This window comes from Ranitomeya imitator, chromosome 1 (genome assembly GCF_032444005.1).
Source record: "Ranitomeya imitator isolate aRanImi1 chromosome 1, aRanImi1.pri, whole genome shotgun sequence".
In the NCBI taxonomy this organism is placed as follows: Eukaryota; Metazoa; Chordata; class Amphibia; order Anura; family Dendrobatidae; genus Ranitomeya; species Ranitomeya imitator.
In genome coordinates this window covers 1,052,606,991-1,052,751,169 of record NC_091282.1, presented here as the reverse complement: position 1 = coordinate 1,052,751,169, position 144,179 = coordinate 1,052,606,991, and the positions used below count along the sequence as shown (strand labels likewise).

At 44.6% G+C, this 144,179-nt stretch overlaps 1 protein-coding gene across 1 annotated transcript; it reads right to left on the bottom strand.

Moving 5' to 3' along the window:
- Window positions 1–33,332: 33,332 nt before the first annotated feature.
- GUCY1A1 (guanylate cyclase 1 soluble subunit alpha 1) lies at window positions 33,333–136,975 on the bottom strand. Its single transcript, XM_069744117.1, has 8 exons — window positions 136,517–136,975; window positions 106,149–106,216; window positions 100,140–100,243; window positions 94,281–94,987; window positions 46,843–47,334; window positions 39,566–39,709; window positions 37,921–38,075; window positions 33,333–36,387 (listed from the first exon to the last, which is right to left on the bottom strand). Exons 1-8 carry the CDS (start codon window positions 136,772–136,774, stop codon window positions 36,204–36,206), a joined length of 2,112 nt encoding a protein of 703 aa, XP_069600218.1. The 5' UTR covers window positions 136,775–136,975; the 3' UTR covers window positions 33,333–36,203.
- Window positions 136,976–144,179: the final 7,204 nt, after the last annotated feature.

Sequence of the window (144,179 nt, the reverse complement as noted above, 5' to 3'; positions counted from 1 at the left end):
CTGATATTAATAGCTTAGAAAGGGACCATGGATATTGCCCCCCAACTAAAATCAGCACTCAGCCGCCCCCGAAAAGACGCATCTGAAAGATGCACCAATTCCGGCACTTAGCCTCACTCTTCCCACTTGCCCTGTAGCGGTTGCAATTGGAGTAATAGTTTGGGGGTTAATGTCACCTTTGTATTGTAAAGTGACATCAAGCCTAAGACAATAAGACACCTATCCATTACTAATCCTATAGCTGTTACAGGTTAAATAAAGACAAAGCTAGAATAAAGTATTTTAATGAAATAAAACACTACACAGTTTCCCATCTTTATTATACAGCTAATCCATGCGACACCCACGATCTCCTGTAATTAAAAATAAAATAAAAAAAAATATATACCCATACCTGTCTGTCTCTGTGTCCCATGCAGTAATCCATGTCTGGGGGATATACAGTTTACAACCAGGACGGTGCTAAGAAGCGACCGCCCCAACTGTAAACTACATCGCATAATAACATCATAAATAAATCAAATAAGAAGAGACATAAAACAGAGAGGTATCAGGTAAATGTTGGCTGCGGGTATCCTAGCATGAAATTGTAGATAACAAGTAAAGTGCCAAGTGCTAATAATAACATGGGAAGCAATAGGGTGAAAAACAGAAGAGCTTGTTCATTCAATCAATAATGTCAGCATGCAAGTAGCAAGCTCTATATAAGTCAAAACTTAAATGTGTTTACCCATTGTGCATTTAAAGCCAGACCCACTCAGCTCTCATTTGTCCTGCACTCTCCACTGAGCGCTTATGTTGGGGTTTCCGTGTAAATTCTCCAAAACCATGATTCAGACAAAACCCTGGATGGAATCACTCACTTATGAGGCATATGGGGTCACTTTGGACTGGTCCCATAATTTTAGGCATCTTTTTAGCGCACATGTATGGGTGGCCACAGATCTGTGCAAGCCTAAAAAGATGGGAGCAGATGCCAAATGGAGTATGAAGTGTCTCCATCTGCCTTATGATGAGTGGTTCCGTTGGGGGTTTCGTCAGAATCACATGGGATTTACATGGAAACCCTGATGTACGTGCTCGGCATAGAACACAAGAATGTGGTCCTGCTTTATTCTGGATGCGTTAAAAAAATATAATGTACCCCAAAATGTTACCAGTAAAAGCCCTAATTTATCCCGCACAAAACCAGCCTCCACTCAGGTCCATCATTTGCCACTGGAACTATAGGGGGTTCACATGCTACTGCTAGAAAAGACTCTGGAAAAGCGACATGACTCCTGCCCCCTCAAATAAAATCCAGTCAATTCTGCTCTCCCAAATCCAAATCCCCCCTCCTTCTGAACCCCACTGTGCCTAAACCATGGTAAGAGACCACATGCTTGGAAATATTAGAATGGAGAGAAGACACTTAATTTATGGGTGCGTATCGCCGAAGCACAAGTTGGGCATAATGTGTGGGGGCGCTACAATATACGATGGCTCTACACTGTTTGTGGACACAATATATAGCACGCATAAACAAAAGGGAGGGCAGCATCATATAATAAGAGAGATCAACCTAAAGCATGTCAAAAACTATTTGTATGTGAAAAGAGAAAAGAAACATGCATGGATACAGAGACCACCATAAAAAATCAAAACATTTTTGATTGATTAAAAACATTTAAACCCCCCCACAAGTATTTCAAATGAATAAATAGTTTGGCACCCAATATAGAGCCTTTCTGGCATGTAGACCCATGGGGTAGTGGCATAAAATTACCCTGCACTCCTGGACGATAGCAAAACTATAATTTTATAGAACCAGTAGTATACACAATAATTCTTGTACAGGTAGCTTTACAAACTCTGGTCAACAATTGCAATTATAAGTAAGATGGCCTAATGCAAGATAGAGGATTGAAGCAAGACCACAACAAACGCAAAATGAAGATGTGATCAACAAAATATTAATGAACTCTATCTTACCCGCAGCACTGCGGATGCAATGCTGCAAGTGAACGACATGGCTGGATGCTCATAGAACAGGACTGAGGCTATAAAAGAGCAGAGGTCTGGTCAGACACGTGTACAGGCCGACGAGTGTCGCACACTCAAGGTGGCTTCTTCAGGGGCATATAATACGGCTCTGTTATACTAAATCTAAACTAAATCAAAGGATGATAAAAGACAGCTGTGAGGCTTACCAGCAGGGATCGACGTGAGACCCCAGTGCCCGTGACAGTTTGGCTGGAAGTATGTTGTTTACAAAGAGCACATCCGCCTCAGCATCACCGGTAAGGTGAATGCTGTGGAGTACTGCGCAAGCTCAACAGACCAATCGTTAAACATATAGTAAAATGTTACAAGGTTTTGCACATGCGCTGAAACCAGTCTCAGCACACTAAGAGGTTTGTAAGTCTAAAGGTACCACCAGAGGGCAAGGAACAAAGAGATGCCACAGTCCACGGCTATGTCTTTGATACAGGCAGGTTGTTAATGGTGGGTTTACAGGAGGAGAAACACAAAAAAATTGAGCTGTGATCTCAGCAATGAGCCTAGTGGTAAAAAGTACCTGTCTTTCAAAGCAAGGCAGATAGTTACTTAAGGGAATAAACACCTAATAAGTATACGCTCCCTGACAGAAGTTATGTCGCTTATCCATGTTATGTAAATAAAAGCTTATATCCTGGTGTTAAATTCATCCATTGGTTGTATAAATTATTCTTTTGAAAGCTGAAACCCTCCGAATTGTGGTTTAGGTTAAGAAAATAAATTAGCATCAATGCAGAAATATTGATCAGTTAATGGACACAGAATGGTCAGATTTTGGCAAGACAAAAGATTTGTCGCCCACAGAAAGTAATGTGATATTCAAACAAATAATTAACTTAAAATACAAATATATGTTGCAGAACATTGGTGAATGAAGTTGTGGTGCTATTAAAGTCATATTTAATATTTTGGGTGACTTCCATGAGCTTGAAGAACTGCATCCATGCGATTCAACAATGATTCATACAATTTATTAATGAAGTCATCAGGAATAGCAAATAATGCAAATAATTTATACAACCAATGGATGAATTTAACATCAGGTTATAAGCTTTTATTTACATAACATATTTATTTTTAAACATTCCAAAAGGGTTAATAAACTTCTTGAATGTGGTTTTGAGCACCTTGAGGGGTGTAGTTTTTAGAATGGTGTAACTTTTGGGTATTTTCTATCATATAGACCTCTCAAAGTAACTTCAAATGTGATGTGGTCCCTAAAAAAAAATGGTGTTGTAAAAATGAGAAATTGCTGGTTAAATTTTATCCCTTATAACTCCCTAATAAAAAAAAAGTTGGTTCCAAAATTGTGCTGATGTAAAGTAGACATGTGGGAAATGTTACATATTAAGTATTTTGTGTGACAAATCTGTGTGATTTAAGGGCATGAAAATTCAATGTTGGAAAATTGCAAAATATTCAAAATGTTTTCCAAATTTCCGTTATTTTCACACATAAACACAAGTTATATCAAATAAATTTTACCACTATCATGAAGTACAATATATCACGAGAAAATAATGTCAGAATCACCGGGATCCGTTGAAGCGTTCCAGAGTTATAACCTCATAAAGGAACAGTGGTCAGAAATGTAAAAATTGGCCCGGTCATTAAAGGGCCACTGTCACCCCACTCCAGCCGTTATAAACTAAAAGAGCCACCTTGTGCAGCAGTAATGCTGCATTCTAACAAGGTGGCTCTTTTAGTTTTGTGTTCATGTATTACTAAAATAAAGCGCTTTGAAACTTTTCAAAAATACCTATCTTTGTCCACGGAGGCGGGTCTGAAGCCTCCTCTGTGAAGCGCCCAACTGCCGTCACTCATCTCTTCTGGGGCAATGGTCGCCGCCCCCTGTGCACTGTTCTTCTTAAATCCAGCGCCTGCGCTGTACGTGCCTGCCTGGGGCAGGCGCAGTGAGAATTGGCAGTCATAGCGCAGATGCCGGGTTCCTGACGGCGCCTGTGCGGGCAGTGCGGCCACCCTGTTACTGAATCCCCACCCCGCACTGTGTTACGAGTTATGCACAGTGCGGGGCTGGGATTCTTGGGCAGATTCCTGCACAGACTGACGCTGGAAGGCAGGGAACCTGGGGGAGCGTCTGACAAGCGCAGTGCGCATGCCCAGGAATCCCAGCCCCGCACTGTGCATAATGCATAACACAGTGCGGGGCGGGGATTCAGTAACAGGGTGGCCGCACTGCCCGCACAGGCGCAATCAGGCACCCGGCATCTGAGCTATGATTGCCAATTCTCACTGCGCCTGCCCCAGGCAGGCACGCACAGCACAGGCGCCAGATTTAAGAAGAACAGTGCACAGGGGGCGGCGACCTTCGCCCCAGAAGAGATGAGCAACGGCAGTTGGGCGCTTCACAGAGGAGGCTTCAGACCCGCCTCCGTGGACAAAGATAGGTATTTTTGAAAAGTTTCAAAGCGCTTTATTTTAGTAATACATGAACACAAAACTAAAAGAGCCACCTTGTTAGAATGCAGCATTACTGCTGCACAAGGTGGCTCTTTTAGTTTATAACGGCTGGAGGGGGGTGACAGTGGCCCTTTAACATACAAACCACCCTCGGGGGTAAAGGGGTTAAGGAATGTAATAACAGGTTGTATTTTGGAGAATTCAGGAAGAAAAATATATTTCCACCACCAGGAGCAAAACAGTAATAATGCAGTGACATGACAAGAGTCTGCGTAAGGCCCTTTTCACACATCAGTTTTTTGCCATCAGTCACAATCCGTTGGATTGACGGATTGACAGATCCATCACAGATTGTAAAAAACTGATGCGACGGATCCGATTTTTGGACGGATCTGACTAGCGGATCTGGCTAATTGGATAGGAGCATGCTCAGTTAAAAAAAAACAGAATCCGTCGCCGTAATCCATCATTTCATGGATGCAGCGCCATAGGCTTTCATTCTAGCAAACGACAGACAGCGATGGATCCGTCGCTGTCCGTTTTTATGACGTACACAAAAAAACGTTACTTTGTCAGTTGTCTCCGGACTCGGACAAACAATTTTTGGCAGATCCGGCGAACAATGGATGAAATGTGAGGCCATCTGTCGCAATCTGTCGCTAATATAAGTCTATGAGAAAAAAACGGATCCGGCGGCATTAGTCGCCAGATCCGTTTTTTTTCAAAATTCGACATATTGCCACTGATGGCAAACTGATGTGTAAAAGGCGCCTAACTAATCATGTCCATGCTAAATAGTTGCAAATCAAATTTATATATGAGCTTGCCAAGATGATTGTCTATAAAATGATGGTAGACTCACAATCAAAGCAGAACTGGATAATGAGATATATCTAGATCATATATATCTATATGTACAGTGGCGGTACCTGGCTTTAAAAGCAGCAGAAGGCCAACGGCCGGACACTGCTGCTGTTTGACTGATCCGAGCGGCATCTGCCCCCCTGCCCCTCCGGCCCAGCCCGCCTCTGATCACAGCCTTTGTTTAAATGAAGACGTTTTGAGCTTTCCCATGTTATGCGTTCAACAGAAGGAAAATGATCATTTGAGAACCTGAGGTGGTGACTCAACAGTCGGGTTCTTCCGAACCTGTTTCAAAACCTAAAATATCCTGAACTTTGTGGCACAAAATTTTAAACAAGTGAAAAAATATTGAAATCCGACTGGTGCCTCGTCAGATTGCCCTTCATCACATGCAGGCTCCCATGTTTAAAAGTAAAGATATACTTTTTTTAGTGGATTGCCATTATGAATGTCGTTATTCAGACTTTTTTTTTACCATCTGTCCTCCATAGGCTCCTATGGTTAAAAAAAATATAGACACTATCTATAAGGGTTCGTGCATCACTCTCAGTACAGCGTGATGAATTGACTCATAGATTTACAGTTGAGCCTGTACACTGTTATATGCGTAATTCAGAACATATATATAAATAACATTCTTTGCAAATAATAGGTACTTTAAAGAGTGGACACTTTTGCATTTTAATGATTTAAAATCATTAAATTATGCTAAATGTACGTATATTAAAGAAAATATAGAAATTGTTACATATGGTATATACAGTGGTGGAAATAAGTATTTGATCCCATGCTGATTTTGTAATTTTGCCCACTGACAAAGACATGAACAGTCTATAATTTTAAGGATAGGTTAATTTTCACATTGAGAGATAGAATATCAAAAATAAAATGCAGAAAATCACATGTATAAATTATATAAATTTATTTGCATTTTGCAGAGAGAAAAAACCCTTGTTGGCAAGCACAGCAGTCAGATGTTTTTTTGTAGTTGATAATGAGGTTATTTGACCAAGAAGGAGAGTGATGAGGTGCTACGCCAGATGACCTGGCCTCCACAGTCACCAAACATGAACCCAATTGAGATGGTTTGGGGTGAGCTTGACCGCAGAGTGAAGGCAAAAGGGCCAACAAGTGCTAAGCATCTCTGGGAAGTCCTTCAAGATTGTTGGAAGACCATTTCCGGTGACTACCTCTTGAAGCTCATGAAGAGAATGCCAAGAGAGTGCAAAGCAGTCATCAAAGCAAAAGGTGGCTACTTTGAAGAACCTAGAACATAAGACATATTTTCAGTTGTTTCACACTTTGTGAAGTATATAATTCCACATGTGTTAATTCATAGTTTTGATGCCTTCAGTGTGAATGTACAATTTCCATAGTCATGAAAATACAGAAAAATCTTTAAATGAGAAGGTGTGTCCAAACTTTTGGTCTGTACTGTACATCATGTTCCAAATAATTATGCAAATTATATTTTTCTCAGATTTTCCTAAATGGTTGCTGCAAATGACAGTCAGTCTAATAAAAGTAATCACCCGTTAGAGTATACCCCGAATTTTATTGAAGAAACCTCCCAAAGATAACAGTATAATCTCCAAAATGAATCAAAACTCCAAATGCACTATTCCAAATTATTAGGCACAGTAGAATTTCTAAACATTTGATATGTTTTAAAGAACTGAAAATGCTCATTTGTGGAATTTGCAGCATTAGGAGGTCACATTCACTGAACAAAAAAGCTAATCTCGGTACTCGAGATTTCCCGAGCACACACGGGTTTTCTCCGAGTATTTGTAAGTACTCGGAGATTTAGTTTTCTGCACCGCAGGTGAATGATTTACATTTGTTAGCCATCTTGACTACATGTGGGGATTCCCTAGCAACCCGGCAACCCCCACATGTACTTATGCTGGCTAACTGGTGTAAATCATTCAGCTGCGGCGCTGAAAACTAAATCTACAAATACTTACAAATACTCGGAGGACACTCGAGTGTGCTCGGGAAATCTCGAGTACCGAGTATACTCGTTCATCACTAATAGGAACCCTTCTTTGATATCACCTTCACAATTCTTGCATCCATTGAACTTGTAAGTTTTTGGAGAGTTTTTGCTTGTATTTCTTTGCATGAAGTCAGAATAGCCTCCCAGAGCTGCTGTTTTGATGTGAACTGCCTCCCACCCTCATAGATCTTTTGCTTGATGATCCTCCAAAGGTTCTCTGTACAGTTGAGGTCAGGGGAAGATGGTGGCCACACCACGAGTTTATCTCCTTTTATGCCCATAGCAGCCAGTGACTCAGAGGTATTCTTTGCAGCATGAGATGGTGCATTGTCATGCATGAAGATGATTTTGCTCCTGAAGGCACGTTTCTGTTTTTTATACCATGGAAGAAAGTTGTCAATCAGAATCTCTATATACTTTGCAGAGGTCATTTTCACACCTTCAGGAACTTTAAAGGGCCCACCAGCTGTTTCTCCGTGATTCCGGACAAAAACATGACTCCTGCACTTCCTTGCTGATGTCGCAGCCTTGTTGGGACATGGTGGCCATCCACCAACTATCCAGTACTCCGTCCATCTGGATCATCCAGGGTTGCTCGACACTCATCAGTAAACAAGACTGTTTAGAAATTAGTCTTCATGTATGTCTGGGCCCACTGCAACCTTTTCTGCTTGTGAACACTGTTTAGGGGTGGCCAAATAGTAGTTTTATGCACCCCAGCAAGCCTTTGAAGGATCCTACACCTTGAGGTTCGAGGGGCTCCAGAGGCACCAGCAGCTTCAAATAACTGTTTGCTGCTTTATAATGGTATTTTGGCAGCTGCTCTCTTAATCCAATGAATTTGTCTGGCAGAAACCATCCTCATTAGGCCTTTCTCTGCATGAAGTCTGTCTGTGCTCTGTTTCAGTCACAAATCTCTTCACAGTATGATGACCACTCTTAAGTTTTCGTGGAATATCTAATGTTTTCATACCTTGTCCAAGGCATTGCACTTTTCAGCAGCAGAGAGATCCTTTTTATTTCCCATATTGCTTGAAATTTGTGCCCTGCTTAATAATGTGGAACATCATTTTTAAGTAGTTTTCCTTTAATTAGAATCACCTGGAAAACTAATTATTACGTGTTTAAGATAGATTTCAGTGATCCATTGAGCCCTGAGACACAATGCCATCCATGAGTTTATTTGAAAAACAAAACAATTAATGACAGTTAAATCCAATTTGCATAATTTGGAACATGGCGTAGTGGTGGATACCAGTCCTGCAGAACATATAAGAGAACACAGCACAGTTATACATGGTGACGTTCTTTCTGATGGAATCGTTCACTTTTCCCATCTATTCCATGTGGCCCAGACCGAAATGGCAACTTCTTCCAGCCATGACTCGGCTTCAGAGATTATAGCAAAGATATATATGAATTCTCACATTTCCTGCACTGTCCCCATCTATTCCCAGCCTGCACAAACCCCTCATCCTACTGATACCCCAATACTGAGCCGCTGCTGCCATATGTGACCCTATTACTGCACCTGCTGTGTGGTACAAAAGCATTGTTCCTCATATTGCTTCACATAGTAATGCCACCACTGTGCCCTTACATAGTAATATGTCTCCTATGTGCCCTCACAGTAGCCCCAAATTATTTACAGCCCCCACAATAGTCCCCACACTGTATAATGGCCCCCACAGTAGCTCCCGCATTGTATATACGCCCTTACACTGTATGATGGCCCGACACCAGCCTCCAAACTGTATAACTGCCCTTGCATTATCTCTCACGCTGTATAATGACCCCTGCATTATCTCTGACACTGTATAATGACCCCCACATTATCTCTCACGTTGTATAATGACCCCCGCAGTAGCTCCCATGCTGTATAATGTCCCCCACACTGTATAATCGAACCCGCAATATTTCCCATGACTTAGAACTTGGTCTCTGTCTGTGGGCTGCTACTTGTACAGCCCTGATATACTTAACAAAGAGCTAAATAGAAGAAAATAGAAACAGCTGGTAGGTGTGTATAGTGGCCAGCATATGGGTATATTCCCCTGAATGTGTCCAGGTAACCCTGAAAAAATACTCTTGTCTGGACAAGACCCCAAAGAGGAAAAAGTAAACATGGGAAGTAAAAGATGGGGAGGTAGAATATTACCAATCTAAAGAAGAAAGTACACCCCCTGGTTTGTCTACTCTCTTTTTCACTTCTCCCCCTTTGGGGTCTTGTCTAGACACACCCTACTTGTGGTTTTATTTTCTTCTGTCTGGCTATTTATCATGATGCATAAACTCATCCATAACTTTTTTAATAAAAGGCTTTATAATGGGGGTTTTGTGTTTACAACCTTGGATTTACTGATATGAGATCATATAGATATTAGACTGATAGTATCCTGACCCCGGCTATAGGACTGCATTACATTATATAAATATACAAGTGAATTGTGAACATTTTAAATGCCTGCTGTAAAACATCAGTTTCTCATGAATTAAGGTATGTACAGTCTACATTTCAGTACGAAAGATTTTCTCTTTTAGAAGTTACAGCAATTTTTCCTGGTAAAGTAGCGAGTGAATCACCCTGTAGAAACCTTATCCATGTGCATCTATAATACTTGGCAGCCACTCCTTCATGGATGATAGATATGTAAGTGGTTGGTAAGCTATAGGATATTTTTATATATAAATATCCTATAGCCAGAGTCAGGATCCTACCAGTCCAATGTCTGTATGGATCTCACATAAGTAAATCCAAGGTATATACATACTGACAAGACTGGTCATGGTCAGTAATGTGCACTGACAGATGTGACCCCAGCTGCAGGACCCCACAGATGAGGATATATGTTTCTCTCTCTCTCTCTCTATATATATATCTATAATATAACGCTGGGAGCGTCCGAAGCCTTTATAGACTGCGTAAGCGCAAGCACCGGCGCTGTCTGGGCCTCACAGAGTGACGCTCCCAGGAGATCGCGGTATGCGTAAACACTGAACGCACACCGCGATCTCCACCAGAGAGGCAGGGACCGCCAGGAGGGTAAGTATATTCACCTGTCCCCCGTTCCAGCGCTGCGTGCGGCTCCGTCTCCCGGGTCCTCTGCTGTGACGTTCCCAGTTCAAAGGGCGCGATGACGCGCTTAATGCGCGCCGGCGCCGCCCTCTGACTGAACAGTCACAGCCAGAGGAGCCGGAATATGGCGGCGCGCAGCGCTGGAACGGGACAGACAGGTGAGTATAGCAAGTGCTGGGGGCCTGAGCTAGCGGTGACTCCGGCACCTGACCCCCACAGCGCGCCGGTGTCCCCGCCTGCTCAGGCCCCCAGCACTCGGCGCCCAGCGACGATAGGTGAGTATGGTATTTTTTTTATATATATATGGCAGCAGCATACGGGGCATATATAATGGAGCATCTTATGGGGGGCATATAATACAATGGTGGCGCAGGATGGGAGCAGCACATGACAGAACGGGGGCGCAGGATGGGAGCAGCACATAACAGAACGGGCGCAGGATGGCAGCAGCACATGACAGAACGGGCGCAGGATGGCAGCAGCACATGACAGAACGGGGGCGCAGGATGGGAGCAGCACATGACAGAACGGGGGCGCAGGATAGGAGCAGCACATGACAGAACGGGGGCGCAGGATGGGAGCAGCACATGACAGAACTGGGGCGCAGGATGGGAGCAGCACATGACAGAACAGGGGCGCAGGATGGGAGCAGCACATGACAGAATGGGGGCGCAAGATGGGAGCAGCACATGACAGAACGGGGGCGCAGGATGGGAACAGCACATGACAGAACGGGCGCACGATGGCAGCAGCACATGACAAAATGGGCACAGGATGGGAGCAGAACATGACAGAACGAGGGCGCAGGATGGCAGCAGCACATGACAGAACGGGCGTAGGATGGGAGCAGCACATGACAGAACGGGGGCGCAGGATGGGAGCAGTACATGACAGAACGGGGGCACAGGATGGGAGCAGCACATGACAGAACGGGGGTGCAGGATGGCAGCAGCACATGACAGAACAGGGGCGCAGGATGGGAGCAGCACATGACAGAACGGGGGTGCAGGATGGCAGCAGCACATGACAGAACAGGGGCGCAGGATGGGAGCAGCACATGACAGGATGGGAGCAGCAAATGACAGAATGGAGGCGCAGGATGGGTGCAGAACATGTCAGAATGGAGATGCAGGATGGGTGCAGCACATGTCACAATGGGGGCGCAGGATGGGAGCAGCACATGACAGAATGGGGGTGCAGGATGGGTGCAACACATGACAGAATGGGGGCGCAAGATGGGTGCAACACATGGCAGGATGGGGGCGCAGGATGGGTGCAGCACATGACAGGATGGGGACGCAGGATGGAGCAGCACATGTCAGAATGGGGGTGCAGGATGGGAGCAGCACATGTCAGAATGGGGGTGCAGGATGGGTGCAGCACATGTCAGGATGGGGACGCAGGATGGAGCAGCTCATGACAGGATGGGGACGCAGGATGGAGCAGCACATACCAGGATGGAGACCATATACCAATATAGATGCTAGCCACCCAGGCGTAGAACAGGTTCAATAGCTAGTATATATATATATATATACATATTTTATATATAGTATATATATATATTTTATATATAGTATATATATCTATCTATATATATAATTGTCTAAGGGTTTTTCCGTCTGTCTGTCTGTCTGTCTGTCTGTCCTGGAAATCCCGGCTCTCTGATTGATCGAGGCCGCCAGGCCTCGACCAATCAGCAACGGGCACAGCGACGATGATGTCATAAAGGACGTAGATATCCTGCGTCTCTGATTGGTCGAGGCCGCCAGGCCTCGACCAATCAGCGACGGGCACGGCCACGATGATGTCATAATGGTTGCCATGGCGACGATGTCATAAAGGTTGCCTCGACCAATCAGCGACGGGCACAGCGACGATGATGTCATAATTGTTGCCATGGCGACGATGATGTCACAAAGGTTGCCTGGACCAATCAGCAACGGGCACAGCGACGATGATGTCATAATGGTTGCCATGGTGACGATGATGTCATAAACGTTGCCTCGACCAATCAGCGACAGGCACAGTCTGCCGCGAATTCTGGAATCATCATTGTCCATATACTACGGGGACATGCATATTCTAGAATACCCGATGCGTTAGAATCGGGCCACAATCTAGTATATATATATATATATATATATATATATATATATATATATATATATATAGGAAATAGACATATATCCTCACCTGTGGGGTCCTGCAGCTGGGGTCACATCTCTCAGTGCACATTAATGACCAGTCTTGTCTTTCTATCTAAGGAACCCTTAGATTTATATCAGCTGCTCTAAAGTTTTTTACAGATGGGTGATGCTAGGGCGATTTGCACTGACAGTGACCCAATGTTTAAAAGTTCAAGCTACCGCCATAAATCTACTGTGCCTCAGAGAGTGCAGATACAGCACAAGAATCCTGCGAGGGCTTATCAGGAGAGGAGCAGTGTCCTGCCAGCTCCTCTCTGCACAGTGCTGACACCTCCGGCTGTACAGGCAGAAGTCTGAGCTGTTACAGTACTGTGTCGTGTGACTGTCCTGCTCCTCTCTGGACGGAAGAAGCAGCACTGTGGTCCTGACTTCCCTGCAGCAGAAACGCCCACTTAGAGTGCAAAGTGGGCTTGTCTGCTGTATACTGGATACAGCAAACAGGTACAGTGTCAGCACAGGGGGAGGGGCATATGCTCCACTGCCTCTCTGGCCACTGCCCGTGGTAGTGCAGGGAGATCGTGTCTCTCTGCTTTACCACGGAGCTTAACTATATCGGTGGGTGCACACTGATAATTAAGGGTAGTGTGGCTCCGAGGGGGCCCCTGTGAGTGGTGGGCTCGGGGTGACCGCACCCTCTGCCCCCTGGTAGCTACGCTACTGCTCCAGTATGATTACAGTTACTGCTCAGTACACAGTGAGCGACAGCAAGCACAGTCCGGCACTTTGATTGACAGCTTGTTCTGCACATATTTGCCTCTATAATGGAAAACTAGGGGTCCCAGGAGTAGTGAATTTCATTTTGTGTCGGTATCTGTGCATTCTGTAATGAGGTCGAACAGCATTGCAATGCTATTAGCTTGCAGATTAACCCTATATAGCCAGTTTAATAACATTTGGGGACATGATAGCTTACAGTTAACTAATAAAAAAGTTTTAAGTCTTCTTATTTGAGTCTGTCACTCTATGTTTTTTTTATTGGTGTAGACACATTAGTCTTCACAGAAATAAAGGTCCATATGTACCAACAGCTGGCCACAACATTAATACACTGTGGGATACAGACAGGATCCCATGATAAAGGTGGAGGCAGCACAGGTGCAAAATACTGATGAAACAACCACTTACATATCTATCCTCCATGAAGGAGTGGCTGTCAAGTATTATAGATGCACACGGATAAGGTTTCTACAGAGTGATTCACTCGCTACTTTACCAGGAAAAATTGCTGTAACTTCTAAAAGAGAAAATCTTTCGTACTGAAATGTAGACTGTGCATACCTTGATTCATGAGAAACTGATGTTTTACAGCAGGCATTTAAAATGTCCACAATTCACTTCAAAGCACACCTGCATGCGCTATTCCGTATTGTTGAATGTATTCTGCAGGATGTCTGGGGTCATAGCCTGAATCTCTCGCCGTATGTTCTCTCAGAGTGCCTATAATGTTCGTGGCTTGTTACTGTATATCCCACCTTTCAGCCAAAGGAAGAAATCTAGTGGACATTTTCAGACATCATACATCATGTCTATCCAGTAATTTTCATGTACCCTGCATCTTATTCACCAATGACAGAATACACAGTTTGGATAGCAGAATTTGACCTCCAAACTTTAGAAACTCATCTTGACACCTCTTTAAGGACTCGTTTTTCCAATAAGTTCTCACAATGAATATATGCTCTTTCAAACTGTATAAAAACATTGACACGTACAGTACAGACCAAAAGTTTGGACACACCTTCTCATTTAAAGATTTTTCTGTATTTTCATGACCATGAAAATTGTCCATTCACACTGAAGGCATCAAAATTATGAATTAACACATGTGAAATGATCTACTTAATAAAAAAGTGTGAAACAACTGAAATTATATCTTACAGTTAGGTCCATATATATTTGGACAGAGACAACATTTTTCTAATTTAGGTTATAGACATTACCACAATGAGTTTTAAACAAAACAATTCAGATGCAGTTGAAGTTCAGACTTTCAGCTTTCATTTGAGGGTATCCACATTAAAATTGGATGAAGGGTTTAGGAGTTTCAGCTCCTTAACATGTGCCACCCTGTTTTGAAAGGGACCAAAAGTAATTGGACAGATTCAATCATTTTAAATTAAATATTAATTTTTAGTACTTCGTTGAAAACCCTTTGTTGGCAATTACTGCCTCAAGTCTTGGACTCATGGACATCACCAGACGCTGTGTTTCCTCCTTTTTGATGCTCTGCCAGGCCTTCACTGCAGTGGTTTTCAGTTGCTGTTTGTTTGTGTTTCTGTCTGAAGTTTAGTCTTTAACAAGTGAAATGCATGCTCAATTGGGTTGAGATCAGGTGACTGACTTGGCCATTCAAGAATATTCCACTTCTTTGCTTTAATAAACTCCTGGTTTACTTTGGCTTTATGTTTTGGGTCATTGTCCATCTGTAGTATGAAACAACTACCAATCATTTTTTTGACCCAGTGCAACTGGCAGCCATGCATGCCCAAGCCATCACACTGCATCCGCCGTGTTTTACAGATGATGTGGTTTGCTTTGGATCTTGAGCTGTACCAAGCCTTCACCATACTTTTCTCTTTCCATCATTCTGGTAGAGGTTGATCTTGATTTCATCTGTCCAAAGAATGTTCTTCCAGAACTGTGCTGGTTTTTTAGATTTTTTTTAGCAAATTCCAGTCTAGCCTTTGAATTCTTGATGCTTATGAGTGGCTTGCACCGTGCAGTGAACCCTCTGTATTTACTTTCATGCAGTCTTCTCTTTATGGTAGATTTGGATATTGATATGCCTACCTCCTGGAGAGAGTTGTTCACTTGGTTGGCTGTTGTGAAGGGGTTTCTCTTCACCATGGAGATTATTCTGCGATCATCTACCACTGTTGTCTTCCGTGGGCGCCCAGGTCTTTTTGCATTGATGAGTTCACCAGTGCTTTCTTTCTTTCTCATGATGTACTAAACTGTATATTTTGCCACTCTTAATATTGTAGCAATTTCTCAGATGGGTTTTTTCTGTTTTTGCAGCTTAAGGATGGCTTGTTTCACCTTCATGGAGAGCTCCTCTGACCGCATGTTTACTTCACAGCAAAACCTTCCAAATGCAAGCACCACACCTCAAATCAACTCCAGGCCTTTTATCTGCTTAATTGAGAACAACATAACGAAGGGATTGCCCACACCTGTCCATGAAATAGCCTTGGAGTCAATTGTCCAATTACTTTTGGTCCCTTTAAAAACAGGGTGGCGCATGTTAAGGAGCTGAAACTCCTAAACCCTTCATCCAATTTTAATGTGGATACCCTCAAATAAAAGCTGAAAGTCTGAACTTCAACTGCATCTGAATTGTTTTGTTTAAAATTCATTGTGGTAATATCTATAACCAAAATTGGAAAAATGTTGTCTATGTCCAAATATATAAGGACCTAACTGTATATTCTAGGCTCTTCAGAGTAGCCACCTTTTGCTATGATGACTGCTTTGCACACTCTTGGCATTCTCTTGATGAGCTTCAAGAGGTAGTCACCAGGAATGGTTTTCACTTCACAGGTGTGCCCTGTCAGGTTTAATAAGTCGGATTTCTTGCCTTATAACGGGTTGGGACCATCATTTGTGTTGTGCAGAAGTCTGGTGGATACACAGCTCACAAGATCTCCTTCTCTACGCCCCTCTTATCTCCTCTTCCCACAATCGCATACAAGATTTCTTTTGCACATCACCCCTACTCAGGAACTCTCTACCACAACATATCAGACTCTCACCTACCATCGAAACCTTCAAAAACAACCTGAAGACCTACCAATTCCGGCAAGCCTACAACCTGCAGTAACTACCGACCGACCAAACCACTGCACGACCTGCTCTATCCTCATCTACTGTATCCTCACCCATCCCTTGGAAATTGTGAGCCCTCGTGGGCAGGGTCCTCTCTCCTGTACCAGTTGTGACTTGTATTGTTCAAGATTATTGTACCTGTTTTTATTATGTATACCCCTCCTCACATGTAACGCGCCATGGAATAAATGGCGCTATAATAATAAATAATAATAATAGTCCTACTGAAAAGACTGTTAGAATTTGTATTATGGCAAGAAAAAAGCAGGTAAGTAAAGAAAAATGAGTGGCCATCATTACTTTAAGAAATGAAGGTCAGTCAGTCTGAAAAATTGGGAAAACTTTGAAAGTGTCCCCAAGTGCAGTGGCAAAAACCATCAAGTGCTACAAAGAAACTGGCTCAAATGAGCACAGCCCCAGGAAAGGAAGACCAAGAGCCACGTCTGCTTCTGAGGATAAGTTTATCCGAGTCACCAGACTCAGAAATCGCAGGATAACAGCAGCTCAGATTAGAGACCAGGTCAATGCCACACAGAGTTCTAGCAGCAGACACATCTCTACAACAACTGTTAACAGGAAACTTTGTGCAGCAGGCCTTCATGGTAAAATAGCTGCTAGGAAACCACTGCTAAGGTCAGGCAACAAGAAGAAGAGACTTGTTTGGGCTAAAGAACACAAGGAATGGACATTAGACCAGTGGAAATCTGTGCTTTGGTCTGATGAGTCCAAATTTGAGATCTTTGGTTCCAACCACTGTGTCTTTGTGTGACGCAGAAAAGGTGAACGGATGGACTATACATGCCTGGCTCCCACCGTGAAGCATGGAGGAGGAGGTGTGATGGTGTGGGGGTGCTTTGCTGGTGACACTGTTGAGGATTTATTCAAAATTGAAGGCATACTGAACCAGCATGGCTACAACAGCATCTTGCAGCTATTCCATCCGGTTTGCGTTTAGTAGGACCATAATTTATTTTTCAACAGGACAATGACCCCAAACACACGTTTAGGCTGTGTAAGGGCTATTTGACCAAGAAGGAGAGTGATGGGGTGCTACACCAGATGACCTGGCCTCCACAGTCACCAGACTTGAACCCAATCGAGATGGTTTGGGATGAGCTGGACCGCAGAGTGAAGGTAAAAGGGTCAACTAGTGCTAAGCATCTCTGGGAACTCCTTCAAGATTGTTGGAATACCTTTCCCGGTGACTACCTCTTGAAGCTCATCAAGAGAATGCCAAGAGTGTGCAAAGCAGTCATCAAAGCCAAAGGTGGCTACTTTAAAGAACCTAGAATATAAGACATATTTCATATTTTCCCATAGTTGTGATGCCTTCAGTGTTAATGTACAATTTTCATAGTCATGAAAATACAGAAGAATCTTTAAATGAGAAGGTGTGCCCAAACTTTTGGTCTGTACTGTATAGTTTTATATCAGGTGGGCTGCCAGCACTTATGTAAGTACATCCAATAGGGACAGGCACCCCATTCCCTTAACCAGCACTGCAGGATCTGGTTGCTCCCTGCGAAAATAAAAAAAATATATACACTGCTCAAAAAAATAAAGGGAACTCTTCAACAAAAGAATATAACTCCAAGTAAATCAAACTTCTGTGAAATCAAACTGTCCACTTAAGAAGCAACACTGATTGACAATCAATTTCACATGCTGTTGTGCAAATTGAATAGACAGCAGATGGAAATTATTGGCAATTATCAAGACACCATCAATAAATGAGTGGTTCTGCAGGTGGGGACCACAGGCCACATCTCAGTACTAATGCTTTCTGGCTGACTTTTGTATGTTGGTTGTACTTTCACACTCGTGGTAGCATGAGACGGACTCTACAACCAACCCAAGTGACTCAAGTAATGCAGCTCATCCAGGATGACACATCAATGCGAGCTATGGCAAGAAGGTTTGCTGTGTCTGTCAGCGTAGTGTCCAGAGGCTGGAGGTGCAACCAGGAGACAGGACAGTACACCAGGAGATGTGGAGGGGCTGTAGGAGGGCAACAACCAAGCAGCAGGACTGCTACCTCTGCCTTTGTGCAAGGAGGAACAGGAGCACTGCCAGAGCCCTGCAAAATGACCTCCAGCAGCCCACAAATGTGCATGTGTCTGCACAAATGGTCAGAAACCAACTCCATAAGGATGGTCTGAGTGCCCGACATACACAGATGGGGGTTGTGCTCACAGCCCAACACCGTGCAGGACGCTTGGCATTTTCCACAGAACACCAGGATTGACAAATTCGCCACTGGCGCCCTGTGCTCTTCACAGATGAACGCAGGTTTATACTGAGCACATGTGACAGATGTGACAGAGTCTGGAGATGCCGTGGACAGCGAACTGCTGCCTTTACCATCCTTCAGCATGACCGATTTGGCAGTGGGTCAGTAATGGTGTGGGGTGGCAATTCTTTGGAGGGCTGCACAGCCCTCCATGTGCTCGCCAGTGGTAGCCTGACTGTCATTACGTACCGAGATGAGATCCTCAGACCCCTTGTGAGACCATATGCTGGTGCGGTTGGCCCTGGGTTCCTCTTAATGCACGACAATGCCAGACATCATGTGGCTGGAGTGTGTCAGCAGTTTCTGCAAGATGAAGGCATTGAAGCTATGGACTGGCCCGCCCATTCCCCAAACCTGAATCCGATTGAGCACATATGGGACATCATGTCTTGCTCCATCCACCAAAGTCTCACTGCACCAAAGACTGTCCAGGAGTTGGCGGATGCTTTAGTCCAGGTCTGGGAGGAGATCCCTCAAGAGACCATCCACCGCCTCATCAGGAGCATGCCCAGGCGTTGTACAGTAGGGAAGTCATACAGGCACGTCGAGGCCACACACAATACTGAGCATCTTTTCCTTGTCATGAGGCATTTCCACTGAAGTTGGATCAGCCTGTAATTTGATTTTCCACTTTGATTTTGAGTATCATTCCAAATCCAGACCTCCATGGGATATTAATTTTGATTTACAATGATAATTGTTATGTTTTATTGTTCTGAACACATTCCACTACGCAATGAATAAAAATTTGCAACTGAATATTTCATTCAGAGATATCTAGGATGTGGAATTTTAGTGTTCCTTTTATTTTTTTGAGCAGTGTATATACGACCAACCATTCAAATGGCCCCAAATGAAAAAAACAGACATCCTACATGATGCCTATCCAGAAATATTCCTGTATTCTCTCAGAAAGCCTGTAATGTGCGTGGCTTGTTACTCTGCATCCCACCTTTCACCCAAAGGAAGAAATCTGGTGGGCATTTTCTGACATCATACATTATGTCTATCCAGTAATTTTCCTGTACGCTGCAGCTTATTCACCAATTGCAGAATACACGGTTAGGATGGCGGATTTTGACCTCCAAATTTCTTTCGAAACTCATTTACACCTTTTTAAGGACTCAGATTTTCAATAAATTTTCACAATGAAAACACGCTCCTCCAAACTGTATCTGTACATGTACACCCATACTATTATATCAGGTGGGTTTCCCAGCACTTATGTAAGTGCACCTTACAGGGATAGATATCCAATTTCCTTAACCAACACTACAGGGTCTAGTTGCTCCCTGCAATAAAAAAAAAGGAATATGCAATTTAATTATTTAAAAATCATACAATGTGATTTTCTGGATTTTATTTTTAGATTCTGCCTCTTACAGTTGAAGTGTACCTACGATAAAAATTATAGACCTCTCCATTCTTTGTAAGTGGGGAAACATGCAAAATTGGAAGAATATCAAATACTTATTTTAGCCAATGTCTGAATGTTCTTTTACTGTATGTTAGCTTGATAAACGCACATTTAGAGTCGAAACGTTGCAGTCTGTTTTTTACAATGTAAGAAAAGATTTATCTACCAACTGGAGTGCTGTGCTACTCCATTTTCTGTACATGAGTTTGGCGCTCATGGGTCTAAACCTGACATCATGTGCATGTGCCATTTTGGATCTTTGGCAGCTGTTGTTTGGACTGGATTACTCGGTGCTGCTTTTTTTGTATGTTTATACAAAGAATAAGGCTAGGTTCCCATTGCGTTAATGGGACCGCGCTAACGGACAGCGTTGCACGGCGAAATTAACGCCGTGCAACGCGTCCGTTAGCGCGCCCATTACAGCAATGGGGACACGCATCACTAGTGTGTGCCATTTTCGGCACGCGCTAGCAATGTGCCGGTGTTTTGTGGCGCGCCGCGGACGCTGCTTGCAGCGTCCGAGGCGCGCCCGCGGTCCGTTCCCCGCTCTCGCAGATCGGAGATCTGCAAGAGCGGGGACGTTTAACGCGACCCCTTTATATCACATTGCGTTAGCGCAATCCGCTAGTGCTAGGCGCTAAACGGATTGCACTAACGCAATCTGAATCTAGCCTTAGATGATTCATTCTTAATGTAATTTTTATTACTTGAAACAACTATGGATCAGTTTTGCTAAGCTAAATTCACCTGAATTATGTCATAATTTCTGTTAACAAGCTGTCTTTTCTAACATTTATATTTATGATGTGTATTAGACACTATTTATTATTTACTGAAATAGGCATGGCTTAAGGTGGGAGACAAGGACTCAAAAAATGACCCAGAATTATGGTAGGGAAAACTTACACCAGTTAGTCTTAAAATTAGAGAAATTGAACCCCTCTGATAAATTTGGTGGATTTTAAGACTGTCTACTCTAAGTTTTCCCTGAAGAGTAATAAAGAATGTGCCCCAATGTGTTTAAAGATGTTACCCAATTGTATGTTCGGGGGCATCAGCTGTAATCACCTAACATCATATGAAAAGACACTAAGCGGGGGTTTTGGATATCACATATTTACAGTCACATGACCACCTACTCACTTGGACTTGTAGTTTAAGATCAGAAAACCCCTTTAATTTTACAGACAGGACATTGCTTTTTCTTAAGAAAGTTTCCTCTGCCAGAGCAAAGAAATACTTTAGTGTATGCAAAAATATGAATAACTATTTTTAATATTTTTCCTCTATACAGAGATATTGTTGCTTGAAATTAGAGGTCGAAAACCTCAGTCTTGATTATGAAAAGATTTAGATGACATTTTCTACTCCTATTTCTATCAAATGCAGTGTTGCCATGGAGACTTAGTGCGACTTCATTATTACATTTGTGCCTCAGTTTTTTGCCGTTTTGCACTTTTCTTTTTGTTTGCTATATTCATCTTTTCATTTGTGCCTTTTTTTAAGTCGTTGTTTTGTGTTCGCCTGTTTTTTTGTAGTACTCCACTGTAGGCAAGACAAAGGGTCTCCAGATGTTTATAATTTGCAACTTTTTGAAAAAGTGGCAAACATTGTGGCAAATATAATCCGGTTCCCCCTTGGGGTGATTTTATGTACACAACTTATTTTTGTGCCTTTTCCTAAACGTGTGACTTTTTCCACTTTAAAATAGTTAAAAATGGGTTAAAGGCAAAAAAAAGACTTTTGATTTTTGCGTATGAAGCACGTGCACCATTTTGCAGGCTTTGGAGCAAAAACTTAAAAATGTGCAAATGATGCATTTGGCCCTTATTGCAGAATCGATATACATTATACACACACACACATTAGGCCTGATTCACAAATTGTTGCCAGTGTTGATGAGGAGATGGGCTGGAGTCAAACGCTCATGATTCATGAAGAGGCACATACAGTTAGGGCCAGAAATATTTGGACAGTGACACAATTTTCGCGAGTTGGGCTCTGCATGCCACCACATTGGATTTGAAATGAAACCTCTACAACAGAATTCAAGTGCAGATTGTAACGTTTAATTTGAAGGGTTGAACAAAAATATCTGATAGAAAATGTAGGAATTGTACACATTTCTTTACAAACACTCCACATTTTAGGAGGTCAAAAGTAATTGGACAAATAAACATAACCCAAACAAAATATTTTTATTTTCAATATTTTGTTGCAAATCCTTTGGAGGCAATCACTGCCTTAAGTCTGGAACCCATGGACATCACCAAACGCTGGGTTTCCTCCTTCTAAATGCTTTGCCAGGCCTTTACAGCCGCAGCCTTCAGGTCTTGCTTGTTTGTGGGTCTTTCCGTCTTAAGTCTGGATTTGAGCAAGTGAAATGCATGCTCAATTGGGTTTAGATCTGGAGATTGACTTGGCCATTGCAGAATTTTCCACTTTTTGGCACTCATGAACTCCTGGGTAGCTTTGGCAGTATGCTTGGGGTCATTGTCCATCTGTACTATGAAGCGCCGTCCAATCAACTTTGCAGCATTTGGCTGAATCTGGGCTGAAAGTATATCCCGGTACACTTCAGAATTCATCCGGCTACTCTTGTCTGCTCTTATGTCATCAATAAACACAAGTGACCCAGTGCCATTGAAAGCCATGCATGCCCATGCCATCACGTTGCCTTCACCATGTTTTACAGAGGATGTGGTGTGCCTTGGATCATGTGCCGTTCCCTTTCTTCTCCAAACTTTTTTCTTCCCATCATTCTGGTACAGGTTGATCTTTGTCTCATCTGTCCATAGAATACTTTTCCAGAACTGAGCTGGCTTCTTGAGGTGTTTTTCTGCAAATTTAACTCTGGCCTGTCTATTTTTGGTATTGATGAATGGTTTGCATCTAGATGTGAACCCTTTGTATTTACTGTCATGGAGTCTTCTCTTTACTGTTGACTTAGAGACAGATACACATACTTCACTGAGAGTGTTCTGGACTTCAGTTGATGTTGTGAATGGGTTCTTCTTCACCAAATTAAGTATGCGGCGATCATCCACCACTGTTGTCATCCGTGGACGCCCAGGCCTTTTTGAGTTGCCAAGCTCACCAGTCAATTCCTTTTTTTCTCAGAATGTACCCAACTGTTGATTTTGCTACTCCAAGCATGTCTGCTATCTCTCTGATGGATTTTTTCTTTTTTTTCAGCCTCAGGATGTTCTGCTTCACCTCAATTGAGAGTTCCTTTGACCGCATGTTGTCTGCTCACAGCAACAGCTTCCAAATGCAAAACCACACACCTGGAACCCACCCCTGACCTTTTAACTACTTCATTGATTACAGGTTAACGAGGGAGACGCCTTCAGAGTTAATTGCAGCCCTTAGAGTCCATTGTCCAATTACTTTTGGTCCCTTGAAAAAGAGGACGCTATGCATTACAGAGCTATGATTCCTAAACCCTTTCTCCGATTTGGATGTGGAAACTATCATATTGTAGCTGGGAGTCTGCACTTTCAGCCCATATTATATATATAATTGTATTTCTGAACATGTTTTTGTAAACAGCTAAAATAACAAAACTTGTGTCACTGTCCAAATATTTCTGGCCCTAACTGTACCTCTTCATGAATTAGGAGCGTTGGACAGGCGTCATACACCTATATGTGCACCTCACCACAAATCCTGCTCCAGTCCCCGCATACTTCTGAATTTGAACAGCGGATGCCATGCCTCCGTTCTGCCCCAGTTCTGCCCATTACTTCCTAGCAGGGAGAAACTGGCGTAATGATCCCAAAAGTAACAAAATTTTGCAACTTTCCCAAGCTTTGGCATGTATACTTTGATGCATTAGGCCCCATTGTGTGTCTTCCACCTTCTTACAAATGATTGGTTGTAGATAACGATATTAATGGCAGGATTTAAGAGAATGCCAAGAGTGTGCAAAGCAGTCATCAAAGCAAAAGGTGGCTAATTTGAAGAACCTAAAATACCGTATAAGAGATATTTTCAGTTGTTTCACACTTTTTTGTTAAGTATATAATTCCACATGTGTTAATTCATAGTTTTGATGCCTTCAGTGTGAATGTACAATTTTCATAGTCATGAAAATACAGAAAAACCTTTAAATGAGAAGGTGTGTCCAAACTTTTGGTCTGTACTGTATACATGCAAGTTAGGAAAGACAGCTTGTTAACAGAAATTATGTCAGATTTCTGATGAATTTAGCTTAGCAAAAATGTTCCATAGTTGTTTCAAGTAATAAAATTTACTTTAAGAATGAAGCATCTAATTCTGTGTGTAAAAATACAAAAATGCAGAACCCAGTAATCCAGTCCAAATGACAGCAGCCAACAAGACAAAGATCCAAAATGGCAAATGCACATGATGTCAGGCTTAGACCCATGAGCGCCAAACTCATGTATAGAAAACGGCGTAGCACAGCACTCCAGTTGGTAGATAAATCTGTTCTTACATCACAAAAAACAGACTGCGTTTCGACTCTAAATGTGTGTTCATCAAGCTGACATGCAGTGAAAGAACATACAGACAGTGGGGATGAAATGTAGTAATCGAAATTTGTCCTAAAATCGTGGATCCAAGAAGTATCGTTTCTCCTTGCGGAGTGTGACATGTTTAGCATGTCGAGGTGAGGAGACTTAAAGCTGCAATGCTCGTCTGGGAAATATGCAAATTGTCTCTTCAGAGAGGAAGAGCCACCTATTGGAAGTAGTATTCCTAACAGTCAATGTCGACCCTTTAACGAGCCTTGTCACATGACTTAGGATAAAAGCCAAACCAGAATCTCAATTTGCAGACACTGTGTTTCGGGGTACTGCCCCTCGTTAGTGCAAAGTGGAGATCTGGTTTGGCTGATTGAGAGGCGTCTGACCGGGATCCAAGAAGTATTGTTTCTCCTTGCGGAGAGTGACAAGGCTCGTTAGAGGGTCGACATTGACTGTTAGGAGTGCTGCTTCCAATAGGTGGCACTAGAGTTCTAGTCCTCTTCCTCTCTGAAGAGACAATTTGCATATTTCCTAAAATCCTAAAAGCTTTAAACAAGATCTTTTACCTTAAGTGATCTTCCAGATTTCTCTTTCAGTCTATGTGTGGGCAGTTATTCTGCCCTTGCTATACTGCAAATTAGCTCTCCATAAACTTTGTCCTGATGAGCCTGTGATCGATTTGCAGTCAGAGGCAGCGGACCTACCGTGGGGGTGGTTAGCAGCCTGAACCAATGATGAGACAGGAGGCGTGTCTCAGACTACGTTAAACCCCCCTTCGACATGGCAACCAAACTGAAATCACAGATCAATGCTCTCACCTTCTAGAGTAGAGTTACAAAGTAGCAAAGAAATTAACAGGTAGGCTTCCCTAATAGGTATAACATTCTTGAGGTTACGACAGTTTCCATATGTATTTTTTATGTATATTTTGTGGTTACATTTTTAGGGACATACACATGAGGTATGCTTAAAATATCAAAACATGCCATGCTAATAAAAACAAACCTAGTTAAGTAGTAGAATAAAAATACATTTATTGCTAGGACAATAACAATTTACAATAAGAAATTTGAAAGAGTTTCATAAACCTACAAAGCACATATTGCTTGATGTTCACATCCAGTAAGCCAATGCTTATCTCGTAACAAGTACATTCCAGGGAAAAAAAGTGAAAACACATTCTGGTGCTGACATTAGAGCTGACAAATTTTTGGTGACGTGTTCTAAAGAGTTTACAGCACTGCAGCATTATATCATCTATTAAGAGATTGCAAAATAAATTATATAAATCACTCAAAGACTTCCCAGCTAAATACCGCTACAAATGAAGATAGATTATCAACACAGTAACCGAAATAAATATTCTTTATGGAAGCTGCATGTTATATCAGTTTTTGGCAACACCAGCAGGAAGACCTTGTTAAATTTCTATATGCATAATCTCGGACACCTACATAGATAATATTTAACCAACTTTAACATTTATAAATTATTCTTTTAAAAAAGATATTTATAATCAACACACAAAATATACTTTCTTTTTAGCATGCAAGTACATATGTATTTATTGGTATATATAGACATAAGTGTTGAATATTATAAATATATATATATATATATATATATATTAGGTCACAAAAATATATTACACTAACAAATAACAAGCTGAAATAAGTTTTTATTTTCTAACAAAGGCCCCAAAAGTATCACTTTATTTTTAAGTGGGCATTTTTTTTATGTTTTTAAGAGTTACAGGCTATATAACAGGCCAGAGATGCATCCAGAGTTCTGCAGCCTTTGGAAATAAAGTCTCTCATTTACAATGTTAAAAATAAATACATTAAAAAAAGAAAAATATACATATAAACACACAGTTGTGTGAACAATTGTTTCCTTCATTCTGATTTCCTATTCTTGTGCAAGTTTGTCACTCTTAAATGTTTCAGACCTCCAATCAAAGTTAAATATTATACAAAGATAACATAAGTAAACACAAAATGCAGCTTTTAAATGAAGAGCTTTATTATTATGGGAAAAATAAAACCAAACCTACAGGGCACTGTGTGAAAAAGTGATTCCTACCCCCAAAAAAGATAAATTAACTGTGGTTTATCACATATTTGGGAAGCCGAGTTCAAATTCCCTAGCCACACGCAGACCTGATTACTGCCACAACTGTTATCAGTCAAGAAATCACTTAAATAGGACCTGGCTGACAAAGTGGAGTAGACCTAAATCCTCAAAAGCTAGACATCATGCCGTGATACAAAGAAATTCTGGAACAAATGAGAAACAAAGTATTTGAGATCTGTCAGTCTGGAAAAGTTTATTAAGCCATTTCACAAGCTTTGGGACTCCAGCGAACCACAGTGAGAACAATTATCCACAAATGGTGAAAACAGAGAACAGTGGTGAACCTTCTTAGGAGTGAATGGCCGACTATAATTAACCCAAGAGCATAGCAATGACTCATCCAAGAGGTCACAATAGACCCCACAACAAGATTCAAAGAACTGCAGGGCTCACTTGCCTCAATTAAGTTCAGCGTTCAAGATTCCACCATAAGAAAGAGACTGGGAAAAAATGTCCTGCATGGCAGAGTTCCAAGATGAAAACTGCAAAGCAATAAACAAAAAGGCTTGTCTCAGTTTTGCCAGAAAACATCTTGATGATCCCCAAGACTTCTGGGAGAATACTCTGTGGACTGACGAGACAGCAGTTGAACTTTTTGGAAGGTGTATGTCCCATTACATCTGGCATAGAAGTAACAGAGCATTTCAGTAAAGGAACATCATACCAACAGTAAAATATGGTGGTGGTATTGTGATGGTCTAGGGCTGTTTTGCTGCTTCAGGACCTCGAAGACTTGCTGCGGTAATTGAAACCATGAATTCTGCTGTGTACCAAAAATTTATGAAGGACAAAGTTCAACTATCTGTTTGTTACCTCAAACTGAAGCGCACTTGGGTTATGCAGCAGGACAATGATCCAAAACACACCAGCAAATCCACCTCTGAATGGCATAAGAAAAACAAAATTAAGACTTTGGAGTGGTTTAGTCAAAGTTCTGACTTTAATCCAATTGAGATGCTGAGGCATGACCTTAAAAAGGCGGTTCATGCTTGGAAACCCTCCAATATGGCTAAATTACAACAATTCAGGAAAGATGAGTGGGCCAAAATTCCTCTGTGTAAAAGACTCATTGCCAGTTATCGCAAATGCTTTATTGCTGTTGTTGCTGCTAAGGGTGGCCTAACCAGTTATTAGGTTTAGGGTGCAATCACTTTTTCACACAGGACCCTGTAGGTTTGGATTTCGTTTTTCCCTTAATAATAAACAGCATTTTGTGTTTACTTGTGTTATTTTTGTCTAATATTTAAATTTGTTTGGTGAACTGAAACATTTAAGTGACAAACATGCAAAAGAATAAGAAATCAGGAAGGAGGCAAACACTTTCTTATGCAACTGTATATGATCCTTTCAACGTGTGGTAAATCAGTACTGATGCAGGTCATGAGACGACACCAATCAAATTAAAGAAAAGTGCAGATGAGAAGACAGAAATCACTGAACCCCTGCATGAGCAACCACATAGGACGGTGTATCGACCTATAGGCTTTATATAGATTTGTACACTTCTCTTTGCACGCACTCATGCAGTAGCTGATGACTTTTGCTTTCTGAGCTGCACTATTCCATACAGTCTTTTAAATGAGCAATTAGGTTCTTGGAACCTAAACTCCCACTGATAACTTACAGCACATTAAGGCCTCCTTCACAGATCCTGGTGATTACTGTATTGGAAAAACCAGTACTGGTGAAATCTGTGATCCGCGTAATATCTGCGTGTACATATGTGACATCTGTGTGCAACCCGTGTGTTGCTATCTGTGTCCGAGTGCTGTCAGTGTGACATGTATAGAATGAAATACAGCATAGAAATTAAAGAGTTTTATGTATTAAAGATGTTCAAAGATATAGCTAGTGATGAGGAACATGATAGATGATAGATAGAAATATGTCAGTGTGATTTCTAATCAGTACTTTGCATGCTTATTTTTCTGTACTTGCATTTTTTATCTAATATATAATTGCCTAGAATACTACTTCCTGCAATTTGTGCCAACTTCCGTGGCTTTGTCCGGAGCTAATGTCCGGAGCTAATGTCCGGAGATTAATTGCCTAGAATACTACTTCCTGCAATTTGTGCCAACTTCCGTGGCTTTGTCCGGAGCTAATGTCCGGAGCTAATGTCCGGAGCTAATGTCCGGAGATTAATTGCCTAGAATACTACTTCCTGCAATTTGTGCCAACTTCCGTGGCTTTGTCCGGAGCTAATGTCTGGAGCTAATGTCCGGAGCTAATGTCCGGAGATAAGTGACGTCAACAGTGTCCAGTGTCTGATTGGTTGCCGCCTGCTGCGAGCGACCAATCAGAAACGTGCCGTACTGTGACACACTCCGCCCGCCATTTTGGTGTGATTTTTGAATTTTTACCTCACAGCAAGTTTCTACTGCGTGGAGGCGGGCCCAGTGACGTTGCTCTTCAAGCTCCTGCCGAATTTCGTCAAAAAAATGATAATACCATTTACCAAAACTATATATATTTAGTTGTGAAGTGGTTCAGTGACATTTTCACACCAATTTTGAACTTTTGTTTGGTGTTTTCTCCATATACTGCCTATTATTTTTGTTCTTTCTTACTATTATTTATTAATTGTATTATTCTTACATTTGAATAAATAAAGTATATATGGATTCTAGACTCCCGATTCTTTAGAATCGGGCTGCCATCTAGTTTTAAATAAAGAAATGATTAAGTAAAAAAAAATGTGTGGGGTCCCCCATAATTTTCATAACCAGCTGAGGAAAAGCCAATGGCTGGGGGCTGATGTTAATATTCTGGGAGGGGCCAATAGCCAAAAAAATTCCCAGGCTGTTGATATCAGCTCACAGCTGTTTGCTTAGCTTGTTTAGGCTGTGTGCACACGTTGCGGTTTTTTCGCGTTTTTTCCCGATAAAAACGCTATAAAACCGCAAAAAAAAACAGCATACAATAAGCATCCCATCATTTAGAATGAATTCCGCATGTTTTGTGCACATGATGCGTTTTTTTCCGTGAAAAAAACGCATCGCGGCAAAAAACGCAGCATGTTCATTAATTTTCCGTTTTTTTTTTGCGGATTTCCCACTCCAAAATGCATTGGGAAGTGTCCGGAAAAAACCGCGGCAAAAACGCATGCGGTTTTCTTGCGTATTTCTTGCAGAAAATGTCCGGAATTCTCAGGAATTTTCTGCAAGAAATCCTGAACGTGTGCACATAGCCTTAATCTGCACATGACCATTAATAAAGTGTTGTCAAAGCCAAATACCAAAAAGTACTAAAAAAGTAAAAAAAATGCCTATCAAAGTGTAATGCAGCCCTGGGATCTTTCAATCGAGATAAGAATGCACGTAAGGAGAAAATCCCAGCTGGAGGATGGGTGAGGCACAGGAGCAAAAGGAAAAATCCAGCAATCCCAAAAGAAAAAATATTGTATTTAAAACTTTACATTTAATGAAAGTCAAATACAATATTTTTCCTTTTTGGATTGCTGGATTTTACCTATTGCTTTTGTGCCTTACCCATCAAAACAGTAGCATTATTTAAAACATGATACACCACAAGAGATAAAAAATGCAGTGTCAAAAACACGATAAAAAAGTATGTAAAAACACACAGTCAAAAAACATAATTTACATAATGGGCGTAAAAAATCTGTAATATCAAAAAACGCACCAAATACTCATTGTGGGAATGCAGCCTAAATATTAAATAGACGTATTAAATAAGTTTTGAAGCGCCACTCCAGTCTTTTTATTTCATCACTGGAATGGTGCCACTAATGTAAGTTCTCTACCCCTAGTAATATAGTTACCAGCTGCCGTCTTAAGCTGTTCCCAGCACCACTCTGGTCCCGATCCGCGATCTTGTGACCGCAACTTCTGACTGGAAATCATAGGTAATGGTCACAAGCTTCCAAAGTAGGTCTATGAGAGCCTCCTTCTGGCTTTCACAGACTTATATTTAGTGTTGCCTTCCAGATCGCTAAGCAAACGCAGGTGTGAACCACCAGCAAGTCACAAAATGCAGGAGACTGGAAAGGCGCCAGTGGTAAAATAAAAAAAAAAAAATAAGATGAAGTGGTGCATGAACATTGAAAATATTCTGCATTCTGTAAAGTGTCTGTACTCCCAGCACTATATAAGCACTACATAGTTATCCCAGTTCAGCAATGCTGTGAAGTATGTTTTTGACAGCATGCCTTTTGACAGTTTCCAATAACCAGCAGACCTGAAAAAAGTAGCTTTGGGTTATAAGACAGGCCCCGCCCATCAGACCGGACTGGGGTGATTGTCATACGAAAACGGAGAGATTACTAAGGTATTTTCGCAGCAAAGGTGGGGAATCGGGGGATATGAAAGGTACTGATATAAAGCTGAGCTCAGGCCCTACTGAACCATATTTTTATCTCATATTAAAAAAACGGGGTGACAGGTTCCCTTTAAAAGATTTCTTACTCTAAGATGGCCGTATAACACGGACAACAAACGCATTGTAATGATCGGACTTGCTGGCGGCTCTCCTGAACCAAGCGTGACAGCATGTATTTCTATGCAGCTGTCACGTTCAGGTCAGGAGAGCTGCCAGCCAGTCCGTGCACTGCGATGAGACTGTCGTCCGTGTTATACGGCCATCTGGTATTTAAAATAAATTTGCCGTTATTCATCACTGTTTTACATCCGAGATTGATCAGTGGTTTAGTTTTTACTATCAGTGTTTTTCACAGAAAAAAAATGTTGCAATGCCTTTCCTATCCATTGCAATGTTATTCACAGGCAGGATGCTGATGCCATCCATGTGCTCTGTGACCGTCTCGTACCTATAGACTTGTATGAGTAATTGTGATCTGTGACTTGGATCAAACATGGACATGTCTCCATAACGCATGAACAACCATAGAGATTATAATGGGAATGTGTCCTATCTATGAAAAATAGAACATATATCTAACTGACACTTTGGATATTTTTCTTCTGCATTCAATGTATCTTATCTTTGGGAACAAAACAAAACCTCTATTAGCAAGAAAAAGAAAACTCTTGCTAAAAAGTCCTTATGGCTTACATTCTGTAGTCAGGGGTACTGGCAGTGCATATATTTAGCTTTTTCCAGCTACTTCCGCCTGCTGCTCACAACGCCGACAGCCACATATTTCTGTCTTGACTGGCTTCCCTGCGCTCTGACTAGCTGATGTCCACCTTTATCCTCTTTGTGGCTTCTCTGCACTTCGACTACCTGCTTCCTCTCTCTGAATGGCTGTATTGTCAACTGCCTGATGCCCATCTTCTTCCTCCTTATGGCTCCTCTGCAATCTAACGATCCCACTTACCCATTTCTGCATTCCTCAAACACTGCAAAGGGTTTTTACTAGTGATGAGCGAGTACACTCGTTAGGCTACGTTCACACTAGCGTTCGGCTAGTGTGCGTCGCGCTAGCGTCGGGCGACGCAGCGGCGACGCACGCGTCATGCGCCCTTATGTTTAACATGGGGGACGCATGCGTTTTTGCTTGTTGCGTTTTCCGACACGTGCGTCTTTTTTGACGCTAGCGTCGGACCAAGAAAGTTGCATTTTTCTTGCGTCCGATTTTCGTCAAAAAAACGACGCACGCGTCGAAAAACGCAGCGTTTTTGCGTGCGTTTGCACACGTTTTTCGGTGCGTTGCGTCGCCGACGCAGCGGCGCACAACGCTAGTGTGAACGTAGCCTTACTCAGGTTTCCCCAAGCATGCTCGGGTGGTCTCCGAGTATTTGTGAGTGCTCAGAGATTTAGTTTCCGTCACCGCAGCTGCATGATTTGCGACTGCTAGACAGCCTGAATACATGTGGGGGTTGCTTGTTTGTTAGGGAATTCCCACATGTACTCAGCCTGTCTAGCAGCTGCAAATCATGCAGCTGCGGCGACGAAAACAAAATCTCCGATAAATACCCAGAGACCAGCAGAGCATGCTCGGGGAAACCCGAGTAACGAGTATATTCGCTCATCACTAGCTTTTACAAATGTAATGAATGTTTTCTATTATCTAATGCTGATAATTCTTTATTTGGGCACCTCTAAACCTACACATTTTTACTTATTATTTAAGCATTTGGTTTATGAAGACAGTCTGCTTTTACATGCACCTCTCGGTTCTCGGTTCTCCAAATCTGCACTAGCAGTACTGAAAATGTGTGAAAATATTATAACATTACCAAATCAGCCCCTTCATCTATCCTAAAAAACACCAAAAAATGGAACAATACCCTAAAGCAGTTAGTGACATAGCCTTTCCACTTCCATACACCACCTGAAAAGCTTTACCTGGTATGAAATATTTTTTTTCTCCTCTTTACTGTGGTCTAATATCTGAGGTTCATCTTACTGTCAAGGTGCACTGTATAGTTTGAAAGAATGTAGTAAGTATTTTTTTCCACTAAAAGCATATACTGCAAGGAGATGGAAGCAGAATGTAACAACATGGATGAAAGCGTTTCAAAGACCAAGGATGTACCGAACAATGTAACAAAAAACTCTAACAAAAATAATAAAAAAAGAAAATATATACTAATACAAAATCATCATTATCAAGTGTGATTTGTAAAATGAAAGAACATGGTAATTACAGTGTATATAACCTTTTTATTATACAGGGCTAAATTGGATATAACAATTTAAAGATAAATATGGCAGGTGCCAACATAAATGGTGAGGTTTTTTTACAGTACTTCAGTAACAACAAAAAAAACTTTTTTTGTGAAGTATGCAATGTAAAATCTGTGCACTATATAATAATATATCTACTATCTAGACTACTCATAAGATTGCCTGAGAACCCTACATATTCCACATGAAAAGAAGAGATTAAAGTTTAGGTCTACTTTGTGATGTACTGCGTTGTATAGATTATACATTTGTCCTCCCTGTATATGGTATGCTCATAGAATTTAAGGGGTTGTCCTATTTCAGAAAACTAAAATAACAAACTGGGCTTTACATGCTCTCCCGGGGTCTTATGCTGTGTCTCTGCTGCTGCCCCATTCTCTGTTGTCTGACTGGAGCAGTGAAATCATTTCAACAGCACTGCAGCCAATCACTGAGTTCAATGGCATGTGCTGGGTAAATTGGCAGAGCTGCTGAGCTTACTGATTGGCTGCAGCTTTGTCGATGTGATATCACTTCTGCAAACAAATAAAGTTGCACTCTGTAGTGCTAAGGCATATAAATATGAAATATATGAAATATGAATAGCATTACTGCTCTAGATAATAAGAAAAAATGGAGATACTTAGCCCATAATTTGGCCCAATTCATGCAAGCCCAGCAGCCAAGGACAAGGCGATCTCCGATTTGCTGGGCACTTACCTAGTGTGAATACCTCTCTTAGGCTTCTTTCACACTTGCGTTGGTAAGCGGCCGTCGCTAAGTGTCAGCGCGACGTAGCAACGGACGTTGTGACAATTCGGCACAACGTGGGCAGCGGATGCAGTTTTTCAACGTATCCACTGCCCATTCTAAAGTCCTGAGGGGGCGGAGTTCCAGCCGCGCATGTGCGGTAGGAAATGGCGGACCCGACGTACGAAAAAACATTCCCTTGAACGTTTTTTTCGTGACGACGGTCCGCCAAAACATGACGCATCAGTGCACGACGGTGTATGGCCACACGTCGCGATCCGTCGGCAATACAAGTCTATGAGAAACAAACGCATCCTGCGGGCACATTTGCGTTGTTTTTCCCAAAACGACGCATTGCGATGGATCTAAAATGACGCAAATGTGAAAGTAGTCTTAGTCTAAAGCCTGAATTTATGGGTAGGTAGGATCTTACTGCAATTAAAACCTCCACATGCTGGAGGGTGGAGTGCTCGGTCAGAGGGCTGATATACAAGTAACAAAAGACTGGCACTTCCAAATCAGAAAACTGCTGTGTACAGGTGCGAACTAGGAGTAGCCATCTCTATACATAACAAAGAAATACAGTTGCACTCTGTAGTGCTAAAGGATGCTTTGAACTGGAAGAGTAAGTAATAAAGCACGGTCTGTATATTACAATGAACTGCGTATGAGAACATGAGTTTTATGAAAGGGGACACCTATTTAACGTTATTCCCTGCAGACACTGATGTTCTTGTTTTTACTTTCAGAACACAAAACTCATATCCGATTGATATGATGATCACAATGGATATAGTTTGCACCTGAGGAGGTGGTGATGGCGAACTCAGTCGAGGGGTTCAAGAGAGGCCTGGATGTCTTCCTGGAGCAGAACAATATTGTATCATACAATTAGGTTCTGTAGAAGGACGTAGATCTGGGGATTTATTATGATGGAATATAGGCTGAACTGGATGGACAAATGTCTTTTTTCGGCCTTACTAACTATGTTACTATGTTACTATGTTTTTATAGCCTTGTCTGGATCAACACAGTGGCTGATATCAATGAAGTTTTACCTACAGCTCTGGCAAAAATTAAGAGACCAGAGATGTTCAGTTTGTCTGATTTTTCTCTTTATAGGTATATTTGAGTAAAATGTAAATTGTTCTTTTATTCTATAAACTTCTGACAACATGTCTCCGAATTTCCAAGCAATACATTTTGTATTTTTTTTCTGAAAAGGATAAGTGGTCAAAATTACAAAAAAAAACCCAGTGCTTTCAGACCTCAAATAATGCAAAGAAAACAAGTTTCAATGTCATTTAGAAACAACAATACTAATGTTATACAGGAAGAGTTCAGAAATCAATATTTTCTGGAATAACCGTGACTTTTAATCACAGTTTTCATGCGTCTTGGCATGCTTTCCACCAGTCTTTCACACTGCTCCTAGTGCAAAAATGTAAGCAGTTCTTCTTTGATGGCTTGTGACTATCCATCATCCTCTTGATTACATTACAGAGGTTTTCAATGGGGTTCAGGTCTGGAGATTGGGCTGCCCATGACAGGGTTCTGATGTGGTTGTCTCTTAATTTTTGACAGAGCTGTATATTTTACGACTATTTATTTTACAACATCAATAATTTAAAGCTATAGAAAACTATATTATGTTAACTGATACAGGAGGGGATATTTTTAAATCCTTAAAAAAAAATAATAGGCTGATCAAAATTATAATTTGTAACTCTGTTACTCATATTTTATGAAAACAAAAGTTTAAATATTGAAATTTTTTCACCTAAATTGAACAAAATATATATATTTTTTAAATTCTGAAACTTAACATAATGCAAATACACCACCATCGACCAAAGTCGAGCTGACACACAACCACACTGAACATTAATACTTCTAAACTGCATAGTAATACCTAACTTAGAAGGAGGAATTTCTGTATCTGATCTCTAGAGCCCATTTTTGTGTGCAGTTATATAGCAATATTGTGATTTACAAGCACATTGTAAAGGAGATGCTACATAAAAATTTCATAAAGGAAGACAATATAATGTAAAGAAATACCGCTACACAAGGTGCAAAACATAAAAAGATAAAATTGGTCTATTTTGTTTTGCTGAAAAGTGAATCTTCTACAGGCTTTATTTGGGACCAAGTCTTGGTCAACATTTCTTGATTCGAAGCCTCTAAAAAGTAACATATTCCTGGAATTTCAGCTGGAAAGTTTGGAGGAAGGTCTTCTCTTGATCGTGGTATAAACCTGAATCCTCTGAAATCCTTAAGCAAGCTGGAAGAATATTTTAGAAGAATCACAAAATAGAATGCAATTCATATGTTGTCAACATATAAATATAGTACAATATACTAATAAGTGGTATTTACTATATAATTGTCTAAGGGTCACTTCTGTCTGTCCTTCTGTCTGTCTGTCTGTCCCGGATATTCATTGGTCGCGGCCTCTGTCTGTCATGGAATCCAAGTCGCTGATTGGTCGTGGCAAAACGCCCACGACCATTGCCACGACCAATCAGCGACGGCCACAGTCCGGCGGCAATATGGCTGCTCTTTCCTCCCCGCAGTCAGTGCCCGCTCCATACTCCCCTCCAGTCAGCCCTCACGCAGGGTTAATGCCAGCGTTACCGAAGCGCGGTGTAACGCATTCCGGTTACGCAGCTATTAACCCTGTGCGACCAACTTTTTACTATTGATGCTGCGTATGCAGCATCAATAGTAAAATGATCCAATGTTACAAATAATAACAATAAAAAAAAATGTTAGTCTCACCCTCCGTCGTCGTGCCCTGTCCTCGGCAGTGCAAGCGGCAGGTTCCGATGCTAAGGATGCTATGCGAAAAGGACCTGCCATGACGTCACGGTCATGTGACCACAACGTCATCACAGGTCCTGCTCTCATACCAACCCTGGGACCGGAAGCTGCCGCGTGCACCGCACACAGGCGACAGGACTACAAGGGGCCCTCGGAAGTTGAGTATGTTTCTTTTTTATTTTTAACCTGTTACATACGTGGCTGGGCAATATACTACGTAGCTGGGCAATATACTACGTGACTGGGCAATATACTTCGTGGCTGGGCAAAATATTACGTGGCTGGGCAATATACTATGTAGCTGGGCAATATACTACGTGGCTGGGCAATATACTAGGTGGCTGGGCAATATACTACGTGGCTGGGCAATATACTATGTAGCTGGGCAATATACTACGTGGCTGGGCAATATACTATGTGTTTGGGCAATATACTATGTGGCTGGGCAATATACTACCTGGGCTGTGCAATATACTACGTGGACATGCATATTCTAGAATACCCGATGTGTTAGAATCGGGCCACCATCTAGTTTAGTAATAAGTTAATATTTTTGAAGTGGCAACCCAAAAATCTCAGTAGTTTCCTAAATTTAGAGAATGTAGAATGTGAAGGTGTCAGTATAAGGACGGAGTATTTGATATCTCCATCTTACTACAGGACTGTGATAAAGAGTACAGGCCGGTCCATTAATGTTCTCATTCGGTTGGTCTTACAGCAGGGGCTGGAATGAAACTAGTAGGACAGATCCTTCCATTACAATTGACCCACTCCCAAAATTTAGTCGGATGTTGACCAAAGCAGAAATTAACACAATTATAAAACAAAAATGTTTAAAAGAGGATTTCAGGTAGATATTTTATTTTCTTCTTTTTTTCCCGAAAGGCTTCTCTACCTTGGTCTTATGATCTACCAACAACCCAGAATATTTGGTACTCTGGCTACTATCAGCATCCAGGCATTTACTGAATTATGGACACACAGAGAAGCTCACCTATATGTCGTGGGGCTGACGTTTATGTTCCTTGGTATACTGCAAGATTCAAACTTATTGGCAAGTGTGACATTATTTCCAAAAAGGCAGTATCGAGGCATTCTTACACCGACAACCCCAGCAAACACTGAACCAGAGTGGAGTCCTATACGCATCTATAAAAAAGGGAACACAGAGAAAACAACTACTAATAATATATATGACAGTTGTATAACATCTAGTATTAACATAGCAGTTAATCTCAAGACATATTGTTTAGTTGTTTTCCTAAAAATGTAGATAAATTGAAACCTCCCCAAAAGTTTATCTAAACCAGATTTCCTGTAACATATTTTAAGTTCCGCCATACATTTATATACACTGTCCATCTTGTTTAAGTTGACCAACCCATAGAAGACCACGTTTCATTATAATTCTGAGTGGTTGTCTCAAAATGGTTTTGATACGCTGAAATAATGCTGACATATAGATCTTTAGATCTATATTATAATGAGGTGTGCCAATAATGTTATCGTAACGCACTCAAAGTTTTTCCTCAGGTAACCCAATATAATTCATAAAAAGCTGTTGCATTCCCAATCATACTATATATTACAAAGGGATTTATTCCCTTCAAGCAATGCTCTTATGAGAAAATAGTGTTCCTCACCGAGGTACCATACAAAAGCACACAAACCTCATAATGGGCCATTATACAGACCACGAGGCTTTCATGTGTCACCACCCATGAGCAGAAAATAGATGATAGGACTGATAAATGTAAAAAATACCAAAAAGTTAGGCATTAGACAAAGGTGAAAAAATTAGGGATGAAATATAATCAGACCAATCATATGTGAGATGATATTTACAGCAGGTAAGTAAGGAATTAAAAGATAAGTATCTCAATGACTTCTAAAGGTACCGTCACATTTAGCGACGCTGCAGCGATCTAGACAACGATGCCGATCGCTGCAGCGTCGCTGTGTGGTCGCTGGAGAGCTGTCACACAGACAGCTCTCCAGCGACCAACGATATCGAAGTCCCCGGGTAACCATCGGGTTACTAAGCGCAGGGCCGCGCTTAGTAACCCGATGTTTACCCTGGTTACCAGTGTAAATGTAAAAAAAACAAACACTACATACTTACATTCTGGTGTTTGTCGCGTCCCCCGGAGTTCTGCTTCCCTGCACTGTGTAAACGCCAGCCGTAAAGCAGAGCGGTGACATCACCCCTGTGCTCTGCTTCACGGCCGGCCGGCGCTGACACAGTGCAGGGAAGCAGAACGCCGGGGGACGCGACAGACACCGGAATGTAAGTATGTAGTGTTTGTTTTTTTTTACATTTACACTGGTAACCAGGGTAAACATCGGGTTACTAAGCGCGGCCCTGCGCTTAGTAACCCGATGTTTACCCTGGTTACCAGTGAAGACATCGCTGAATCGGCGTCACACACGCCGATTCAGCGATGTCTGCGGGAGTCCAGCGACTAAATAAAGTTCTGGCCTTTCTGCTCCGACCAACGATGTCTCAGCAGGATCCAGATCGCTGCTGCGTGTCAAACACAACAATATCGCTATCCATGACGCTGCAACGTCACGGATCGCGATATCGTTGTTAAGTTGTTCAGCGTGAAGGTACTCCAAGTGTCTTCATAGTAACTGACCTTTATGGGTTCACCATGAGGAGACATGACTTTATCTGAGAGCTCCATCATTTTTAAAGCCATCAGAGCAACTTGAAAGGCATGTGTCTCACTATCCTTATGGAGTCCCCCAGCCACACAGTAAGCGTCTCCAATAGTTTCCACCTATTAAAATTAAAATAATTCAATGTAAATACTTGCTTTAACATGCCATATACATACATGCAGAAGGTCATAAGTTTTGATAAATAAAATTGGAGTTGTAACAGTCTTGGAGAACCAAGGGTCACAAAACATCATGTTCTAGGAGGTTTGCTTTTATGCAATTCTATAAATATATTAGTTTCCATAAAAGCTTTGTTTCTATTTCTACAAAATTGTTAGTGGTATGACAGATTTATTACGGTATGGTATGATCCATTTTATATTTTGTTAAGCATATCAAGTTTAACATTTGGAAATGTTTTCTGAAATAGAATAGTGCAGCAGATCACTGGATGTACAACTGGGTGTCTACTCTTCCATGTCTCTCTAGTACAAATATTACTTTGCATACTTACTGTTAGGAAATAATAATAAATAAGAATTGTAGCCTTACAGAAATCACATTGAAGAGGACCTGTCACCATTTCAGAAGTGGTGAGTCTGTGCTCTTATTTTGTTCCAGCAGCTTTCCCATGAGAATTCCATTTATATATATATATATATATATATATATATATATATATATATATATATATATATATCTCCAATATACAGTATATGAGATTTGGGCCATTTTATTTAGTGCTAATTTTTATGGACTTCACAAGTGGGAGTTGATTATAAGGTATCTTTGGGGCTGTGCATTATTGCTCTGTGAGCCACACCCGCTTGGAAAAAGACCATAAAAATTAGCATTAAATTGATAGGTTTGCTGACAGTCTGTACATCCTTTTCCCAGCTATACAGACATGTAACTGGTACATAATTTGCCTATTTATTAAAAAACAAGAAAAAACCCTGCTGCATGCCTAAACACAGATTTGGGAAATCCTACCTGACATTGAAGGAGGAGAGACCCCACTGCATGCTGGGCACCACAATTACCCAGATATTCATCCTGACACCCAGGGATAATCCTGCAAAGGTCCTATTCATTAGGAAGTAATTAATGCTGAATATTCGCTGGTTGCCGCTCCCAGTCTAAAGTGATGCTAATGATGTGCTAGGTTGTGTATGCACAGAACTCTTTTTTCAAACAATTTAGGGGGAGCAGGAGTGGCCAAAACTCATGAATTATTTATGTATTATGCATTGCTTATATAGCTCTATCATATTCTGCATCACTTTACAGACATTATCATTGTTGTCCCCAATGAGGCTCACAGTCTAAATTCCCTATCAGTATGTCTTTGGAGTGTGGGAGGAAACCAAAGTACTTGGCGGAAACCCACACACACATGGGGGGAACATACGAACTCCTTGCACATGTTGTCCTTGATGGGATTTGAACCTAGGACTCCAGCGCTGACCACTGAAACACCATGCTGCCCAATAATGAGGATTGAACAGTACCAGCTCCCTAACCTCCCTAAAGGTTCCTATGGTCTGACTGCTACAAGTCATATCTGTCAATGATGTTAACAGCATCATGAGTAAGATGGTTATCCCCAAAACTATGCAGATAATAGAATAAACAAAATTGTAAAAATAAGAAAATGAATCTACCTCAGTATCTGGTTTTAATAGTAAAAACATTTTCATTAAACAGATTGTTAGATCTTGAGTTCCCGCTTCTGCACAGGGGGAATCTCGAGCCATCTCTGCTGCGGTCTCCCATTCTTATCCAGCCGCAGTGGAGTCTGCTCAGCAGGGACGTCGGTCCCAGCGTCTTGCTCAGTCTCACTCTGTACAGAGAGTTACTGCTGCTGCTTCAGCTTCTGCCATTAAAGCCAGTGCTGGTCAGCAGCGAGCGGACTTCTCTGGGACTAAGTCCTTGTCTGCACACACTGAGCATGCCCAGGGCAAGATCTCCCGTTGGAGATCGAGGGTCATGTGCTCAGGCTCTGCAGCACATTCCATTGGTCCTCTTGGCAGGTCTTGGAAGGGCAAAGTTTCTGTGGCCACTTCCTGTGCTGCAACTATATAAACTGCGCATGACCGCACGGCCATGCGCTAGTGTACAGTTGTTAATGTGTGTATGTTGTGAGTGCAAGTCGTCCTTGGATACCCCTACCCTATTGAATGCCTGTTCGCGGAAGGTGTATGGTTGCTATCTAGCGCCCGACTTATCCTACTGCACGAATCACACATTACAGCGTCCAGTTGCTGTGACCGCCAGTACGGCGCCGTGTACTTCCTCTGTGCTTTCCTTACCCAAGCCTGGGTGGTTAGTGGCGTTCGTCAGTGCGGCACCGCATGCACTCTTGTGCCTTAAATATTGTTATATAGTTTCCTTACACACCCAGTTGCGGTGTTGTGCCAGCAAGGGTCTAATCGGACTTCAATCCTAGTTGGGGTTGAGTTCGCTGACTACTTGCTCGCGCTCTATGTGCGGTACCGCGGTCCTGTGACGCAACAGGATCGCTTCCTTCACGCTGGGTGAAGTTTAACCCACGTGTGTATACTTATGAGTACCGCCATATAGTCCGTCATTACTTGGCAGCAGGTTCCATCTCTGCACGGTGGACCCCGGGCTGCGAACGCACCATACGCTATCTGTCTTATTATTTGGTGCGTTCCGCTAGCCCTAACACAGATTCAATTAACGGCAACTCATGTACTGTAATTCAAATTAATACACAACTATGTGCTAGAAGGCCAGCGAAGCGGACAGAATGGGACAGGTTCTTGTATAGCAGATCTCTGCATTGCCTTAGGCCAGTTGCCTGTGGCTGTATTGACTTGTCTGTTTATGGACTATCCTCGTATTTGCCTGTGAGGCTGAAAGTTTGACAGTCTATCCATTGAAGTCTGCATATGGATCCTGACATACTGCCATCTGAACCTTTATGGACCTGATTCTGCTGTTACCATTAGTGATGAGCGAATATACTCGTTACCCGAGATTTCTCGAGCACGCTCGGGGGTCCTCCAAGTATTTTTTAGTGCTCAGATTGTTTTCCTCACCTCAGCTGAATGATTTACATCTGTTAGCCTGCATAAGTACATGTGGGGATTCCCTAGCAACCAGGCAACCCCCACATGTAATCAAGCTGGCTAACAGATGTAAATCATTCAGCTGCGGCAAGAAAAACTAAATCTCTGAGCACTAAAAAATACTCGGAGGACCCCCGAGCATGCTCGAGAAATCTCGAATAACGAGTATATTCGCTCATCACTAGTTACCATCTGTTAATGGATCATGGACTTGGTCACATACAGATAGGTCCAAAAATATTTGGACAGTGATCGAATCTTTGTGATTTGGGCTCTGCATGCTTCTTTTTTGGATTTAAAATGAAACAACTGAGATGCAATTGAAGTACAGACTTCCAGGTTTAACAGCTTGAACAAAAATATCCTGTTAAATATTTAGGTATTGCAAGCATATTTCTACAGAGCCTCCTCATTTCAGGGGCTCAAAAGTAATTGGACAATTTAACTTTACCATAAATAAAATGTTCATTTTTCATACACTGTAAAGAATCCTGTACAAGAAATGACTTTCTTACGTCTGGAAGCCATAGTCGTCACTAAATGCTGGGTTTGCTCCTTTGTGATGCTGTGCCAGCTCTTTATTTGCAGCTGGCTTCAGTTGTTTGTGTGTCTTACTGCCTTAAGTGTTATCTTAAATGTGTAAAATGCCTGCTTGAAGTAGTTGAGATCTGGTGAATGACTTGGCCATTTCAGGATATTGCAAGTCTTGATCTTAAGCTCCTGGGTTGCTTTTGCAGTATGTTTTAGGTCTTTGTCCATCTGTACTGTGAAGCGCCGTCCATTTTTGTTGAATCTGAGCAGAAAGTACTGCCCTGTACACTTCAGAATTCATCCAGTTGCTTCTGTCTTCAGTCACAACATCAATAAACACTAGTGACCTAGTTTCATTAGAAGCCATGCATGCCCATGCCATCACACTGCCTCTGCGATGTTTTACACAGGATGTGGTGTGGTTTTGCACATGGGCCATTTCAAGCCTTCTCCATACTTTCTTTTTCCCCATCCTTCTACAGGTTCAGGTTGATCCTGGTTTCATATATCCAACGAATGTTTTTTTTCGAGAATTGGGCAGTCAACTCTGGCCTATTTTTAAGGCTGATTAATGGTTTGTACCTTGTGGTGAACCCTCTGTATTTACTCCTATGAAGTCGTCTCTTTATGGTAGACTTAGATACTGAAACACCTACTTCCTGAATAGTGTTCTTCATTTTAGTGGATGTTGTGAAGGGGTTTTTCTTCACCATGGAAAGGATTCTGCAATCATCACCATTGTTGTCTTCCTTGGACGTCAAGGCCTTTTTGAGTTCCTTAGCTCATCAGTGCTGAGAAAATTATTTCCAAATAGACTTATAAGGTAAAAAAATCATGAATGTTAATATAAAACCTTATATACCACAGATATTTAAGATAAAACTTAACTTTTATTGTGCCTAAAAAATTAAGACATTACCATACATAAACCAAACAACCGTGCTGGCTACCATCACCCTATATGATTATCACCTATTATCACATGCCTACCTATCAGCGGAGGTTGGCATCTTAAACACAATACGAGAATGGCACCCCAGCTCCTCGGTGGCTAGCCCTATAACTCCTAGATGTCCCTAAATTGGTGGATCACATAGTCACCCATTTAAACAAAACATGGAAAGGAGTGTATAGGGATTGCCATTCGACGACTAATATTGAGGTAGGCAAAAATAGATAGCATTTGCAAAAAAGAGAGGTGAACTTGGCAACACAACAATAAAGTGACAAGTGCATTCACTAAGTACCTTACTATACTGTTCCCTATTTCTGTATAGCCTTCCTAAAGCAGAGGTTGGCACCCTACTGGTCAGCAGAATGGCGCCCCCGCTCCACGGCGGCTGTCCCTTGGGGTCCCTAATATCACTCAAATGTTAACATAAGGACAGCCATTCAACAATTCGTAAAGCAAATAAAAAATGCCAGAAAGACAGATAAGAAGACCTTAAATGGCACATATAGCACAGGCTAGGTACTGAATGTTGATAACAGTAAGCTTAAAGGCACTTAAGATTTGTTGATATTCATAAAACCTCAACGCGCTTCTCCATGGCGGATCATGAGGAGGTAAGATGTAAAGATGCTGCATGGTAGCCATTAAAACCCTTCTAAACATAGAGATAAGCCCATCAAAGAGACACACATACTTCCTCCATAGACTAGAAGCAAGCTTTAATGTCTCCAAGAAATGGAGTCAGATAATGATTTGGCCACTCCTAACATTTCTATTATCTCTCTGATGAATTTCTCCTTTTTTTAAGCCTAATGATAGTCTGTTTCTCTTCCAATTAGACATCCTTTGACCACATATTCTCCCGGAAGAAGCTCACGCGAAGCGTGTTGGGGCTGCGCTCACTTGGTCCCTGACTGGATACTATGGGTAAGGGCATCCTCTGGCATTTTGGCATCACTTGCTGATTTTCTTAAACTGACATATACCTTATTTTCTTACTTTATGTGTACTGACCAACTTTTGATGTCCTGACTGCTTTTGAGTATCACTATTTTCTCCTGGTACCAGCCATATTGATGAGTGGATGATAATGTATTTATTACTGTTTAATATCTTTTGAGCAGGCCGGCATTTCAACTTGCTTAGTCTTTATATGTGATTGTTGATATATTTATTTGCACTGGCACTTTCTCTTTTTCTGAATCTATTGCCACAGTTTGCTCCCTCATCCTTTGAATTTAAGGTGGACCTAGTGTGATACACCTGTTTTAGTCGCTTCTAAACTTTGTCTTTAAAATAATTGCTACTTTTATTATTTGTCTATTTTATATGTAATTTGAATAAAAATATGTGTAATTTTTAATTGGGATTCTTGTGCTATCTTCATTCTTTGTTGGCGGTCTTTGACCACATATTATAGGTTTACAGCAACAGTTTCCAAACGCAAATGCCATTTGTGGGAATAAGATCCAGAACGTTTCCTGCTTATTTGATGATGGAATAATGTGGAAATAGTCAAGGCAGCCAATTGAAGATCTTTTCAGATAGCTGTTCAATTATTTTTGGTCACTTTAAAAACAGGCAGCTACATATTAAAGAGCTGTAATTCCTAAACACTTACTCCAATTAGGATATGAAAACCCTCAAATTGTGGACCTATACTCATCTGCCGTTAAAACAAATGAGTGCAATCTAATAAAAAATTGTGTTCATCAGCAATTGTTTTCTCAGCTCAGATCAGATTGAGAAAAAAACTTGCAGCATGCAGCGAGTGGTTGCGTATATTGGACTAGACACGGCAATACAACTCAAGTGGTGCAATAAAAAAAATTGCACAGCACATGGATCATGGGTGTGACATCCAATTTTTATGCACCCATCTCATAGGAAACCTGAAATTTCGTCTTCCAAATCCAATAAATTTAGAGTGTGACACGTCAGAATAGAATAGATAGATACATAGAATGGATAGAAAGATGTCATTGAGATATATAATTAGTGCATGTGTAGTTTACTGTACATGTATTCAGTTACAAAATAAATAATTAAAAGAAAAAACTGGCGTGGGGTCCCCATCATCGTAAATTACCAGATAAGTGAAAGCTCACCGCTGTCTACTTAGCCTTTACTGGTTATTAAAATTGGGAACCCCTCATAAAAACAGATGTGGGTCCCCTCTCTAATTAATAACCATCAGAAGCTAGGCAGACAGCCGGGGGCCGATATTAATAGCCTAGGAAGGAGCCATAGATATTGCAGAGGTATCTATAAGATAGAGATGCTAGGTGAGAAAAATAGCAGTGTACTCACATGACACTCATCCTAGTTTTCAGGAACAATTTCGGACCGATTAAATTTACGCTGATGAGTATGAGCCCTAAAGCTGAGAGTCTGCACTTTAAGACAATACTAATTATATAACAATATTTTAAATATGTTTTGGTAAACGGCTAAAATGCCAAAACTTATGTCACGGTCCAAATATTACTGGAACTAACTGTATATTAAAATAATAGTTTGACTTATTTTTATACAGTACATAAATAAAAATATACATAAAAAATGAACAGTAAATAAAAGGACCCAATAAAACAAAATAAAACAGACCTATTTAATTTCAAAATAACCACAACACTAAAAATTATTATTTTACAAAATAGGCTCAAAGTGTTACCTTGTAGACATCCAATTCTCCACATTGGAAATCAAAGAGTGTGTAAAGTTCATTCAGCATGGTGATAACTTGCATGGGTGAACAATGAGAACATATTGCCGTGAAGCCCACAATATCAGAGAACAGCATGGTCACATTGTTAAACTTCTTGGCTTTCACAGTCTGTCCTTGCCACAGCTGCTGAGCAACTTCACCAGGAAAGATTGAGAACAAAAGGTCAACAGTTTTCTTTTTCTCCTCTTCTAAAGCTTGGTGAGCACATTCTAGGGTAGCCTTCAGCTTTCCTAATCTCTTTTTCAGTCCGTCTTGAGCTCTAGCCTGCTCACCAATCAGCACCACATCTCTTAGAGCATTGTGGATAGGAATATCTGACAGATAGAGACCTCGTCCAGTGAAGTCTTCTAATCTATCTACACAGGGGGAGCCAAGGAACAAAATAGAGCTTGATTCGAAGACATAGATCATCTGGCCTTTTAGATTCATTGACTGGGACTGCGGAAGAGAAAAACAAACAGGTATTATGTAAAGTGAAGGCTCTCCCTTGTCATTTAGTTATACCATTGGGTAATTTTGCCATATTTATTTTTTCTGTGCCCACAGTAAGTTGCAACTTGCCTCAAGGCCTATTTTGATATATAGCTGAATAAAAAATATGCAGATATCAAAAGTCACTTTTCTCTAAGTCTGACATCAGCTACTTTAGTAACTGTATGGAGTACATTTATTAGCTTACTAGATGGTGGCCCGATTCTAACGCATCGGGTATTCTAGAATAGAATATGCATGTCCACGTAGTATATTGCCCAGTCACGTAGTATATTGCCCAGCAACATAGTATATTGCCCAGCCATGTAGTATATAGCACAGACACATAGTATATTGCCCAGACACGTAGCATATTGCCCAGTGACGTAGTATATTGCCCAGCCACATAGTATATTGCCCAGCCACGTAGTATATTGCCCAGCCACGTAGTATATTGCCCAGTGACGTAGTATATTGCCCAGCCACGTAGTATATTGCCCAGCCACGTAGTATATTGCCCAGTGACGTAGTATATTGCCCAGCCACATAGTATATTGCCCAGTGACGTACTATATTGCCCAGCCACATAGTATATTGCCCAGTGATGTAGTATATTGCCCAGTGACGTAGTATATTGCCCATTGACGTAGTAGATTGCCCAGTTACGTAATATATTGCCCAGTTACGTAGTATATTGCCCAGTGACGTAGTATACAGCACAGAGCCACGTAGTATATTGGCCAGTCACGTAGTACTTTGCCCAGTGACGTAGTATATTGCCCACTGACGTAGTATATTGCCCAGTGACGTAGTATAGTGCCCAGTTACGTAGTATATTGCCCAGTTACGTAGTATATTGCCCAGTGACGTAGTATACAGCACAGAGCCACGTAGTATATTGGCCAGTCACGTAGTATATTGCCCAGCTACGTAGTATATGGCCCAGCCAGGTTTGTCACAGGTGGAAAAATAAAAAATAAACATATACTCACCTTTCCGAGGGAGCCCTTATAGTCCACGGTAGCGCCTGGTCCCAGGGTTGGTATTAGCGCAAGACCTGTGATGACGTCGCGGTCACATGACCGTGACGTCATGGCAGGTCCTTGTCGCGCAGGGCCTGTGATGACGCCGCGGTCACATCACCGTGACATCATGGCAGGTCCTTCTGCCACCGGAACCTGCAACGGAAGATGGTGGCCGGCGCGAGCTGCAACGGAGGGTGAGTATAGCAGTTTTTTTTTTTATTATTATTTTTAACATTACATTTTTTACTATTGATGCCGCATAGGCAGCGTCAATAGTAAAAAGTTGGGGACACACAGGGTTAATAGCAGCGGTAATGGAGGCATTAACCCTGTGTTAGCGGTGACCGGAGGGGAGTATGCGGGTGACAGGCACTGACTGCGGGGAGTAAGGAGCGGCCATTTTCTTCCGGACTGTGCTCGTCGCTGATTGGTCGCGGCAGCCATGACAGGCAACTGGCGAGACCAATCAGCGAATGAATAACTGTGACAGAAGGACAGACAGACAGACGGAAGTGACCCTTAGACAATTATATAGTAGATTAGTCTGACAAAAAAATATTTAGAATTGAGAGTCCTCAGTGGTTGATTCCTTTTAATAGCTAACTGAAAAGTCTGACAAGAAATTTATCCCAACAAAGTGGAAGGCTTTATCATGAAGAGAAAAAATTGGAGCATGTCAACAGTTTCAACTAACTCCACTAGGAACTTGTGCATTTGGGTGCCTTAGAGGCAACAAGCTTAACCCCCATCCATATGCTTCAACAGCCAAATTAGAAAGCAATCTTAAAAAGCAGCTCCTATGCTAATGCTATTGATTGATTGTTGGGGATTAGCGATGAGCGAGTATACTCTTTGCTCGGGTTTTCTAGACCATGCTTGGGTGGTCTCCAAGTATTTGTTAGTGCTCGGAGATTTAGTTTTTGCTGACACAGCTGTATGATTTGCGGCTGCTAGGCAGCTTGAATACATGTGGGGATTCCCTAGCAACCAGGCAACCCCCACATGTACTCAGTCTGGCTAGTTGCCATAAATCATGCAGCTGCGTCAACAAAAACTAAACATCCGAGCACTCACAAATACACGGAGATCACCTGAGCATGCTCTGGAAAACCCGAGCAACGAGTATACTCGCTCATCACTATTGGGGATCAGACATGCCAGAGTAGCCAACTGCCATAGTTGACTTCATATAGAACCATCACTTGGTTGAATCGGTTAAAGGACTAAATATCACTGTAATCTATTCGCAAGAAATATTTACATTTGATACCAGAAGTTTACGTAAGCTATATAAAAAGACACATTTGCATGTTTTTCTCAATATCTGAATTGAAATCAGAATAAATCTTTCCCGTTTTAGGTCAATTAAGATTACTATAATCTACTATATAATTGTTTAAGGGTCACTTCCGTCTGTCTGTCCTTCTGTCTGTCACGGTTATTTATTCGCTGATTGGTCTCGCCAGTTGCCTGTCATGGCTGCCGCGACCAATCAGCGATGGGAACAGTCCGGAAGAAAATGGCCGCTCCTAACTCCCCGCAGTCAGAGCCCGTCGCCCGCATACTCCCCTCCGGTCACCGCTAACACAGGGTTAATGCCGGCACTACCGGACCGAGTTATGCCGCGGGTAACGCACTCCGTTACCGCCGCTATTGACCCTGTGTGTCCCCAACTTTTTACTATTGACGCTGCCTATGCGGCATCAATAGTAAAAAATGTAATGTTCAAAATAATAATAATAAAAAAAACCTGCTATACTCACCCTCCGTTGCAGCTCGCGCCGGCCGCCATCCTCCGTTGCAGGTTCCGGTGGCAGAAGGACCTGCCATGACGTCACGGTCATGTGACCGCGATGTCATCACAGGCCCTGCGCGACAAGGACCTGCCATGACGTCACGGTCATGTGACCGAGACGTCATTACAGGCCCTGCGCGCCTGCGCTAGAAAGACCTGCCATGACGTCACGGTCATGTGACCGCGATGTCATCACAGGTCCTGCGCTGATACCAACCCTGGGACCGGAAGCTGCCGTGGACTACAAGGGCTTCCTCGGAAAGTTGAATATATGTTTATTTTTTATTTGTTAACCTGTGACAAATCTGGCTGGGCAATATACTACGTAGCTGGCCAATATACTACGTGGCTGGCCAATATACTACGTGGCTCTGTGCTGTATACTACTTCGCTGTGCAATATACTACGTGGCTCTGTGCTGTATACTATGTCACTGGGCAATATACTATGCAACTGGGCAATATACTACGTCGCTGTGAAATATACTACGTAACTGGGCAATATACTACATGGCTCTGTGCTGTATACTACATCACTGTGCAATATACTACGTCACTGGGCAATATACTACGTGGCTCTGTGCTGTATACTATGTCACTGGGCAATATACTACGTCACTGGGCAATATACTACGTCACTGGGCAATATACTACGTGGCTGCGCAATATACTACATCACTAGGCAATATACTACATAACTGGGCAATATACTACGTGGCTGCGCAATATACTACGTCACTAGGCAATATACTACGTAACTGGGCAATATACTACGTCGCTGGGCAATATACTACGTGGCTGGGCACTTTTGCTCACATGGGCATACACCTATTATAAACACCACTTACTATACGGTATGTAATCTACCCTCTATCATCTAGCCACTCACGTCTCATCTCCTTCTATATTGTGCCAAGATTGGTTGTTTCTATACGTTTTTTTGTACGGTTTTGTACTTTCTTTGTACTAATTGTGTACCAATCTTAACATATCACCATGCCATCTCTATATTGGAAGTCCAGTCCTGTATATACTTTATTTATTTTATATATTTCTGTTTCTCTGTATATTTTGTTTTTTTTTATACTTACAGTAACTGATGAAGGTCAGATTAATGACCGAAACGTTTGGTTGCTGACAAATAAATTCGCTTTCATAATATAAGTTGAGTGCCAGGTTTTATTATACATTACTAAGGTGTTGGAACCTACCTGGGCACCACACACTACAAGCTGTGCACACGTTTGTCTACTTTACTATACATGGGCAATATACTACGTCACTGGGCTGGGCAATATACTAGGTGTCTGGGCAATATACTATGTCACTGGGCAATATACTACGTGGCTGGCAATATACGGTACTACGTGGCTGGGCAATATACTACGTTGCTGGGCAATATACTATGTGGCTGGGCAATATACTACGTCACTGGGCAATATACTACGTGGCTTGGCAATATACTACGTGGCTGGGCAATATACTATGTGGCTGGGCAATATACTACGTGGCTGGGCAATATACTACGTGGCTGGGCAATATACTACGTGGCTGGGCAATATACTACGTGGGCTGTGCAATATACTACGTCACTGGGCAATATACTACGTGGGCTGTGCAATATCCTACGTGGGCTGTGCAATATACTACGTGGGCTGTGCAATATACTACGTGGGCTGTGCAATATACTACAAAACTACGTGGGCTGTGCAATATACTACGTGGACATGCATATTCTAGAATACCCGATGCGTTCGAATCAGGCCACCATCTAGTAATATATAATTGCCTAAGGGGTACTTCTGTCTTTCTGTCGGCAACTTCCGTAACGGAATTCCCACGACGCTGATTGGTCTCGCCAGCTGCCTGTCATGGCTGCCGCGACCAATGAGCGACGGGCACAGTCCGATTAGTACCTCCCCTACTCCCCTGCAGTCACAGTGCCCGCCGCCCACTCCATACTCTCCTGCAGTCACAGTGCCCGGCGCCCGCTCCATACTCCCCGCAGTCAGTGTCCCCGGCGCCCGCTCCATACTCCCCGCAGTCAGTGTCCCCGGCGCCCGCTCCATACTCCCCGCAGACAGTGTCCCCGGCGCCCGCTCCGTACTCCCCGCAGTCAGTGTCCCCGGCGCCCGCTCCATACTCCCCGCAGTCAGTATCCCCGGCGCCCGCTCCACACTCCCAGCAGTCAGTGTCCCCGGCGCCTGCTCCATACTCCCCGCAGTCAGTGTCCCCGGCGCCAGCTCCATACTCCCCACAGTCAGTGTCCTCAGCGCCCGCTCCATACTCCCCACAGTCAGTGTCCCCGGCGCCCGCTCCATACTCCCCGCTCCATAATCCCCTCCAGTCACCGCTCACACAGGGTTAATGCCAGCGGTAATGGACCGCGTTATGCCGCGGGTAACGCACTCCGTATCTGCTGCTATTAACCCTGTCTGACCAAGTTTTTACTATTGATGCTGCCTATGCGGCATCAATAATAAAAAGATGTAATGTTAAAAATAATAAAAAAACAAAAAACCTGCTATTCTCACCTTCCGTCGTCGGACGATGCGCTCGTGTCTGCCGCCAGCTTCCATTCCCAGAGATGCATTGCGAACTTACCCAGAAGACTTAGCGGTCTCGCGAGACCGCTACGTCATCTGGGTAATTTCGCAATGCATCCTGGGAATAGAAGATGGCGGCCGCATCACACAGCTGGATCCCGGGGTGAGTATATAACTATTTTTTATTTTAATTATTTTTTTAACAGGGATATGGTGCCCACACTGCTAAATACTGCGTGGGCTGTGTTGTATACCTACGTGTCTGGGCAATATACTATGTGGCTGGGCAATATACTACGTGACTGGCCAACATACTATGTGACTGGGCAATATACTACGTGGCTCTGTGCTGTATACTACGTGGCTGGCGAATATACTACGTGGCTGGAGAATATACTACGTGGCTGGGCAATATACTGCGTAGCTGGGCAATATACTACGTGGTTGGGCAATATACTACATGGGCTGTGCATTATACTACGTGGACATGCATATTCTAGAATACCCGATGCGTTAGAATCGGGCCACCATCTAGTTATTAATATTTGCCAAATTCCAGAATAATGAGAGAGAATATTTTAAGGCATTTTTATTACTTATTGCAAAGTCAAAAGTTTACATACATTTCATGAATATTTGGAACCATTGCCCTTAAACTGAATGACTTGGGTTAAACGTTTGGGATATCCTTCTACAAGTGTCTCACAATGGTTGGTCGGAGTTTGGGCCCATTCCTCAACTGGTGTAACTCATCCTGGATTGTAGGTCCCCTTGCTAACACCTGCCCTTTCAACTTTGCCCATAAACTTTCAATTGGGTTGAGATCAGGGCTTAGTAATGGCCACTCAAAAACATTGACTTTGTTATCCTTAAGCCACTTTGCTACCATTTTGGCAGTATGCTTCGGGTCATTGTCCATTTGGAACACCCATTTCCGCCCAAGCTCTGACATTCTGGCTGATGTCTTGAGTTGTTGCTTCAGTATTGCCACATAATCTTTTCTCATGAAGCCATCTATTTTGTGAAATGCACCAGTCCATCCTGCAGCAAAACAACCCCACAACATGATGCTGCCACCCCCATGTTTCACAGTTGGGATGGTGATCTAAGGCTTCCAAGCCTCTCCTTTTTCCTCCAAACGTAACAATGGTCATTATGCCCCAAAGTTCAATTTCAGTTTCATCAGACCACGGGATATGTCTCCAAAACTTAAGGTCTTTGCTCCTGTGTGCATTTGCAAACATTAATCTGGCTTTTTTATGTTTCTTTGGAGTAATGGCTTCTTTCTGGCAGAGTGGCCTTTCAGCCCATGCTGATACAGTACTCGTTTCACTGTGGATACTGACACAAACTTACCAGCTTCCACCATCATCTTCACAAGATCTTTTGCTTTTGTTCTTGAGTTGATATGCACATGTCAGAACAAAGCATGTTCATTTCTGGGACACAGAACCCGCCTCCTTCCTGAGCGGTATGATGGCTGGACATTCCCTTCTTGTTTGTACTTGCGTATAATTGTTTGTACAGATGAACGGGTCACCTTCAGGTACCTTCAAATTTTATCCAACGATGAGCCAGACTTGTGGAAGTCGACAATTCTCTTCCTGATATCTTGACTGATTTTTTGAGACTTTCCCATGATGCTACACAAAAAAGCAGTGCGCTTCATTGCATTAACCCCTTAATGACCGCCAATACGTCTTTTAACTGACCTGAGATATAAGAGAATAGCCTCCACATACAGGTGACAATCCAGCAGCTGTTGGCTGGACACTATAGTTGACAACTTGCTGCATCAGCCACGATCAGTGTTTGCACCGTCCAAATCTGTTTAACCCCTTAGATGCTGCTGTCAATAGTGACTACATCATGTAAATGGTTAACAGAGTGTGGGGGCTTCCTCTTTTTCCCAATTGGTGCCCTCAGATCATGATTGTGTGGTCCTGATATTTGTCACGGCAATTCATGACCAAATAGCGGCCTTATAGTCTGCCGGCTGTTGTAACCTGTTCAGAAGTTAGCGGCATTTAGGTGGTAAAAATACACATTTTAATTTCCGCCATGCCACTTTGCATTAATTCCTGAAAATCACCTGAACAGTTAATAAACTACCTGACTGCAATTTTCAATATTTCAGAGGGTGCTGTTTTTAAAATGGTATAACTTTGGGGGGTTTCCCAATATGTGAGACCCCTAAAGGCACTTCAAACCTGGATAGGTCCCTAAAAAAATACATTTTGTAAATTTCCTAGAAAAAATTTAAATTTACTGCTACATTTTTAAACCTCCTAAAATGCTAACAAAATAAAAGAACATTTTACAAACGATGCTGATGTAAAGCAGACATGAGGGAAATGTTATTTATTAACCCCTTTACCCCCAAGGGTGGTTTGCACGTTAATGACCGGGCCAATTTTTACAATTCTGACCACTGTCCCTTTATGAGGTTATAACTCTGGAACGCTTCAACGGATCCCAGTGATTCTGACATTGTTTTCTCGTGACATATTGTACTTCATGATAGTGGTAAAAATTCTTTGATAGTACCTGCGTTTATTTGTGAAAGAAACGGAAATTTGGCGAAAATTATGAAAATTTCGCAATTTTCCAACTTTGAATTTTTATGCAATTAAATCACAGAGATATGTCACACAAAATACTTAATAAGTAACATTTCCCACATGTCTACTTTACATCAGCACAATTTTGGAACCAACATTTTTTTTTGCTAGGGAGTTATAAGGGTTAAAAGTTGACCAGCAATTTCTCGTTTTTACAACACCATTTTTTTTTAGGGACCACATGTCATTTGAAGTCATTTTGAGGGGTCTATATGATAGAAAATACCCAAGTGTTATTGGTAACATTTTCGGGCATGTGACATTTTTTGATCGCTTTTTATTCCGATTTTTGTGAGGCAGAATGACCAAAAACCAGTTATTCATGAATTTATTTTGGGGGAGGCGTTTATACCGTTCTGCGTTTGGTAAAATTGATAACGCAGTTTTATTCTTCGGGTCAGTACGATTACAGCGATACCTCATTTATATCTTTTTTTTATGTTTTGGCGCTTTTATACGATAAAAACTATGTTATAGAAAAAATAATTATTTTTGCATCGCTTTATTCTCAGGACTATAACTTTTTTATTTTTTTGCTGATGATGCTGTATGGCGGCTCGTTTTTTGCGGGACAAGATGACGCTTTCAGCGGTACCATGGTTATTTATATCTGTCTTTTTGATCGCGTGTTATTCCACTTTTTGTTCGGCAGTATGATAATAAAGCGTTGTTTTTTGCCTCGTTTTTTTTTTCTTCTTACAGTGTTTACTGAAGGGGTTAACTAGTGGGCCAGTTTTATAGGTCGGGCCGTTACGGACGCGGCAATACTAAATATGTGTACTTTTATTGTTTTTTTTTTTTTTATTTAGATAAAGAAATGTATTTATGGGAATAATATTTTTTTTTCCCATTATTTAGGAATATTTTTTTCTTTTTTACACATTTGGAAACATTTTTTGTAACTTTTTTACTTTGTCCCATGGGGGGACATCACAGATCGGTGATCTGACAGTGTGCACAGCACACTGTCAGATCACCGATCTGACTTACAGCACTGCAGGCTTTACAGTGCCTGCTCTGAGCAAGCTCTGTGAAGCCACCAACGCGCGTTTCAGAACACCTTCGTCAGGTGGCGCCCCCTGACGAAGGTGTTCCGAAACGCGCGTTGGGGCGGACACTGAGACGCTGCACTTGCCAAGTACCAATTTTGGGGTGATGTATTAACTCTTTCTCTTACTGTTTTGTACAGCCTTTCATTACTATGCTATGCTGAATGACATGTTAAATATCGCATTACTATGTATGACATATGGCGTTTTTGCACATTGGTCTATTGTGACATAGGCTTTGCCCCCTATTGGTCTCATAACTTTGACACTATATGCTAATGACTGTTAATTTTTTTTACTATGGGTCGGCAGGCAGATTTCTTAGTGTCCCGTATGTACCAATTGTTTTTATGCACTATTGGATGACTCTGTTGTCATCACTGTCTTCTTGCCTTGCACTTTAATAAAGCAATCTTATAATAAAGACAAAAGGTTATCTTTTTTGGATTTATTTCCTCCCCCCTTTTAATAGATAATCCCAAACAACAAAATAGAAAAGAATTTGAGAACAAACTGATACTGATGCTTACAGAAACGTTTGTAGGGTGTGAAAGTTAAAAAGGTTCTAAATTATTCATCAGTCGCTTTAAACCAGGTTGTTCTGCAGGTTATTAGAATTACGAAGGTACTGAAAGTGCAGACCCTGGAGAAAATGAACTCTATTTCACCCAGGAGCCGCCGGATTTCAGTCATGCAGGCATTCCTGGAGCAATTACAATCACTGGCTCCCAGGCACTGATTGACAGCCAGCTTTTTACTGATGCACTGTAGAGCCGACTGTCAATCATTGCCAGAGTGTGCTTACAGCTGCCATTCTCACTGCTGTGAGCAGAGACTAATTGCTCCGCGTATGCCCGCATGACTCAAAGCTGGAGGTTCCTGAGAGAATAAAGCTAATTTTTTTCAGGGTGCCACACTTTCAGTACAGTGACCGTGTGTTAGGTGTCGAGTTCCCGCTTCTGCACAAGGAGAATCTCGAGCCATCTCCGCTGCGGTCTCCCATTCTTATCCAGCCGCAGTGGAGTCTGCTCAGCAGAGACGTCGGTCCCAGCGTCTTGCTCAGTCTCACTCTGTACAAAGAGTTACTGCTGCTTTTCCTGCTTCTGCCATTGAAGTCAGTGTTGGGCAGCGGCGAGCAGATGCTTTTGGGGCTAAGTCCTGCTTTTCTCTTTCTGAGCATGCCCAGGGCAAGATCTCCCATTGGAGATCGAGGGTCACATGCTCAGGTACTGCAGCACATCCCATTGGTCCTCCAGGAAGGTCCTGAAAGGGCAAAACTTTGGTAGCAGCTTCCCATTGGTCCTTTATTGGAAGGTCCTGAACGTGCTGCAACTATATAAGCTGCGCATGACCGCACGGCCATGCGCTAGTGTACATTTGTAAATGTGTGTGTGTTGTGAGTGAAAGTCGCTCTTTAAATAACCCTCCCTATTGGATGACTGTTCGCGGAAGGTGTATGTTTGCTATCTAGCGCCCGACTTAGCCATCAGCACGTAAACACACAATACAGCGTCTTATTGCTGTGACCGCCAGTGCGGAGCCTTGTGCTTTCACAGCGCTTTCCTGACCCAAGCCTGGGTGGTTAGTGGCGTTCGCCAGTGCGGCACTGCATGCACTCTCGTGCTTCTATTGCTGTCACTCTGACACCTCAGTAGCGGTGTCGAGCGCATGAGGTCTATGTACTCAAATCCTGTGTCTTGGGATTGAGTTCTGAGACTCGTTGCTTGCGCTCTTGGTGTGGTACCACGGCCCTGTGACGTAACAGGGTTCGCTTCCTTCACACAGGGTGAGGTTAGCCCATGTGTGTATTCACTTTGTACCGCCATATAGTCCGTCATTACTTGGCAGCAGGCTCCATCTCTGCACGGTGGACCCCGGGCTGCGAACGCACCATACTCTATCTGTCTTATTATTTGGTGCGTTCCGCTAGCCCTAACATTACACTAGCGCCAGGGTCTAGCTAGTAATGACGGACAAACAGCAATCCTTGCGGTATATCCAGCAGCTGGAGGGTAGGTTGGCGGCTCTCGAGAGCTCAACCTCAGCTGTGGATGTTACCGCAGTTGCTGTACAGGCTGCTAGCGAGGCTGCAGCAACCTTGTCCATTGCCACCCCTGTTCCGACATTATCTCGCCTCCCGCTGCCAGAAAAATTTTCTGGTGATAGCAAATTTTGTAGGGGATTCGTGAGTCAGTGCTCTATTCGCCTCAAGTTCCTGGCTGCACGTTTTCCCACAGAGCGGGCTAAGGTGGGATTTATAGTGTCTCTCTTGTCGGACAGGGCGTTGGAATGGGCTACGCCGCTGTGGGAGCGTGGCGATCATGTGGTGCAGAGTGCTCCGCTGTTCCTGAGCACTCTGAAACAGGTCTTTTTAGGACCTCAAGTCACCCATGATACTGCGCTCCAACTGCTGGCATTAACTCAGGGTGAGTCCTTGGTCAGTCATTTTGCCGTCCAATTCCGCACTTTAGCTTCTGAGCTGGACTGGTCGGATAAAGCCCTTATCCCCATATTTTGGAGGGGCCTGGCTGATCACGTTAAGGACGCTCTGGCCACTAGGGAGATTCCTGCCACACTGGAGGAGTTAATAACTGTCTCCACTCGTATTGACCTCCGTTTTAACGAGCGGAGGTTAGAGCGAGCCCAGTGTAGGCAGAGGTTTCGGCTGGCTCCTACCTTCGCCAAACCTCTGGAATCTCCGGTCCTGGTTCCTGAGTCACATGAGGCCATGGAAGTGTCACAAGCGGGATCTAAGTCCCGGACCGCTTGTGCACTCAAGGTCTGTCATGTTTGCCAGCAGTCAGGACATCTAGCCACCAGATGTCCTCAGCGGTCGAGGAAACGTCAGCGTCTAGTGGTAGTAGGTGGAGGTACACTAGACACGGCGACGTTTGCCTCTAAATTGTCCTTTAAGGGGACAATTATTATAGGCTCATTCTCCCACTCGGTAGAGCTCTGCGTGGATTCTGGGGCGGAGGGCAATTTTATGTCTTCTGCCTTCGCCCAACGTCACGCAATACCCCTGGTTATGCTAGCTCAACCAGTAACGGTACGAGTGGTGAATGGGTCGACACTGCCCTCACAGATAACACACCAGACCATCCCTTTTACTCTGTCCATGTCGCCATCTCATCAGGAGATGATATCTCTGCTCGTCATTCCTGAGGGAATTGATGAGGTCCTGTTGGGAATACCTTGGCTACAGTACCACTCTCCTCATATCGAGTGGTCCTCAGGCAGAATTCTGGGATGGGGCGAATCTTGTGGGGGTAGGTGTCAGAGGGAGTGCGTTCAGGTTGCTACTACAGAGGTACCCGCAGATCTATCCTCTCTCCCCAAGCAGTATTGGTCTTATGCAGACGTGTTCTCCAAAAAGGCGGCGGAGATCCTTCCGCCCCATCGCCCCTATGACTGTCCTATTGATCTCTTGCCTGGTGCTGAGCCTCCCCGGGGTCGAGTCTATCCGTTATCTCTCCCGGAGACGGAGGCAATGTCACAGTACATCCAGGAAAATCTGGCAAGAGGATTCATTAGGAAGTCAGTGTCACCTGCTGGGGCAGGGTTATTCTTCGTGCAGAAGAAGAATGGGGAATTGCGTCCATGCATAGACTACAGGGGTCTTAACGCCATCACTGTTAAGAATAAGTATCCTTTGCCCTTGATATCTGAGCTCTTCGATAGGCTTCGGGGAGCAAGGGTATTTACTAAATTAGATCTGCGGGGTGCTTACAACCTGATTCGCATCCGTGAGGGGGACGAATGGAAGACGGCTTTTAACACCAGGGATGGGCACTATGAATATCTGGTGATGCCCTTCGGGCTCTGTAATGCCCCAGCCATTTTCCAAGACTTTGTGAACGACATCTTCCGGGATATGCTTTCCACCTCGGTCGTAGTCTATCTGGATGATATTCTCATCTACTCTCCAGATATTGACTCCCACCGGAGAGATGTTTGCAAAGTCTTCGACCTCCTACGGGCAAACTCCCTCTATGCCAAGTTGGAGAAGTGTATGTTCGAGCAGGAGTCCTTACCTTTCCTAGGCTACATCATCTCTGCCCAGGGATTGGTTATGGATCCTGCCAAACTACAGGCTGTGATGGACTGGCAGGAACCCCATTCTCTTAAAGCGGTGCAGCGCTTTATGGGGTTCATTAATTATTATCGCCAGTTCATTCCGCACTTCTCAACTTTGGTAGCTCCCTTGGTTGCCCTCACCAAGAAGGGGGCAAATCCCAAATTGTGGTCTGAGGAGGTCTCCAAGGCCTTTAACTCCATAAAGTCACACTTCGCTAGCGCTCCCATCCTACATCGCCCCGATGTTGATAAGCCATTTATCATGGAGGTGGATGCCTCTTCTGTTGGTGCTGGAGCAGTCCTCTTCCAAAAGGATGCTCAAGGTCGGAAGCATCCTTGCTTCTTCTTTTCTAAGACCCTCTCACCAGCAGAGAGGAATTATTCCATCAGGGACAGGGAGTTGCTAGCCATGAAGTTGGCTTTCTCGGAGTGGAGACATCTCTTGGAGGGAGCACGTTTTCCCTTCCAAGTCTTCACAGACCATAAAAATTTGGTGTACCTGCAGACAGCCCAGCGGTTGAATTCTCGCCAGGCCAGATGGTCCTTATTCTTCTCCCGGTTTCAATTTTCTTTCTGGGGAGAAGAACATTCGGGCCGACGCTCTCTCTCGCTCCGTTGTGTCATCTGCGGAGGAGGAAGAGGAGCCTAGGCTTGTTGTCCCCACCGAGAGCTTGAGAACTGTGGCCCCGGTTTCGCTAGAGTCTGTGCCTCCGGGCAAGACTTTTGTACCATCCAGTTTGCGACCGGAGGTTCTCTCTTGGGCACACTCGTCCAGGGTGGGTGGACATTTTGGTTCTAAAAGGACATCTGAGTTACTGGCGAGGACATACTGGTGGCCGCATATGGCTCGTGATGTCGCAGAATATGTTCGGGTGTGTGTCTCTTGCGCCAAGAACAAGTCCCCTCGGCAACGGCCAGCTGGTTTGCTTTACCCTCTGCCGGTGGCGGACAGGCCCTGGGAGATGGTCGGGATGGACTTTGTGGTGGGCTTACCCAAGTCTCGTAACTGCACCATTATCTGGGTGATCACTGACCATTTTTCCAAAATGGTGCACTTGGTGCCTCTTCCACGGCTACCTTCTGCACGGGCGTTGGCTGTCTTGTTCATCAAACATATCTTTCGCCTACACGGTATGCCAGACAAAATTGTTAGTGACCGGGGTCCCCAGTTTGCGTCTCGATTCTGGAGAGAGCTTTGTCGTCTACTCAGTATTGAGTTGAATCTCTCTTCGGCATATCATCCCGAGACAAATGGGTTGGTAGAGAGGGCCAACCAGACCTTGGTCACATATTTACGACATTTTGTCTCTGCCAGGCAGGATGACTGGGCATCCTTGCTACCGTGGGCAGAGTTTGCGCTTAACAACGCTGTAGCCGACTCCACCGGTCAGACTCCATTCCTCCTAAATTACGGCCAGCATCCGCGTGTCCCTGTGCCCATGCCTGTGTCTTCTGCTGACTCCAGGGTGGCAGACTGGGCTGTGGAGGCACGGGACATTTGGGACCGCACTCAGGATGCCATTCGGGCCTCCAAGGAGAGAATGAGGTCCTCCGCCGATGCTTATCGGCGTCCCGCTCCGACCTTTGCTCCTGGCGACTTAGTGTGGCTCTCCGCCCGTAACATCAGGCTGCGTGTTGAGTCCACTAAGTTTGCACCTCGCTACTTGGGTCCCTTCAAGGTCCTTGAACAGGTTAACCCTGTGGTCTACCGTCTGGCCCTTCCTCCACGCTTGGGTATCACCGACACCTTTCATGTGTCCCTCTTGAAACCCGTATACATGTCCCGGTTTTCTGAGTCATCTGCCGGGACATCGGGTTAGTCTACGGACGATTACGAGGTGAACGCTATTTTGGGGTGCAAGGTGGTACGCGGCAAAAAGTTCTATCTGGTGGATTGGAAGGGTTATGGCCCAGAGGACAGGTCCTGGGAGCCTGCTGAAAACATTCGGGCCCCACAGCTCATTGCTGCCTTCGAGCGTAGCGAGGTCCAAGGAGGGGGGTAATGTTAGGTGTCGAGTTCCCGCTTCTGCACAAGGGGAATCTCGAGCCATCTCCGCTGCGGTCTCCCATTCTTATCCAGCCGCAGTGGAGTCTGCTCAGCAGAGACATCGGTCCCAGCGTCTTGCTCAGTCTCACTCTGTACAAAGAGTTACTGCTGCTTTTCCTGCTTCTGCCATTGAAGCCAGTGTTGGGCAGCGGCGAGCAGATGCTTTTGGGGCTAAGTCCTGCTTTTCTCTTTCTGAGCATGCCCAGGGCAAGATCTCCCATTGGAGATCGAGGGTCACATGCTCAGGTACTGCAGCACATCCCATTGGTCCTCCAGGAAGGTCCTGAAAGGGCAAAACTTTGGTAGCAGCTTCCCATTGGTCCTTTATTGGAAGGTCCTGAACGTGCTGCAACTATATAAGCTGCGCATGACCGCACGGCCATGCGCTAGTGTACATTTGTAAATGTGTGTGTGTTGTGAGTGAAAGTCGCTCTTTAAATAACCCTCCCTATTGGATGACTGTTCGCGGAAGGTGTATGTTTGCTATCTAGCGCCCGACTTAGCCATCAGCACGTAAACACACAATACAGCGTCTTATTGCTGTGACCGCCAGTGCGGCGCCTTGTGCTTTCACAGCGCTTTCCTGACCCAAGCCTGGGTGGTTAGTGGCGTTCGCCAGTGCGGCACTGCATGCATTCTCGTGCTTCTATTGCTGTCACTCTGACACCTCAGTAGCGGTGTCGAGCGCATGAGGTCTATGTACTCAAATCCTGTGTCTTGGGATTGAGTTCTGAGACTCGTTGCTTGCGCTCTTGGTGCGGTACCACGGCCCTGTGACGTAACAGGGTTCGCTTCCTTCACACAGGGTGAGGTTAGCCCATGTGTGTATTCACTTTGTACCGCCATATAGTCCGTCATTACTTGGCAGCAGGTTCCATCTCTGCACGGTGGACCCCGGGGCTGCGAACGCACCATACTCTATCTGTCTTATTATTTGGTGCGTTCCGCTAGCCCTAACACCGTGTACCTTTATAATGCTATTAACCTGCAGATTAAGCCTAATTCTGCAGGATAATAATGTTATTGGACCTGACAGGTCCCTTTTAAAAGTGAAAGTGCCAAATGTTGGCAGACGAGAAAGTTTTTGCAGGCAAAACCTAATGTGCGAGTGCGAGAATGGATTTGTTTATATCTATTCCTATGTAATCATCACCAAAATAATGATCCATATCCCTCAATAGCCACTGGTCTGGAGGACTGCTGATGGAGGTAAAATATTGGCACATAACATATTAGAAAGCATATCAAAGCTATTAGGATGAACTTATAACTTCTTTAAATGCCCAAGTGGGTAAGTATTAAAGAGGAATTGTCGCCAGCTCAAAAGTGGCCAGTTTTTGCTCTTACTAAACTCCAGCGGCTCCCTTACACATTGCATTCTTTTTTTAAATCTCCATTACGGGTTTAGATATATGAGCCTTTTTAATTAGTGATAATTTGCATTGCCTTTACTAAGGGGGCATGGCTCAGTGTTCTCCGGAGTTGGATCTCCACACTGCTCTGCATAAGTAGCCTGTGAGCAATGGCTCCTTGGTAAATATCATAAAGTTTAGCACTAAATAAAGAGGACCATATCGCTGCAAGCATATGGAGGATTAAAAAATAGCAAAAAAAACACGATAAATCAGGAGGAAAGTGTGAATAAAAGAAGAGTAAGAGCTGGCTACCTGTAGACAAGTCTTCTTTAATTCTCTTTATTCCGTTCCTAAATAAATGAAGTCAAGCTAATTAATTCCAGAAACCAAGAGAATACTTCAGTTGACAAAAAAAGAGCAGCAAAAAGGAATGGAGTGAGTCTAAGGCCATTTTTAAATAGAGCCTATCTGCACCAATGTACTGTACGTCTGTGTACTCCAGTTTCCTCCCACACAAAAACATACTGGCACATTATTACGCTTACTATGAAATTGGCCTATTGCCTTGGCGTATGTTAACAAGCTGAGTGCTTCTGCAGTGCTATATAGTATTTAGAGATCGACAAACCCGAACAGTAAAAAGTTTGGCGTTTGCACCGAACACCTACTGTTTGGGCATGGACACCGAACACAGACTTCACCAGGAAGTCAATGTTACTGTTCGGGTTCAGCCCCCTAAACAGAGGCGTCTAATCCATTACTAATCCTATAGTTATATTATAAATAAACACACAGCCAGAATAAAGTCTTTTATTTGAAACTAGATGGCAGCCCGATTCTAAAGAATCGGGAGTCTAGAATCCATATATACTTTATTTATTCAAATGTAAGAATAATACAATTAATAAATAATAGTAAGAAAGAACAAAAAATGGCTGCACTCACCAGCTCTTGACAATTCTAGTTATTTAAGGTACAGTTACACAGGATCCATGAACATGCTTATGAGGGGAGGGATGAAAGACATCAGACGATCACGGAGGAGTTGGAAGGTGTATCGTGGTCAGAGTTTATTAATATGGAGGTGCAAGCGTTTTTTTTGCGCCATTCACGGCGTGCACCAGCTGCATTTGGTAATGGTTTGTTTGTTGCCTTAGAAGAGTCAGGTGTGAAGCATGTCTTATAAGCAGACTTAACAGTGTGCAGGCGACGGCGTTTATCATTTGGAGTGTAAGTAGGACAGTGTTTGCGCTTACGTGCAGATTTACCAACGGTTAAAGGAGCTTCAAGCTGCACACATTCTATGAATGGAGACAAAGAAGCTGTATTGTGGGCAGAATCTATGACTGAGGACGTGGAAATATTATGTTTGCAACGTTGAGAGCGTGCAGCAGCAGCTTTATTACTTAATCGATTAGTTTTGTCCTCAAAAGACTCATTAGTAATGCGTTTATTGCAAGCAACATTAACAGTGTCCAGGCGCTTATGTCTGTCCTCTGTAGTCTCGTTAGCACGCTGTTTGTGCTTACGTGCGGCATCGGCGGCTTTTCGCTCAGCGTCATTGGTATACTTATTATCAGACCTGATGTTACGTGTGCCATCAGCAGCTTTGGGCTCGGTGTCATTAGTATACTTAACAGTGTCCAGGCGCTTGCATCTCTCCTCTGTACTCTTGTTAGCACGCTGTTTGCGCTTACGTGCGGCATCGGCGGCTTTTCGCTCTGCATCGTTACCATACTTTATATCAGACCTGATCTTACGTGCGCCATCAGCAGCTTTGGACTCTGTGTCATTAGTATACTTAACAGTATCCAGGCGCTTGCATCTATCCTCTGTACTCTTGTTAACACGCTGTTTGCGCTTACGTGCGGCATCGACGGCTTTTCGCTCTGCATCATTACCATACTTTATATCAGACCTGATCTTACGTGCGCCATCAGCAGCTTTGGGCTCTGTGTCATTAGTATACTTAACAGTATCCAGGCACTTGCATCTATCCTCTGTACTCTTGTTAACACGCTGTTTGCGCTTACGTCCGGCATCGGCGGCTTTTCGCTCTGCATCATTACCATACTTTATATCAGACCTGATCTTACGTGCGCCATCATAAGCTTTGGACTCTATGTCATTAGTATACTTAACAGTGTCCATGCGCTTGCATCTATCCTCTGTACTCTTGTTAGCACGCTGTTTGCGCTTACGTGCGGCATCGGCATCTTTTTGCTCTGCATTATTAGTATACTTTCTATCAGACCTAATCTTACGTGCGCCATCAGCAGCTTTGGGCTCTGTGTCATTAGTATCCTTACTATTAGAGCTCATGTTGGCTAAGCTAAACAGCTTTAAGCGTGGTGGTGGCAAACAACAGGTTAATAAGAGGCAGTGTCAGGTAGTAGGAAAATAGCCAGTTAATAATAGGCAATAGTTCTTTGCAGGAATGCAGATATTAATAAATAGGCAGTTTATATTGCAGAGAATTGCTGGGCAATAATGGACAATGTCCTTATGTGGCAAATAATAGAGCAATATACCCAATGTGGCAAAGAAGAGGTTAATAAACGGCAGTCTCTCAGTATAACAGTCAGTGAATAATAGGCAGTATATGGAGAAAACACCAAACAAAAGTTCAAAATTGGTGTGAAAATGTCACTGAACCACTTCACAACTAAATATATATAGTTTTGGTAAATGGTATTATCATTTTTTTGACGAAATTCGGCAGGAGCTTGAAGAGCAACGTCACTGGGCCCGCCTCCACGCAGTAGAAACTTGCTGTGAGGTAAAAATTCAAAAATCACACCAAAATGGCGGGCGGAGTGTGTCACAGTACGGCACGTTTCTGATTGGTCGCTCGCAGCAGGCGGCAACCAATCAGACACTGGACACTGTTGACGTCACTTATCTCCGGACATTAGCTCCGGACATTAGCTCCGGACATTAGCTCCGGACAAAGCCACGGAAGTTAGCACAAATTGCAGGAAGTAGTATTCTAGGCAATTATATATTAGATAAACAAAACACACTTATACCTTTTTATTAAAAAATAACAAGCACAGTTATATTCACCTTGTGCCCATTCCATTGAAACCCCCAATTTCTGTAATAAAAAATACCCATATTCCTCACGTTTCCGTTGTTCTGTCATATGCCGTAATCCATGTCTGGGAATAAATAGTTTTCAACCTGGACGGTGCCAAGATGCGACCGTCCAGGCTAAGGAATGAGGTGCTGTGAGCGCAGCATCAGTGACTAGAGGTGACGACTTCAATGTTGGGCCCCTGAACTGCGGTGACCTCAGTGAGATCAAATTTCTCACAGTGAACTCACTGTTGCATAGTGAGACTTTTTCTCATTGTGCTAGCGGTGATCACTGCAATTCAGGGGCCTGGCTGAGAACGCAGTGTCAGTGAGATGCAGTATCCTCGTTGACATAACCGCTATTCATTGAGACTGCGCTCGCAGCAACTCATTCATCAGTGGTTCTCAGACTGGACACGGTCACATCTTGGCACCGTCCAGGTTGAAATCTGTCTATCCCCAGACATGGATTACGGCGTGGGACAGAATGCCGGACAGGTGAGGGAAATGGTTGTTTTTTATTTTTGTTTTATTACAGGAGACTATGGCTTCAGTGGAATGGGTGAAAACGTGAGTATGGTTTCATTTAGAATCATTAAAAGAATCTGTGTTATTCTTTCAATTAAAAGACTTTATTCTGGCTGTGTGTTTATTTACAATGTAACCATAGGATTAGCAATGTATAGGTGTCTTATAAATGTCTCTATTACTAAGCTGTGGGCTTGATGTAACCAGACAATACAAAGGTGACATCAACCCCACAAATATGATTCTCACTTGCCACTGCTACAAGGCAAGTGGGAAGAGACAGGCAAAGCGCCAGAATTGGTGCATCTAATAGATGTGCCTTTTGTGGGCAGATGTGGGCTGCTATTTTTAGGCTGGGGGTCAATGTCCATGGCCCCTTACGAGCCTGAGAATACCAGCCCCTTGCTTTAACTTGGTTGGTTGTCAAAAATGTGGAGGATCCAACGCCGGTAACCAGCCTTGCTAATGCTGACAGCTGAGGGTCATCTGTGAGTTTTGCGTGACTCACTATCAAAAATACAGGGGAATCAACGTCATTTTTAACATTTATTTATTTATTTAACTTCTCACAGTGCAGCGCTGAGCCCAGAGAGTTCTTCTCACGGTGAACTGTGGTGAACGTACAGTGCTCAGCGCTCCACTGTTAGACTTTCTCACTGTGCTAGCAGGGATCTAACGAAGGTCACTGCAGTTTAGGGGCCCATCTGAGAAGCAGCCTCAGTCACCGGTGGTAACTTTGATGAAGTCACCGCTAGTCACTGATTGCATGCAAAATTCGGATTGCACGCACCCATACAAGTCTATGGGTGCGTGTGAAACATTGCACTGCACTTGGATGTCACCTGAGTATGGTGCAATTACCATGGACGCAGCAACAGAGGAGATGGAGAAATTACTTTCTCTGTCTCCTCCGCAGCTTGCTGTGTTTCTCTGTTGCGAGAGGCTCGGAGCACAGAGCACTGACACTCGGCTACCGCTCGGAGCAGAGCTGGAGCCGAGTGTCATTAGCATATCGCATCAGATGCTCTTGGATCGGATATCATACGCTTGTGTGACTCCAGCCTTTCAATGCAAAAAAATGCAAAAAAACAGAATGTACCCATACTCACAAACCAGTATTTCATCCGTATGTGCAATCCAAGAGGAGTGACTATAAAACACGGAACATGTGTGAACCTTTCAATAATAGTTTGTCACATGTTGGTCACTACATTATACTGCTCATAAAGAGATGCTCTTTAATTTTTGGCATTAGAAAGGATTATTGAATATACATATTCGGAATTAGCTGCAATCATTTAGGAACAGTTTAAGAACAGGAAACATAGGAGGAACACATACTGTACAAACGCTAGGTGATTTTTTTTTTTTTTTTTTGGGGGGGGGGGAGTTTCTGACCAGAGCTTTTCCTTAACCATAAAAAGTAAAAGCTAGTAAAGCCAGCACAGTTCATGATGTGACATACAGTTTCATCAGGTGCTGTATTATATCCTATCTTAACATGTCAAGACAAATGACATCAGCTTTTCAGGAGTGATTTCTGCCGAGAGACAAATAATCACTTGTCTGAGGAATATACTGTTCCATCAGAAACAGGAATGCGAATCTTAAAAGTTTATTTTCAAGTGAGAAAAATATTAGCATATTCAGTCATGGAAAATTATAAATATACTTAATAAATTAATTATATCCTTCTCTAAAATCTGCATACAACATCTAACTAGGGAAAAAAATTATTTTCTGGCTCAAAAAAAAAACTGTCACATTTCATTACAGTCTTTGTATATCAAATCTAATGAGGTGCTGAATTATGATTTTAATGGTAAGCACTGCAATGAACCGTGAAAGTCAGCACAGCAGTATTACTTTTCCGTGAAATTAGGGAATTTATTTTCCACTTAATTGCCACATATACAATGTATTACGGTACTTATATTATCCAGGGGCAGCATATACCCACCCTACACAAGTATTTGTATAGTATAGTATGCCCACCCTATACAAGTATTTGTATAGAATAGTATAGTATAGCATGCCCACCCTACACAAGTGTTTGTATAGTATAGTATAGCATGTCCACCCTACACTAGTATTTGTATAGTATAGTATGCCCACCCTACACAAGTGTTTGTATAGTAAAGTATAATATGCACACCCTACACAAGTATTTGTGTAGTATAGTATGCCCACCCTACACAAGTATTTGTATAGTATAGTATGCCCACCCTACACAAGTGTTTCTATAGTATAGTATAGTATGCCCACCCTACACAAGTGTTTGTATAGTATAGTATGCCCACCCTACACAAGTGTTTCTATAGTATAGTATAGTATGCCCACCCTACACAAGTGTTTGTATAGTAAAGTATAAAATGCCCACCCTACACAAGTATTTGTGTAGTATAGTATGCCCACCCTACACAAGTATTTGTGTAGTATAGTATTCCCACCCTACACAAGTGTTTGTATACAGTAGTATAGTGTGCCCACCCTACACAAGTATTTGTATAGTATAGTATGCCCACCCTACACAAGTATTTGTATAGTATAGTATGCCCACCCTACACAAGTGTTTGTATAGTATAGTATAGTATGCCCACCCTACACAAGTGTTTGTATAGTATAATATGCCCACCCTACACAAGTGTTTGTATACAGTAGTATAGTGTGCCCACCCTACACAAGTATTTGCATAGTATAGTATGCCCACCCTACACAAGTGTTTCTATAGTATAGTATAGTATGCCCACCCTACACAAGTGTTTGTATAGTAAAGTATAAAATGCCCACCCTACACAAGTATTTGTGTAGTATAGTATGCCCACCCTACACAAGTATTTGTGTAGTATAGTATTCCCACCCTACACAAGTGTTTGTATACAGTAGTATAGTGTGCCCACCCTACACAAGTATTTGTATAGTATAGTATGCCCACCCTACACAAGTATTTGTATAGTATAGTATGCCCACCCTACACAAGTGTTTGTATAGTATAGTATAGTATGCCCACCCTACACAAGTGTTTGTATAGTATAATATGCCCACCCTACACAAGTGTTTGTATACAGTAGTATAGTGTGCCCACCCTACACAAGTATTTGTATAGTATAGTATGCCCACCCTACACAAGTATTTGTATAGTATAATATGCCCACCCTACACAAGTGTTTCTATAGTAAAGTATAGGATGCCCACCCTACACAAGCGTTTGTATAGTAAAGTATAAAATGCCCACCCTCTTTGTACCGCAGGAACCTTCACCAAGACCCCCTTTTGCTTAAGTTCCTGGACCTCAGATTCTAGCTCCAGTTGTTCTGTAGGTGAAGAACGGATGGGTGTTAGGAGAAACTTGTTTTTGAGGTGTCCTCTGAAATTCGAATTTTAGCACTGTCTAGATAACACTTACCGTATATACTCGAGTATAAGCCGAGATTTTCAGCCCCAAAAAATGGACTGAAAGTGCCCCTCTCGGCTTATACTCGAGTCATGGAAGACGGGTGACGGGGAGCGACATCTCTCAAATACTCGCCTGCTCCCGGCGCTCCTGGCGCGGTCCTTGCATGTCCCACGTTCTTCGGGCGCTGCAGCTTCTTCCCCTGTTCAGCGGTCACTGATACCGCTCATTAAAGTAATGAATATGGACTCCACTCCCATAGCGGTGGAGCCGCATATTCATTACTGTAATGAGCGGTACCATGTGACCGCTCACTACAGGAAGAAGCTGCCGATTCCCGAAGACTGTGGGACATGCAAGGACCGCACCAGGTGCGCCGGGATAAAGCCAAACCAAATAGAACACTCTAAATATTCTGTAGCCCATGAATTGCGTCTATGTAGCTCTCATATCATAGGCATTCTACCATCCGATGGACACTCCTAATAGCACTATATAACCACGATAACAAATGGAGTACTCAGTCCAAAAACTTTTTTAAAAACGTGTACAGTACTTTATTAAATAATTTATTAATACAATAATAACAAATATTTTTCACAAAGACAGGGTGGCGGCGTGACACGGGCCCGGCTCCTTGCTACATTATGGGTAAGCTCCCCAAATGAGTACTTTGACTCTGTTATATACTGGTATGCCGCAACTTTGTGAGAACCTCTGATGCTAAATTGGATATGTGTTGGGGGTAAGCTTCCCAGTAAAACTATGGGCACTATGCACTTTATGGCTAGATGTTACTTGCCAGGTTATCCGTGACTACCCTTACCCTGTCTTTGTGAAAAATTCTTTGTTATTATTGTATTAATAAATTATTTAATAAAGTACTGTACACGTTTTTAAAAAAGTTTTTGGACTGAGTACTCCATTTGTTATCGTGGTTATACAGGTGCGCCGGGAGCAGGTATTTTATATTCACCTTTCCACGTTCCACCGCCGCCCCGTCTTCCCCGTCCTCTTGCTGTGACTGTTCAGGTCAGAGGGCGCGATGACGTATTAGTATGCGCGACCCCCTCTGCCTGAACAGTCAGTGCGGAGAGACGGGGCGCTGAGGAGCAGCGACGACAGGTGAGTATGTCATTTTTTTTTTAGTGCAGCAGCATTACATGTGGCACAATGCTATATGGAGCGTCTATGGGGCCATAATGAACTGCATGGAGCATTATATGGGGCATCTATGGGGCCATAAAGAACTGCATGGAGCATTATATGGGGCATCTATGGAGCCATAAATAACTGCATGGAGCATTATATGGGGCATCTATGGGGCCATAACTGCATGAAGCATTATATGGAGAATCTATGAGGCCATGACTGCATGGAGCATTATATGGGGCCATTAAGAAATTCATGGAGCATTATATGGAGCATCTATGGGGCCATAAAGAACTGCATGGAGCATTATATGGGGCATCCATGGGGCCATAAAGAACTGCATGGAGCATTATATGGGCCATCTATGGGGCCATAAAGAACTGCATGGAGCGTTATATGGGGCATCTATGGGGCCATAACTGCATGGAGCAATATATGGAGCATTACATGGGGCCATAAAGAACTGCATGGAGCATTATATGGGGCATCTATGGAGCCATAAAGAACTGCATGGAGCATTATATGGGGCATCTATGGGGCCATAACTGCATGGAGCATTATATGGAGAATCTATGAGGCCATAACTGCATGGAGCATTATATGGAGCATTACATGGGGCCATAAAGAACTTCATGGAGCATTATATGGGGCATCTATGGGGCCATAAAGAACTGCATGGAGCATTATATGGGGCATCTATGGGGCCATAAAGAACTGCATGGAGCATTATATGGGCCATCTATGGGGCATAAAGAACTTCATGGAGAATTATATGGGGCATCTATGGGGCCATAACTGCATGGAGCATTATATGGAGCATTACATGGGGCCATAAAGAACTGCCTGGAGCATTATATGGAGCATCTATGGGGCCATAAAGAACTGCATGGAGCATTATATGGGGCATCTATGGGGCCATAAAGAACTGCATGGTGCATTATATGGGGCATCTATGGGGCCATAAAGAACTGCATGGAGCATTATATGGGGCATCTATGGGGCCATAACTGCATGGAGCATTATATGGAAAATTACATGGGGCCATAAAGAGCTGCATGGAGCATTATATGGAGCATCTATGGGGCCATAAAGAACTGCATGGAGCATTATATGGGGCATCTATGGGGCCATAAAGAACTGCATGGAGCATTATATGGGGCATCTATGGGGCCATAAAGAACTGCATGGAGCATTATATGGGGCATCTATGGGGCCATAAAGAACTGCATGGAGCATTATATGGAGCATCTATGGGGCCATGAAGAACTGCATGGAGCATTATATGGGGCATTTATGGGGCCATAAAGAACTGCATGGAGCATTATATGGGGCATTTATGGGGCCATAAAGAACTGCATGGAGCATTATATGGGGCATCTATGGGGCCATAAGGAACTGAATGGAGCATTATATGGGGCATCTTATGGGGCCATAAAGAACTGCATGGAGCATTATATGGGGCATATTTTGTATATGGAGCATCTTATGGGGCCACAATGAACTGTATGGAGCATTATATGGGGCCTATTTTGTATGGAGCATCTTATGGAGCCATAATGAACAGTATGGAGCATTATATGGGGCTCCTGATTCAATATGGATATTCAAAAACACTTAACCTACTGATGTCTCAATTAATTTTACTTTTATTGGTATCTATTTTTATTTTTGACATTTACCGGTAGCTGCTGCATTTTCCACCCTAGACTTATACTCGAGTCAATAAGTATTCCCAGTTTTTTGTTGCAAAATTAGGGGGGGGTCGGCTTATACTCGCTTCGGCTTATACTCGAGTATATACGGTACATAGAATCCATGGGCTATTTGATATATTTAACCAGGAAGGATAGAAGGCCAAAAGCCTGCCTCACACCAGGTCCGGCAGTCATTGTGGCTTCCTGCGGTCACGGGAGGAATTGAACATATATCCTCTTCCTGCTGGTGTCGTATCTGGTCTTCTCCCTAGTTGACCTTCTATGGTCGGACCACCTTCTATTAGAATCCGGTCTGTATGAGGGTCCTCCCAAGTAAGGGAACCATTTTTTACTATAGCCCGCTTTTTCCAGCAGTTCGTCCAGTACTGAGCCAAACAAATGTATCCCTTTACATGGGACGCTGCACAGCTTGATCTGGTCTGCATGTCCCCCGGCCTAAACTTCAGCCATATGGCTCTACGGGCAGCACTAGAAAGTGCTGTTGACCTGGCTGCTAGCTTTATGGAATCAGATGATGAATCTGAAAGAAAAACCGCAGCTCCCTGGATCATAGGAAGGGAGGATAGGATCTCGTCTCTAGGGACATTGTCCTTAAGCTGCTCCTCTATGTGGTTTAGCCATGCCATTAGTGACCTGGCTGTACAAGTGGCTGCAATAGCTGGCCCGAGGGATCCCTCCGACGTTTCCCTAGCCTCTTCAAGAAAGATGTCAGCCCTTCTGTCTAGTGGGTTCTTTAAACTCCCTAAGTCCTCAAATGGTAGGGATGTTCTTTTACAAGCCTTGGCCACAGCCATGTCAAGTTTTGGAGCTTTATCCCATGCAGAAGATGCTGCCTCCTCAAATGGGTACTTTCTTTTAACCCCTTCCCGACCTTTGACGCATACGCTGCGTCATGAAAGTCGGTGCCATTCCGACCTATGACGCAGCATATGCGTCATGGAAAGATCGCCTCCCTGCAGATCAGGTGAAAGGGTTAACTCCCATTTCACCCGATCTGCAGGGACAGGGGGAGTGGTAGTTTAGCCCAGGGGGGGTGGCTTCACCCCCTCGTGGCTACGATCGCTCTGATTGGCTGTTGAAAGTGAAATATTACAATCCAGCCATGGCCGATGCTGCAATATCATCGGCCATGGCTGGACACACTAATGTGCACCCACCCCACTCCTCCGATCGCCCCCCCAGCCCCCCGATCTGTGGTCCGCTCCCCTCGGTCCTGTGCTCCGCTCCCCCATCCTCCTGCCCGCTCCCCCCGTGCTCCAATCACACCCCCCGTGCTCCAATCACACCCCCCCGCACTCCGATCCCCCCGCTCAGCGATCCCCCCCCGCACAGCGATCCCCCCCCGCACAGAGATTCCCCCCCGTGCTCCGATCCACCCGCCCGCACAGCGATCCCCCACTCCGTGCTCCAATCCACCCCCCCCCCCCGTGTTCCGATCCACACCCCCCTGCTCCGACGCCCCCCCCCCCGTGCCCTGATCTCCCCCCCCCCTTATACTTACCTGGCCTCCCGGGGACCGTCCGTCGTCTTTCCTGGGCGCCGCCATCTTCCAAAATGGCGGGCGCATGTGTAGTGCGCCCGCCGAATCTGCCGGCCGGCAGATTCGTTCCAGAGTGAATTTTGATCACTGAGATAGGTTATATCTCAGTGATCAAAATAAAAAAAAAAAAGTAAATCACCCCCCCCCCCCCCTTTGTCACCCCCATAGGTAGGGACAATAAAAAAAATATTTTTTTTTTTTTTCCACTAAGGTTGGGGTAAGAACTAGGGTTAGGGTTAGGGTTAGGGTTAGGGGTAGGGTTAGGGGTAGGGTTAGGGGTAGGGTTAGGGTTTCGGTATGTGCACACGTATTCTGGTCCTCTGCGGATTTTTCCGCAGAGGATTTGATAAATCCGCAGTGCTAAACCGCTGCGGATTTATGGCGGATTTACCATGTTTTTTCTGCGCATTTCAATGCGGTTTTACAACAGCGATTTTCTATTTGAGCAGTTGTAAAACCGCTGCGGAATCCGCAGAAAGAAGTGACATGCTGCGGAATGTAAACCGCTGCGTTTCCGTGCAGTTTTTCCGCAGCATGTGTACAGCGATTTTTGTTTCCCGTAGGTTTGCATTGAACTGTAAACTCATGGGAAACTGCTGCGGATCCGCAGCGTTTTCCGCAGCGTGTGCACATACCTTTAGAATTAGGCTATGTGCACACGGTGCGGATTGGCCGCTGCGGATCCGCAGCAGAGTTCCATCAGGTTTACAGTACCGTGTAAACATATGGAAAGCCAAATCCGCTGTGCCCATGGTGCGGAAAATACCACGCGGGAACGCTGCGTTGTATTTTCCGCAGCATGTCAATTCTTTGTGCGGATTCTGCAGCGTTTTACACCTGTTCCTCAATAGGAATCCGCAGGTGAAATCCGGACAAAAAACACTGGAAATCCGCGGTAAATCCGCAGGTAAAACGCAGTGCCTTTTACCCGCAGATTTTTCAAAAATGGTGCTGAAAAATCTCATACAAATCCGCAACGTTGGCACATAGCCTTAGGGTTAGGGTTGGGTTGGAATTAGGGTTGTGGTTAGGGTTAGGGGTGTGTTGGGGTTACGGGTGTGTTGGGGTTAGGGTTGTGATTAGGGTTACGGCTACAGTTGGGATAAGGGTTAGGGGTGTGTTGGAGTTAGAATTGAGGGGTTTCCACTGTTTAGGCACATCAGGGGGTCTCCAAACGCAACATGGCGCCACCATTGATTCCAGCCAATCTTGTATTCAAAAAGTCAAATGGTGCTCCCTCAATTCCGAGCCCCGACGTGTGCCCAAACAGTGGTTTACCCCCACATATGGGGTACCAGCATACTCAGAACAAACTGCGCAACAATTACTGGGGTCCAATTTCTCCTGTTACCCTTGTGAAAATAAAGAAATGCTTGCTAAAACATCATTTTTGAGGAAAGAAAAATGATTTTTTATTTTCACGGCTCTGCGTTGTAAACGTCTGTGAAGCACTTGGGGGTTCAAAGTGCTCACCACATATCTAGATAAGTTCCTTGGGGGGTCTAGTTTCCAAAATGGGGTCACTTGTGGGGGAGCGCCAATGTTTAGGCACACAGGAGCTATCCAAACGCGACATGGTGTCCGCTAACGATGGAAATAATTTTTCATTCAAAAAGTCAAATGGCGCTCCTTCCCTTCCGAGCCTTACCATGTGCCCAAACAGTGGTTTACCCCCACATGTGAGGTATTGGTGTACTCAGGAGAAATTGCCCAACACATTTTAGGATCCATTTTATCCTGTTGCCCATGTGAAAATGAAAAAATTGAGGCTAAAAGAATTTTTTTGTGAAAAAAAAGTACTTTTTCATTTTTACGGATCAATTTGTGAAGCACCTGGGGGTTCAAAGTGCTCACTATGCATCTAGATAAGTTCCTTGGGGCTTCTAGTTTCCAAAATGGGGTCACTTGTGGGGGAGCTCCAATTTTTAGGCAGACGGGTGCTCTCCAAACTTGACATGGTGTCCGCTAAAGAGTGGAGCCAATTTTTGATTCAAAAAGTCAAATGGCGCTCCTTCCCTTCCAAGCCCTGCCGTGCGCCCAAACAGTGGTTTACCCCCACATATGAGGTATCATCGTACTCAGGACAAATTGGACAACAACTTTCGTGGTTCAGTTTCTCCTTTTACCATTGGGAAAATAAAAAAATTGTTGCTAAAAGATAATTTTTGTGACTAAAAAGTTAAATGTTCATTTTTTCCTTCCATGTTGCTTCTGCTGCTGTGAAGCACCTGAAGGGTTAATAAACTTCTTGAATGTGGTTTTGAGTACCTTGAGGGGTGCAGTTTTTAGAATGGTGTCACTTTTGGGTATTTTCAGCCATATAGACCCCTCAAACTGACTTCAAATGTGAGGTGGTCCCTAAAAAAAATGGTTTTGTAAATTTCGTTGTAAAAATGACAAATCGCTGGTCAAATTTTAACCCTTATAACATCCTAGCAAAAAAAAATTTTGTTTCCAAAATTGTGCTGATGTAAAGTAAACATGTGGGAAATGTTATTTATTAACTATTTTGTGTCACATATCTCTCTGGTTTAACAGAATAAAAATTCAAAATGTGAAAATTGCGAAATTTTCAAAATTTTTGCCAAATTTCCGTTTTTATCACAAATAAACGCAGAATTTATTGACCTAAATTTACCACTAACATGAAGCCCAATATGTCACGAAAAAACATTCTCAGAACCACTAGGATCCGTTGAAGCGTTCCTGAGTTATTACCTCATAAAGGGACACTGGTCAGAATTGCAAAAAACGGCAAGGTCTTTAAGGTCAAAATAGGCTGGGTCATGAAGGGGTTAAATGCTGGCGGAAGAGAACCTTTCCTTTCGGGTTTTTTGCATTCTCGTGTAATTAGGGAATTTATTTTATCACTCACGGGAAAGCATCTACGAGTTTTACGGTCTAGTCCTTTAAACATTACATCCTGCACGGACTTTTCTGATCGTGTTTCTTCAATCCCCATGGTATTGTTTACCACTATGACAAGTCGATTTATCCAATCAAACGGGAAGCATGAGCGAACGGACCTGGCCTCTGAAGATGATGAGGACAAAGGGGATGAATCTCCCAAGTCACTCTCTGAAATTGAAATCTGGGATCTGGGCCCTTTTCCCTTAACCCCTCTTTCTTGAGATAGGGACTTGACCGAACCCCTGACCTCCTGTCTGACCATCTTCCTCAGGCTGGTGGTAAAGTTTGGGGCCTCCTCCGCTATCAAATACTGAATGCATGGTCTGCACAGTTTCTTTCCATGGCCACTCAGCACATTCCCTATGCTTAACTTTAGTGAAACACTTTATCCTCTGACAGATATGGAGAGAGAGGGAACATAAGGGGAAACAATACATCACCAAGTGAACTTTCTCGAATCACTTACTCATGATGTGTAAATGAGTGGTTCCGTAATCTGTGGGAGGTCCTTCTCAGCCGGTGATTCATCTCTACAGCTTGAAGACTTGCTGGGCTCAGATTTTTGACTGGCTTTAGATCCTCCAGTGCGACTACTGCCACTAGACCGCCGCTGGGTAACTTTTGCCTGGGGCTTCTCTGGAAGCTGACACTGCTGCTCTTGAGAGCGCTGCTGTGCTTCTTGCTCCGGTGACTCCATCCTGACAATTGAGCCTAGAAGCACCTGGCAGCCATTGACATCCTCTGAAGTAGCTGGGCACCTCCAAGGTACTGCCCCCGAACGGGGCCAGCAGGCAAACCCGGGTGGTCTGCCCGGTACTATAATGTGCGCTACTGGGCAGCCCTTCTTCCCGAGATCACACTCCTAGCCGAAATGCGGGTCCTCCATTGGTCCAGACATGTGCCCCAGCTCATCACACACGCCGGGGCGCGCCTGCACCGTGCACCGTCCCCAGACCGCGTGCCCCATCTGCGCCCATGGGCCATCATCATTCTGGCGACCCCCGGCACTCCACAGGGTCGTGCTGGCAGACGTAATCACCAACCCGCGCCCCGGACCGCACCTGCCTGGCTGAGACATTGGGCCGCGCCACTGGCCGCGTCATCAGGGACCGCCCTTCTGGTCGCATCACCCTGGCCATGACCTGGCCGCACCAGATGCACACCGGAACCACACTGCCGCCGTGCACGATGTGCGCCGAGACCACCACAGGAACCACTGCCCCAACCCGGAATGCCCCCACCAACTGCTACAGTCCCAGGAAACAGCCCCCCCATGGCTCATACTTACCAGTACCTGTGGCAATGGGCCACCTTGAAGCCAGCACTCCCCCTGAAGGCTGCTTCCTTCTGCTGCCACCTACACAAGCAGTTCGCCTGCTATGTGGCGTTTCCAGCACGCCAGACAGGCCAAGGAAGGAAACCCCCGCTACCTGGACCGGCCTGCTGGGCCGGGGCACATCTTCTGTCTTCACCTTTCTTCATAAGGTATGTTTGAAGGGGTCCCCTGTCAGGGACAGGAAACCAACTGATGCAGGAGAGAGGTGCCACCCTTTTATGTCTGTAGGTTTCCTGTCCCCGAAGGGCGGATCCCATCTCTCGTAGTGCTGTCATGGCGACTGAATGAACATAAGTATTATTTGGGAGCAGAATTATAATTTTTTAAAAGGGTTTTATTATTATAATCTGTTCAGTTAATTTACTTTGTAATTTCTTCACTTTGGGAACACCAAATGTTCTACAATTTGGTAAAATATACTCAAAATTGCAGACAAATACAAACCACCATTCCACAACAAAAAGAGCTGATATCAATTATTTTTAAACTTCCTTCCCCAACTATTCTTGGAAGGTCATATGTTAAACTTAATATGTTGTTGATATGCGGCAGAATTATATAGAATATATTAATATCAACCGTGCATAGAAAAATCCAGGAAATTTTATAAAGAGGTATTTGAACTGGAAATATCATATTAGGTTGGTGAAAGATGGAGGTATTCATGTGCCCTGGTAGCATAACTGTAATACAGTGGAGTTTAACCCCTTCACGATATGCGCCGTACATATACCGCTCTCCGGGAGCTGCAAACAGCAGTATATGTACGGTGTAGCAATCGCACGGCCTCACGTTGAGCGCCGCAGCGATCAGGTGCACGTATCAGCTCTGTGTGAGAGCTGACATCCTGCAGCAATGCCCACGATCGGTGCTAGCACCAATCGCGGGCATTTAACCCCTCTGATGCTGCTGTCAGTTGTGACACTGAACTGATTCCCTGCGTGCTTCCATCAGGATGTTGTCCATCGCGTTGTCCTGATGGTCTCCATGGAGACTCCCTGCCGCAAGATGGCCGCAGGGTCCTTCAGGGTCCTGCAGGGAAGGTAGCTTGTGAGCGCCTGCTGAGAGCAATCACTGACATGTCTCCTTCCTGCCTGTCAGATGCCGCTCAGATACTCCGATACTTATGCCAGTCAGATGCTGCTACGATACTCTGCTATGCAGATGCATTGCAGAGTATCAGAGCAGCGATCTGATGATATACAGTGATGTCACAGGATGGGACAATGTAAAAAAGTAAAAACAAAATATTAAAGAGTGTAAAAATATTTGTAAAAAATCCCCAAATAAAGGGAAAAAAAAGAAACAAATTGTTAGGGTTAGCGGATTGCACTAAATATAAATTAAATAGTGGCAGAACAAACAGGGAGCGATAGCTAGCTCGCACTGAGTTAAATGTCACTCAGTGTATAGCACATGAGGCTGTGTCACTTGCACACAGCAACAGAATAGATGCTCTGCAGTAGAGCAGGTATGGCGCTAAACACGATGCCTGTTAACTTCACAGGACAACGTAACCCCCACAGGGGCAGGGGAACAGGTAGTGGAGGGAGTGTGCACACACAAACTCCTCTCCGGAGGTGCCGGAATTCTAAAGGCTATGTGTCACGGGGCTACCGCGACAGAGAGGTTCCAGAGAATCGCAGCGCTCTGGGCCTCGTTCAAACACAGTGAACAGAAGCTCTTCACCTGTTTTCTGACCTGGCTGCTTTGTGCCAGCAGTGCAGGAGTTAACCCTTATTTCTAGTTGCTGAGAGCTGGGTCTCTCAGCTGTATTGGATCTTGTAATCTGATCCTCTATACAGACCCAGTCCTGACTTCAGCTAGTGTCAGTGATCAGTTCTGCTGCCTGGCTGGAGGTTGTTGGAGAGGGGTGTTGGTGTTGGAGGTTTACATACAGAGATTGGCGTCTGCTGTTTTTGGTTGCATGTTAAACCTGTTTTCCTTCCTTAGTTTATTCCTTCTCTTCCCTTCTCTGTTCCTTCTGTGGTTGTGTGAGTATTTGGTGAGTTTGTATCTTTTAGTTACCTTGTCTGTTTACACTGTTATTTGTTGTATTATTATACGGGTGCACTCCACCTCCTTTGGGGGGAGAGGGGGCTCACTCTTAGGGCCTGCACAGGAGACAGGGATACGCTGGCGGCTCGGGCCTCCTAACCTTCATAGGTACCCCCGAGATAAGGGAAAGCCAGGGCCCCTTTTAAGTGGTAGGGTCAGGTGCGGGTTCCAGTACGCCGTCCTGCCCCTTTGACGCCGTTTACGGCGTGACACTATGCGCCTGCCCAGAATTTAGTTAAACTCCTCTCTGGAGGTGCCAGAATTCTTAAGGCTATACGCCTGCCCTGAGCACACGCAGACAAGTCCACACTACCGTTATGTTCCACACACTCATAAGATATACAGTCATGGCCAAAAGTATTGACACCCCTGCAATTCTGTCAGATAATATTCATTTTCTTCCTGAAAATGATTGCAAACACAAATTATTTGGTATTATTATCTTCATTTAATTTGTCTTAAATGAAAAAAACAAAAGAGAATGAAGCAAAAAGCAAAACATTGATCATTTCACACAAAACTCCAAAAATGGGCCAGACAAAAGTATTGGCACCCTCAGCCGAATACTTGGTTGCACAACCTTTAGCCAAAATAACTGCGACCAACCGCTTCCAGTAACCATCAATGAGTTTCTTACAATACTCTGCTGGAATTTTAGACCATTCTTCTTTGGCAAACTGCTCCAGGTCCCTTATATTTGAAGGGTGCCTTCTCCAAACTGCCATTTTTAGATCTCTCCACAGGTGTTCTATGGGATTCAGGTCTGGACTCATTGCTGGCCGCCTTAGAAGTCTCCAGTGCTTTCTCGCAAACCATTTTCTAGTGCTTTTTGAAGAGTGTTTTGGGTCATTGTCCTGCTGGAAGACCCATGACCTCTGAGGGAGACCAAGCTTTCTCACACTGGGCCCTACATTATGCTGCAAAATTTGTTGGTAGTCTTCAGACTTCATAATGCCATGCACACGGTCAAGCAGTCCAGTGCCAGAGGCAGCAAAGCAACCCCAAAACATCAGGGAACCTCCGCCATGTTTGACTGTAGGGACCGTGTTCTTTTCTTTGAATGCCTCTTTTTTTCTCCTGTAAACTCTATGTTGATGCCTTTGCCCAAAAAGCTCTCCTTTTGTCTCATCTGACCAGAGAACATTCTTCCAAAACGTTTTAGGCTTTTTCAGGTAAGTTTTGGCAAACTCCAGCCTGGCTTTTTTATGTCTCGGGGTAAGAAGTGGGGTCTTCCTGGGTCTCCAACCATACAGTCCCTATTCATTCAGACGCCGATAGATAGTACGGGTTGACACTGCTGTAACCTCGGACTGCAGGGCAGCTTGAACTTGTTTGGATGTTAGTCGAGGTTCTTTATCCAACATCCGCACAATCTTGCGTTGAAATCTCTTGTCAATTTTTCTTTTCCGTCCACATCTAGGGAGGTTAGCCACAGTGCCATGTGCTTCAAACTTCTTGATGACACTGCGCACGGTAGACACAGGAACATTCAGGTCTTTGGAGATGGACTTGTAGCCTTGAGATTGCTCATGCTTCCACACAATTTGGTTTCTCAAGTCCTCAGACAGTTCTTTGGTCTTCTTTTCTCCATGCTCAATGTGGTACACACAAGGACACAGGACACAGGACAGAGGTTGAGTCAACTTTAATCCATGTTAACTGGCTGCAAGTGTGATTTAGTTATTGCCAACACCTGTTAGGTGCCACAGGTAAGTTACAGGTGCTGTTAATTACACAAATTAGAGAAGCATCACATGTTTTTTGACAAAGTGCCAATACTTTTGTCCACCCCCTTTTTTATGTTTGGTGTGGAATTATATCCAATTTGGCTTTAGGACAATTCTTTTTTGTGTTTTTTCATTTAAGACAAATTAAATGAAGATAATAATACCAAATAATTTGTTTTTGCAATCATTTTCAGGAAGAAAATGAGTATTATCTGACAGCATTGCAGGGGTGTCAATACTTTTGGCCATGACTGTAAATGATCTTAGCGCGCCGGCGTGCGCGCCAGGAAACCTTTTATACGTTCCTGTTGCAGTCCAGTCAGACAGGACCATGCTCGTGGACCAATCCGGAACTGCCACCTCACCCTAGCAGTGGACAACCGACCACTAGTAAGAGATCGCCACCTCAAGAGCATGCTCAGTAGGGTGATTTCTGGACTTAGCCTCTGGAACGCCTGTTCGGTTCTGCCTATTGCTATTTACTATAGCTTTGGCTGGAGAGCCAGCAATAACCAAGTCGAACCGCATGAGTATGAGCAAAACGCTGAAACCGACGTCTTTGCTGAGCAGCTCCCACTGTGGCAAAAGCAAAATTGGAGACCACAGAGGCACACAAGGCTTGGGATCTACCCCATGCAGAATCCTGGCACCTAACACAAATATTCATCAAATAAATACATTTATTTATGTAAAAAAATAAAAAACAATAAAACTACACATATTTGGTATCACCACCTCTCTCAACAACCCGCTCTATAAGGATATGTTCCCACGGTTTAGTAAACGCTGTGGGTTGGACGCTGCGTACATCCACAGCAAACAACCTGCAGCGGTCAGATGTTACAGCATAGTGGATGGGATTTCAAGAAATCCCATGCCCAGTATGGGTGCTGAGGCGCCTTCGGCTTAGCTGCGGACACTGACATGCGGAGCGTCTTTCCAGACCGCAGCATGTCAATTTATGTAGGGAGACGCTCAGTCTCTGATGCGTAAATTACCCATTCACTTTCATTAGATGTGGTAAAACCACATTATCTTCCTAGTCACATGTGTATTAAGTGCGGGAATGCAGCTTACTACGCATGTGTTCTAATTTAAATAATGGTGTTCCTTGTTTCAGCTGGAAGAACATGCACACTGCAGTTCTCACAATGAGCTGATCACGAGAACTGCAGTGAACGTGATTGCTGGGGACTGAGTTATCTCCGGTCCTCAGCTTCAAGCTTAGCTGTGTTCTGGATGTCAGGCTGAATGGTGGCATAATGGCATCATTCAACCAAAGGCATCCAGATGTGGCAGAGCTGGACTCGTCGCGGGATGTATGTATACCTTCTCAGCGGACAGGTAAGAATATTGTTGCTTTTTTATTTTAATTCTCTTCCAGGAGACAAGGGCATCGGTGGAAAAGGAGATGCAGTAAGTATGGTTTAATTTAGATCTATTAAAGGAGTCTGTGTCATTATTTCAATCAAAATACTTTATTCCAGGTGTCTGTGTTTATTTACCATATAAATATAGGATTAGTAATGGAGAGGTGTCTTATAGACGCCTCTCCATTATTAAGCAGTAGGCTTGATGTCACCTGAAAACACAAAAGTGACATCAACCCCACAAATATGAAACCCACTTGCCACCGCTACAGGGCAAGTGGGAAGAGCCAGATAGAGTGCCACAACTGGTGCATCTTTGGATGTGCCAATTGTGGGGTGGCTGCGGGCTGCTATTTTTAGGGTGGTGAGGGCCAAAATCCATGGACCTCACCAGTCTGAGAATACCATGCCGCAGATGTCGGCTTTTTCCTGGGCCGCTTAACAAAAATAGGGGGACCCCACGCTATTTTTGTGGAGAAGATCCCACTATTTTTGCTAACCATCCAAGGTAAACAGACTGCAGCGGCCTAGTATTATCAGGCTGGTAAGGTTTATGTTTATTGGACCCTTACCAACCTGAAATACCAGTCCCAGTAGTCTGCTTTACTCTAGCTGGTTAACAAATATAGGGGGACCTCACACTATTTTTTTTTTAAATTATTATTTATTTATTAATAAAGGAGGGGACCTCTCTCTGTGCTTTCCTCCACTCTCCTGCAAGGAGATTGGAACAAAACAAAATCCTCTAAACTGCATGCTCGCAAACGCCAGAAGCCTGACAAACAAGATGGAAGAACTAGAAGCAGAAATATCTACAGGTAACTTTGACATAGTGGGAATAACCGAGACATGGTTAGATGAAAGCTATGACTGGGCAGTTAACTTACAGGGTTACAGTCTGTTTAGAAAGGATCGTAAAAATCGGAGAGGAGGAGGGGTTTGTCTCTATGTAAAGTCTTGTCTAAAGTCCACTTTAAGGGAGGATATTAGCGAAGGAAATGAGGATGTCGAGTCCATATGGGTCGAAATTAATGGAGGGAAAAATGGTAACAAAATTCTCATTGGGGTCTGTTACAAACCCCCAAATATAACAGAAACCAAGGAAAGTCTACTTCTAAAGCAGATAGATGAAGCTGCAACCCATAATGAGGTCCTGGTTATGGGGGACTTTAACTACCCGGATATTAACTGGGAAACAGAAACCTGTGAAACCCATAAAGGCAACAGGTTTCTGCTAATAACCAAGAAAAATTATCTTTCACAATTGGTGCAGAATCCAACCAGAGGAGCAGCACTTTTAGACCTAATACTATCTAATAGACCTGACAGAATAACAAATCTGCAGGTGGTCGGGCATCTAGGAAATAGCGACCACAATATTGTACAGTTTCACCTGTCTTTCACTAGGGGGACTTGTCAGGGAGTCACAAAAACACTGAACTTTAGGAAGGCAAAGTTTGACCAGCTTAGAGATGCCCTTAATCTGGTAGACTGGGATAATATCCTCAGAAATAAGAATACAGATAATAAATGGAAAATGTTTAAGAACATCCTAAATAGGCACTGTAAGCGGTTTATACCTTGTGGGAATAAAAGGACTAGAAATAGGAAAAACCCAATGTGGCTAAACAAAGAAGTAAGACAGGCAATTAACAGTAAAAAGAAAGCATTTGCACTACTAAAGCAGGATGGCACCATTGAAGCTCTAAAAAATTATAGGGAGAAAAATACTTTATCTAAAAAAATACTTAAAGCTGCCAAAAAGGAAACAGAGAAGCACATTGCTAAGGAGAGTAAAACTAATCCCAAACTGTTCTTCAACTATATCAATAGTAAAAGAATAAAAACTGAAAATGTAGGCCCCTTAAAAAATAGTGAGGAAAGAATGGTTGTAGATGATGAGGAAAAAGCTAACATATTAAACACCTTCTTCTCCACGGTATTCACGGTGGAAAATGAAATGCTAGGTGAAATCCCAAGAAACAATGAAAACCCTATATTAAGGGTCACCAATCTAACCCAAGAAGAGGTGCGAAACCGGCTAAATAAGATTAAAATAGATAAATCTCCGGGTCCGGATGGCATACACCCACGAGTACTAAGAGAACTAAGTAATGTAATAGATAAACCATTATTTCTTATTTTTAGGGACTCTATAGCGACAGGGTCTGTTCCGCAGGATTGGCGCATAGCAAATGTGGTGCCAATATTCAAAAAGGGCTCTAAAAGTGAACCTGGAAATTATAGGCCAGTAAGTCTAACCTCTATTGTTGGTAAAATATTTGAAGGGTTTCTGAGGGATGTTATTCTGGATTATCTCAATGAGAATAACTGTCTAACTCCATATCAGCATGGGTTTATGAGAAATCGCTCCGTCAAACCAATCTAATCAGTTTTTATGAAGAGGTAAGCTATAGGCTGGACCACAGTGAGTCATTGGACGTGGTATATCTCGATTTTTCCAAAGCGTTTGATACCGTGCCGCACAAGAGGTTGGTACACAAAATGAGAATGCTTGGTCTGGGGGAAAATGTGTGTAAATGGGTTAGTAACTGGCTTAGTGATAGAAAGCAGAGGGTGGTTATAAATGGTATAGTCTCTAACTGGGTCGCTGTGACCAGTGGGGTACCGCAGGGGTCAGTATTGGGACCTGTTCTCTTCCACATATTCATTAATGATCTGGTAGAAGGTTTACACAGTAAAATATCGATATTTGCAGATGATACAAAACTATGTAAAGCAGTTAATACAAGAGAAGATAGTATTCTGCTACAGATGGATCTGGATAAGTTGGAAACTTGGGCTGAAAGGTGGCAGATGAGGTTTAACAATGATAAATGTAAGGTTATACACATGGAAAGAAGGAATCAATATCACCATTACACACTGAACGGGAAACCACTGGGTAAATCTGACAGGGAGAAGGACTTGGGGATCCTGGTTAATGATAAACTTACCTGGAGCAGCCAGTGCCAGGCAGCAGCTGCCAAGGCAAACAGGATCATGGGGTGCATTAAAAGAGGTCTGGATACACATGATGAGAGCATTATACTGCCTCTGTACAAATCCCTAGTTAGACCGCACATGGAGTACTGTGTCCAGTTTTGGGCACCGGTGCTCAGGAAGGATATAATGGAACTAGAGAGAGTACAAAGGAGGGCAACAAAATTAATAAAGGGGATGGGAGAACTACAATACCCAGATAGATTAGCGAAATTAGGATTATTTAGTCTAGAAAAATGACGACTGAGGGGCGATCTAATAACCATGTATAAGTATATAAGGGGACAATACAAATATCTCGCTGAGGATCTGTTTATACCAAGGAAGGTGACGGGCACAAGGGGGCATTCTTTGCGTCTGGAGGAGAGAAGGTTTTTCCACCAACATAGAAGAGGATTCTTTACTGTTAGGGCAGTGAGAATCTGGAATTGCTTGCCTGAGGAGGTGGTGATGGCGAACTCAGTCGAGGGGTTCAAGAGAGGCCTGGATGTCTTCCTGGAGCAGAACAATATTGTATCATACAATTATTAGGTTCTGTAGAAGGACGTAGATCTGGGGATTTATTACGATGGAATATAGGCTGAACTGGATGGACAAATGTCTTTTTTCGGCCTTACTAACTATGTTACTATGTTACTATGTACTTCTGGCTGTGTCACAAGATTCACCATTATTTAAATTATTGCACATGCGTAGTAAGCTGCATTCCCGCCCTTAATACGCATGTGATTAGGAAGATAATGCGGTTTTACTTTAGCGAAGACTGTGTAGACTAGCTGCGTTCTAGGAGGCAAATAGCGCTCCGTCCCTCCCGAGTCTCTCCATATGGCTAAGTAGTACTCTACAGACACATATGGGGTATTGCCCATACCCTTTTTCCTGTATAATAATGTAAAACTTGGGGACAACCCACAAGCTTGGTGGTAAAAATGTAAATTATTTTATCTTCACTGCCCAATGGTATAAAAGTCTGTGACACACCTGTGATGTCAATATAATCACTGCACCCCTAGATTAATTCATTGAGAGGTTTAGTTTATAAAATGGGGTCACTTATGGGGGGTTCTGCTGTGTTTGCACCTCAGGGGCTCTGCCAATATGACATGGCATCCTCAAACAAGTGCAGCAAAATCTGCACTATAATATGGCATTTCTTCCCTTCTGAGCTTTGCACTGTGCCTCAAAAGTAGTTTTTGACGACATAAGAGGTATCAGTAAACTCAGGAGAAGTTGCAAAACAAATTTTGGGGTCCATTTTTTCCTGTTACCCTTTTGAAAATACAAAATTTGGAGCTAAAAAAGATTTATCTGGGAAAAATGTGATTTTTTTAATTTTCACGGCTCTACGTTATAAACTTCTGTGAAGCACCTCAGGGTTCAGGGTGCTCAATACACATCTAGATAAGTTTCCTAAGGGGTCTAGTTTCCATAATGGTGTCACTTGTGTGGGGTTTCCACTGTTTAGGGACATCAGGGGCTCTCCAAACACGACATGGCATCCGCTAATAATTCCAGCCAATTTTACATTCAAAAAGTCAAATGACGCTCCTTCCCTTCCAAGCCCTGGCATGCACCCAAACAGTGGTTTTCCTACACATATTGGGTATCAGCGTACTCAGTAGAAATTGCACAACAAATTGTATGGTGCAATTTCTCCTGTTACCCTTGTGAAAATGCATAATTTGGAGCTAAAAAAGATTTATATGTGATTTTGTTTATTTTCACGGCTCTACATTATAAACTTCTGTGAAGCACTGTGAAATTGCACTCCTTCATTCCGAGCCCTGCCCAAACAGTAGATTTCCCCCACACATGGGGTATCGATATGCTCAGGAGAAATTACACAACAAATTGTATGGTCCATTTTCTACTGTTACACTTGCAAAAGTAAAAAAAAAATAGGTCTAAAAGAAAATTTTTGTGAAAGAAAAGTAAATCTCTTTTTTTTCCTTCCATATTCCAAAAATTCCTGTGAAGCACCTGAAGGGTTAATAAACTTTTTGAATGTGGTTTTGAGCACCTGGAGGGGTGCAGTTTTTAGAATGGTGTCATTTTTGGGTATTTTCTGTCATATAGACCCCTCAAAGTCACTTCAAACGTGAGGTGGTCCCTAAAAAAAAAATGGTGTTGTAAAAATGAGAAATCGCTGGTCAACTTTTAACCCTTATAACTTCCTAACGAAAACACGATAATTTTTCAAAAATTGTGCTGATGTAAATTAGACATGTAGGAAATATTATTTATTAACTATTCTGTGCAATTTGAGTCTCTGCTTTAAGGGCATAAAAGTTAAAAGTTTGAAAATTGCTACATTTTCAAAATTTTCACCAAATTTCCATTTTTTTCACAAATAAACGCAAATCATATCAAATAAATGTTACCACTATCATGAAGTACAATATGTCACAAGAAAACAGTCTCCGAATCAGTGGGATCCATTGAAGCGTTCCTGACTTATGACCTTATAAAGTGACAGTGTTCAGAATTGTAAAAATTGGCCTGGTCAGGAAGATGAAAACAGGCTTCGGGATGAAGGGGTTCAATGGATCAGAGCGTGATTACGAGTGCTACTGCTCCATCCACGGTCTATGGGACTCCCAGAAACAACTGTGACCCCAAGATTACAGCTCAGTGAATGAATGCTTAGCACGACAATATTAAAAGAATCCAATCAATCCATGTATAGTATAGAAGGTGTCACACAGCCCCAGATGAAGACGATTTTGGCAAATTTCAGTTGGGTGGAGGAACTTTTTTATGGTTGTAATATGCAAGTTTTTGTCTACTGCTTGAGAGAATGCTAAAACTACATCATTTGAAACAATAGACAATTATATCATCTGCAGTAAAATACTATTCTCATTCCACCAGGTTTGCATAATAATAATAGTAACAAACTATTTGCGTATATAATAGAAGTCAATATAATTTTAGGCAAATGCAATTGAATTACACTGAAAACAAAGGATTAGCCAACTTGTTCGCAGCCAATATGTGTCCAAATGTAGCACGGGTTTTTGTGCTAGTCCGTGGGGTGTTTGCCGTTAGTGCCCTGGCCAATGGCACAGCTAATATTGTCCTTTCAAAAATGGAGCTGTAGGTTCCTGTGTGACGTCACAACTAGAGATCAACGAATTTGATCAGGTCCCTGCTTATTTGGCTATAGCTATAGAGCTGCATCAGGAACCCAGATACCTGGATCGCTCCGGATAATGAGCTATTCGGCGCTGCAGCTGCATGTGTCGCGGCTGTGTGACAGTCACAACACATGCACTGAGAGCTGTGTGTTGTTCTCCATGCATGTGTTGTGACTGTCACATAGCTGCGGAGATGAACAGCTGATTATCGGGAGTGATCCAGGTATCCAGGTTCCCGATGCAGCTTATTAGGTAAGCGCTATAGCTTGCCGAATAAGCCCTGACCCAATCAAATTCGCTCAACTCTAGTCGCAACAACCCCCTGATGAAGGAGAGCGAGCGTCTTAGAAACCCGTTGGATTTCTGGTGTATGCTGCGCACCATAGATGTTGTAATGTCACACAGGAACCTACAGCTCCATCTTTAAAGGGATGACATTAGAGAGTCACCTACCGGGCACTATCCGCATGCGCTCTTCAGACTAGCAAGGCGGATTTCAAGCTTTAGAATGATAAAACTGCATGTATTTACTCCAGACTGCCTGAGATGTTATTGTACTGTTTTTTTTTAATATTCCTTTTACAGAGGCAGTGGTGTCCATATGAATAGAGAGAGGAGCATATGTGGTTAGAAACAAGAAGATCATGGATTGACATTTATAAGTGACATCTCAAGAGAGCCTATCGAGCACAACACAAAATGTTTTTTATTGTGTTTGATATAAAAAAGGCTAACTGAAAGCTACATAAAGTGAATCTGTTACCAGGTTATTGCTACCTAATCTGGGAGCAGTATAATATAAGGTCAGAAACCCTGATTCCAGCGATGTGTCACTTACTGGTCCTACTAAGGCTACTTTCACACTAGCGTTTTTTCAATACGTCGCAATGCGTCGTTTAGGGGAAAAAACGCATTCTGCAAAGTTGTCTGCAAGATGCGTTTTTGCCCCATAGACTAACATTAGCGACGCATTGCGACGCATTGACACACGTCGCAACCATCGTGCGACGGTTGCGCCGTGTTGTGGCGGACCGCCGGGAGCAAAAAACGTTACATGTAACGTTTTTTGCTGCCGACGGCCAGCCATTTCCGACCGCACATGCGCGGCTGGAACTCCGCCCCCACCTCCCCGCACCTCACAATGGGGCAGCGGATGCGCTGGAAAAATGCATCCGCTGCCCCCGTTGTGCGGCACATCCGACGCTAGTGTGAAAGTAGCCTTAGCTTAGTTTTGACAAAATAACTGTTTCATCAACATGAGAATATCCATACAGAACTACTTGGCTTGCTGCAAGGTAGTCCAACCCCCATCTACCACTGATTGCAGTGGCGTATCTAGGGGGGCAGCCGGGGCATGTGCCCCGGGTGCAGCCGACAGGGGGGCGCCATCAGGCCGCCTGATGCGGCGGTCCAAGGAGGAGGCTCCCCGTCGGCGGAATTCTGCCGCCCCCACACTGAGATGCTTCCATTCTCAGAGCCGGCTGTCAAATTGACAGCCGACTCAGAGAAAGTGCTGCGCGTCGTTTCCCAAGAATGTTCTTGATCTATGCCAGGGGTCTCAAACACGTGGCCCCTGGGCCGCATGCGGCCCCTGAGGCAGGCATCTGCTGCCCGAGGTGCACGCTAGAAGAGAGGAGGCGGCACGGAGCTCTGGGACTTTCGCAGCTGTTGGAGAGCCGCCCACAATACGTCGCCATGGATACGCAGAGTGACTTCCGACCATCCAGTGCCCCAGAATGAGCCGCGCGTTGCCAAACAGGAAGTGTGCAGCATCTACCACCTGGAGCAAAGGATTGTGGGGGGATGCAGAGCCTGGCTGGGAGGACAAGGTATGGGCTCTTATATACTGCGTGGGCTGTGTTATATACTACGTGGGCTGCTATTTACTATGTGGGCTGCTATATACTACGTGGCTGCTATTTACTACGTGGGCTGCTATATACGTGGGCTGCTATATACTACGTGCGCTGCTATATACTACGTGGGCAGTGCTGTATACTACTATGTGGGCTGTGTTATATACTACATGGGCTGCTATATACTACGTGGGCTGCTATATACTACGTGGGCTGCTATTTACTACCTGGGCTGTGCTATATACTATGTGTGCTGCTATATACTACGTGGGCTGCTATATACTACGTGGGCAGTGCTGTATACTACTATGTGGGCTGTGTTATATACTATGTGGACTGCTATATACTACGTGGGCTGCTATATACTACGTGGGCTGCTATTTACTACGTGGGCTGCTATTTACTATGTGGGCTGTGCTATATACTACGTAGGCTGCGATATACTACGTGGGCTGTGCTATATACTACGTGGGCTGCTATATACTACGTGGGCTGCTATTTACTACGTGGGCTGCTATATACTACGTGGGCAGTGCTGTATACTACTATGTGGGCACTGCTATATACTACTATGTGGGCAGTGCTATATACTACTATGTGGGCTGTGCTATATAATACTGTGTAGGCTGTGCTGTATACTACTGTTTGGGCTGTGCTGTATACTACTGTGTGGGCTGTGCTGTATACTACTGTGTGAGCTGTGCTGTATACTACTATGTGGGCTGTGCTGTATACTACTGTGTGGGCTGTGCTGTATACTACTGTGTGGGCTGTGCTGTATACTACTGTGTGAGCAGTGCTGTATACTACTGTGTGGGCAGTGCTGTATACTACTGTGTGGGCTGTGCTATATACTACTATGTGGGCTGTGCTATATACTACTATGTGAGGACTGAAGCAAGGCCAGGGGGCTGGATGGGTGCAATGTCCTGATTTCTGACCCCATAATGTGCTCAGATTTTTTCTGCCCCCTAATTTCTCCACCACACGCAACTGCACCCGGGAAGGGAGGGGATGGGGGCAGGAATCAGGACATTATCATTATGGGGGCAGAAATCTGAGGACATTAGAGGGAGAAGAAATCTGAGGGGGAAGAAATCTGAAGGGGGGGGGGATTTGGGCGCCAAACTTATCCTTTGCCCCGGGTGCAGGAAGAGCTAGATACACCTCTGACTGATTGACAGCTATCTGCCTATGCACAGTGTGCACAGGAAGCTGTCTATCAGTGGTGTGGTTATACAGAGCTCAGCATTCTGATCCCTGGTGTAACTGCAGCAGATAAAACAGCAATAAGTAAAATATACATTGCTGAAACCAGGATCTCTGCCCCACGTTATACTGCTATCAGTTGGGTAGTAAAACCTAGTGACAGATTCCATATCCATGTGACAGGATAAATTCCATAAATCCCATTTGAATAGACATATCATGAAACTAATGATAAAAGCTACTAATTAGGCTAGACCTTATTATATAGATTAGGTTGTACTATAAATAGTAAACTCTTATCTAATAGCTAAAAACATTAATGGTAAATTGCCAGACCAAATACAAAGCATTAACAGAATATTGTAAATTATAGCCATGCTTCTCACCTTTGGTGAACTCTCAATTGCGTTGTCCCATCGTTTAACTCTTATAGTGAACTGCATATTCAACATAGTCATTATCCCGCTGAAGGTACTGCTGATCTTTGGGGAAAGGATTTCAAAGTATTCCTCAAAATTCGATTTTCCGGGCATTTCCTTTCTGTTGAGTAGTTTCTTGACTCCATCACCAACCTGTAGCATATGCATGTCTGTATCAAACATGAAATGAAAAGGAAATGTCTTGCAAAATATAGAGGCCGAAATAACGACGTACGATTGCGGTTTGCACGGGGATAAAGAAGGTTTGGTGTTGTTGACCTGAACAGAATACAATATATAAGGCTCCTTAATAAAGTCACTTCCATCATTGAGGCGTTGTGGGACCAACGTCACTTCCACCTCAGTTTCATATAAAGTATACGCTGCTGCCTTAATGATTCCAGGTAGAATTAGTGTGGTGATGTTGTTAGGAAAGAAATAATACACGTTTAGGAAATCTGGATCTTTTTCAAGGCACAGAATTGATCCTTCTTGCAGACCACCATCGTTTTCATGTGGTCGGGACTGTCCGCACTGCTTCAGGTGGGTGCTAAAACTGTTCAAAAAGTCTTTTAACGTCCCGCCAACAACTTCCAAAACGTGCTCGTCCTCTTCGTAACATATTTTAAAGAGCTCTTCGCCTAGAGATGCTTTAACGTCATCTATAGGGATACCTAGAATGAGAACAATGTATCATTAATTAGACTATAACCTTAAAGGGGTTGTCCGGACTAAACCTACAAGTCTGGAGACGCTCTATGTGACTGCAGACTTATGAATCCTGATATTGCACGCAGTGCATGCTGTAAGGATTCTCCGATGCCGACATCGGAAGAGGAAGGATTGTGACCCCCAATATGCGCTTTGCATACATGCAGTCATGTGACAAGTAGATGGGCAATGCAAGTGTATTGAGTGACTCCGGACACAGTCTAGTCGGAATGTGGCTGAAGTAAGCAGATCGCATCATTGCGGTTACATGACCGGTCGCTTCTAGCGCCAGGGAATCCTCACAGCGTGCAGTATGTGCAATGTGAGGATGAACAAGTCTGCAGTTACAGAGTTCAAGACTGGACAACCCCTTTAATATGTGGAAACAATGAGGAAAGATGGACATGATCATAATAGTGCACTCCTTAGTGTAATGACGTTATCCAGGAGGTTATCCACATTTTTTGGCTTGTCAATCTCCGGGGGTAAGATGAATTGGCCATCCTCACATTTCCAAATGTGATATTCTATTGCAAGTGCAAAATTTCAAATTCATAATTAGACAATAAAATTTATTTTAGCCCAAAATACATGTGTCTAAGTAAAAAAATATTAAATAAATTGTCCCCAAAGGGAGCAAACACTTTTAGGTTAAGATAAATTTTTCAAGAATGTACCGTACATTTTATTGTATATAGATTGTTGATTTCAATTGAATTTCAATAATTTAAACAGTAATTATAGCAATGCATAGGTGAAGCTAAACATAGGTTTGTAAAATTCCTGAAGACCCCTTTTAATACTAATTCTAGAAGTTAGCTATCAAAATACAACTAGTGACACAAAACTTTGTAAGTTCTGGGCGTTTCATTTTCCTCTCATAATACTAAGCAGAGCTTTATATAGACCCGATGCAAATGTCAAAATCCATATTGTTTTCATGGACCAACTAGACTCATTAAATGTCCACCAATCAGAAAATATTCACAGATCTGCGGTCGCCTGAATGATGCGTACCGAACAATCTATAATTGCTCGTTGAGGGTGCATAGGCTGCCATTGTTCTCGGCAGCACGGGTCCGGTTTATAAAGAATGATGTGCAGCCAAGAGAGATGATCATTTAAGCAGAAGAAGAGATCATTTCAAACAATGAATGTGCATTTTGCTCGTCCATAGCCTTGTTGTATTGAAAGATAATCGTGAAATGAGCATTCTTAAAAATAATTATAATATTTCTGTTTAAAAACATCTTCCGTCTATTAGTTTCTTTTCTTTTGCTTGTAGTTCCTTAGCTCCAGTGTGCCGGCATATAGCCTAGGCAAACTTGCAAATTTCAACATACTGGACATTTAGATTGAATCAAGAAAAGTCAAAGTGGTTAAAATTTTGGGACAATATTCAGTATCAACAATGGTAGAAATGAGAGACAAATCCTTTCAGAATGTAACCCCTACAGTGGTCAGCCGATTGATTTTGCCTGAGAAAACCACAGCTAGCCTGGCATTTTCTTGGTACACTGACGAGCAAAAGGTACCGTATATACTCGAGTATAAGCCGACCCGAGTATAAGCCGACCCCCTTAATTTTGCCACAAAAAACTGGGAAAACTTAATGACTCGAGTATAAGCCTAGGGTGGAAAATGCAGCAGCTACCGGTAAATGTCAAAAGTAAAAATAGATATTAATAAAAGTAAAATTAATTGAGACATCAGTAGGTTAAGTGTTTTTGAATATTGATATTGAATCAAGAGCCCCATATAATGCTCCATAAAGTTTATGATGGGCCCCATAAGATGCTTCATACAAAATACGCCCTATATAATGCCCCATACAGTTTTTTGATGGGCCCCATAAGATGCTCCATATTAAAATATGCCCCATATAATCCTGCATAAAGGTTAATAATGGCCCCAAAAGATGCTCCATATATACATTTGCCCCATATGGTGCTGCACAAACGTTGATTATGGCCCCATAAGATGCTCCACATAGACACATGCCCCATACAATGCTGCACAAACGTTAATTATGGCCCCATAAGATACTCCATATAGACACTTGCCCCATACAGTGCTGCACAAACGTTAATTATGGCCCCATAAGATACTCCATATAGACACTTGCCCCATACAGTGCTGCACAAACGTTAATTATGGCCCCATAAGATGCTCCATATAGACACTTGCCCCATTTGCTGTTGCTGTGATAAAAAAAAAATCACATACTCACCTCTCGTCGCTCAGGCCCCCGGCACTTGCAATATTCACCTTTCCTCGATCCGATGCCGCTCCGTCTTCAGCATCTTCTGCACTGACGTTCAGGCAGAGGGCGTGCACTAACCACATCACCGCGCCCTCTGACCTGAGCGTCACTGCAGAAGACGCTGAAGACGGAGCGGCGCCCAGCGCAGCGCTCCCCTCCCCATTATACTCACCTGCTGCTGGCGCAGTCCCTGGTTCCCCGGCGCCGCAGCTTCTTCCTGTATTGAGCGGTCACCATTACTGCTCATTACAGTAATGAACATGCGGCTCCACCCTGCTCCTGGTGTGGTCCCTGCACGTCCCTGGTTCCTCGGCGCCGCAGCTTCTTCCTGTAGTGAGCGGTCACATGGTACCGCTCATTACAATAATGAATATGTGGTTCCACCTCCCATAGGGGTGAATCCGCATATTCATTACTGTAATGAGCAGTAATGGTGACCGCTCAATACAGGAAGAAGCTGCGGCGCCGAGGAACCAGGGACGTGCAGGGACCGCGCCAGGAGCAGGTGAGATAATTAGACAGCTGCCGCTCCCCCTTCACTGCCGACAACCGGGGTATGACTCGAGTATAAGCCGAGAGGGGGACTTTCAGACCCAAAAAATGGGCTGAAAATCTCGGCTTATACTCGAGTATATACGGTAATAATGTTTTAAACTTATAATTAGCATATGATTAGTGATGCAGAGTCTTGTCATTGCACTGCTTTTTTACTGTTTTACGCCTGGTAGTGGAAAAATCTTTTTCTTCCTGTGTACTAGAAAATTGCAACATGTTCTCACATTCCCTAATAGCTCAGTGTGTTATTAGCTTGATTCCCAAGTGAAATCAAGAGGCAGCAATGAACAAACTTTCCCAAGAAAAGAGAAACAGCATCACCCAGCTCATCGATAGTGGTAACTCAGCCAAGAAAATTGCCAAGCTACATCATCTGTGAGTGCCGTGACAGTTGGAAGAATATCAAATGAAGTCTGACCATCCCTTCAAAGCCAAGAGGTGGACGTCTAGGTAACAAGTCGGCTCATCACAAGGTCTATCAGTTCTGACACAACAGTGGAGGTGGCTCGTATGCTTCGTAATAGTGAGATCACAGATGTCCATGCAAGCTCCGTGCGAGGCTGGAATGATGGCCCGAAAATAGGTGAAGAAGCCTTGAACTTCAATATCGGCATAAGAGCGAAAGCTTGAGTTTGCAAAAATGTACAAAAAGTGGACAGTATAAGATTGGAGATGGGTGATTTTGAGCGATGAGACAAAAGTCAATACACTAGGCTCTGATTGGTGCAAATAGGTATGGAAGATACAAGGTAAAAATATGCTAACAGATCGAGAAATTGAAGGAACTGTCAAGTTTGGTGGAGGAAATATAGGGTTGTTTTACAGTAAAAGGCATTGGGTACTTGACCAGGATCAATGGTGGTCTCAATGCTAAGCTATATGCGAGTATCCTACTAGACGAGTTACTTGGTACACTCGAGTACTATGAGTATGAAAAGGACAAAATAGCGTTCCAGCAGGACAACGACCCAAAGAATAAGTCGAGATTGGTGAATAAATGGTTCAATGACAATGAAGTAGAGGTGCTGGATTGACCCCCACAGTCCCCAGACCTCAACTCAATCGACAATTTTTGGGTAGAGTTGAAGAAAAAGCTGTATACATACCCAAGTGAGCGGACCAGTATGCACCAACTTTAAGAACGTGTAGAAGAGACCTGGGAAACTGAATGCTGCCGGGGAGATAAAAGTTCATTTTCTCTACGTGCCAGCATCAGGCAGGTTAATTACTCTGCAGATTAACCCCATATCTGCAGGTTATTTGCATGTTTGCTGGTGACAGGTTCCTCTTAATAATTCAGCACATGCCCCTGTATCTGATACTGTTCTCCAATGAAATCAAACAACGCACACTGGAGATTACCATATTTTTCAGATTATACGATGTGCCAGATTATAAAACGCACCCCAAATTTTGAGGAGAAAAATAAGAAGTTTGTTTTTTTAAATAAAATGGTGGTGCTTCTTATAATCCATGTGTCTTATTGCTTACTGGGGGTGGTGGCTGCGGTGAAGCGGGGTCTGTGCTGGAGGAGGCAGGAGTGGGATGATGCAGCAGGCCGCAGGCTGGGATGAGAGGGGTGTTCCGATGTGCGGCGCTCCGCTTTGGGGGTCTCTGGTGCCACTGCGGGGGTCTCCGCTGCTGTTGCGGGTGTCTTCGATGCTGCGGGGGGGGGGGCTCTGATGACATTTTGTGAAAGGCCAGAGTCCCCCGCACTTTCATGGTTTCCTATGCGCTGAAATTTTGTCTCCTAAGATCTTGGTGCCGAGATCTCCATCTGCGCATGCACTGCCCCCTGGCGGCCATTTTCCCAGAGTCCACCGCACAGGAAACCATGGAACTGCGGCGGGAGGCTCTGGTCTTTCACAAAATGTTGGCAGAGCCCCCCCCCCGCAGCACCGGAGACCACCATGCAGCACCGGAGACCCCCGAGCAGCAACGGAGACCCCCGCACAGCACCGTCGGACACCCGCAGCACCGCCGAGCGCCCCCTCATCCCAGCCTGCAGCAACGGTACCGGTAAAGTGTATACACATTATAAGACGCACCCCCATTTTCCCCCCAAATTTGGGGGAAAAAAAGTGCGTGTTGTAATCCGAAAAATACAGTATATACGAAAATCAATACAAATTAGAGGCAAATGTGTAGTTGCAACTAGTTAGATTACAGTTAGTAAAGTCAAGCAGAAACTGTACTACTTGCTACATCCCGCACCCTTCACCATTCATAAGCCACATTGCAATGTCTAATGACTATAGCTAAATTTTGTCTTCAGAAAGTGAATAAAAAAATAATACCTGCAGCACTTGATTGGTCTAGAACAATTTTCTCAAAATCATCTCTCTCAGCAGCTTTTGCACACACTGGTAAAGCAGGCAGCTTGAAAGTAACACAAGTAGATCTGCAGACAGAACAATAAGATGTAATTACATTCAGTACAATGAACACATGACAAATCTAAACACGACTGTGCCAAGCTATTCTATTGTATTGTTTCACAAGTAACAGTAATTGATATTTAGTTTGGAATTGTTCATTTATATTGTGTATTCAACTCTTGGCTGATTCTGTAACTCCTTGTGACGCATCCTTGTATTTCTTTTCACAAACTGCCATGTCTCACTCATCTTTAGAAAAAGAATACTATGTTTTTGTGGCATTTTTTATGTTATTTAAGATAAAAAGTAATAGAAAAATAATAAGTGGAATACATAAAACTGTCCTTTTAAACATCAAAGACACCATTTATAGGCTAATTTGCCCATTCCCAACTCAGTGAATTTTTGCACGTTTGTTTGTCTTTTCTTTCCCTTCTTTCAAGAGCAATAACATTTTCAATTTTCCATCAACATAGCCATTTGAGGTATGTTATGTATTTTTGTGTGGGAAAAGTTGCAGTTATACTGAACAAAAGAAAAAAAAATTGATGTGGGATGGAAATGGGTAAAATCATACAATTTTGCTACTGTGTTTTGTTTTTATGGTGTTGATAGTGCAGTAAAAATAATCTGGTAATATTTTTCTCCTAGCAATGAAATTTCGGCAATATCAAACTTGCGTAGCTTTTTTTTTTGTGGTGTTATTTATATTGTGAAAGATGTGGTGGAGGGTAGCAAACGTACTTTTACAGATGCGGTGATACCAAATGTTATTTGTTTATAAATTTCTTCATTGAGAAAAGTGGAGTGATTCAAAAACTTATGTTTTATTTTATTTAAGAATTTCCAGAAACTCTGTTTAAGGGTATGTGCACACGTATTCTTCGCCACTGCAGATTTTTCCGCAGCAGATTTGATAAATCGCTGTGTTTTTGCCTGCAGATTTATCTCAGATTTACTGTGGTTTTTCTGCGCATTTCACTGCGGTTTTACAACTGCGGTTTTCTATAGGAGCAGCTGTAAAACCGCTGTGGAATCCGCAGAAAGAAGTGACATGCTGCGGAATGTAAACCGCTGCTTTTCCGTGCGTTTTTTCCGCAGCATGTGCACAGCGTTTTTGGTTTCCCATAGGTTTACATTGAACTGTAAACTCATGGGAAACTGCTGCGGATCCTCAGCGTTTTCCGCAGCGTGTGCACATACCCTAATGCTTCTTATTTATTTTAGTCCCCCTATGGGAATTTAATTGTGCAATTGCTTGTACTATATACTGTAATACATCGATTTCCTATGAAATTAAAAAATGTCAGCACTCCCGGTCCCTGAGCACTCGTGCGATGTCACACATGGTGTTCGATGCCCAATCAACACTGGCGTCATTGCCTCCGCCTTCATATGGATTGAACATGAAGAGGAAGTCAGGGAACAGCTGTAGGCTGGATTTCCTCTTCATGTTCAATTTCTACGAAGGCGGAGACAATGACGCCAGTGCTGACTGGGCACCGGACACAACGTGTCACAACACCGCACACAAGCTCCGGGACCCTGAGTGCTGACACCACTAGAACATCGCCAGCACGGGAGGGGAGGATAGGTTTTTTTACTTTGTCGGGGCCAAACATTTAACTCAAAAAGGGGTTGGACAACCCCTTTATATAGATATAGGCTCGCACTACAATGATAACCCTTTGGTACCCCATGATTGCATTGACATTGGAATGGACACTGATCACAGATCGCACTACTTAAATGTTGCTATGAGAGACTGGCAGTGACATTTAGGTGGCTCCCGAAACCATCACTGATTGTGGATACTTCACACTAGACCTTGGAAATCAAGGTCCCAGAGTCTGGAGGAAGGGTGGAGAGGCACACAATCCAAGCTCCTTAAGGTCTAGTGTGAAGTTTCCACAATAACTGATGGTTTGGGGAGCCATGTCATCTGCTGGTGTAGATAAAACAAAAAAACCGAGTATATAGATCCCAATACACATATTTAAAAATATATGTTTTTTATTAATCAACAATATTCTGAAAACATTACATCAGTAAATACATATATAGCACAGGATAAAGTGAGGAGGAAACAGATGGTAGCGGCGAAACAGAAAGAAAAGTATATATCACATCCCTGGGGCTGCTAGTACAAGATCACTAGTATAAGGATTTCATGTGACAAATGCCACAATCTCCCATAGTTAAATTATTAGTTAAAGTGCCACAGTGCAAAGATATTACCATTCATAAGTACCAAGCAGCTTACCCATCGTGTATGGATGTCTTTCCAAGTTCCACACGCAGCCCCCCTGACGCACGTTTCGCGGTCTGCTTTTTCAAAAAGGGGTCTGTATAGTTTTTTGTGATTCGCTGTGTCTCTTTTCGCATGTGCTGGCATTGCAGGACCTTAGGTATCCATGGTTACGACCACAAGCAACTAGCTATCTAACTCACTATATCGGTGGTCGTAACCATGGATACCTAAGGTCCTGCAATGCCTGCACATACGAAAAGAGACATAGGGAATCAGAAAAACCATACTGCATTTCTAATTGGAGGTAGTTGATAATATTTGTATTACACCTACTACATATTGGGATAGGATCTCGGAGATGGAATTACCCCTTTAAAGACAGTGATGTATATTGACAAATGTATCATACTGGTAAATGAGGAAACTAGGAACGAGCTCAATAAATTAGCTGAAAATTAAACTAAAGCAATGACACTTATTATAAAGGTGGGTTTATACAGGTGCTTCTCACAAAAATAGCTTTTTGGTGATATTGAGAAGCACTTGTATATCTAACATATACATAAATGTTTGAGAATATTTGCTGCAGAAATTCTAGGTATAAATACCAGCATCTCAATAAATAAAGGAGTAAACAACATAAAACATGTATGCAGGTGGCTATCTGATTAAATGATTGTAAAGAAACTGGACATTTCTTACTTGTCCCAAGCACAGCACAGACACCCGCATGCTATTTTTATTGCCTTTGTTACAAAGTTCAATTGCTTTTATAACAACATTTATCTATAAAATGATCAACGTGTTCTTCGAGAAACTGACACTTATGTATCTCGATCTCTGAACAGTGCTCTAATTCGGTCAGCTATCTAACTCATCATCTTGCATCAGTTTTTCCTGGCACCTTCATTTTGCTTGTGTGATAACGTCAAAGATGTGGCCATCGGTGTGAAACTGTAGGCAGACTGCTTTGTTAGTCACCTAATAGAAAACAGGACTGCTGGGCTTTTTAATTTTCCCGTATGCCACATAAAATGGGAAAGGGAGACTTCACCAGTATATAGTATATGTATGTGTATATATATATACACACATTGGATGGATAGATAGATTTATAGATAGATAGGTAGATAGATAGATAGATAGATAGATAGATAGATAGATAGATAGATAGATAGATAATTACCGTGCTCAGCATTCAAGAGTTTTCTTTCAGAATCAACATTTTCAATGGGATATATGCATATTTTGTACACCCAAAAAAGTAGTTTCTAGTGATACGCGAATATACTCGTTACTTGAGATTTCCCGAGCACGTTCGGGTGTCCTCCGAGTATTTTTTAGTGCTTGGAAATTTAGTTTTTCTTGCCGCAGCTGAATGATTTACATCTGTTAGCCAGCATAAGTACATGTGGAGATTCCCTAGCCACCAGGCAACCCCCACATGTACTTATGCTGGCTAACAGATGTAAATCATTCAGCTGCGGCAAGAAAAACTAAATTTCCAAGCACTAAAAAATACTCGGAGGACCCCAGAGCATGCTCGAGAAATCTCGAGTAACGAGTATATTCCCTCATCACTACTAGTTTCCTAATAAATTCATTCAAGATTATATTCAAAGAGTACACTGCAATGTTTACACAGTATATCGCAAAAGTGAGTACACCCCACACATTTTTGTAAATATTTTATTATATTTTTTCATGACACAACACTGAAGATATGACACTCTGATACAATGTAAGGTAGTCGGTGTACAGCTTGTTTAACAGTGTAAATGTGGTGTGCCCTCTAAATAACTCAACACACAGGCATTAATATCTAAACCGCTGGTAATAAAAGCGAGTACATCCATAAGTCAAAATGGGCAAATTGTGCTGAATTAGCCATTTTCCCTCCCCGATATCATGTGACTTGTTAGTGTTACAAGGTCTCAGTTGTGAATGTGGAGTTAAATTTGGTGTTATCGCTCTCAAAGTCTCTCACACTGGTCACTGGAAGTTCAAGATGGCACCTCACGGCATCCTCTGTGAGGATCTGAAAAAAATAGTTTTTGCTCTATATAAAGATGGTCTAGACTATAAGAAGATTTCCAACACCCTGAAACTGAGCTGCAGCACGGTGGCTAAGACCATACAACGGATTATCATGATAGGTTCCACTCAGAACTGGCCTCGCCATGGTCGACCAAAGACATTGAGTGTACATGCTCCGCGTCATATCCAGAGGTTCTCTTTTCAAAATAGATGTATGAGTGCTGCCAGCAATGCTGCAGAGATTACAGGGGTGGGGGCTCTGCCTATCAGTGCTCAGACCATACGCTGCCCACACTGCATCAAATTGGACTGCATGGCTGCTGTCTCAGAAGGAAGCCTCTTCTAAAGAAGATGCACAAGAAAGCCCACAAACAGTTTGGTGAAGACAAGCAGATGAAGGACAAGGATTCCTGGAACCAAGTCCTGTGGTCTGATGAGACCAAGATAAAATTATTTGATTCAGATGGTATCAAGCGTTTGTGGTGGCAGTCAGGTCAGGAGTACAAAGACAAGTGTGTCTTGCCTACAGTCAAGCATGGTGGTGGGAGTGTAATGGTTTTGGGCTGCATGAGTGATGCTGTGGGGAGCTACAGTTCATTGAATGACGACATACACTGTGACATACTGAAGCAGGACATGATCCCCTTCCTTTGGAAACTGGGCCGAAAGGCAGTATCCCAAAATGATTACACACCAGACACACCACCAAGATGACCACTGTTTTGCTAAAGAAACTGAGGGTAAAGGTGTAGGACTGGCCAAGATTTAATCCCTATTGAGCATCTGTGGGAAATCCTCAAATGGATGGTGGAGGATCACAAGGTCTCTAAGATTCACCAAATCCGTGATGTCGTCAATGGTAGCCTGTGAATCTCTAGTGAACTCCAAGCCCAAGACAGTTAAGGTAGTGCTTGAAAATAATGGTGGCCACACAAAATATTTACAGTTTGTGCACAATTTAGCCATTTATACTTAGGGGTGTACTCACTTTTGTTGCCAGCAGTTTAGATATTAATGGCTGTGTGCTGCATTATTTACACAGCACACCAAACTTACACTGTTATACCAGCTGTACACTGACTACCTTACATTGTATCGAAGTGTCATATCTTCAGTGTTGACCCATGCAAAGATAAAATAAAATATTTACAAAAATGTGAGGGGTGTACTCACTTTTGTGATCTACTGTATATACACATATGTATATAATATACACATACCAAAAAAAGGAAGTAAAACAATGGTTTTCACTCTTCACATATCACATTGATCTCTTCGTTACAGAAATACAAAAAAATTCCAACATGTTCCTTATTATTCATATTCATTTCATTAGATCTGCAATAATGCTCATAGAGAATGGTGAATGTTGAAGCAGCTGTAAAATATTGCAAGCACTCAGCATGCTGGCCCCTTTTTAATATGATTAGTTTTAGCTCAGATGGGTTTAAAAGACAGGTCATCATTCGGAGAATTAAGAGGACTTACACAGGACTATTTTTATCCCAGCTGTCTGCGACAAAAACACTAGAGAACAGCAGATGCACGGCGAAGGCCTGAACATTGACACTAAAGCCTAAAATTCCTCTAGTGCTATATGAAATCGATACAGAAAACAACCATAAAAAATTGTAGCTTACCTGTTGGTTGTATATTTTGTCTTATGTCTTGCAATTGATCTTTGAAGAGCAAGATTCAGCCTCTCAAACTGCAAAACAAGCCAAATAGTGCAAATAAGCTACATAATAGTGATGGCAATAATCATCAGAGGATCGATGACAGCTGCTACTGCACTGCTATTTTCAAACTGATTTTTTTTTTTAGGAATTTATGGATAACATGAAAAAAGAGGATTACATACATATTATACAGTATATGCGATCATGCTGCCGCGCAGGCGCCACCGCCGGCACCTGCCTGCAGAAGGTTTTTTTCAAAATATATATATATACTAGATGGTGGCCCGATTCTAACGCATCGGGTATTCTAGAATATGTATGTAGTTTATTTATGAATATTTTAGAATAATACAATGAATATACAGAATTCAGCTGGCTGGATGCGAACAAATAGCAAAGCGTGGATCAAATGCCGCGCCAATTCGCGGCCGGAGTGCGCCTGTCACTGATTGTTCGCAGCCGGCCACGTAGTATATTGCACAGCCGCGTAGTATATAGCACAGCCACGTAGTATATAATACAGCTCACGTAGTATATAACAGCCCACGCAGTATATAACACAGCCCACGTTGTGTATAACACAGCCCACGTAGTGTATAACACAGCCACGTAGTATATAACACAGCCCACGTAGTATATTGCACAGCCACTTAGTATGTAGCACAGCCCACGTAGTATATTGCACACCCCACGTAGTATATAGCACAGCCACGTTGTATATTACACAGCCCACATAGTATATAGCACAGCAACGTAGTATATGACAGCCCACACAGTATATAACACACCCCACGTAGTGTATAACACAGCCCACGTAGTGTATAACACAGCCATGTAGTATATAACACAGCCCACGTAGTATATTGCACAGCTACGTAGTATGTAGCACAGCCCACGTAGTATATTGCACAGCCCACGTAGTATATTGCACAGCCACGTAGTATATAGCACAGCTACGTAGCATATTGCACAGTCACATAGTATACAGCACAGCCACGTAGTATAATGCACAGCCCACACAGTATATAACACAGCCCACGTAGTATATATCACAGCGACGTAGTATATAACACAGCCCATGCAGTATATAACACAGCCACGCAGTCCCACATAGTATATAGCACAGCCAAGTAGTATACAGCACAGCCACATAGTATATTGCACAGCCACGTAGTATATTGCACAGCCCACGTAGTATATTGCACAGCCACGTAGTATATTGCACAGCCACGTAGTATATAGCACAGCCACGTAGTATATTGCACAGCCCATGCAGTATATAGCACAGCAACGTAGTATTTAACACGGCCCATGCAGTATATAACACTGTATATAACACAGCCACATAGTCCCACATAGTATATAGCACAGCCAAGTAGTATACAGCACAGCCACATAGTATATTGCACAGCCACGTAGTATATTGCTCAGCCACGTAGTATATAGCACAGCCATGCAGTATATTGCACAGCCACGTAGTATATTGCACAGCCACACAGTATATTGCATAGTCCACGTAGTATATAGCACAGCCCACGTAGTATGTAACACAGCCACGTAGTATATTACACAGCCCACGTAGTATATTGCACAGCCACGTAGTATATTGCACAGCCACGTAGTATATAGCACAGCCACGTAGTATATTGCACAGCCCACGCAGTATATTACACAGCCCATGTAGTATATAGCACAGCAACGTAGTATTTAACACGGCCCATGCAGTATATAACACAGCCACATAGTCCCACATAGTATATAGCACAGCCAAGTAGTATGCAGCACAGCCACGTAGTATATTGCACAGCCACGTAGTATATTGCTCAGCCACGTAGTATATAGCACAGCCATGCAGTATATTGCACAGCCACATAGTATATTGCACAGTCCACATAGAATATAGCACAGCCCATATAGTATATAACACAGCCACGTAGTATATTACACAGCCCACGTAGTATATACAGTAGCACAGCCACGTAGTATATTGCACAGCCGACGCAGTATATAACACAGCCCACGCAGTATATAGCACAGCCCACGCAGTATATTACAGCCACGTAATATATTACACAGCCCACGTAGTATATTGCACAGCGACGTAGTATATAACACAGCCCATTCAGTATATAACACAGCCCAATTAGTCCCACATAGTATATAGCACAGCCAAGTAGTATATTGCACAGCCACGAAGTATATTGCACAGCCACGTAGTATATTGCACAGTCCACGTAGTATATAGCACAGCCACGTATTATATTGCACAGCCGACGTACTATATAACACAGCCAATGCAGTCTATAACACTGCCCATATAACACAGCCCACGCAGTATATAGCAATGTGGGCACCATATCCCTGTTAAAAAAAGAATTAGAATAAAAAATAGTTATATCCTCACCATCCGACGGCCCCGGATCCATCCCAGGCCTTTCCCGCTCCTCGCGCGCCGCTCTGGTCCCAAGCGGCAATAACACGTGATGATGTAACGGTCTCACGAGACCGCTACATCATCTCCGGTCATAATGCAATGCATTATTGTGACCGGCGCGCGAGGAGCGGGAAAGGCCTGGGCTGGATCCGGGGGCCGTCGGAGGGTGAGTATATAATGATTTTTTTTATTTTTTAAATTATTTTTAACATTATAGGTTTTTACTATTGATGCTGCATAGGCAGCATCAATAGTAAAAAGTTGGTCACACAGAGGGTTAATGGCAGCGTTAACGGACTGCCTTACACCGCGTTATGCCGCGGTGTAAGGCAGTCCTTTTAACGCTATGTGGGCGCTGACTGGGGGGAGTATGGAGGGGGCACTGACTGCACGGGATTTCCGTGACAGACAGGCAGACAGAAAGACAGACAGAAAGACGGAAGTGACCCTTAGACAATTATATGGTAGATATAAATATATATGTATATATATATATATATATATACATATATATATATATATGTATATTTTATAATATTCATTATGTAAAACAGGGGGTAGGTCACTGAGGGATCAGTGACCTGTCGTAAGCCATACACATGAACACCTAAGCAGAGCACCACATAAAGACCCCCACAGGCTGCCCTGAAGCACGAGCATATCATTAACTGAAAATAAAGATTAAACAACAACCACAAAATGGATTTCATCACCGGCTATCATATTAATCAGTATAACGCCACCAATCTGACACTGTCTGTAGGTTACTGAGAACAATCCTGCTGACAGGTTCCCTTTAAACTACGGCATGCATACGTTTTGGTATATAGACTAATACGATGGTACATAAATATTTGGTTGCATATTAAAGTTTAAAAATGAAAATCATAGATTGAATTGGCCTTATAGCAGTAAAGTGGTTGACCACTACAGAACATCACCTTCTTAAAGGGAACAAATCATGTTGTGCATGTGTAACAGTGCCCAGGGTAGTAGCCATAGGCGAGTATCATGTGTCCGTTACCCCGGCAAATTACAAACAATTGTGGGTCCTAGCTGGGTGTTAGTGTTGTGAGGGCCTTGTACCCATGCAGGTCGCCAGTAGACAATGGTATTGGCTGGCCAGGGCCACGTATTCCACAGATTAATAAAGGAGACTTCCGTTCAAACATGGTAACGGGTATAAAGTCTTGTGGACGTTTCTTTCACAGTTTCCTTCCACTGTAGTCTACTCAATGAAGTGAAGCACACTGTTTCACCTTACTTCGTCACAGCCTAGCTTGTGGCCACAGTCCTGATCAACAAGTCTCTCTACCTGCTCAGCGGTTCAGCGTCCTATCACTACGGATGCCCTGGATCTACCACTCTGGACTACCTACTAGTCCCCACGAAATCAGACCTGTTCAGGTCCATTCCTTTGGCATCCAGCAGGCTCAGGGTTTTGAATGACTGCAGCAATCACATTTCGTCCAACTGGAAAAAAAAATTCAAGGATGAAATATGAACATGGAGGCTGATCAGCAGACACAGACTGCCTGCCGCTCTCTAAAAACACCCCAGTTGGGATCATAACTGAATATGAAGGCCCGGTCAGGAGTTGAAGAGGAGAATTATAAATGCAGGGACCAGACACTTTCTGTTTCTACACAATGGGCAATTGTACGTACACAGTGCTATATAATATGCACTGTGGACTGACAATTATGCACTATATTTTATAATATATAAAAACATATATACATTTTTTACCTGCTGATTTTCTGCACCTAATAGAATTCTATGGGGAAAATCCACACATAAAACTTAGTGTACCGGCATATTTCTATAGATCCCATCCCCTCTGCTGGAACTGTAAGACACTGCGTTTTTTGTGCAGCGAGGATACCCAGTAACAAAAACTCACCAAAAACTCATCATGGTAACTTAATTTAATTCATTGTGCAGTCTGCTACGGTATATAGAAGATGTAGACGCCAAAAAGCCCAACATTTTCAAGGAGATCTTATTGCAAAAAAAATGCTTAGCCAACATAAAACACGTGGCAAAAATTATGGAATCACCGGTCTTGGAGGATGTTCATTCAGTTGTTTAATTTTGTAGAAAAAAAACAGATCACAGACATGGCACAAAACTGAAGTCATTTCAAATGGCAACTTTCTAGCTTTAAGGGCTCATACTCACTTGCGAGAAACTCGGATGAGTCTCGCACAGCAATACCCGACACTGCACCCAGCACTCAGGAGTGCAGCGCGCGGCTGCATGTTTTCCTATGCGGCCACACGCTCCGATCTGAGTGCCGGCAGCAGCGCCGGGTATTAACATGCGAGACTCATCCGAGTTTCTCGCAAGTGAGTATGAGCCCTAAGAAAGAGTAAAGAAATCAAGAACAAAAAATGTGGTAGTCACTAATGGTTACTTTTTGTAACCGAGCATAGGGTAAAAATTATGAGGGAAAAAATTATGGAATCACCCTGTAAATTTTCATTCCCAAAACTAACACCTGCATCAAATTAGATCTGCTCGTTAGTCTGCATCTAAAAATGAGTGATCACACCTTGGCGAGCTGTTGCACCAAGTGGACTGCCATGAATCATGGCTCCAATACGAGAAATGTCAATTGAAACAAAGGAGAGGATCATCAAACTCTTATAAGAGGGTAGATCATCAAGCAATGTTGCAAAAGATGTTGGTTGTTCACAGTCAGCTGTGTCTAAAATCTGGACCAAATACAAACAACATGGGAAGGTTGTTAAACGCAAACATGCTGGTAGACCAAGGAAGACATCAAAGCGTCAAGACCGGATTCTTAAAGCAATATGTCTCCAAAACTGCCTAAAGGAAATGGGATTTACATACAGAAACGCTAAACAAAAGCCATCATTAACACCAAAACAGAAAAAAAGAAGGTTACAATGGGCTAAGGAAAAGCAATCATGGACTGTCAATGACTGGATGAAAGTCATGTTCAGTGATGAATCACGAATCTGCATTAGGCAAGGTGATGATGCTGGAACTTTTGTTTGGTGCCGTTCCAATGAGATTTATAAAGATGACTGCCTGAAGAGAACATGCAAATTTCCACAGTCATTGATGATATGGGGCTGCATGTCAGGTAAAGGCACTGGGGAGATGGCTGTCATTACATCTTCAATAAATGCACAAGTTTATGTTGATATTTTGAATACTTTTCTTATCTCATCAATTGAAAGGATGTTTGAGGATGATGAAATCATTTTTCAAGATGGTAATGCATCTTGCCATAGAGCAAAAACTGTGAAAACATTCAACACATAAAGTCAATGTCATGGCCTGCAAATAGTCTGGATCTCAATCACATTGAAAATCTTTGGTGGAAGTTGACGAAAATGGTCCATGACAAGGCTCCAACCTGCAAAGCTGATCTGGAAACAGCAATCGGAGAAAGTTGGAGCCAGATTGATGAAGAGTACTGCTTGACACTCATTAAGTCCATGCCTCCTAGACTGCAAGCTGTTATAAAAGCCAGAGGTGGTGCAACAAAATACTAGTGATGTGTTGGGGTGTTTTTCATGATTCCATAATTTTTTCCTCAGAATTGAGTGATTCCATAATTTTTTCCCTATGCTTGGTTAAAAAAGTAACCATTACTGCCTACCACATTTTTTGTTCTTGATTTCTTTTAGTGATTCTTAAAGCCAGAAAGTTGCCATTTCAAAAGACTTTAGTTTTGTGCCACGTCTGTGATCTGCTTTTTTTCTACAAAATTAAACAACTAAATGAACATCCTCCAAGGCCGGTGATTCCATAATGTTTGCCAGGGGTTGTATATGCATTTATGTAGTGTCCATATCCTTTTAAATTATAGGGGAGATGTATTCAAAGTCCCCAAAGTCGCTTCCCGAAAAAGCAGAGTGAAACGTGTGTCGGGGCGGAGGGACGCCATTGCATCCACGGCGATCAATACTAACAGGTAAAACATGCTCCACTATCATGCCATTTGATTGTGCACACTTAATTTTCCGGAAAGAAAGGCACTATAGCAATGCCACCACATCGCGGCGGCCATTTTCCTGAAGCCGAGTTCGAATCTCAGCTTCAGGAAAATGGCCGCCGCGATGTCCATCTGCGCACGCGTGGCACCCCGCGGCCGTTTTCCTGAAGCCCTGGGAAGCAGGAGACTCCATCTGCGCACGCGCGGCCTCAGGAAGATGGCCGCGGCCACCGAGAAACCGCTGAATAGCGGCGAGCGTGCTCTTTTTGTACAGCTGCGCAGTGCATTCGGCACTTGCGCATGCGAGAAGCACTACGCCACCAACGGGAACATAAGCAAGATGTGGGGGAAGAAACAGCGCTGTGACCACGCCCATCCGACCTGACCAGCCTGATTGACAGGCGAAAAAGGCCACTTTTGTAAGGTATTTCGGCAGCATAGGTAGGGAATCGGGGGACAAAAAATACCCTATTGTAATGCACAGCTCAGGCCCTATTTAACAGTATTTTTATCTCCTACTGAAAAAACGGGGTGACAGGTTCCCTTTAAAGCTCCTTCTTATGCCTTAGTGATTGCTCTAGAATTGTAAATCAAATTTTAATCCGCACTCACGCTATGCACATAAGCTCCACAAAAGCAATGTGGACATATAAACAGCCCCATGGACTATAATGTGCACGTGTTCTAGCCGTGAAAAACATGGATAGAACACGGAGATTAAAAATGGACAAGACCTAAAATGACTCATTTTTCAACTATAGTTTGGAATTAGTTGTTAATATAGAACACAATATTAAATTACACTAATGAACATTTTTTTGTCAAACCTTTACAGTCAAGCATATAGCTCAGAAGGATAATACTGTATATGAAAATATTAACATACGGTAATTACTTTGTTAACAAGAGAGGCAAAAGTAATTACCAAACTGCACAATTTGCTGCAAGCTGACTTCATTGTTTAACATCAGAAGAAAATTTAAGCAAACAAGAGCTTGTTAATTAGTATTTTGAAATCAAGAAAGATTTACCTAAGCAGACAATTTGATATACACTGATCATCCATAACATTAAAACGAATGACCCATCTGCTCAAGAACCAGAACGTAATGACACCATAGCACAAATACTAAATACAAAGTTAGAGGAGTTGATGGTTATTTTATGTTTTCACATTGCCTGCTGTTATCCAAATGTTTCAAACTCCTGGAAAATGCCTTTATGGCTAATGGCTGACAATGATAGAAAGGTGGCACAATACAGCACAACACAACTTGCTGAGTGTGGGGCTGTGCAGACACTGAGTGCTTGCACTGACCCATGTCCACTGCCAAAAATGCCTACACTTGGCACATGAGCATCCTAACTGGGGCATAGAGTAGAAGGCAGCCAAGTCTGAAAATGCAACATGAAAATGCAACAATTTTTTTTAATGTTTGTCAGAGATGGATGAGTAACTTAATTGGTGAAGGGATGACACCAAGATGCACTTTTGGAATAAGAGAAACCGCCACAGTATGTTGCCCCTCCACAGAGCAATGGCCCCCACAGCTCCTGACACAGTACGATGGCCCCCACAGCTCCTGACACAGTACGATAGCCCTCACAGCACCTGACACATTACGATGGCCCCCACAGCTCCTGACACAGTACGATAGCCCTCACAGCTCCTGACACATTACGATGGCCCCCACAGCTCCTGACACAGTACGATGGCCCCCACAGCTCCTGACACAGTACGATAGCCCTCACAGCTCCTGACACAGTACGATGGCCCCCACATCTCCTGACACAGTACGATAGCCCCCACAGCTCCTGACACAGTACGATGGCCCCCACAGCTCCTGACACAGTACGATGGCCCCCACAGCTCCTGACACAGTACGATAGCCCTCACAGCTCCTGACACAGTACGATGGCCCCCACAGCTCCTGACACAGTACGATGGCCCCCACAGCTCCTGACACAGTACGATAGCCCTCACAGCTCCTGACACAGTACGATGGCCCCCACAGCTCCTGACACAGTACGATAGTCCCCACAGCTCCTGACAAAGTACGATGGCCCCCACAGCTCCTGACGCAGTGCGATGGCCCCCACAGCTCCTGACACAGTGCGATGGCCCCCACAGCTCCTGACATAGTGCGATGGCCCCCACAGCTCCTGACACAGTACGATAGCCCCCACAGCTCCTGACACAGTACGATGGCCCCCACAGCTCCTGACACAGTACGATGGCCCCCACAGCTCCTGACACAGTACGATAGCCCCCACAGCTCCTGACACAGTACAATGGCCCCCACAGCTCCTGACACAGTGCGATGGCCCCCACAGCTCCTGACACAGTGCGATGGCCCCCACAGCTCCTGACACAGTGCGATGGCCCCCACAGCTCCTGACACAGTGTGATGGCCCCCACAGCTCCTGACACAGTACGATAGCCCTCACAGCTCCTGACACAGTACGATGGCCCCCACAGCTCCTGACACAGTACGATGGCCCCCACAGCTCCTGACTCAGTACGGTGGCCCCCACAGCTCCTGACAGAGTGCGATGGCCCCCATAGCTCCTGACAGAGTACGATAGCCCTCACAGCTCCTGACACAGTACGATGGCCCCCACAGCTCCTGACACAGTACGATGGCCCCCACAGCTCCTGATACAGTACGATGGCCCCCACAGCTCCTGACACAGTACGATGGCCTCCACAGCTCCTGACACAGTAAGATGGCCCCCACAGCTCCTGACATAGTGCGATGGCCCCCACAGCTCCTGACACAGTGCGATGGCCCCCACAGCCTCTCCCATCACACAATATGAAGCCCTCCGCACAATATTATGGCCAAACACACAGTATGATGGCCTCTACAGTAGCCCTCTCACACAGGATGATGGGCTCCACAGCCACCCCCATACACATACAGAATGATGCCCCACATAATACTCCACACGGTAAAATATCCTGCCCAGACTCACTTCATAGTATGATGCTCCCACAGTTCCTCTTACAGTATGATGGTGCAACATCTCCATTGGTGCTTGCCCTTCTTGCCAATGTTTCTGCCGCAGGGCGGCTCTGCGCTGTCTTTGCAGGTGACGCCGTGCAATGTTTTCAGTTTTTAGTCTGTCCAAGGTTGTCTTTTTGAGCCTGTGCCTTCTGACAGACGTAACAGATGGAACCCACAGCCCCCCAAACATAGTACAATTCCCACACGCAGTATTGCTTGGATAATCTGACTGCCTCAAAGCATGACGGTCCCTACACTTCTCCCCCACGGCATAACTGCCTTCACAGCCACCCCACACAGTATGATAGCCCCATGCACGGTATTGAACTCCTCACAAACTAGTTCCTGAACTCACAGGCTCAACTACAGATATGTAGTTCACCGCTATTGGTGGCACTCCACTACCAAGACTGGCAAATAGAGTTTACAAAACCCAGTGTCTGCGACAAGCCAATTTTATCACTGGATAGCAATAGCCACCATACAATAAATAAGTATCACGGTTTAATCATTCAATTCCATTTTTTTCTATCAAAAACTGGACATAATTCAAAACAATTTCTGTGATTGTTACAAAATATATCCTTATCTTGTGTCAAGATACTTTCATCATTTCTTAAAAATGGGATTAAGTTTTTTTCTCGTAAAGCCCCATACTATTGGTCAAATTCTGCCCCTTTGTTCTTTTCTCTGATCTTTCTAATTTTCTCCATATTTGGCTTTTACATAAAGACACCTGAGTCGCCCGTCAGGGCAGTGGGGTACTCGGTACCGGGTCCGGTCGCAATTAAAGGGGTGGTCACGGTGGCAGCGACCCGGCCCGTGGCCCTGGGCGCCCAAGTAAAAGGGACGGTCTTTAAAGGGGTTGTGGAAATAATGAAAGTTCGTGACGCCACCTGTGGTTCTCGGTCAGAGGTGACCAACTCTGCTTAAAGGGGTCCTCTGGGGGCGATGGTGCTGCAGCAAAGATGGTGCCGCTTCCCACAGGTGAAGCGGAGTCCCCAGGGCTCCCGTTGTGTTTGGCAGGGATGGTGAATGCCGCAAATAATTGGAGGACACAGGGTTGCTGTCTTTACCTGGTTTACTGGTGTTTAGCAGCCTCAGTCCAGGGTACTGGCAACAGGTATATATGGAGTCCAGGCAGCCTGAAGACAAGTGGAAATCCCCTTGACAGGTCAGTTTGGGAGCCGTCCACTATGCACTGGTCTGTGGTCCCTTGCTGCCTGTAGTTGTCTAGCAAGGTCCTCTTTCTTCCCCTGTCCAGGGACAGTACCTGCACGGTAGGCAACTTGAGCCGTCTCTTTGGGGTCTCTGTCCACGGTGACTCCGGGCTCTGATTGCTGCTGTACCTCTGGTATTATGTGGGCAAGTCCCTTTTAGTTTCCCTCCCTTCGGTTCTGCCGTGAGACCTGTAGTTCCTCACGACCGCGGGCTCCCGGTGCCCGATTTCTGCGGTCAGCTTAGAGAGGTCCAGTCGCAGCCCTCCTCTAGCTCCAAAGGCTATGTGCACACGTATAATGGTCCACTGCGGATTTTTCCACAGCGAATTTGATAAATCTGCCGGGCAAAAACGCTGCGTTTTTGCTGCAGATTTATTGCGGATTTACCGTGGTTTTTTTTGCGGATTTCACTGCGGTTTTACAACTGCGGTTTTCTATAGGAGCAGCTGTAAAACCGCTGCGGAATCCGCAGAAAGAAGTGACATGCTGCGGAATGTAAACCGCTGCGTTTCCATGCGTTTTTTTCTGCAGCATGTGCACAGCGTTTTTTGTTTCCCATAGGTTTACATTGTAATATAAACTCATGGGAAACTGCTGCGGACCAGCAGCTGTGGATCCGCAGCGTTTTCCGCATCGTGTGCACATACCCTAAGTCCTTCTGTGCTCTTTCACTGTCTGCTACCAACTGTCTAACGCTCACCAACTGCCTAGCAACTGCCTAGCAACTGCCTAGCAGCAAACTCCTCCTCCCGACCAGAGAGAGCAGCTCCCCTGAAGTCAGGTGAAGAGCTCCCCCTTCTGGCCTGGAGTCAGAACGGTGTTGTATGTGCTAATTACCTGTTAAAAGGAATCTTCCATCGATTCCAAGCGTGACATCACTCTCCCCATGAGGAAAGCAATGCCACTGTGACAACCTGGACCCTGGGGCGTCACACACCTACAAGTTCATTCATAAACAATGAAGATTACAACAGTATACTTCTAATTTCAAAATTACACAGTTGATAACACAGGAACCATCATTCAAAATAGATGTCACAGCTGACACTGCTACCCCTTTCTTTAAAATAACATTTGCACAGGTACATAAAACACTTCCATACAAAAGATATAGCTGGAGTCTAACGATTGTTGCTATGTACATGCGTAGTTTCCTTAAACAAAAGGAGGTTATTGCCATAAAAGCCCCAGTGGTCAGTGTGAAAGTTACAAGATTTAATATTAACCCCTTAAGGACCAGGGGTATTTTTGTATTTGCGCTTCCCTTTTTTGCTCCCCTTCTTCACATTTGGAACAATTTAACCCCTTAACGACCAGAGGTACTTTTGATTTTGCATTTTCATTTTTCGCTCCCCTCCTTCCCAGAGCCATAACTTTTTTACTTTCCGTCAATATGGCCATCTGAGGGCTTGTTTTTTTGCGGGACGAGTTGTTCTTTTGAATTGGATTAATTCCTTTTTTATATTGATAGATTGAGCGATTCTGAATGCGGCGATACCAAATATTTTATTTTTTTTAATTGTTTTATTTTAAATGGGGTGAAAGGGGGGTGATTTGAACATTTATTTATTTTTTTTAAATATTATTAAAAACATTTTTTTTTTACTTGCTTCAATAGTCCACATGGGAGACTAGAAGCTGTATTCAACTGATCGCTTGTGCTGCAGCCTTGATCTATATAGCAGATATGCTCACTTGCTATGAGCGCCAACCGCTGGGCGGCGCTCATAGCTATCCGGCTATGACAACCACAGGGGTCTCCTGCTGACCACGGGTTGTCATGCCAACCCATCGGCGACCGGCGGTCATGTGGAGGTAATTACGCGCTTCCAGTGCGTGCATGTTAAATGCCACTGTCGGAGTTTGACAGTGGCATTTAGCATGCTAACAGCTGCGGGTGAATCGCGATTCCACCTGCGGCTGTTAGGGGCATATGTCAGCTGTCATGTGCCGGAAAAGATGTGGGCTCATCGACGAAATTAGAGGGTGGCAGAGACACATATAGGAGACAAGATGAATTTGCATGCAATTATATGCTGACCATGGAGTAAATAGCAGCACATCATAAGGATGCAAGGTACAATAAATCATTCCATCAGTTTATTAAATGCGTCAAATAAACATTTCAAAGTGAATCAAGATGATAGAAGAAGTAAATGTTACCCATGTCAATGTGCTCCTGGTGAAATTGCGCCAAGCCCGGAGGCGCGTTCCAGCATAAGCCTTCTTCAGGCTTATGCTGAAATGTTCGTCAGCCTGATGACATGTTTATTAGCCACGCATAATCTCAGCAACTGTACTCAGTTCCCTAATGGGAGTGCAAAATCTATTTAATTTTATTTTTGCACAGTTGAAGACGAACGTGTGACATTTTAAAGAATTATGAAAAGGTAAGGGATAAAAAAAAAAGAAAATCTTTATTTTTATGCACAATTCATCAACATATGTGTCACAATTTAACCCCTTAACGACCAGAGGTACTTTTGATTTTGCATTTTCATTTTTCGCTCCCCTCCTTCCCAGAGCCATAACTTTTTTATTTTTCCGTCAATATGGCCATGTGAGGGCTTGTTTTTTGTGGGACGAGTTGTACTTTTGAACGACATCATTGGATTTATCATGTCGTCGAAATTGCAAAAAAGGGAAATCCGACACTTGTTTTTTGTTTGGCTTTTTAACTAGGTTCATTAAATGGTAAAACTGATCTGCCATTATGATTCCCAAGGTCATTACGAGTTCATACACACCAAACACGTCTAGGCTCTTTTTTATTTAAGTGGTGAAAAAAAAATTCCAAACTTTGTTAACCCCTTTACCCCCAAGGGTGGTTTGCACGTTAATGACCGGGCCAATTTTTACAATTCTGACCACTGTCCCTTTATGAGGTTATAACTCTAGAATGCTTCAACAAATCCCAGAGATTCTGACAATGTTTTCTCGTGACATATTGTACTTCATGATAGTGGTAAAATTTCTTTGATATTACCTGCGTTTATTTGTGAAAAAAATTGAAATTTGGCAAAAATTTTGAAAATTTCGCAATTTTCCAACTTTGAATTTTTATGCAATTAAATCACAGAGATATGTCACACAAAATACTTAATAAGTAACATTTCCCACATGTCTACTTTACATCAGCACAATTTTGGAACCAATTTTTTTGTTTGTTAGGGAGTTATAAGGGTTGAAAGTTGACCAGCAATTTCTCATTTTTACAACACCATTTTTTTTTAGGGACCACATCTCATTTGAAGTCATTTTGAGGGGTCTATATGTTAGAAAATACCCAAGTGTGACACCATTGTAAAAAACTGCACCCCTCAAGGTGCTCAAAACCATATTCAAGACGTTTATTAACCCTTCTGGTGCTTCACAGGAATTTTGGGAATGTTTAAATAAAAATGAACATTTAACTTTTTTTCACAAAATTTTTGATTTCAGCTCCAATTTGTTTTATTTTACCAAGGGTTACAGGAGAAAATGGACCCCAAACGTTGTTGTACAATTTGTCCTGAGTACACCGATATCCCATATGTGGGGGTAAACCACTCTTTGGGCGCATAACAGAGCTCGGAAGCGAAGGAGCGCAATTTGACTTTTCAATGCAAAATTGACAGGAATTGAGATGGGACTCCATGTTGCGTTTGGGGAGCCCCTGATGTGCCTAAACATTGAAACCCCCCACAATTGACACCATTTTGGAAAGTAGACCCCCTAAGGAACTTATCTAGAAGTGAGGTGAGCACTTTGACCCACCAAGTGCTTCACAGAAGTTTATAATGCAGAACCGTAAAAATAAAAAATCATATTTTTTCACAAAAATTATCTTTTCATCCCCAATTTTTTATTTTCCCAAGGGTAAGAGAAGAAATTGGACCCCAAAAGTTGTTGTCCAATTTGTCCTGAGTACGCTGATACCCCATATGTGGGGAGGAACCACCGTTTGGGCGCATGGGAGGGCTTGGAAGGGAAGGAGCGCCATTTGGAATGCAGACTTAGAAGGAATGGTCTGCAGGCGTCACATTGCGTTTGCAGATCCCCTAATGTACCTAAACAGTAGAAACCCCCCACAAATGACCCCATATTGGAAACTAGACCCCCCAAGGAACTTATCTAGATATGTTGTGAGAACTTTGAGCCCCCAAGTGTTTCACTACAGTTTATAAGTCAGATATAGAATCACTGCACTCAGTAGAAAGGTATGCTTTCAAGCGGATAAATTTTATTTGTGATGATTAGTGAGGCGACAGTTAACGTTTCGGCCGAACTCCGGCCTTTATCATAAAGTCGCCTTTATGGTCATCTAGAAAATATTGGCACCGTGTATGTTAATTTTTCCAATTAGACGCAATGTATCCTGTTGTGAATTCTGTGGCTGAATTCACTCCTGTGGTCACAAGTGGTACTGCAGCTTCTGAGCTTCCTCCCTCAGGTGTTCTGGTGAGCTCGTTAACTGCTTCATTACTTAACTCCGCCTGATGCTGCTATCCTTGCTCCTTGTCAATGTTTCAGTGTTGGATCTGAGCTTCTCCTGATTGTTCCTGTGACCTGCTGCTCTGTATAGCTAAGTGCTTTTTGCTTTTTTGTTGCTTTTTTTCTGTCCAGCTTGTCTTTTGTTTTGCTGGAAGCTCTGAGACGCAAAGGGTGTACCGCCGTGCCGTTAGTTCGGCACGGTGGTTTTTTTTTGCCCCCTTTGCGTGGTTTTGCTTTAGGGTTTTTTGTAGACTGCAAAGTTCGCTTTACTGTCCTCGCTCTGTCCTAGAATATCGGGCCCCACTTTGCTGAATCTATTTCATCCCTACGTTTTGTCTTTTCATCTTACTCACAGTCATTATATGTGGGGGGCTGCCTTTTCCTTTGGGGAATTTCTCTGGGGCAAGTCAGGCCTATTTTTCTATCTTCAGGCTAGCTAGTTTCTTAGGCTGTGCCGAGTTGCCTAGGTAGTTGTTAGGCGCAATCCACAGCCGCTTTTAGTTGTGTTTAGGATAGGATCAGGTGTGCAGTCTACAGAGTTTCCACGTCTCAGAGCTCGTTCTTGTATTTTTGGGTATTTGTCAGATCACTGTGTGCGCTCTGATCGCTAAGCACACTGTGTTTCTGGATTGCCTTCATAACACCTGTCATTAGCAAACATAACAGTACAAGGAGCCAAAACTAATGATTCTCAATAGAGGGAAAGAAAAAGTTCTGACATCATTTTTTTTTTTTTTTTTCTGCTCTGTGTTCACTTTTTTTTTTCCCCTAGACATTTGGGTGATTCTGGACACAGGTGTGGACATGGATATTCAGGGTCTGTGCTCTTCAATGGATAATCTCGTTATAAATGTACAAAAAATTCAAAATACTATTGATCAGAAATCTATGTTAGAACCAAGAATTCCTATTCCTGATTTGTTTTTTGGAGATAGAACTAAGTTTCTAAGTTTCAAAAATAATTGTAAGCTATTTCTGGCCTTGAAACCTCATTCTTCTGGTAATCCTATTCAACAGGTTTTGATTATTATTTCTTTTTTGCGCAGCGACCCTCAAGACTGGGCATTTTCTCTTGCGCCAGGAGACCCTGCATTGAGTAGTGTCGATGCGTTTTTCCTGGCGCTCGGATTGCTGTACGATGAGCCTAATTCAGTGGATCAGGCTGAGAAAAATTTGCTGGCTTTGTGCCAGGGTCAGGATGATATAGAAGTATATTGTCAGAAATTTAGGAAATGGTCAGTACTCACTCAGTGGAATGAATCTGCGCTGGCAGCTTTGTTCAGAAAGGGTCTCTCTGAGGATCTTAAGGATGTCATGGTGGGATTTCCTATGCCTGCTGGTTTGAATGAGTCTTTGTCTTTGGCCATTCAGATCGGTCGACGCTTGTGCGAGCGTAAATCTGTGCACCATTTGGCGGTACTGCCTGTGGTTAAACCTGAGCCTATGCAGTGCGATAGGACTATGACTAGAGTTGAACGGCAGGAATACAGACGTCTGAATGGTCTGTGTTTCTACTGTGGTGATTCCACTCATGCTATTTCTGATTGTCCTAAGCGCACTAAGCGGTCCGCTAGGTCTGCCGTCATTGGTACTGTACAGTCCAAATTCCTTCTGTCCATTACCTTGATATGCTCTTTGTCGTCGTTTTCTGTCATGGCGTTTGTGGATTCGGGCGCTGCCCTGAATCTGATGGATTTGGATTATGCTAAACGTTGTGGGTTTTTCTTGGAGCCTTTGCGGTGTCCTATTCCATTGAGAGGAATTGATGCTACACCTTTGGCCAAGAATAAACCTCAATACTGGGCCCAGCTGACCATGTGCATGGCTCCTGCACATCAGGAAGTTATTCGCTTTCTGGTGTTGCATAATCTGCATGATGTGGTCGTGTTGGGGTTGCCATGGCTACAAACCCATAATCCAGTATTGGATTGGAATTCCATGTCGGTATCCAGCTGGGGTTGTCAGGGGGTACATGGTGATGTTCCATTTTTGTCGATTTCGTCATCCACCCCTTCTGAGGTCCCAGAGTTCTTGTCTGATTATCAGGATGTATTTGAAGAGCCCAAGTCCGATGCTCTACCTCCGCATAGGGATTGTGATTGTGCTATCAATTTGATTCCTGGTAGTAAATTCCCTAAAGGTCGATTATTTAATTTATCCGTGCCCGAACACGCCGCTATGCGCAGTTATGTGAAGGAATCCCTGGAGAAGGGACATATTCGCCCATCGTCATCACCACTGGGAGCAGGGTTCTTCTTTGTAGCCAAGAAGGATGGTTCGCTGAGACCGTGTATTGATTACCGCCTTCTTAATAAGATCACTGTTAAATTTCAGTATCCCTTGCCATTGTTATCTGACTTGTTTGCTCGGATTAAGGGGGCTAGTTGGTTCACTAAGATAGATCTTCGTGGTGCGTATAATCTGGTGAGAATCAGGCAAGGAGATGAATGGAAAACTGCATTCAATACGCCCGAGGGTCATTTTGAGTATCTGGTGATGCCGTTCGGACTTGCCAATGCTCCATCTGTGTTTCAGTCTTTTATGCATGACATCTTCCGTGAGTATCTGGATAAATTCCTGATTGTTTACTTGGATGACATTTTGATCTTCTCAGATGATTGGGAGTCTCATGTGAAGCAGGTCAGAATGGTTTTTCAGGTCCTGCGTGCTAACTCTTTGTTTGTGAAGGGATCAAAGTGTCTCTTCGGTGTGCAGAAAGTTTCATTTTTGGGGTTCATCTTTACCCCTTCTACTATCGAGATGGATCCACTTAAGGTCCAAGCCATCCAGGATTGGATTCAGCCGACATCTCTGAAAAGTCTGCAAAAGTTCCTGGGCTTTGCTAATTTTTATCGTCGCTTCATCTGTAATTTTTCTAGCATTGCCAAACCATTGACCGATTTGACCAAGAAGGGTGCTGATTTGGTTAATTGGTCTTCTGCTGCTGTGGAAGCTTTTCAGGAATTGAAGCGTCGTTTTTGTTCTGCCCCTGTGTTGTGTCAGCCAGATGTTTCTCTTCCGTTCCAGGTCGAGGTTGATGCTTCTGAGATTGGAGCAGGGGCGGTTTTGTCATAGAGAGGTTCTGATTGCTCAGTGATGAAACCATGTGCTTTCTTTTCCAGGAAGTTTTCGCCCGCTGAGCGTAATTATGATGTGGGCAATCGAGAGTTGCTGGCCATGAAGTGGGCATTCGAGGAGTGGCGTCATTGGCTTGAAGGAGCTAAGCATCCCGGGTGGTATTGACTGATCATAAGAACTTGACTTATCTCGAGTCTGCCAAGCGCTTGAATCCTAGACAGGCCCGTTGGTCGTTATTTTTTGCCTGCTTCGACTTTGTGATTTCGTACCTTCCGGGCTCTAAAAATGTGAAGGCGGATGCTCTGTCTAGGAGTTTTGTGGCCGACTCTCCGGGTTTATCTGAGCCAGCGGGTATCCTCAAGGAAGGAGTCATTGTGTCTGCCATCTCCCCTGATTTGCGGCGGGTGCTGCAAAAATTTCAGGCGAATAAACCTGATCGTTGTCCAGCAGAGAAACTGTTCGTCCCTGATAGGTGGACTAATAAACTTATCTCTGAACTTCATTGTTCGGTGTTGGCTGGTCATCCTGGAATCTTTGGTACCAGAGAGTTAGTGGCTAGATCCTTCTGGTGGCCATCTCTGTCACGGGATGTACGTACTTTTGTGCAGTCCTGTGGGATTTGTGCTAGGGCTAAGCCCTGCTGTTCTCGTGCCAGTGGGTTGCTTTTGCCCTTGCCGGTCCCAAAGAGGCCTTGGACACATATTTCGATGGATTTCATTTCTGACCTTCCCGTTTCTCAAAAGATGTCAGTCATTTGGGTGGTATGTGATCGCTTTTCTAAAATGGTCCATCTGGTGCCCTTGGCTAAATTGCCTTCCTCCTCTGATTTGGTACCTTTGTTCTTTCAGCATGTGGTTCGGTTGCATGGCATTCCTGAGAATATTGTTTCTGACAGAGGTTCCCAGTTTGTTTCAAGGTTTTGGCGAGCCTTTTGTGGTAGGATGGGCATTGACCTATCCTTTTCCTCGGCTTTTCATCCTCAGACTAATGGCCAGACCGAACGAACCAATCAGACCTTGGAAACATATCTGAGATGTTTTGTTTCTGCAGACCAGGATGATTGGGTGTCCTTTTTGCCGTTGGCTGAGTTCGCCCTTAATAATCGGGCCAGCTCGGCTACCTTGGTTTCTCCATTTTTTTGCAATTCTGGGTTCCATCCTGGTTTCTCTTCAGGACAGGTTGAGTCTTCGGACTGTCCTGGTGTGGATTCTGTGGTGGATAGGTTGCAGCAGATCTGGACTCAGGTAGTGGACAATTTGATCTTGTCCCAGGAGAAGGCTCAACTTTTCGCTAATCGCAGACGCCGTGTGGGTCCCCGACTTCGTGTTGGGGATCTGGTTTGGTTATCTTCTCGTCATATTCCTATGAAGGTTTCCTCTCCTAAATTTAAACCTCGTTTTATTGGTCCGTATAGGATTTCTGAGGTTCTCAATCCTGTGTCTTTTCGTTTGACCCTCCCAGACTCCTTTTCCATACATAATGTATTCCATAGGTCGTTGTTGCGGAGATACGTGGCACCTATGGTTCCATCTGTTGAGCCTCCTGCCCCGGTTTTGGTGGAGGGGAATTGGAGTATATTGTGTAGAAGATTTTGGATTCTCGTGTTTCTAGACGGAAACTCCAGTATCTGGTTAAATGGAAGGGTTATGCTCAGGAAGATAATTCCTGGGTTTTTGCCTCTGATGTTCATGCTTCCGATCTTGTTCGTGCCTTTCATGCGGCTCATCCTGGTCGGCCTGGGGGCTCTGGTGAGGGTTCGGTGACCCCTCCTCAAGGGGGGGGTACTGTTGTGAATTCTGTGGCTGAATTCACTCCTGTGGTCACAAGTGGTACTGCAGCTTCTGAGCTTCCTCCCTCAGGTGTTCTGGTGAGCTCGTTTACTGCTTCATTACTTAACTCCGCCTGATGCTGCTATCCTTGCTCCTTGTCAATGTTTCAGTGTTGGATCTGAGCTTCTCCTGATTGTTCCTGTGACCTGCTGCTCTGTATAGCTAAGTGCTTTTTGCTTTTTTGTTGCTTTTTTTCTGTCCAGCTTGTCTTTTGTTTTGCTGGAAGCTCTGAGACGCAAAGGGTGTACCGCCGTGCCGTTAGTTCGGCACGGTGGGTTTTTTTTGCCCCCTTTGCGTGGTTTTGCTTTAGGGTTTTTTGTAGACTGCAAAGTTCGCTTTACTGTCCTCGCTCTGTCCTAGAATATCGGGCCCCACTTTGCTGAATCTATTTCATCCCTACGTTTTGTCTTTTCATCTTACTCACAGTCATTATATGTGGGGGGCTGCCTTTTCCTTTGGGGAATTTCTCTGGGGCAAGTCAGGCCTATTTTTCTATCTTCAGGCTAGCTAGTTTCTTAGGCTGTGCCGAGTTGCCTAGGTAGTTGTTAGGCGCAATCCACAGCCGCTTTTAGTTGTGTTTAGGATAGGATCAGGTGTGCAGTCTACAGAGTTTCCACGTCTCAGAGCTCGTTCTTGTATTTTTGGGTATTTGTCAGATCACTGTGTGCGCTCTGATCGCTAAGCACACTGTGTTTCTGGATTGCCTTCATAACACCTGTCATTAGCAAACATAACAGTATCCAGCTTGGTGGATGATCCAGTGGGGGGTTGCAGCAGGTCAGGGAAGCAATGTCCTGACAGTGGCACCTTGGGAAATATTGGTGGCGCAGCGGTCATGCGGGATTAAAAAAAATGGAGCCACTTTCCGATACCCGTAGCGTTTCCATTTTTTGTGATCTCGCGTTGGGTGAGGGCTTATTTTTTGCGTGCCGAGCTGACGTTTTTTGTGATACCATTTTGGTGCAGATACGATCTTTTGATCGCTTGTTATTGAATTTTAATGCAATGTCGCAGCGACCAAAAAAACGTAATTCTGGCGTATTGACTTTTGTTCTTGCTACGCCATTTAGCGATTAGATTAATCCTTTTTTTATTGACAGATCGGATGATTCTAACGGCGATACCAAATATGTGTATGTTTGATTTTTTTATTATTGTTTTATTTTGAGGTAGGGAAAGGGGGGTGATTTGAAAGTTTATATTTTTTAATTTTTTTTTATATTTTTAAAAACTTTTTTTTACTTTTGGCATGCTTCAATAGTCTCCATGGGAGACTAGCAGCTACCATAACCCAATCGGCTCAACTACATAGAGGCGATGATCAGATCGCCTATATGTAGCTGAATTACTCACTTGCTATGAGCGCCAACCACTGGGCGGTACTCACAGCAAGCCAAGCCGGCAGTGACAACCATAGAGGTCTCCAGGAGACCTCTAGTTGTCATGCCAACCCACCGGTGACCCGTGATTATGTGACGGGGGTCACCAGTGGGTGGATTTCCGGCGCAAATGCCAGACGCGCTTGTTAAATGCTGCTGTCAGCGTTGGACAGTGGCATTTAACTGATTAACAGCCGCGGGTGGATCGCGATTCCACCCACGGCTATTCCAGGCACATGTCAGCTGTTCAAAACAGCTGAAATGTCACAGGAGATATGTGGGCTCACCGCCAGAGCCCACATCAAAGGGAGGCAGTCCGACATCGGCATACTATTATGTCCGATGTCGGAAATGGGTTAATGCAAAATATGGTTACAAGTAGTACAAGACGAAAAAGAAAGACTCACTCCAAAGACATAATACTAGGGAATTTAGATTGAGAACCCTAATGGGGACAGTGATGATAATGTCTGTAAAGCGCTGCAGATTATGGCAGTGTTGTATAAGCAATAATAATAATAATAATAATAATTTAGGGGCTGATACATCAAAGTGCTTATGGGCCAAAATTTCTGTAAAACACATTGATTAGTTGCAAAATGGTGAGACTTTTGGCGTCTTCATCAGCGAAGGATAGGGCAATATCTGTCTGACAAATTCATGGAAATTATGCCAAAAATATTATTCCAGTCCTTAACTATACAACACACAGAAGAAACAAAAGAGCAAAGAATCATCCCATATAAAGTATAATCAAAAAGTTTATACAAAATATATAATTCAAAAAGATTAAAGTTATACAAATCATATAAAAAGACAAAGTGGATAGTTGATAAACATAGGTGTGAAGCATAAGGTCCCAAAAGTACCGTAAGTACAGGGGAAAACGAAAATTAGCAGCAAATCTTATAAAGTGCCAGTGATTATGCAGAACATACTCCCCCACAGAAAAAATACTGGCTCATAAACCACATAAATACAAACTATTTGAGAAAATAAGTTTATAAAGTGCTACTCAAATAATTGAGGTGTGCATCACTTTAAGGTCGGGGTCACACTTAGCGTAGGGAAATACGGTCCGTTTTTTACAGGCGTAATATGCAGAAATGTTCCCTGAACAGTGATCCGTATGTCATCCGTAGGCAGGGTGTGGCTGCGTATTTTGCGCATGCAAACCTCCGTATGTAATCCGTACAGCGAGATTTTCTCGCCGTCTTGCAAAATGGACATAGAATGGATCCATGGGCTCAAATATTAGTGAAAACATATATACAGTCTATATATACAGTATATATATATATGTCAGTGAGACACACACACACACATATATATATATATATATATATATACTGTATATATATCCACAATAAAAAAGGATAGAAAAAAAAGTTGACGACACCACTTTGCAGCAAAGTCTGGTAATCACATATGTGGCACAAATGCGTCAACTATATCATAGGATACCGGGTGCTTATCCAAGAAAAAACATCATATAGAGTATGCAAAAAATAGAAAAAACGGATAGCACTCGCCGATCCTTAAAAATCTTGCTTTATTTCAACGTTTAAAACATCATGGCCAGGAGAACAGATGAAGGAGTGTGTGAGCCAGTGCTGACGACGGACAATTTTTAAAGATCGGTGAGTGCTATCCGTTTTTTCTATTTTTTTTCATATATACAGTACAGACCAAACGTTTGGACACACCTTCTCATTTAAAGATTTTTCAGTATTTTCATGACTATGAAAATTGTACATTCACACTGAAGGCATCAAAACTATGAATTAACACATGTGGAATTATATACTTAACAAAAAAGTGTGAAACAATTGAAATTGTCTTATATTCTAGGTTCTTCAAAGTAGCCACCTTTTGCTTTGATGACTGCTTTGCACACTCTTGGCATCTGTAAGATGCGCCTATTCTGGCACTTAGCCTCTCTCTTCCCACTCGTTGTTTTTGCGCCTCTCATACGTCCGTAAAACTCTCTAGTGTGACCCCGGCCTAAGGGAGCAAGAACTGCAAAAAATCGTGCCACATTCATTTCTCACCCATTATATCCATCTGGGACCGAATGCTGTCAGCCCCAACGCGTGTTTCGCGTGGGCTTCCTTGGGGGGCTGTAACCAGTCTCTAACGAGAGTAGCATTTCTGCCAAGGTTCACGGAGATGTGCACCACTGATAAGTAGCAATTTGTATTTGAAAAAGGGCTTGGTTCAAGTCAGAAACGCGTAATTAAACTTCCTGCATCTATCTACCTGCAGAAGTGCGGTCATCTCCAAAACCTACCCCCTCCTATCTATAATTTAATGACATACACCTCTTAAAGGAACCTGTCAGCAGGATTGTGCACAGTAACCTACAGACAGTATCAGGCCGGCGCTGTTATACTTATTACAATGATACCTATTGATGAAATCCGTCTTGTGGTTGTTGTTTAATCTTTATTTTCAGTTTTGTGTTAATGAGATTCTCGTGGCCTAAGTCAGGGTTGGTGTATGTGGTGCTCTGATTAGATATTCATAATGCAGACTGCTGACAGGTCACTGAGCCCTCACTGACCAGCTCCCTAGTTTGCATAATGAATATCTGTATATATATGTTTTGGGTCCCAAAAATTCCTCCTCCAAGATGGTGCCGTCTGTGCAGCTTGGAGATAAGTCGAGAGCTGCTACTGCGCAGGCGGCGCCGTCTTAGAGGAGGAATTTTTTCTTCTCCAGTAAGATGGCGCTGCCGGCGCATGCATGCACAGTAGCAGCTATCGGATCACAGTAGCAGACACCGATATCTGCTACTGTGCAGATCACCATTTTCAAATTGATTTTTTTTTTCTCTAGCTGAATAACCTGAAAAAAAAAAAAAAAGTATTATTGGCACATGCAACATGCGGTTTTGCTGCAGAGAAGGTGCCATGGTCGGCACCTGCCTGCAGAAGTTTTTTTTATTTTTAAGTATATACAGATATTCATTATGTAAACTAGGGGGCAGTGAGGGATCAGTGACCTGCCAGCAGTCGGCATTATGAATATATCAGAGCACCACATGAAGACCCCCCCACAGGCCGCCCCGGAGCACGAGCATATCATTAACTACAAACTAAAAATAAAGGTTACACAACAACCACAAGATGGATTTCATCAACTACGGTATCATTTTAATCAGAATAACGGCGCCGACCTGACTGTGTGTGTAGGTTACTATGCACAACTGACAAGTTCCCTTTAATGAATTTGGCACATCTTATTCCTGCACGCCCATTATTAAGAATTGAGTAAGAGTTGCCAGTCTGAAAGGGAATCTGTCATCAGATTTTTGCTATGTAATCCGAGGGCATCATGTGGTAAGGGCTGAGGCCCAGATTTCAGGGATATGTCACTTATTAGACTTTGTGTTGTTATTTCAATACAATGAAAATCTTATCGTCAGATGATAATCACTGTGTTGGACTACAGCTCACGTGAGCACTGGTCTGACCACGCCCCCTCCTCTGATTAGCAGCTCACTGTCCATACACAAAGCATATACAGAGTCTGATGTGGGCGTGGTTAGCTTTCTGAGCTCTGCTACACGCTATAATCTAAAAACTGTGTCACAACTACTGCACCCGCTAAACTGAGTGATACATCGTTAAATAAGGGTTTCTTTCCCTACATTATTCTGCCCTCAGATAAGGTAGCAAAAACCTGGTGACAGATTCAGGGCCACAGTATTCTGGGTTAACAGAAAGCAAGACAACTGAGTTAAAGAATGGGAAGGTTCACCAGAGATATCAGGTTATCTAGAGGTCTTCCTTCAGCTGTCAAACAGATGAGAAACACAGCAAGGAAGGAAACAGTGTCTGTAGCAGGGTACTTGTAGGAAAGTGACAGGAGCTTTAGGGATACTCATGACATTTTATATTGTCCATTCCCATGTCATGTCAAATACAGTGACATCAGCTCCAATAATGGAATTCACTGACACTGAGACATCAGGTGGGTTCTGAAAGCGGACTTTTACTAGAGACCATGATACAATAAAGAGCATTTTCTCTGTCCTTGAGTATTGTTTTCTTAAATAAATATTTGATTCTCTCACCCCCTATAATTAGATGTGTGCCAGAGTGTGTATCTGTTTAAGTAATTGCTGATCGCTGTCTTCTTCAAGTTCCCACAAACTTTCCAACCCTTTCCTGCACCACGTGACCATGCCTGAGCCTAGCCGTGGTCTCACACAGCGTTTCCCAATATAAGCTGACACGACTTCATGAAGGCTCTCCTGCACTTACACTGAGAAAGAGGCTTCCGGGCCACACAAAAAACGTTGTGTGAGCCGACTAGTCTGAATTGTGGTCAGAAAATTATTGGAAAGTCGCTGGAAGCTGGAGAAGACGTTGTTAAGTATTTAAACACATCCACTACACTGATGAGAAGACAAGAACATTTTGCTCCGATTGTTTCTCACATGTCCAGTAGTAAAACGGTCAAGTTTATGATCAATTAATTTGAATGGGAACGAACGTGTTACAAAATGTCTCTCCAGCACCTTCCCGGTATCTGCTCTAGGCGGCATCCAAAAACAATGTCTGCACAACTTTTCAGTTTTGCGAAAAAAAGAATAGCAACTGGATGTCCTTTTTGATTTTTGTTAACATTGAAAATGAATTTGAACCAATGGTTTCCATTTTGAATCCATATTTGCTAGATTTGTAGCGGATCCAGTTTTTTTTATACAGGGTCCATTACAAATGGATGACAACTGGACAAGATCACAGGGTGTTAGTAGTAAAAAAAAATAATTCATCCGTTTCTTTGTGATAACTACTACTGGAAATGTTATGGAGCATTACAGTGCTGATTATACAGATTCCTGAAGAACAAGCAAGAATGTAGCAATCTAGCATCGGGTGATATCGCAGACAGGACTTTCAGGAAACAGGACATTGCCCATCACTGCGCCCACGGCAGCCACATTGTTTTTATCCATATCCTCACTACAAAAAAAAACAGCATAGTGGTGAATATGATTTTAAATTAGTTGAATTGCTGGTGATTATTTGTTCTTTATTATGCAAATTGAATGGGTAGGCTTCCTTACGGATATGGTATAATGTCGATTTGTGGCTTAAAGCATCATGTCATCTGCTAACTAGTCGCCATTTATCACTGACCCCGTCAAGATTTCTAATTTGAAGCTGCCAATCTGCCAGACCTGGATGACTCCTGCCCTTCTCTCTAGGATTACAACCTCAGCAGATAGGTGAATAAAAGCAAGAATAACAGAAAACACGACATATATATTATATATATATATATATACATATATATATATATATACAATCAATATATAACATTGAGGGACTTAAACAAGAATGCCAAGTAAGAAGTGTACATGGACGGTAAACCACCTGCATTCTGGCATGAGACACCAATGATGCACCCTACATATATCGGATCTGCCATGGAGTGAGAAGCTTCGTTTCTGTGCCACAGACACGCACAAGCTGTTGTCACCCCATAAAAATGCTAATTACGACGCTGCAGGACTGCAAAGTGACATCAAAAACCAAGTATGTGAAGAGTCGTGTGTCACTTGTTGCGTGAGTCCTGGCATTTCTGTCTGTAATCCTGCACTGTGACGGTCACATCACTGATATATTTCTTATTATGTTCTTCACATATAAACATGAAATGGAAATAAAATGCCACCAAACAGAGCAGTCTCCATGTCACATCTACACCGTGTGGCTGTCAGCTGTCACTTTATCTACAATCCGGTGACGTGACGCAGAGTGTCCATATCACAGGCTGTCAGCAATGGGGGAAAGGGTGCAAGTATGGAACCACAACACGCAGCCTTCCACAGGGAGGATAACACGCAGGCTTCCACAAGGAGGATAACATGCAGTCTTCCATAGGGAGGATAACATGCAGCCTTCCACAAGGAGGATAACACGCAGCCTTCCGCAAGGAGGATAACACGCAGCCTTCCATAGGGAGGATAACATGCAGCCTTCCACAAGGAGGATAACACGCAGCCTTCCATAGGGAGGATAACATGCAGCCTTCCACAAGGAGGATAACACGCAGCCTTCCGCAAGGAGGATAACACGCAGCCTTCCACAGGGAGGATAACACGCAGGCTTCCACAAGGAGGATAACATGCAGCCTTCCATAGGGAGGATAACATGCAGCCTTCCACAAGGAGGATAACACGCAGCCTTCCGCAAGGAGGATAACACGCAGCCTTCCACAGGGAGGATAACACGCAGGCTTCCACAAGGAGGATAACATGCAGCCTTCCATAGGGAGGATAACATGCAGCCTTCCACAAGGAGGATAACACGCAGCCTTCCATAGGGAGGATAACATGCAGCCTTCCACAAGGAGGATAACACGCAGCCTTCCGCAAGGAGGATAACATGCAGCCTTCCATAGGGAGGATAACATGCAGCCTTCCACAAGGAGGATAACACGCAGCCTTCCGCAAGGAGGATAACATGCAGCCTTCCACAGGGAGGATAACACACAGCCTTCCGCAAGGAGGATAACACGCAGCCTTCCACAGGGAGGATAACACGCAGCCTTCCACAAGGAGGATAACACGCAGCCTTCCGCAAGGAGGATAACACGCAGCCTTCCACAGGGAGGATAACATGCAGCCTTTCACAAGGAGGATAACACGCAGCCTTCCGCAAGGAGGATAACACGCAGCCTTCCACAAGGAGGATAACACGCAGCCTTCCGCAAGGAGGATAACACGCAGCCTTCCATAGGGAGGATAACATGCAGCCTTCCATAGGGAGGATAACATGCAGCCTTCCACAAGGAGGATAACACGCAGCCTTCCGCAAGGAGGATAACACGCAGTCTTCCACAAGGAGGATAACACGCAGCCTTCTATAGGGAGGATAACACGCAGTCTTCCACAAGGAGGATAACACGCAGCCTTCTATAGGGAGGATAACATGCAGCCTTCCACAAGGAGGATAACACGCAGCCTTCCACAAGGAGGATAACACGCAGCCTTCTATAGGGAGGATAACACGCAGCCTTCCACAAGGAGGATAACACGCAGCCTTCCATAGGGAGGATAACATGCAGCCTTCCACAAGGAGGATAACACGCAGCCTTCCGCAAGGAGGATAACACGCAGTCTTCCACAAGGAGGATAACACGCAGCCTTCTATAGGGAGGATAACACGCAGTCTTCCACAAGGAGGATAACACGCAGCCTTCTATAGGGAGGATAACATGCAGCCTTCCACAAGGAGGATAACACGCAGCCTTCCACAAGGAGGATAACACGCAGCCTTCTATAGGGAGGATAACACGCAGCCTTCCACAAGGAGGATAACACGCAGCCTTCCACAGGGAGGATAACACGCAGCCTTCCACAGGGAGGATAACATGCAGCCTTCCACAAGGAGGATAACACGCAGCCTTCCGCAAGGAGGATAACACGCAGTCTTCCACAAGGAGGATAACACGCAGCCTTCTATAGGGAGGATAACACGCAGCCTTCCACAAGGAGGATAACACGCAGCCTTCCACAGGGAGGATAACACGCAGCCTTCCACAGGGAGGATAACATGCAGCCTTCCACAAGGAGGATAACACGCAGCCTTCCGCAAGGAGGATAACACGCAGTCTTCCACAAGGAGGATAACACGCAGCCTTCTATAGGGAGGATAACACGCAGTCTTCCACAAGGAGGATAACACGCAGCCTTCTATAGGGAGGATAACATGCAGCCTTCCACAAGGAGGATAACACGCAGCCTTCCACAAGGAGGATAACACGCAGCCTTCTATAGGGAGGATAACACGCAGCCTTCCACAAGGAGGATAACATGCAGCCTTCCACAAGGAGGATAACACGCAGCCTTCCACAAGGAGGATAGCACGCAGCCTTCTATAGGGAGGATAACACGCAGCCTTCCACAAGGAGGATAACACGCAGCCTTCCACAAGGAGGATAACACGCAGCCTTCCACAAGGAGGATAACACGCAGCCTTCCACAAGGAGGATAACACGCAGCCTTCCACAAGGAGGATAACACGCAGCCTTCCACAAGGAGGATAACACGCAGCCTTCCACAAGGAGGATAATACGCAGCCTTCCACAAGGAGGATAACACGCAGCCTTCCACAAGGAGGATAACACGCAGCCTTCCACAAGGAGGATAACACGCAGCCTTCCATAGGGAGGATAACATGCAGCCTTCCACAAGGAGGATAACACGCAGCCTTCCACAAGGAGGATAACACGCAGTCTTCCGCAAGGAGGATAATACGCAGCCCTATAATAATCGTCTCTGATTCTTGGATATCTTGCTCACTTCTACAATTATACTATTCTAATCATTAGTATATTATAATTGCTCCAGGCCGCAACTTAATAACTTTGCCCCGTCCTAACGACAAAGATAAACGCCAAGTGCCGGAGAGAGAATGTCGTGATTTGGGTTACATGGCGGACATTGAAACATTTGTCGTCACAGTCCTAATTAAGAAGTTGCGTACGGGGTTAAGTCATCATGTGATATACAGGAAACACAAAATATATATCAGAACTGGCACAAATGCAAAGTGGAGCAGTTGCCATTAGCAACCAGCCAATATTCACATGTCATGTCCTACATGGAGGCCGCCCGGCTGCTGTGGGCAACTGCTCCAGTGTGTGCACCAATTCTGATAAATGTCTGATGCATAGAGACTGTTCACACAGGACTGCACACTAACGCACGGTGCCAGTGATGGGGCAGCTCTGTGCCCCCACATTCTGCAGTCATCTGTATCTGTGCCATCTGGCACCTCGGCGGCTGTTCTGACACCTGACAGTAAGTGGCAATCTGCGACATTACAAGTCCACAGAAGTGAGCCGACAGCTGGCAGGAATCGTGCGACATAGCTGGCAGTGCCCGGACTGTTCCGAGCCCCACACTGCGCGCCATTACCTCCGGGAAGAGTAACTTGCGGATGCTCTCCGCCAGCGTGTGCAGGTAGACCCTGGTGCGGCTGCTCTTCCTCTGCGGCGGCTCCTCTGCTGCTCTCCTCTGCCGGACAGCGGCGTCAGTGCAGACAGGCGGCGGTGCAGCAGCTGCGGCACTGGCCGGCACCTCCTCGTCAGCCTCCTCGGATCCCCGGCCCTGGGTCAGCCGGGAGAAGGGGCATTCTCCGGACAGCGTCAGGTCCTTCAGCTTGGTGCAGAACATGCTGCGGCTCCTGTGCGCTGCTGCCCGGGCTCAGGCGCTATCTGTCATCGGCGGAGGTGGAGCAAATGCGCATCTGCCACAGGTCGCCCAGCTGCCACTGCTGCCCTCCTCCCGCCTGCCCGCTCGCCATGGGCTGTGTCCCGGCTCAGAGTCCTCGGCTGCTGCTGATCTGTGTGCGACCAGAGAGGTCCCTGCTGTGCTGCCAGCAATGTCTCTGCCCCCTGCACTGTCTCTGCCCCCAGCAATGTCTCTGCCCCCTGCAATGTCTCTGCCCCCTGCACTGTCTCTGCCCCCAGCACTGTCTCTGCCCCAGCACTGTCTCTGCCCCCTGCACTGTCTCTGCCCCCAGCAATGTCTCTGCCCCCAGCACTGTCTCTGCCCCAGCACTGTCTCTGCCCCCAGCAATGTCTCTGCCCCCTGCACTGTCTCTGCCCCCTGCACTGTCTCTGCCCCCAGCAATGTCTCTGCCCCCAGCACTGTCTCTGCCCCAGCACTGTCTCTGCCCCCAGCAATGTCTCTGCCCCCAGCACTGTCTCTGCCCCCTGCACTGTCTCTGCCCCTGCACTGTCTCTGCCCCTGCACTGTCTCTGCCCCAGCAATGTCTCTGCCCCAGCAATGTCTCTGCCCCCTGCACTGTCTCTGCCCCAGCAATGTCTCTGCCCCCAGCCCTGTCTCTGCCCCCAGCACTGTCCCTGCCCCCAGCCCTGTCTCTGCCCCAGCAATGTCTCTGCCCCAGCAATGTCTCTGCCCCAGCAATGTCTCTGCCCCCAGCACTGTCTCTGCCCCCAGCCCTGTCTCTGCCCCCTGCACTGTCTCTGCCCCAGCACTGTCTCTGCCCCCTGCACTGTCTCTGCCCCCTGCACTGTCTCTGCCCCCTGCACTGTCTCTGCCCCCAGCAATGTCTCTGCCCCCTGCACTGTCTCTGCCCCCAGCACTGTCTCTGCCCCAGCACTGTCTCTGCCCCCTGCACTGTCTCTGCCCCCAGCAATGTCTCTGCCCCCAGCACTGTCTCTGCCCCAGCACTGTCTCTGCCCCCAGCAATGTCTCTGCCCCCTGCACTGTCTCTGCCCCCTGCACTGTCTCTGCCCCCAGCAATGTCTCTGCCCCCAGCACTGTCTCTGCCCCAGCACTGTCTCTGCCCCCAGCAATGTCTCTGCCCCCAGCACTGTCTCTGCCCCCTGCACTGTCTCTGCCCCTGCACTGTCTCTGCCCCTGCACTGTCTCTGCCCCAGCAATGTCTCTGCCCCAGCAATGTCTCTGCCCCCTGCACTGTCTCTGCCCCAGCAATGTCTCTGCCCCCAGCCCTGTCTCTGCCCCCAGCACTGTCCCTGCCCCCAGCCCTGTCTCTGCCCCAGCAATGTCTCTGCCCCAGCAATGTCTCTGCCCCAGCAATGTCTCTGCCCCCAGCACTGTCTCTGCCCCCAGCCCTGTCTCTGCCCCCTGCACTGTCTCTGCCCCAGCACTGTCTCTGCCCCCTGCACTGTCTCTGCCCCCTGCACTGTCTCTGCCCCCAGCAATGTCTCTGCCCCCAGCACTGTCTCTGCCCCCTGCACTGTCTCTGCCCCAGCACTGTCTCTGCCCCCTGCACTGTCTCTGCCCCCTGCACTGTCTCTGCCCCCAGCAATGTCTCTGCCCCCAGCACTGTCTCTGCCCCCTGCACTGTCTCTGCCCCTGCACTGTCTCTGCCCCTGCACTGTCTCTGCCCCAGCAATGTCTCTGCCCCAGCAATGTCTCTGCCCCCTGCACTGTCTCTGCCCCAGCAATGTCTCTGCCCCCAGCCCTGTCTCTGCCCCCAGCACTGTCCCTGCCCCCAGCCCTGTCTCTGCCCCAGCAATGTCTCTGCCCCAGCAATGTCTCTGCCCCAGCAATGTCTCTGCCCCCAGCACTGTCTCTGCCCCCAGCCCTGTCTCTGCCCCCTGCACTGTCTCTGCCCCAGCACTGTCTCTGCCCCCTGCACTGTCTCTGCCCCCTGCACTGTCTCTGCCCCAGCACTGTCTCTGCCCCAGCAATGTCTCTGCCCCAGCACTGTCTCTGCCCCTGCAATGTCTCTGCCCCCAGCACTGTCTCTGCCCCCTGCACTGTCTCTGCCCCTGCACTGTCTCTGCCCCAGCAATGTCTCTGCCCCAGCAATGTCTCTGCCCCCTGCACTGTCTCTGCCCCAGCAATGTCTCTGCCCCCAGCCCTGTCTCTGCCCCCAGCACTGTCCCTGCCCCCAGCCCTGTCTCTGCCCCAGCAATGTCTCTGCCCCAGCAATGTCTCTGCCCCAGCAATGTCTCTGCCCCCAGCACTGTCTCTGCCCCCAGCCCTGTCTCTGCCCCCTGCACTGTCTCTGCCCCAGCACTGTCTCTGCCCCCTGCACTGTCTCTGCCCCCTGCACTGTCTCTGCCCCCTGCACTGTCTCTGCCCCCAGCAATGTCTCTGCCCCCTGCACTGTCTCTGCCCCCAGCACTGTCTCTGCCCCAGCACTGTCTCTGCCCCCTGCACTGTCTCTGCCCCCAGCAATGTCTCTGCCCCCAGCACTGTCTCTGCCCCAGCACTGTCTCTGCCCCCAGCAATGTCTCTGCCCCCTGCACTGTCTCTGCCCCCTGCACTGTCTCTGCCCCCAGCAATGTCTCTGCCCCCAGCACTGTCTCTGCCCCAGCACTGTCTCTGCCCCCAGCAATGTCTCTGCCCCCAGCACTGTCTCTGCCCCCTGCACTGTCTCTGCCCCTGCACTGTCTCTGCCCCTGCACTGTCTCTGCCCCAGCAATGTCTCTGCCCCAGCAATGTCTCTGCCCCCTGCACTGTCTCTGCCCCAGCAATGTCTCTGCCCCCAGCCCTGTCTCTGCCCCCAGCACTGTCCCTGCCCCCAGCCCTGTCTCTGCCCCAGCAATGTCTCTGCCCCAGCAATGTCTCTGCCCCAGCAATGTCTCTGCCCCCAGCACTGTCTCTGCCCCCAGCCCTGTCTCTGCCCCCTGCACTGTCTCTGCCCCAGCACTGTCTCTGCCCCCTGCACTGTCTCTGCCCCCTGCACTGTCTCTGCCCCCAGCAATGTCTCTGCCCCCAGCACTGTCTCTGCCCCCTGCACTGTCTCTGCCCCAGCACTGTCTCTGCCCCCTGCACTGTCTCTGCCCCCTGCACTGTCTCTGCCCCCAGCAATGTCTCTGCCCCCAGCACTGTCTCTGCCCCCTGCACTGTCTCTGCCCCTGCACTGTCTCTGCCCCTGCACTGTCTCTGCCCCAGCAATGTCTCTGCCCCAGCAATGTCTCTGCCCCCTGCACTGTCTCTGCCCCAGCAATGTCTCTGCCCCCAGCCCTGTCTCTGCCCCCAGCACTGTCCCTGCCCCCAGCCCTGTCTCTGCCCCAGCAATGTCTCTGCCCCAGCAATGTCTCTGCCCCAGCAATGTCTCTGCCCCCAGCACTGTCTCTGCCCCCAGCCCTGTCTCTGCCCCCTGCACTGTCTCTGCCCCAGCACTGTCTCTGCCCCCTGCACTGTCTCTGCCCCCTGCACTGTCTCTGCCCCAGCACTGTCTCTGCCCCAGCAATGTCTCTGCCCCAGCACTGTCTCTGCCCCTGCAATGTCTCTGCCCCCAGCACTGTCTCTGCCCCCTGCACTGTCTCTGCCCCTGCACTGTCTCTGCCCCTGCACTGTCTCTGCCCCAGCAATGTCTCTGCCCCAGCAATGTCTCTGCCCCCTGCACTGTCTCTGCCCCTGCACTGTCTCTGCCCCTGCACTGTCTCTGCCCCTGCAATGTCTCTGCCCCCAGCACTGTCTCTGCCCCCTGCACTGTCTCTGCCCCTGCACTGTCTCTGCCCCTGCACTGTCTCTGCCCCAGCAATGTCTCTGCCCCAGCAATGTCTCTGCCCCCTGCACTGTCTCTGCCCCAGCAATGTCTCTGCCCCCAGCACTGTCTCTGCCCCCAGCCCTGTCTCTGCCCCCAGCACTGTCTCTGCCCCCAGCCCTGTCTCTGCCCCAGCAATGTCTCTGCCCCAGCAATGTCTCTGCCCCCAGCACTGTCTCTGCCCCCAGCCCTGTCTCTGCCCCCTGCACTGTCTCTGCCCCAGCACTGTCTCTGCCCCCTGCACTGTCTCTGCCCCCTGCACTGTCTCTGCCCCAGCACTGTCTCTGCCCCAGCAATGTCTCTGCCCCCAGCAATGTCTCTGCCCCCTGCACTGTCTCTGCCCCAGCAATGTCTCTGCCCCAGCAATGTCTCTGCCCCCAGCACTGTCTCTGCCCCCAGCCCTGTCTCTGCCCCCTGCACTGTCTCTGCCCCAGCACTGTCTCTGCCCCCTGCACTGTCTCTGCCCCCTGCACTGTCTCTGCCCCAGCACTGTCTCTGCCCCAGCAATGTATCTGCCCCCAGCACTGTCTCTGCCCCCTGCACTGTCTCTGCCCCTGCACTGTCTCTGCCCCTGCACTGTCTCTGCCCCAGCAATGTCTCTGCCCCAGCAATGTCTCTGCCCCCTGCACTGTCTCTGCCCCAGCAATGTCTCTGCCCCCAGCACTGTCTCTGCCCCCAGCCCTGTCTCTGCCCCCAGCACTGTCTCTGCCCCAGCCCTGTCTCTGCCCCAGCAATGTCTCTGCCCCAGCAATGTCTCTGCCCCCAGCACTGTCTCTGCCCCCAGCCCTGTCTCTGCCCCCTGCACTGTCTCTGCCCCAGCACTGTCTCTGCCCCCTGCACTGTCTCTGCCCCCTGCACTGTCTCTGCCCCAGCACTGTCTCTGCCCCAGCAATGTCTCTGCCCCCAGCAATGTCTCTGCCCCCTGCACTGTCTCTGCCCCCAGCAATGTCTCTGCCCCCTGCAATGTCTCTGCCCCCTGCACTGTCTCTGCCCCCAGCACTGTCTCTGCCCCAGCACTGTCTCTGCCCCCTGCACTGTCTCTGCCCCCAGCAATGTCTCTGCCCCCAGCACTGTCTCTGCCCCAGCACTGTCTCTGCCCCCAGCAATGTCTCTGCCCCCAGCACTGTCTCTGCCCCCTGCACTGTCTCTGCCCCTGCACTGTCTCTGCCCCTGCACTGTCTCTGCCCCAGCAATGTCTCTGCCCCAGCAATGTCTCTGCCCCCTGCACTGTCTCTGCCCCAGCAATGTCTCTGCCCCCAGCCCTGTCTCTGCCCCCAGCACTGTCCCTGCCCCCAGCCCTGTCTCTGCCCCAGCAATGTCTCTGCCCCAGCAATGTCTCTGCCCCAGCAATGTCTCTGCCCCCAGCACTGTCTCTGCCCCCAGCCCTGTCTCTGCCCCCTGCACTGTCTCTGCCCCAGCACTGTCTCTGCCCCCTGCACTGTCTCTGCCCCCTGCACTGTCTCTGCCCCCAGCAATGTCTCTGCCCCCAGCACTGTCTCTGCCCCCTGCACTGTCTCTGCCCCAGCACTGTCTCTGCCCCCTGCACTGTCTCTGCCCCCTGCACTGTCTCTGCCCCCAGCAATGTCTCTGCCCCCAGCACTGTCTCTGCCCCCTGCACTGTCTCTGCCCCTGCACTGTCTCTGCCCCTGCACTGTCTCTGCCCCAGCAATGTCTCTGCCCCAGCAATGTCTCTGCCCCCTGCACTGTCTCTGCCCCAGCAATGTCTCTGCCCCCAGCCCTGTCTCTGCCCCCAGCACTGTCCCTGCCCCCAGCCCTGTCTCTGCCCCAGCAATGTCTCTGCCCCAGCAATGTCTCTGCCCCCAGCACTGTCTCTGCCCCCAGCCCTGTCTCTGCCCCCTGCACTGTCTCTGCCCCAGCACTGTCTCTGCCCCCTGCACTGTCTCTGCCCCCTGCACTGTCTCTGCCCCAGCACTGTCTCTGCCCCAGCAATGTATCTGCCCCCAGCACTGTCTCTGCCCCCTGCACTGTCTCTGCCCCTGCACTGTCTCTGCCCCTGCACTGTCTCTGCCCCAGCAATGTCTCTGCCCCAGCAATGTCTCTGCCCCCTGCACTGTCTCTGCCCCAGCAATGTCTCTGCCCCCAGCACTGTCTCTGCCCCCAGCCCTGTCTCTGCCCCCAGCACTGTCTCTGCCCCCAGCCCTGTCTCTGCCCCAGCAATGTCTCTGCCCCAGCAATGTCTCTGCCCCCAGCACTGTCTCTGCCCCCAGCCCTGTCTCTGCCCCCTGCACTGTCTCTGCCCCAGCACTGTCTCTGCCCCCTGCACTGTCTCTGCCCCCTGCACTGTCTCTGCCCCAGCACTGTCTCTGCCCCAGCAATGTCTCTGCCCCCAGCAATGTCTCTGCCCCCTGCACTGTCTCTGCCCCCAGCAATGTCTCTGCCCCCTGCAATGTCTCTGCCCCCTGCACTGTCTCTGCCCCCAGCACTGTCTCTGCCCCAGCACTGTCTCTGCCCCCTGCACTGTCTCTGCCCCCAGCAATGTCTCTGCCCCCAGCACTGTCTCTGCCCCAGCACTGTCTCTGCCCCCAGCAATGTCTCTGCCCCCAGCACTGTCTCTGCCCCCTGCACTGTCTCTGCCCCTGCACTGTCTCTGCCCCTGCACTGTCTCTGCCCCAGCACTGTCTCTGCCCCCAGCAATGTCTCTGCCCCCAGCACTGTCTCTGCCCCCTGCACTGTCTCTGCCCCCAGCACTGTCTCTGCCCCCTGCACTGTCTCTGCCCCTGCACTGTCTCTGCCCCTGCACTGTCTCTGCCCCAGCAATGTCTCTGCCCCAGCAATGTCTCTGCCCCCTGCACTGTCTCTGCCCCAGCAATGTCTCTGCCCCCAGCACTGTCTCTGCCCCCAGCCCTGTCTCTGCCCCCAGCACTGTCTCTGCCCCCAGCCCTGTCTCTGCCCCCAGCAATGTCTCTGCCCCCAGCCCTGTCTCTGCCCCCAGCACTGTCCCTGCCCCCAGCCCTGTCTCTGCCCCAGCAATGTCTCTGCCCCAGCAATGTCTCTGCCCCAGCAATGTCTCTGCCCCCAGCACTGTCTCTGCCCCCTGCACTGTCTCTGCCCCTGCACTGTCTCTGCCCCTGCACTGTCTCTGCCCCAGCAATGTCTCTGCCCCAGCAATGTCTCTGCCCCCTGCACTGTCTCTGCCCCTGCACTGTCTCTGCCCCTGCACTGTCTCTGCCCCTGCAATGTCTCTGCCCCCAGCACTGTCTCTGCCCCCTGCACTGTCTCTGCCCCTGCACTGTCTCTGCCCCTGCACTGTCTCTGCCCCAGCAATGTCTCTGCCCCAGCAATGTCTCTGCCCCCTGCACTGTCTCTGCCCCAGCAATGTCTCTGCCCCCAGCACTGTCTCTGCCCCCAGCCCTGTCTCTGCCCCCAGCACTGTCTCTGCCCCCAGCCCTGTCTCTGCCCCAGCAATGTCTCTGCCCCAGCAATGTCTCTGCCCCCAGCACTGTCTCTGCCCCCAGCCCTGTCTCTGCCCCCTGCACTGTCTCTGCCCCAGCACTGTCTCTGCCCCCTGCACTGTCTCTGCCCCCTGCACTGTCTCTGCCCCAGCACTGTCTCTGCCCCAGCAAT

Excerpts from the sequence above, each read along its gene's own strand:
- GUCY1A1 (XM_069744117.1), bottom strand. The coding sequence starts at position 136,774 with ATGTTCTGCACCAAGCTGAAGGACCTGACGCTGTCCGGAGAATGCCCC. Across the intron at positions 106,217-136,516 it reads GCAAGTTACTCTTCCCGGAG|TTTGAGAGGCTGAATCTTGC; the intron begins GTAATGGCGCGC and ends CTTGTTTTGCAG. Across the intron at positions 100,244-106,148 it reads ACAAAATATACAACCAACAG|ATCTACTTGTGTTACTTTCA; the intron begins GTAAGCTACAAT and ends TTCTGTCTGCAG.